General features: G+C 37.8%; 1 protein-coding gene across 4 annotated transcripts; it reads left to right on the forward strand.

Moving 5' to 3' along the window:
* Nucleotides 1-752: 752 nt before the first annotated feature.
* On the forward strand, nucleotides 753-65,454 carry RAB28 (RAB28, member RAS oncogene family). Of its 4 annotated transcripts, XR_015258509.1 has the most exons (9): nucleotides 753-1,170; nucleotides 8,513-8,609; nucleotides 13,880-13,968; nucleotides 22,795-22,924; nucleotides 54,295-54,398; nucleotides 57,285-57,362; nucleotides 62,060-62,100; nucleotides 63,753-63,853; nucleotides 64,788-65,454. XR_015258509.1 is itself a non-coding variant. In XM_086747344.1 (8 exons), the coding sequence occupies exons 1-7, from the start codon at nucleotides 1,093-1,095 to the stop codon at nucleotides 63,846-63,848; spliced, it is 672 nt and encodes a 223-aa protein (XP_086603470.1). In that variant the 5' UTR covers nucleotides 753-1,092; the 3' UTR covers nucleotides 63,849-63,853; nucleotides 64,788-65,454. The 4 variants fall into 4 exon arrangements, 3 of the variants coding, with proteins under 3 accessions (XP_086603470.1, XP_086603471.1, XP_086603472.1); XM_086747344.1 differs by lacking the exon at nucleotides 62,060-62,100; XM_086747346.1 differs by lacking the exons at nucleotides 753-1,170; nucleotides 62,060-62,100 and adding an exon at nucleotides 7,082-7,137.
* Nucleotides 65,455-144,179: the final 78,725 nt, after the last annotated feature.

Genomic DNA, 144,179 nt, shown 5'->3' on the forward strand with positions numbered 1-144,179 from the left:
AGAGGGGCCAAAGGAAAGCAAAGAGAATAATCAGAAGTCTAGAGAAGACAACCCAGGGAAAGGCTGAGCGAAGGGGAGTTGTTTAGTCTACGGAAAAGAAGAGGGGCTGACGACAGGCTAACGATTTTCAGATCTGGGAAAGGCTGCTGCGGAAGAGAAGTTTTATGGACGGTTCTCCGTGGTCGTTGTGCGTAACAAAACAATGGTTTGAAGTCCAGTTAGGGCTATGTAGACAAGTTTTTTTTTGCTTGTTGCCTGCATAGGTAGAAAAGTTCTGAGCAGTTTGCCTAAGAAAGCGGTGGTGTCCCTGGCTGGTGGCTTTAGGGGAAAGTTAGCCCAAGAACTGTGCGAATGGCTGAGCGGTAACGCGGGGAAACCGGGCTGGACTCGGTGCGGTGCTTGCCATTGCATCTGCTTTCTGTGCCAGCACGTTTCTTTACAAATACGAACACATCCTGTGGTGGCGCGGAAGCCCAGCCAACACAGTGGCGTTACCGAGAACCACCCCGGTTTTATTTTCCCTTTGCAAGCCTTCAAGCCGCCGGCGGGACCGGCCCGTCCTGGTGGGGCCCGCGGGGCGGGCGGGGGTCCCGGCTGCCCCACACCCCACAGCCCGCGGCCCGGGACCCGCCCGCCGCGGGCACCCCCACCGGAGCCCTTAGCCCCGCCCCCTGCCCCGCCCCCCGCCTTCCACGTGCCGTAGTTACCGCGCTGCGCGTCACTTCGGGGCTAAACCACCGCGGCGGCTCGCGGAGAGTGGGGCTGAACCATTCACCCGGCCGCTGAGGGGGAAAACACGGAAGTGAGGGTGTCGCTGGTGCCCCCTGCTTGCGCCCGCTGGACTTGTTGCTGTAGCTCCCACGCGCGAGCTATCATCTCCCCCTCCCCTCCGTTCTCCCGTTGGTTTCGTCCCGTGCGGGCCATAGCGACGGCGGGCGCGCGGGGAGAAGATGGCGGCTCCGGCCTCTGCGCCGCTGCCGGTTCCGTGAGCGCGGCGCTTGCTCCTTTCCCCCTTCCCCTCCTCGCTCCTGCGCCCCGTCCCTCCCGCCTGCCTTCCGCCTCTTCTCCCTCCTTGCCGGGGGCGTAGGAACCATGTCGGACTCGGAGGAGGAGGAGAGTCCGGACCGCCAGCTCAAGCTGGTGGTGCTGGGGGACGGCACCACTGGCAAGGTCAGTGCCGGCCCCCGCCGGCAGCGCCCCGCTCCTCTCCGTCGCCGCGGTGCCCCGGGCCCCTCTCCTGGCCTTCCCCCTCAGCGCTCCCCGCGGCTGAGCAGGGAGCGGCCCGCGGCGGCTTCCAGCCCACCGCGCGGTCGCCATGCCGCTCTCCCTTCACCCCCAGCCCAGCGCTTCTCCCTCCCCGTCGTCTCCCCCGCGTGTCTGGGGCGGGGGCGTAGCGGGGAGCCGGGACGGGACCCGGCCGGCAGGATCGGGCTCTCCGCTGCAGAGCTTATCTCCGGGGCCGCCTGTATCCGCTCCGGGCTCGGCAGCGAGACCCGCTTAATGGGGTTTCCGTACCCCTCGCGGCACCCGAAGAGGCCTGGTGAACAAACAGACGTGTGCGACTTTAATCCAGTTTTCTTGAGCCTTAATAAAAGGAGCGGCTGACACCGTACTTGCTGCCTGGTATCCCAGCGATCCCCCAGCGCTGCGGACCGCGCACTGGTGACGGGGGATTGCCCGGCCGGAGTTGCTAGAATGGCCCGAAGTTGTTCTCCGTGGCTGGCAGAGCCCGGGAGGGGCTGGGGTTAGGGCCGAGCACCTGAATTCGCGGTTCCGGCCGAAACGACGAGCAGGAAGGGTTGCTTAGCTGAGTCTACAGGCTCTCCTCATTTCGGCTTCAAGGCTAATAAATAACCTACTGAGGTGGATAGAACAGTTTGTATCAGAATTACTGTTTCAGTAACACTTGTGGGGCAATTTGTTTTTTGTTTATGACTTTTGCAGTTGTGGGTTTTTTTTTTTCCTATCTATAATCTACATAATTAAGTACTATTTATAAAAGTTTGTTTATGAAAAACTTACACTTGTCTTTTAGTCAAAATTTCTCTTTTAAAGAGATATCAAAGAAGACAAGAGGGGTGCCATGTTCTTGCCCATGGAAATAGTCAATGTTATTTACTTACAAGTGTGGACATACATGTTGCAGTATCTAGCCTGAATCCTTTTGTGAGATGCACACTAAAACAGCAATTTTATTGTATGTTTGAAGAATACAATTTTTCCGCAATCATTAATTTGAAAACATGGGGAGACAAAAAGTCTGCCTGCTTTACAGTTCAGATACAAAGTAGAAATATTCTTGGAGGTGGTTTAAATGTGCTGCCTGGCATTAATAAGGCTTTAGTGAAAGCACATGCATGTTTTTGCTCACTTACTTAAGCAGAGCTCTGTGGAGAAACAAAACATTTTTTTTTGTCACCAGCAATACTAAACTCATTCTGAAGTGGTATATATTCATCTGAGTCAGTGGATGAGCAATTGCAAGTGACTGTGTGATGAGAGCATAATAAATGCTCAGGATTGACAGCTAAAGTGCTGTTTCACTGGTAGCGTTCCCCAGGAGTTTTCCATTCAAACTGAGCAATCCTTTCAGTACTGCTGTTCAGCACCTTGTGGCGAGACCTCTCGCCAAACATGGATTTTCAAGTGTTCTGGAGTTTTGATGTGTATTTCGGCTGATTCCTACCTCTCACATGGGAGCTGCCACTCACTGAATCTCCTGCTGGCTCTAGGAATTCTGTGCTTCAAGTGCGGTTTGTTTTGCATGAACGGCAGCTACGCTGTGGTGGGCTGCTTTTCCTCCTGTCCCCCCTAGATGATGCTGTAATAGAGGCTTCTCCCAGCCATCCTGATGGCCTAGCAGCAAACACTTGCAATAATAGACTTATTGTAAGATCTTGTAAAAATAAAGAAGCAATTGAGTCATGGAATGGAAGATAAAAAGTACCTAGTCTATTTCAGGCACCGCAGAAGACTAAATTGTCGAGGTTCCTCTCCTTTGTTGGCTCCTCATTCCGCTTACGTGTTGAAACGTGTATGTCTGTATGTTTTCAACTCTACATAGCCTGCCTCTCACATCAGGTTCACAGCTGGTCTTTACACACATGCATACTTAGCCTCTTATTTACTGTGTGAGACAATGGTTTTTCTCTTCCTCTATTGCTGGGATCATCAGACAGGAGGAGTGTAGAAAATAATGCAGTGTATCTTTGAAATATTGCATCTTGTGTTTACTGTGAGGTGTTCACGTTTGACTTCTTTCCATTGCTCTCCCACCTGCCAAAAAAACCCCAACAAACAAAAACAAAAAAATGGGGAGAAAAAACCGAATTCCTCCTTCTTGGACATCTGGGACTGTCTGGGCTTGAATTCTTCAGGGGAAAAAAATCATGTATTTGTGAGTCAACTGGCTGAAGGTGTAAACTTGCTTTCTTTTTCCTCACTTGTTGTTTAGAAGCAATGTGACTGAGGTTCTGTGCTAGAGTTGGTAGCAGTTTAAAAACAAATCAGTGTCAATTCAAGCTAAGGGTGATGTTTGTGTTTCCACTAGCTAGGATTTGCTCTGTCCGTGAGGCAAGGGTGGGATGTTGTGCTTCTATTAATTTGTTCTGTGGTGGTTGAATGAGTAATTGGATACTTAAAATTTTAAGAATAGGAATAAGCACTGCTGGCGCAAGCTCTAAGGAGAGAAGAATAAAAAGGGAAGAAGCAGTAAGAGGAGTTAGAGAGTGAAACAGAGGAGAATCTGAAAAAGTATTAGGGTAAAATAGAGACAGTAAGGAAATAGTAAATTGTTGAAAAATTGAGAAAGGCAAGTTTGGCTAGTAAGAATATAATAATAGAGAATTATTTTAGTGAAATAGACAAACTAGGAAAACAATATGAAAAGAAATCGGAAGCGGGCACAATGTGAGATGAAAATAAACATAGATTATTAATAGCAGTTGACTCTTTGATTTTGATTACAGGAAGGAACGTATATACACAGTGCAGCCTTATGCATCTAGGTTTTAAATCAACCCACTTTTCACGAGCCAAAATGATTTTCCATTAAAATAAACCAACATTACTAGTATGAATTGAAAAAAATGTTATGAACCAGATACTTCCAGTCTTGCTGTGCGCAAATTGACTTAATATTGAAGTATATAATGATGCTGATTTGAGCTAGAACTACACTGATTTGCTACTGTTAAAAAAAGGTTTTGAGTCTCTGGAAGCAAATCTTGGAGCTATTCATGGGGAGGGAGGTCCTGAAAAATAGATGTGCGAGAGCGGCAAAGCAGCGGAGGTTCTGTCTTTCTGCCATCTGTTGCGCCTAAAGTATCGTAGCAGAAACATCCTACCTTTTCCTTCTCCTCTTAACAATGGGCGATGAAAATGAAAGAGCAAATGCTTGACCTGGTGTGGGAATTTGCAGGAGCTGAAGCATAGGCTGGAACACAGAGTGGTGTCCTGCTTGCTTTAGGATTTTTTTAGCATGCCAGATTTTAAAGCATGGTGCCAGTTCTGGATCTTGTTACACATGGGCTCAAAAACTTCATCAATGTTGACAAAAATATTGCTGCCACTGTTCAGTCTTGCAAATGGAAAATTGCATCAAGTGTCCTGTGCAGACTGGCCGAGCTTCATAGGTCCATGTCTAATGTCAAAAAGTTCATAATTTTCTCTTCTTCAGTGAACAGAGTTTCATCAGTAGTTAGGAGTGGAGTGGAAAAACATCAGCTTCAGATGTCAGAACTACTTCCTTTGTTTTACAAAATACTCTTCCCCCTCCCCGTGATAAAGCTAGACAGCTTGCAATGAGAAATTCTCCGTGTTGGACGGTTATGTTTTTATGCTAGTTAAAACCTTTCCTTATTTTCATTTTGTCTGCCTTAAAATTCTTGCAGTAGGGATGGGACATGACTGAGGGGTGAATGTTGCTATGCTTGGAGAGTGGCATTGACATTCTAGAAGGGAGTGAGGGAGGGGATAGATATGTGTTGCTTCTTGGAAAGTGGAGTCTCAGTTGGCTGGTGAAGTTCGGAACTATGTGCTTACATTCTGTTCAGTTTTGGTTTTAGTTTTTCTTTCTTACAACTATAATACTACACTTCAGCATCATTTTCTGCAAGCTTTATTCTGTTGGATTTTACTCAAAGAATTGTCATTGGCAGGGTTTTCTCTACAAGTTTCCGTGTTGTCCTAGTGAGTAGTCAGTGTCAGTGGGAGCTGGCTATCATTGCTTGTTCTATTTGACTTTCAATTTATTTCAATTTCTTGGCTTTTGCATTTATTTCATAAATATTATTTACTTTTTTTTTCCTATTTACTCAGTATGTAGGTATTTAGGAACAGTGTGTCAGCAGCTTATACTGTGAGTTGTTGACGTTGAAAAATAGAGGCAAGAAATTGTCTTGTCTCTCCTGTGAGGTTCATTTGTGTCTTCGTTTGTTTCCAGAAAACTTTCCCATGTATCCCATTGTACTTTGCACGTAGAATACTATGATTTTTCTGTATTATTATTTTTTTTTTGCTGCTGTCTTGATTGCTATATGTTAGAACCCAAAGCTGATGTTGTCTGAAAGGAGGGAGTTTGTAACACCAACCTTCAATAGTGTATTGCTATTCAGAACAGCATATAAACATTTGCTCTGAAGTATGCAAGATGTGTGAACCTGCCAAACTGTCTAATGGAAAGTCTGCTATGAAAGTTGGTGGCCTGGTTGTCTTAGTAGAGGTGTGAAGGGACAAGGCCTTCTTGATATCATACTATCCTCTGGTCTTTACATTAATGGCTGACATTTTATGAATGGAGCATAGTCTTCTTTTAAAAAATGATCACTGATAACTTATTTATTTTTACAGCTACAATTCAACTGAACCATTATTTATTTTTTGGTTTTTTTTTTTTTTTTTTTTTTGCATAGAATCTTTTATGGCAAGCATGGCAGAGAACAATTTTTGAGTTGAAGGGAGTGTTTGCATTGTAGAGGTACTTGAATATGCATTGATGTAACTTCTTTGTTTACTGTTGTGGAGAAGTTTGAACTGTTGCTCTTAGTATTTTGTGGATAAATGCTTGTTCTGTGAATAAATAGAGGACTCTAGTCTGGTAGTCCAACACCTTCCTTGAGCTCTAACGTTTATTAGAAAAAAAAATAAATTAAAAAGGAGTTAGTCAATGATTTTCTGCTATAAATTCCTTTGCATTCAAGAGCACAGTAGAGGGAAGACTGTTTAAGTGGACTTTGCCATGCTGTTGATTACTTGCTGCTCTTGTTGGTTGGCTGTTAATTGAATGTATGTTGTTTATTTTTACTAACACCCCTAGAAGCCCTCAGGGAATATTGAGTGTCACAGAGTGATAAAGCTAATATTTACTGAGCCCTTAAAACAAGAAGGGAGTGGTTGCTTACTTAATGGGGATCTAAATTAGTGTATTGGAGAATATGGAATACTATGATATAGTCAGATGATATTTTAATCTGTATTCTGAGTACTGGTTACTTTTCCAAAAAGGAAGATTTCAAGGAGAAGACTGTATGGTGTATTCTTGCAATGTTCTTGTTCTTATTGACATCTTTAAGGTCATGACAGATTAAAAATAATTACTTTGTAATCTTGACATGCTAATTATTGTGATTAAAAGAATCAGTTCTACTGACTTTTTCAGTACTACAGTCTAAATCTGTATTGAATTTTGTTTTGTGCGTGTTGTTAGTATTACTGTCACATAGCTGTAGGCAGAAGAATCTTCTCACAATTCATCCTCTGTCATCTTCACCCTTTCCACAGTGATATAAATATATAAGCATAGTTACGCTATTTCTAGTTTACTTGCTTTTTTTCCTTCATTTATTTATTTATTTTTAATCCTCTTGGGGCTTGAGTTCAGTGAAGTAAATGAAAGTGTTGCCATAGTCTTTAATTGATTTTTTGGATTACTTCCTAAACATGCCTTCTGATAACAAAATATCATTTATTTCATATATATGACAGTGATAGGAGTATACATGTGACATAGAAACAAGAAAACAGTAAATCTTGTGTTATTTACTTCACAGGTAATTTAATAGTTGAATAAATGTTTGCTTATTCATACTAGAGCTTTAATGCTGGAGTTCTAGTGATCATGTTTTCATGCAAAAAAGAGTAAGTTATCTTTTCTTCCTGTGTACATTAGACATTATTAGCGTAATTTAGATCTCTGTTGGAACCATTCTGTTAAAATAACTTTCCTATTCTCATTTTCCAGAACTATTGGCATTATTTTGCTATTGCATTTTTAACTAAATGTACTCTAACAGCAATTTTTAATAACAATTTATGTGCCGCATCTCTTTGGGTCTTGATGAACGGATAGCTGTCAAAAAAAAATCCTTCTTGCCCATTTAGAGTTTTCTCAGACAGCATAAGGGTTTTGTGAGGCTACTAGGCTTCCCCCCCCCCATATATATATATATATGTAAATATATATGTAGATTTTTTCTGCAATTACTTTATTTTTATATTTTCAGATGTCATGTCAACAAGAGACTTGTAAGTGTGTGCCATTGATTTGATGTAGGATGTATTTCATCTGTGATTTTAATTTTTTCCATGTTATAAACTTTTTTATTCTTTGTAATTGTACCCCTCTTTTCTCCTTTCCCTTATTTTTTAATCTTAGATTGTGGGACTTTCTTCTTTTTTTTTTTTGCTTTCTTTCTCGTTCCCTTTTTTTTTCCTCTCCTCACATAGAAAACTGAAATTCCTAGTGGAATAATATAAATGCCTTATTTCATTACTTTATGTAGGTTAGTTGTCTATCCTTTTAGCAGTATCTAGTAAAAGCTGATTATTAGGTCGACAGTGTGTTGGTCTACTTTAATAAATCCACAAAATATAAATTGAAGAAATAAATTTCCAAAGTTCTACTAAAGGAATGGTTTTACAAATGTGCATTCTTAATATTTTAGTCTTTCCTGTGTGAAAGAAAGTACGTTTCCTATCTTAGACTTCAGGTAATCTCTGATTCTGAAACCCTGATGTACGGTGGCAGGAATCCTGCCACCCTTTGGAGCCTCTGTAGGACTCTGCGCTGTGCAGATTGCTGTTCCCTCTCAGAAAGTTGGTTTGGGATTATGGTGTTCTCTACCAGAGAAAGACTCTTGTTTTGGAAATGAATGCTTTTTAAAAAGAATAAACTCTTCAGCAGGTATGGATAGTGTCAGTTAGATTTTGTCAATTTCAGCGTACTAATGATACCTCATTGAAATCTGTGTAATATTTTGTAATAAAAATATCACAGTATCTTAGAAATACAAAGGAAATATGTACCTTGCTTCTTTTTACATAAATTACTAGCCTTTGTCGCCTCCTCCTATTACGTTCAAGTTGGCTGGAATGCTTGTCAATCCAAATCCATGAACACTCTCAGCATGTATTGATTTAAAAAGTGCTTAACTGTATTTCATACTTCTGGTTTAACATCAAGTTTTTTTTTCTGTTTAAAATGACAATTTAATTTGATATTGTTCTGTTTTAGACATCCTTAGCCACACGTTTTGCCCAAGAAACATTTGGAAAACAGTACAGACAAACCATAGGACTGGACTTCTTCTTGAAAAGGATAATATTGCCAGGTAAGAGAATAAAAACTAACACTGACAGGCTGGGCTGCAGTAAGACTTGTAGAAACAGATTCTTCAAAGTAATGTATATTGAATAAGCTTAGTACAGTGCTTTTTAAGGCAAAGTAAATTAGCTTATTCAGAGAAAATTTTTGTTAATACATTTTTGCCAGGTGACAAAAGGTTATGGTTTGCAATGTGTATCTTTAAGTAAAACACCAAATTGAAATGAAAGGAGTGCTATCTGTATTAATGACTTTTATTATCTCTACTTGAGTGTACTCACTGTCCGTGTGAATAGTGTAACATGCAACAATGAAATGGAACTTTAAATATAAAGTATATGTGTTTTGAAAGAAATAGATTTTTTTTTTTTTTTTTTTTTTTTTTTTAAATGAAATACATGTCTTGTATTTGAGTTGTGTGAGAGAAGCATAATGCAGCTATGGAATCGGAGTGCTCTAATATGTGAATGCTGTTTTATGCAAGGCAGCATGAAATTGCTGGCATTTAATAGACCACTAAAATTTAGGGTCCCTCGGCACTCATAAAAATACAGTTTGAGCATTCAAGATGTTTCACTTCACGATGGCAAAGAAACTATTTAGATGCCAGTTGCAGCACACTGCATGGAAAATGCAAAGAAATAATTAAAAAAGAATAGTTGCTGGTAAAATTTGTGTCTGAACAATTGGGGGTTTGAAATAAGTATTTTCATTCATCTGTGGTTGCTCAATTTCTAAGTATGAAAGTATTTCATTAAATGCATTTTCTTCTGGTTTCAGAAATCAGAAGTAGTTAGAAAAAGCATGTGTAATTATTAGAAGTTGTAGTGAGATTTGGTGCAAATTCTGTAGTTCTGTCTTTTTTACTTGTGGAGGGCAGGGAGGGAAGCAAACCAGAAATGAAGCATTTTAGCTATAACCTGAAGTTATAAGAAAATATATAAAGTTCTTGAACTTATTTTGTTAAAATTATATTGCCAATAACTTCTTGATTATGTTTATATATTTTTCTTAAGTGAAACAGAATAATCTTCTCAGACTATTCCTACATTCACTATTTTGGTTTGGCCATTTTGCTGTACTTTTTTAGTATCTGGTGAGTGATAAAGTACCAAATTTCAGTGCTTATTTCTCCGTAAAATAAACAGAATAATTTTTTTATTGTCCTGCTCATGCCTCTAAAAATATCAGTGTGCATAATACTTAACAGCAGTACTTGCAAGTGGAATGTGTACACAAATCATGCAGTGTGCATGCTGAGAACCTGTATTTTGCAAGTTTTTTTTCCAGCTGTTAAGCATACAGAAGCTATTAGTACATTACTGGGGTTCTAAATATTCTTGTTGAGTAGAAAATTTGGAAAATTATCAACTATTGATTCATTCATGTTTTACTTTCTTTTAGTTTATTTTGTAATAAAGTCACAATGTACATGAAAATAGCACCAAAACAGCAACAAAGTCTGTACACCTCATTTCCTCATTTACCATTCACAAAATAGTAATGTTTGTGGAATATATTCATATTCAGGAAGAAATGTTTTTCTGTAGATTGTCATTCTGGTTTTGCCTATGTTTGTATTTGGGTATATATGGATTGCTGTATTTTATAGGTAAGCTGAACTGGTGGTGGGGAGTGAGAGGGAAGGAAGAGAAGAGGGAGGGAGGTAAAATTTCTAAATATTGGAATGGGAAGCTTTATTTAAGTAAGGGGATTTTTCCAATTTCTTGGTTAGTTCTAGGTTTGCAGTGTGCTATGCTTTGAAAGGTTAATTCATGCTGCTACGCAGACATTATAATGTGTATATCAGTAGGGAAAAAAGTCTCCATTTCTCTTATTTAGTTGGAGAATTGATGAATAACTATGGTTCAATAGTAATTTTTTTTTCTTCTTTAAGCAAAGATTTCAGAAGTTAAAATTACTGATTTCTGGAATTGCACAGAAGTTTACATTAGGCCACATTAAAAATGCATTTTAGCTTGGAAAATAAAGTACTGTTTTTATGGGGTTTTTTTTTGGCTTTTTAAAAATAAAAGCTGTATTTGTCTTCGGTTGTTTTGGTAACTGATACAGTTTTGCACAGAAAAGAGTAAATATTTTACGTGGTAAAACAGTATGGTTTAATACAAATAGTAAATACTTTGATTAATTTTGAACAATATGACTTCTAGTGTTCAGCTGTTGACAAATTCTCTTCCTGCAGTTTTAATTTTTTTTTTTTTTCAAACGCATATAAATTTCAGTGTATTTATTGATTCAATATCTTGTATAGTCTGGATGCAACCATGGTGTAGATTTTACTGCTTAAATAGCGTATCTGTCAGGGTGTGCTGATAGAGATTCTTAAAAACCATAGTCAAATACTTTTAGGAAGGTTGTGTTTGCAGTCCAGTAAACAGGATTCTTCTGTTAAAAGGATTTTTTTTTTTTTTTTTTTTACTTTGTCAGTGCAAAAAGTGGGCAGACTCTTGTTTTTTAGTTCCATCTTGACTGTGCAGCACTTTTAGGTAAGGTTAATCAATGCACCAAGTATATTTCTGCAGGATCACTACTGAATCAGGCCAGTGGCTTCAGTTCATACCGGAGACAGTCTAGATACCTGCGCTTTGCTGCCTCAGTTATTTTAGCTTTGCACTCGTGTGTTTCGACAGAGTAAAGAAGTGCTAGTGTTTTCTTGTTCCTTATCAGTGTATTATGTATTATTTTTCTGGGATTCTTTAGTTGTATTTTTTGGTGTGTTAAACTTGTTTCTAAGAACTGGCTTATGGTTTCTTTTTGTTTTGTTGTTATTCTCCAGTTTTTATGTTCCTCTATGAAAAAATAGAAGCTTTCAACCTTTTTGCAGAAAACTTCATGTGCTGGAGTCATAGTTCTTAACTAAATATTTGCTAGGCAAATTGTCCGGAGTTTTTCCCTCAGTCAGAATAATCCTAACATCTTTCTTTCACCCTCAAAATCAATCTGAGCACAAAGCACATATTACAGAACCTAACTGGAAAAAAAGGGAAAATGAAGCATTCTACACTAGAAATTATCAGCATGAATTTCAGTAGTTAGTGAGGTCTTAATTAAGAACCACTTCACCTTAAATGAACATTCCAACCTTTTTTTCCCTAGTTTTTTTCTGTTGTTAGTGAAGGAAAGTAAATAATTCGTAACAGTAGATTAAGTTCAACAGTCACTGTTAGACCATTTAATTTAACTTCCTGCATTAAAGTTTCTCAGCTAATTTCATACAGTTATCCAGATACTAAGCCCAGTGTGCTGTGCATGATTACTACTAGCAGGAGGAAAAATAAAGTTAGAAACTTTTAAAAGCATTTAAACACGAAATTAGGCATCTGAAAATTGTTCAGTTTGAAAGACATAATATTTATAAAGCTATCTTTTCAAATAGCTGGCATGAATGACATGGTAAATTTCCAGTAGAACACATGCAACCAAGTGAGGGATAGAATACTGCAGCATGGTGAGCTTTTGGGCATGTTTAGTTTGTTTACCCAGTGGGGATGCATAGTAATTTCAGACTGTGGATTCACCAGTTTATCCGTGCCAGATGCTTCACAGAAGACTTTCCTGCATTGTTGGTAGTCACTTATGTTTGAAGCTTTAAAAATAATTAATACATAGCATATATGCTGTCAAAACAAATAAGCTTTTTATTCTATGAAAAGTTGCCTTTATTGAACTGGAGTGTTTATGATGTATTTACTAAGCTCCATGTAAAAATTCTTTATCTTAGTATTAGATAAAAATCAGTGCAGTTTAAAAGTACTGTTGTCTCGCATTCATCTCTATATATTTGAGGCCAAAGTAGCAGTTTAGGAAATCTGCGCTTTTAACCAGATTAAAGCAAGATGCACCATAAAGATATAGTACGGTACATTTAATACCACAAGTAGCTTATATTCAACTACATAGTTCTAATTTGCTGTTTATATTCACCGAGTGCTGGGATATATTTCCATGGAGCGCGCTCCCTTGCGTAACCGATGTGAGTGTGTTGTAAATTGATGGCTGAATAGGTTGCATTGCGTAAAATAAGGTTGTTAATAACAGAAAATTGTTGAATTAAGAGTATATTGTTCTTATCAACCCAAAATAATGTGGTGTTTTTTGCTCAACTTTCAATTGTTGTGATGTGGAATTTGTTGCAATTTATTTTTTTAAATCTAGGATTAAAATTAGTAAATGGTTATGATTATTAGTGACTATGTAGAATTGTTATTAACATGTAAGTAATTTTCTAATCTACACATAGCTGTAGGAGTTGTGTGTAGATTGGAAAAATTTTCATCAGACCTTACTGTACTAGAGTTTAGTGCTTTCAGGTAATCAGTACATTTTTGAAAACAGTTCTCATCATGCAAAATGAGCCAAATTATACTTTAATATGTTTGTACGCATGTGGTGACATACATTGCTGTGTGTATGTTTAGTCTGTGGGTTTCTGAGTTATTAGCTTGCAGAATATGTATAACTTCTAGAATATGAAATACTCTGTATTTACACTGATTTTTTTGTTACTTTATTTTTGAAAACCTATTTACAGTTTCAACATAGCTTAAAGACTGTTTAAAATAGAAAGGAAGATCTATTCTTCGTGTAGATTCTTCAAAGATGAAATTATGTAAATCATGTCCAATTTAGTTGGCTACTTTGGGGTGGTGGATGGAGGAAATAATCATAGTTTGCATGCTAAACTTAGATGTGTGTCAGTATTTCAATTTTTTAATCTGCCAAATATATATAATTCTTTAACTGTAGAGAGAGAGCGTCACTACCAAAATGCAGTTACTATGCAGATTTTCCCCAATTCTGGATTTGTAAAGAAAATTTGGAGGAGGGCTGGGGAAGGGACACAGAATACGAAATAATGTGGTTAAGCTGGCATTAGTTGTATTACCTTTCAATTCCAAGTAGCATGCTATAGAATGTTCTCTGTGAAGTTTTACGTGTGTCTTCAGTGATGAATGTTATATAATTTCTAGTCAGGAATGTCATACTTTAGGCAATTACAATTATTTTCTGTTAAGTATGTTAATGTCTAGCTATAGTTTTACTGCATCTTAGTGACTTAACTGGACACAAGTGACTTTTTTTCCAAATGACAGTCATCTTTGTGTTGAAATCTAGTTACTATTTATTGTATACTTGTAGAGAGCTATTGCTGTTGATACGCTAGAGCTGTATTACCTGCAGTGATAATATATCTTTAATTTTATTTGGATGTAAATTTTCCAGGTTACACAACATCTATATTGTTTTCTTTTTCAGGAAATTTGAATGTTACTCTTCAAGTGTGGGATGTAGGGGGGCAAACAATAGGAGGCAAAATGCTGGATAAATATATTTATGGAGCTCAGGTACAGTATAAATAATTGTGATAATTGTATCTCTGGTAATTATGTAAAAGCATTTAAAATTTATTCTTAAAATTATACATATCTTACAGGTTGTTGTTTTATAAGTCTCAAAAATGTTTAATCTCTGCTTAATCTAAACTTAGTTGATGTTAATATGCAAGTTTAATTTTGGTATGTAGTTAATTTTTTAGAGTGGACTGAAAAAGCAAAGCAAGGTTGTGCTTTTGTAGATCTGACTGACTCTCAAGAACAGATGTATGTTTCCATGCTTTGTGTCTTGAGTTAAGAAAAGCAATCATAGTAAATAGTAAAGGCTATTTGGATATCCACATGGTAGATATAGTGGCTGCTTTTAGAACAGATGCCTCCTGGGGGGAAAAAGTAGAAGGAGGAAATTAAGGGCAATCCTACACCATTAAACTCATACATGCAACTGGGGTTATAAGAGGGCAAACAAAAGGAGACAACCAGGTAGCTAAATATTTTTGCAGAACTCCTATCCAATGAAAATTAATTTTGTCTTGAGGTTAACTAAGCAACTTGAAGTGAATGGTAGGATTAAGTAAGAGCTAAATGTTATAACAGTATCACAAGTTATGATTTAGTAGGATCTACTATACGCCAAACTCCTTAATGTGAGTGGTCCTAAAATGTACTCTGTTCTTTAATTTGGAGTTTGTAATCAGAACAATAGACATTATTTTATAGTGTTATATTTATCTGAAAAGAAAACTAATACACTTATTTTTCTCCACAGTACTTTAAACAATAGGAATATGGAATCCTAAAACTTCTACTGGACAGAAACTTTGTACAAATAAGTACAGCACAGGAATGGCTAAGGAGGTTAGGATTTATTAGCTTATAGGATAAAGACAAACTTGTCAGTTTAATATTTTGTTACTTTCAAAAAATGTCTGAATGTTTTTAGCTGCTGCATGTGTTCTATAGCATTTTCTTATTTTTTAATAAAAATAATTTTGCTGTCTTGTTAAAGATCTACCAAGCAACAGAAAGTGGATTCCGTGACAGAGGGAATTTGATTAATCACAAATTGTTGCCATATGCTCGAAGTAAACTCAATGAAGGAAATAAAAGGCTATTAACCTTTTCTATATTGAATTTGATGATAAACTTAGGAGTTTCTTGTCAGCAATAGCAGATCAAAAAGTTAATACCATTGCCTCGGAGTAGTGAAAAAAGTTGATATCAGTAAGACTAAAGTTACAAAAGTTTGATTTTTAGTCATTCTGGGACATTAACAAAAAAACACTACATCAAGTCTCTTCTCCTTTAATTGTCCCCCAACCTTCATTGTAACCCTGATTTTTTTTTTTTTTTTTTTGTAATGAGCTGATGGCTCTTCTCTTTCCCATTGTTGGCATGTATTGCAAATGTCTGTAATAGGCTTCTTATAGTCAAAACTGACTTGTAACACACTTTTCTCTTAGCTTTGTAAGAGCACCTGTTAAAGACACATAAAACTCTTAATGTTTCATCAACAGATGAAAATAGAATGATTCAGAAAGACACTGCTTTCAGCTTGTTTCTAGGCAGAAGCTTATTTCCTCTTGAACATGTGTAGCTTTTTAGAAGAAAAAAAGGAAAGATAGAGTGGAACAACTAGGAGTATTTAGAAAGAAAAATCCTCTATATTGAAATCCCTGTGAATGGACAGTAAAGCAGCAAGAAAATAATTGGGAAAAGCTAGCATGGAATTAGTGAGGGTAAATTGTGCACGACAAACTTGGTTGCCTTGTGTGATTGGCTCTGTGGAGAGGATAGCAGTGGATGTCATTTACCTTGACTTCATTAAGGCCTTTGACATGATCTCCTGTGATATTATTACAGACAAAATGTTGCAGTACAGACTGGATGGGTGGACCATAAGGTGACTGCAAAACTGAATGGACAGCTAAACTTAAAGGGAGATGGTCCATAGCTCAGTGTCTTCCTGGTGCCTGGTTATATGTTGTATTCTTTAGGGGTTGGTACTGGGGTCATGTCTCTTATTAATTCTTTGAACAATGGAACAAAACATTGTTTTTAAGTTTGTAAATGACACCCAACTAGGGAAGAATGGTCATTTTGCTGGAGAGTAGGGCTACTATTGAGAGAGACCTTGACCAACTGAAGGAATGGAAACCTTGTGAAGTTCAGTGAAGACAAATGCATAGTCCTACACCTGGGATAGAATAACCTTGTGCAGTCTGGGAATCAACTGGAGAGTGACTGGCAAAGAGCCACGAAGCTGATTAATGTACTGGAGCATCTCTCCTATGAGGAAAGGCTGAGAGAGCTGGGACTCTTCTACCTGCAGAAGAGAAGGCTCAAAGGCATCTTATCAATGTATATAATACCAGAAGGGAGAGTGCAAAGAAGATGGAGCCGGGGTCTTTTCAGTGGTGCCCGGTGACAGTGCCAGAGGCGATGGGCACAAGTGGAAACACAGGAGGTTCCCTCTGAACATCAGGAAACACCTTTTCACTGTGAAGGTCACTGCACTGGCACAGGTTGCCCAGAGGGGTTGTGGAGTCTACATCCTCAGAGATATTCAGAAGCCATTTGGACATGGTCCTGGGCAGCTGGCTTTAGGTGGCACTGCTTGAACCAGGGCATAGGTCCAAGCAACCTCTAGAGGTTCCTTCCAACCTCAGTCATTCTGTGAAATGGCTTTGGAGAAAAGGTGGAGATCCTACTGGGGAAAAAAAAACAGTTGAATGGGACTCAGCAATTCACCCTTGCAACAGTAAAAGCTAACTGAATAGTAGACTGCGTTAGTAAGAATGAAGTAGGCAAATCAAGGAAAGTGATTATTATCCTCTCTGACGTTTTTGAGGCTACCTTTGGAGTACTGTGTTAAGTTTTGGGTTCCTCGGTACAAGAAAGCCTTGAAAATCTTGGAGTAATTCTAGTGAAGGTTGCTACAAAAGTAGTATATGTACCTATGGTGTGTTGCACTTGGTCAACGTGTGTGGTGCAACTGGGATTTTAAACATCTTGTTTTTAAAGTCCAGAAGCTGTACACATACACATAGAAGCAGATGATTTGGATCTGTTGCAGAAATTGTATTCATCCGTGTGTATTCTCTAAATAATTCAAATTTAAAGTATGTGTGTAGACTAGCTTACGGCATGCCTACAGTATGCATCATGCTTTTATCTGGTATTTGCAGATGCCCATAGCCTTGAATAGACTTCATCTCATTGATTGTTGTGAGATTCAGAAATCACCAGTGGCTGAATTCTTGGTTTTTTGCTCAGAAATCCAAATATATGGTAGACCTACTTATAAAATACTAAGGCCAACTGGAGATGAAACTTTGGAGAATCTACAGCACCTGAAAAAGTTATCTTAATAGCAAGTCTACAGTTCACTTATCTCAGTTGAAATTTGATCAAGATACCAGAGTGAGTAAGTGGAGCATCCATCTGTATTTTGCTGCAAAGCTTGCCACTGGAGGTTTCCTTCTCATTGAAAGTGAGCTCAATCAATTCTCTAGGATAGATCTTCTGGTTAAGTTACTGTCAAAGTGTCCTCCTTCAACTGAGGTCCTTGATTTCTTGTGCCATGTTTTAAAATCAGAGTGCCAGGTTTCAGGATGGGAACCTACTTAATTTGCTTGTGTGATTGCAATTGGAGAAGTTGCAGTTCACTTGCTGTCTTGAAACAGTCCCCGCCGCCCCCCCCCCCCCCCCCCCCCTTTTATTTTCCTTTGGTGTTGCTTATCCAGAACAATACAGTTGCCGCATCGTGTCTTGGTAGCTGAATTTCACTCATGGGTCAGAAGAACTCTACAAGCTCGGGGGGGAAAATAGCTCTTTGATCTTTGTTTTCTTTGGAAGGTACTAATAAACAGCTTTCTGTCAGTGTTGGTTAAAACTGACACATTTATCTCAGACTTGAGAGAGACTAAGAGTGATCATAGTCAGTTACCACAACTGAGCTCATAGACAGTAGCCCATTCAGTTATGGCAGCTCACTTGCATGTATTTAAGTGACCGTATCCTCAGTATCAGCAAAGACAACAGTGGTTAAGTATATGTAGACTATAAACTGTTTTCACTTGTAAAAATAACATTTCTACAGATGTGCAAGGTATCATAATAAAGTTACTCTTTGCTAAAATGGATATTATGTGACTAGAAAAAAAAACTTCAGAATTTGGACCTGACATATTTCATTAATATTAATGAAAATTTGAAAGTTAATTTAATTCTGTCATACTAAAATCAGTCATAGGATGAGGGCAGCTGAGAATAAGCCTGAAGAAGAAAACAGATGGTTTTAATTAATATTTTCTGTAGTTTTCTTTTATTGTGACAAATCTTGACATAAACTTGACGCATTTAAAATGTTGATTGTCTAGTGTGAATAACCTGGTTGCAATGCTTCCATAGTAGCAGTTCTGCTGTGCAATAGCACTGCTGTTGTTTGTGTGGTAAATATTTCAGAACCACTCCCGTCTCTTACCTGTAATTGGTGTCCCTACCCACATATCTAGTTTAAAGTAAGTTTAAGAGCTGGCATATGCTCCTAACAAGCCATAAATTGGCTTGTTAATAGAATAAGAGTACTGCAGACTCTACCTTCTCCAGAGACCAGCAAATCATTTCTGCAATATTCTCAGTTTCCAGTGACCTATTTCTGAAAATACTGTATCGTTCCAAAACAAAAAGCACTCACATGTGCCCTAATGTAGGTAAAATGTCTCTTACTAGAGTGCAATTATGCAAGCAGGGACTATTTTCTATGTTGCTGGAGACTAGAGAATTAATGTGCTGTTCTCGGTATGTTCTCCTCTGTGTTTCAAACCTTTTTCATTACAGGGAAATGTACTACATTTGTGTAAAAAGGCCACTGTTAGTTTTCCACCTTAATTTCCTCATACATAATAGGAAAATAACAGCTTTTATACTATCTACTCATTCTGTACTCCATATACTGTAAGTTTGGGGAAAATATGATGTATTTTTGTGAAAGCAATGATGGGATTTCTATGTTAAAAAAGGTGAAATAAATTTTAGCTATGGAGTTATGATTAGTCTTTCATTAATTATCTGTATCATGCTAAGTTGCTTATAGAATGCTGTTGTGGCAAAAATCTAAGCAAGAAGTATTCTTTGTGACCTGAAAGTTGTGCTGCTTTTTTTTTTTTTTTTTCTTTCTCTTTTGCATCTCTAAGGTGTCATACCTGCCATCTTTGTTTCTTAAGTATGGCAAATATTGACAAGATTCAAAAAAAGAATGGTTAAGAAAATAACATGTTTTAAAGGCAATGTTTAGTTCATGGACAAGGGAACCAAAAGTAAGTTAGGTGAGCTCTAGTTGTGAACTGCGTTTAATGATTTATTTCACAGTAAGTCCACTGTGAATACTCTTTCTTCCAAAGGTGTAGGTAGGCTGCAGTTGACTAGAGGGCATGTAGCAGAGTAGCATTTTGATGAAGAATTAGAGAGTTGGCCAACCTTAAATGTTCAAATTCTGTTCACTTTATATTACATCTAACTCTGATTAAACTCTTCAGTGCTGAAGATGGTTTAGATAGTCCGCTCTGCTTTTCTGCCAGCTTGTGAGAGAACTTGGCCACTGGTTAAAGAAGTGTGCCATGTGCACTTTCTCATTTACAACTTTCAGCCTTATGTGTGTTTTATTTTAACCTTTACAATATCTGTCCTTCAGCTTGAGTTTCTTCTTTTCCATTGAGCATTTAATAGCATCAATATATCCTTCCTAGAGCAAGGGTTATATTACGGAAGACAAATATATACATGCACAGGCATTTGGGTAGTTATAAAAATAGGCATGAGAAATTAACTGAAATGGAAGATATTAAGGAATAAATTGTACAAAATTTGGAAGAGGGAAGTGGATGTTTAATATTAGATTTCATTAGGAAAGTAAAGAAGGAGAGATAGCAATGGAAAAGATGAGTGTCATAATTCTTAATTTCCTTGAAGGAACTGGTGAAAGCTATTCCTCAGAAATTAATAGCAGCCATATAAATATGAGGAACAAGAAGTAATTTTACCAAGGAGTTGGTGGCATTTAAGGAAAACAGATCGATTTGTATTGCTGTGATAGGGAAATAAGAATTGAAGGGATCTCAGTAGGATGTTGCCGTCCTCTGAAGCTGTACCTGTGTAATGTCTATTTCATTTTCATCAACCTTCAAAAATCCTCCAGTGTTGATGACTCTGCTATCCCTGAAGATAGTGTATTTTGAGTTTCACTATTCTTATTGTCTGCATGGTGGTTTTGGGTTTTTTTTTGTTTTGTTTTTGTTTAGTATGTAACCTTGCTATAATCTTCTTGCTCTAAGTTAAACCTGTTACTACATGTCATATTGATCGCATAATCATAACAAAATTCATGGTGGAAGGGATCTCAGGAGGTCTGTTGTCAAACCTCCTGGTCAAAGTAGGGTGAGCTGTGAGATGGAACTGAGTTGCTCAAGGTTTTATCCAGGTCCTTCTTGTAAACCTGGATGGAAACTGAGCAACCTCTTTGGGCCACCTATTCCACTGCTTGATTTTCCTCATGGTGAAAAAGCTTTTTCTTACAACTATTTTGAATTTCTCTTGTGTTTCATCCTCTGCCATGCAGTACTATGAAGAGCTTGGCTCCATCTCCTTCATGGCTTCCTCATGGGTATGAGAAGGGTGTTTTTAGGTCCCCTTACAGCTATCTCATCTCCATGCTGAAGAATTCTGGTTCCCTCTGCTTTTCCTTGTAGGATGTGCTCCAGCCTCTGACCATCTTGCTTGCCCTCTGCTGAACTTACTCCGGTTTACTGATGTCTTGAGGGGCCTAAGACTGGATGTATTACTTTAGTTACAATCTAAGAAGTGCTGAGTAGAATGGGATAGATGTCTTGGCTGTGTTTGTGCTAATACAGCCCGGGATCACATTAAGGTTGTTGCTGCCAGGGAACATTGCTGGCTTATATTTGATGTGCTGTCTACAAAGACTTGCAGGTCATTTTCAGTTACTCCTCAGCCAGTCAGTCCCCGCAGCCCGTATCGTTTATTCCTCCCCTGCAGGAGGGGTTTGCATTTGTCCTTGCTGAATGTAGAAAGGTTCCTGTTCACCTTTTCCTTGAGTATATCTATGTACCTCTGAATGGTAGCCCCAGCCTCAGGCATGTTGGCTAGTCCTACCAATTTAGTATCATCTGCAAACTCTGTGGAAGAGCATATAAAAAGAGAGCTCCTGTTATCTTCTCTTGCCACTTTTACCATCATCACCATGCCTGCCATCAGTCTTGTGTTTGTTAAAACAGTCTAGGTTTTTTTTGGTGGTTTTTTTTTTTTTTTTTTTTTTTTCCAATTTTCTTGTGTCAGTCATGGTTTCTAAATCTCCGATATTGTTACTGGACTCTTCTAGTCTACCTTTTTCTTGACATTCAGTGTCCAAAGCTGGATGCGTCATTTCACCTGGAATGTTTCATGCCAGTGTGATATTTGCCTTTTTGCTACAAAATAGGCTTGACATGTTCAACTGTGATCTGCTGTAACTCCTTGATCCTGTTGTACAGAACCTGCTACAAAGCCAGGTGTTTCCTGTCGTGCAGTTGATTATTGCTTCCTTTGAACTTATGCTACTTATTGAATTGCATCCTATTATTTTTAGATTGTTTCTGATCATATAATTTAAATTCTCCTCAAATAATCTTGCAGTGTCCACCAGTTTGTTGTCATATGTGAAATTAATTGAATAAGCGTGCACTCTATTTTGTGATCTAAGACACTCCTCATGAAACTATCAAGTAAAGCTAGGCCAGACAAATGCTTGAAAGACTTGACTTGAAAAATCTTTTCTATTGACAATGAGTCATTGAACCAGCTAATTTTGTATGTATTGTATTGTTTTTTAGAATATTTGTGAAAATTTTGTATGAGGAACAGTGTGCAGTTGCAGGGATTTTCTTTTTTCCTGGATGTGAGAAGTGCAACAGAAGCCAGTTATGTCTTTATTCCTTGTTTACAGGATACTTACATTATGAGTGTAGTGAAAAGCAGGGGCAGAAGACAATAAATGAGAGTGATCTGTGAGAGCTGATCTTAGAGTTACGGAGGGGAGTATGTGTAAATTTGGGCTATTAATAGGCTGTGCTTTATAATATCAGATATGAGCTCTAAGGAATCCTCAGTAATGTCTGTTTTGAGATTTGGTTACCTGTAGCCTGACCCAAAACCTCTGAAATACGTGAGACTCCCTTCTTTTTGACTTCTGACCACATTTTTAGCTTCTCCTTTGGAAGTTTAAAGCTTGCCGGTACTTCTTGCTTGTCTTCTACAACAGTGAAGGAAGAAATCTGGCCTTTCTCCCCAAAGGAGAGCAGAGACGTCACAGTCAGGCAATGTGCAGAGTTGTACAACTGAACTACTTTTATTTTTCTTTTTTTTTTTTTATTCAAAAAGGGAACAGTGAAACTACAAATAACATATTAGCTAAAATAAAAGTCCTTCTCCAGTGTGATTTTTGTCTTCCTATTAGTATGAAGTGCTTTTTGGATTTTCAATAGAGCATATGCAGTTTGAAATATTTCTAGTATAACTAATTGTGCTCTTCAGTGAAGTTCTATTTTTTTCTGCCCTTGTGGTTCAGTTCGCATCTAAATTTGGAACACATGGAGTGCAGAAGTATTGTAAGAAAACGTGTTTATTACAGCAGCTTAAAATTCCTTTGATTGTTCCTCAAAAAATACAATGCCGTTATTTGTAAATGCTCCATTTTATGATAATAATATAGACTGATGCAAATGTTACCATGTTAGAATATTTTTATAACCCATAACATTTAAAATACATCTTTTTATTTAGGGTATTCTCTTGGTTTATGATATTACGAACGGCCAGAGCTTTGAAAATTTAGAAGACTGGTATAATGTGGTAAAAAAAGTGAATGAAGAATCAGAAACACAGCCACTTGTGGCCTTGGTTGGAAATAAAAGTAAGTTATTTATACTTAAGTATTAATTGAAATACTCTGGATGTTGCTCTCTAATGAAGAAATGGCACAGGGCATATATCTTTAGTAAAGTGAAACTAAATACTATCTTATGTGTTGTTGCTGTGTCCAGATGACATATTTGGATATACCTCAGTGTTCTGGTTCTGGGCAGTTAGGTTGAGGGACTTGCTGCATCATACTTTGCCTAGCCTGCAGCCTCTCTGCCTGTGTTTTCTTTACTTGGAGAGCAGCACACAGAAATAGAGAGCTCTCTCACCCATGTTTGAATTTGATAGGGCTTCAGGATATAGCCATAGCATGCATCTAGAATGGAGAACTGGGAGGCATTCCTGGATCTAGTAACAGGTCTATTTCATAGTTCTGTATGTCAAGAGACTGCTAAATTAAGTGCTGGTATATATATTTAAAATAATTACACTATGCACTAGGCATAATATTTATGAGTTGCTCATTAGGCTTTTTTTTTTTTTTATGCTTTCTGTAGTTTTGCATAAAGTTACTTATTTCCTATTGTTTTGAATTTTCTTAACCTGTCCTCTTTTTGATTATGTAAGTATGATATAATGGCTTTCTTCTGACCACCAAAATATCCTGCTTTAAATAACCATCACCAAATTAGTTTCCTAATTAGGTGAATTCCAGATTCCCCCATTTGCAGTTAAGAAATCTTACAGAAACATCCTTATTAGCATAACTAAGGTCTTGATCCTGGCTCTCTTACCCTTTTGCTATTGAAGGTGATAAATTAACATAAAGCAATTTTAGAAACAATGTGGTGGAAACAGATACAGAATTTTTAAACAATGTAAATACACTTTTTTTGAACAACAAAAACCAGATTTGATTTTTTGACTTTCCAAGTAATTTGTGTCTATGTCACAGTGTCCGTATCATGAAGAAACCTGAAAAAAAACCTCATCCAGCAAGTTAGTATTGTTTAAAAGCATTTGAAAACAATGTAGAGACAACACTTTCTTTCAGAACATTAACTGTAGTGTTGCTACTATGATGCTATAACATTTTATGATATTAATTATGAAAGACTACTTATTTTCTGGGAAGAGAACAGAGAAACTCTTAGAGTTACAATATATAAATAGCACTTCGCAACTTATAACGTAGACAGTGTCGTACTCTAGCACTTAGACTTGTGCAAAGCATTTGACGCTGTCCCATACACCATCCTTGTCTCTAAACTGGAAAGATAAGGATTTGATTCCTGGACCCCTCTGTGGATAAGGAATTGGCTGGATGGTCGCACTCAGAGTTGTGGGCAACAGCTGGATGTCCAAGTGGAAACCGGTGATGAGTGGCGTTCCTTAGGGGTCATTATTAGGACTAATGCTGAAAATAAGCAGTATGAACTCAGATCTCCTAAATTCTGGACCTTCTCATGCTTTTTTTGTTTGTTTGTTTTTATCTTTTTTTTTTTTTTTTAAATTCAGGACTAGCTAAAAGGAAGGACTGTCATTGCTCACTAACTTATTAAAAATAATTGAGAGATCAAGAACTTCAGAGATGCAGTCCTCCATTGTGAAAGTGGTGCTTTAAGGTGACTGTCTTCCTCCTGGGCTCTTAGTTTTATTTTTTCATTCTTTCTTCCTTCCCATACATTTTTTTTTTTTTTTTCCCCATAGCCTGACCTACACATTTGGTCAGAGGGAGTAGAAAACTGATTTGAGTCAAGATCTTACCCAGACTTGCTTCCTGCACTTAGGTCTGATTATCAGTTAATTCTCTATCTTTCCATAGATTTTTGTCTGTGCTTTTGGTAAACAGCGAAAGGAATTGTAAAATTTAATGTAGAGTTTTTATTTTTCATATTAATTGTAAATCATAAGGTCTTAATAATTCTAAAATTTACAGTTGGCATTGAATCTTAAATATAACTTGCCTTGTAACATACTTTGTGGTATTTTAATCTTATTTAATATAAAGTATTCATTTGCACCAGAAAGCAGGAAGTAAACCATACTGTTAAGATTTAACAAATGCTTTTGAGTTTCAGTGCAGTAATATAAAATTTTTGTAGCTATGTTGCTGTCAAATTCTTTGACTTGTATAGGATACATTGAACTATAGTTACCAAGTGAATGAGTTGTGTGCTGTGCACTTAAGATCTTTGCTTAAATTTGGTGTTGACAAAGTTCAGTAATAGCAATGGATCATCTAGTCGTTAGTGTGAATTAGAGAGATTTTATGTTTGAGAGAGAGTTTTGTATGGCTGATGTCTGTCCTTCCTTTCTACCTTGGCTACTTTATATGTTTTCTTCTGTATTAATCTATAAGCAGACTCCTTAAGCGTCATACCAACATTTTCAGTGGATATATTGTAAACAAAAATTAACCCAGGTTGCATGGGAGCTACACTCATTTTGATTTATAGGTACCAAGATGGTCTTAGGGCAGTGGTTATCTGTAGCTTATATAGGGGGTAGGAGTTATCAGGTACCAGTGTATAGTGGAAGAATGGATGATCTCTGTTCTTAGAGATACTAACCAGATCCACTCCTCAATAAAGACTAATAACTCAGATTTTTAAACAATCTTCATGACAGATGAGGGCACAGAGGAGAATGCATCAACACTAATTAAGAATGTTGACTGCTTGTTCGTCTTAGCCATGATTAATTGATCTTGGAGTGCTATCTCTGAACAGGAAGTGGTATGCTGTTACATTTTGAAGTTTAAAGGTTACATTTTAGTGTAGCCATTTACATAAATGTAAAATGTTTTTAGCTATCTTACCTGAATGCAGAAAGAAACATTTTTCATTCCAGTTACAAACTAATATTTGGTGTACTGTGTACTAATGTGAATCTGGCTGGTAACAGGACATACAAACTCTGCTTTTGGACTCTATTACTGCCTTATAGACTTAGTCTCCCCAGTTGTACTCAGAAGATTTCTTCATTAATACTTATTTTGAGATTCTAACTTATTAAAATTCATAACTATGGATTCATTCTCTTGTCCCTCCCAACCTTCCCCAGCTGTTTTCTGCTCTTGTTTCCTGTGGACTTGCACTTGTTAGGTTCTTCACATGTAATTAAGACAAGTGTTGAGCAGCAAATGCAAAGATCCCTGTTCTTTTGAGTCTTATACCTGATTAAACTAAAGTTCCTGTATGTCTGACAGCAGGTCCAGTCACCTGAGCCTCACACATGCTCCTGGGATTGGAGGGTAAACTGCTTACATGTAGAGACTCCCTTAAAAAGAAAACCTTGTCCTGTGCTACAGTCGATTTACCAACTCATTTGAATAAATGTAGAATGCTACCCTGTTTTAAAATATGTATAGAATGTTTGTCTCGACAACCTCATAAGATTAATAGAAAATTGCAGTCTTATGGATTTGTTTGTTTCAATGGTCAGGTAACTTTTTTTAAAAAAAAATTTTAACAAGAAACTTAAATTAATGAAAGGGAAAAATCACAGGTGAAAATGATCTTTTAATCACTATAATAATATATTTCCAACCTGGTGTCTGAATGTGCTTCGTATAACTTAGGGATGGGAGCAATCTAGAAACATATACATTTTTGAGTGATAAAATTACCCTACTTGTCTGAGAGAGCATCTGTCTTGTGAGATTTTGATCCTAAATCATGCTTGGCATAATATTAATGGTTCTGGCTACCATCACTGCTGAAGTTAACTATTTAATTGTGTCTGTTTAGTAGACTTGCCCACATGGTAACTTAACTGTGATATGTACCGCACAGAGGTACATAAACAAAGCCTGAGCCTCAAGTGTGGTTCTTTAGAAAGTAGCTGAGCTTACAGAAAATTGTCCAGAACAAAAGAGAGAAGGTTTATTGCTGTGTGTAGTATTTACTTAGACATATTCCATTGGCTGTGAAAGGAAAACACCTGGCAGGATAGATCACAAGGATCTGGGCTTATATACTCCATTCTGGCCCCAATCTTCACGTAATCTGCTGTGATAAATATATCTGTTGCATCTGGTTGCAAATCAGCCCGTGTTTTACTTGTACCCTTCTTTCAGAATCCTTCATAAAATGATCTCTTGGATAGGAAGTCACAGTGGACACAGCAGCTGCTAAATAAGTTGGCAAACGGCAGAGTTTTAGACTCCTGGACTTTCTTCCAGTGCTGCAGCCATTACTGGAGTATGTACACAGGATAGATTTTCATGGTGGCTCTCAAAAGCCAAGTGGCCTGTCCCAGAGTACTAACAAAAAAAGAATGGAAAGGGGAAATATTTTCTGTCATTCTACTCAAAAGATAATTAACGGTCGTTATCATAATTTTTTGCCCTGCCCATTTTAAGACTAGTTTCTGATGTTCAACACAGATAGGATTAGCTAATAGCTAGCTTGCTTTTTGATTTGTGTTGTGCCGCAGTGTGGGATTCAGTACAGGGATGAAGCTGAGTAATATATGCATCTTTCCCACAGAAGATATATTACTGTTATACCACTTGTCCGAGTTTGGGATCTCCACAGCTAGACAGAGCCCTCATATAAACTGTTGCAAGTCTATGAAAATCAATGAATTCGCATTCATTTGAACTGGGACACATAAGCTGTTGTGAAAACTGTTTCCTGAAATTAATGTTGTCTCGTTTGGATCACACAGTGCTTTAAACAGGAAATTGAGGGCAGTCATGAACTAGTCCAACTGATAGACTGTTCTTATGTTATGCTTTTTTATTTTAGTGAGTGTGAATAACTTGGTTTCTTCTTCCTGCACTTAAAATCTTGAGGCTACACTTCAGTTTTTTATTTGCGCACATAAGTTTTGCCCACTAAGACCAACCAAGAACTAAAAGCAAGTTCAAGGACCTGGTAGAATATTGTTAGTGTAGCTGGAACTCAAATGCCAGTGTGACAGAAGTGCCAGTAGATAATATATTCTAATTCACTAACAGTTATACTTAAATTCAGAAAAAAATTTAAAGAAGTCATTGAAAAATGGAAGTAGAAGTAAACCGTTTAAATATGAAGGTTAGAACAGTATATGTATCCTATTTTTATAATAATACACAAATGAAATGCTGAGAGATCTCTTACTGTTTCCATGGATTTTGTCTGTAGTTTATTTAGCAATGTAGACATATGTCTAATAAAAAAAGATGCTGCATAAACCATAGTCCAGGCTGAATGTGCTTCTGTTTTTGGTTTAGGTAGAAATGTTTTTTCTGGCTGCGTCCTTCATACTTAGGTCTTCTTACAACAAATGGAAAGCCCTTAATTGTACCTCAGGGAATAGTTAATCTACGGTGGACATATGGTGGACAAAAGCTGAGTCTAGTAAATGAAAAAATTATAAACAGAAAATGTGTGAATGTCTGCACAGTCTGAGAGTCATGGGAGATACTGTACTGTTGGATTGTAGGTTATTTTAAGTTAATTTACTGTTCTTTTTTGTTAGTATATTAATGAAAGTCAGTGCACCTTAAAATACATAGTTTTAAAAACCAATAAATTTAGTATCTATTTTATTGGATTGAAAAAAAACCAAACCTGTTTTTAAGACAGGATAGAAGTTGGTTTTTTTTTTGTTTTTTTTGAGTTGCCATGCTCCCACCTTTGCTGTGTGACATAAATGCGATTTGATTGCATTAGTGGAGTGAAGCTCTCTGAAATTTTTAAAAGTTCTAACATTTGATTTGGGGCAGTTAATCAGTGTTAACCCTGAGCAGCTCTTGGGCTTTATGGATTCAGACATTATATGTGGTTGCACTGCTCCAGCAAAAGGTTAAGTATTAATGGAAAATGTTCACAGCTCTTTTTCTCAAAGAAAACATGTTACTTGTAAGTTTTCTTTTGATTTTACTTTTACAGTTACATTGAATGTCTTCATTCATTTAGCCATCCATAAAGCAAATATTGTTGCACATGCAGTGGATAATAAGTCTTTTTAGGACTACTTGTGTGGTATGTCACAGATCATTAACTGCAAGTAACCACCTGACTTGAGGGAAGTCTGGAAGCATCATTACAGTGAAATAAGCTTTTATTTCTGTATCACTGCAGCACATTGATTTGTAGGAATGTCTCCATTAGCTACTGTGGAAATATATTCTCATATATTATTATTGAAGGAAGTTGATGAGAGAGGATAACCAAATTTCAAGTGTGAATAGGGTATTAGTATTGAGATTTTGGACAAAATGGGAAAAAGACAAGTGCTACGGTAGCATTATTTTCTATTTAAGAGCTAGATAAACCAATCTTTTTGTAATGGATCACAATTTTAGAGTCAGACTAGTAAGATATAGTAACAGTTGTACAGTATTTATGCGTACGCTGTTAATTCAACGGAAATGCATGTAGTAATTGAATATGTTTGCTAACATGTATAGGCAGAAAGTAGTGAGGAGAAGCTTCTTCCTAATCGGCAGGGAAAACGTAAGCTTTTTCTGTTTATTTCAGTGAACCATAAAAATTTAAGATTTTTATTGGAAGTAAAGAGTAACTATTTCAGCTCAGTTTAGAGATTGAAGGATAGCCTATGTTAATATGGAAAATAATCATAATGGATAACCTTCATTAAGGTGGTTAATAGGTGTTTGTAGTATGAAAAATGCAATTCTGAAACATTGTCCTGAAATACTTTAGAAAATTTGACATTATTACAGAGATTAAAGTTAAGATAATACTGTATGATTATCTTGCAATATTGCTGTTTTTCAAAATAATTTGGTGTTAGATCCTTTAGGAGCAAAATACAATAAAAGACCAATAAATGAGTAGAGTGTTCAAATCGGCCTCTCTGAGTAGTATAGTATGAATTATATGTGTGCAGATTTAAAAACGAAGAAGAAAATTATGGGGAATGCTTTATATGTAGATCTTAAAATTGTAAAATTGTCAGGACATTGTAATATTTATTGAGGATTTGTAAGAGAAGAAACAGAAATTAATGGTACTATTTCAAGTTTAGTCCACAGTTTTAGCTCTGTACACTTGATATAATGAGACATTCTAAGTTTGTGATGCTCATTTCAGTGTAGGAGCATGTATACTCTGCTAAGTGTGTGGCTTTTTTGATAGACCTTGAAGTGTATTAATACCTTCATGACATTAGCACCTCTGCTTATGAATTCTGCATTGTTCCAGTATTAGAGATGGTATATCTTGATGAGGTTCTAAATGAGCTGCAATTTCTTTCTGCTATCTACTTTGTTTTATTTCATAGGTCAGGTTTTTTTTTTTGAGGGGAAAAAAGATATTTGAAAAACAGTATTTCATTTTTTGTGTAATATGAGACTGTGGAGGTGTTATCATAGGAGTAACTACTAAGCCAGTACCAAACTTTGGTTGATCTTAATAGTTCACTGAGATAAGCCAGGTAGTTTAAGTGTTATTATTTACACTCTGCTTCCAGCCCTCATTATATGGAGGATAACCCTAAAGATACGGAGGAAGTAACCATCCCACCTCATCTAGATTAGTATTTTTAACATTTAAAAATGTTTATAACTGTAAAATGAGACATATCACATTTGCTGCATTCTGTTGTTCAGTATTGAGAATCACGACCTTAAGATACAAATTTTGATTCTTTACATAGGTGTACATTTAGAGCATGCTGAATGACTTCAGCTGAGCTGCTCCAAGTTTACCTTGGTGTTTTCATGACTAGACCTTTTGGATTTTTTTAATATACATATATACCATGTGGTCTTTTTTTTTTTTTTTTTTCCTCAGTAACTATTGTCCCATATGGTTACTTCAACGTGTGATAATAGGAATATATCATACTAGTATAATACTAGTATGTGATGGTAGAATTCATTAAAGTTTTGAAATATGTATACAGAAAGAGGAGTAACATTACCTTTTTCTGGCTTTGACTAGTGAACTCATTCCTCAGCATTCCTATATAATAGGATTTGAAAACTGCCATCAGGATCGTTGCTCTTTTGTTTCAGATGCTAAACAAACACAAATTAAAAAAAAAAGCTACAGACTAAATAGTTGAATGGAGCACACAGAAGAGTAAACTGTCTTAAGAAAGGCTTGCTTTTGAAAAACACTGGGATATAATAGTTGTGTATATTGAGGGCAATTTTAACTTTGCAATCTTAAGCATTTTTTTGTGGTAGAAAATTTAAAATGAAGATTGGAAAAAAAAGATTCGTACAGATAGTGTACCTTTTGATACTGTTGAAAGAAAGAGAGACTCTCAGTTGCTTACTTTATACATTTAGAGGAGAATTTTGAAAAGTTATTTGCTGTAGGCATGCAGAAGGAGGAAAGCAGTGTACAGAAGTTGTTGACCAGGCTGTTAAGTTGAACTGTTTTGAAAATATTTTTATGTTTTGCTGCCCATATAGAAAATGGTGGCATTTTGGAGTCTACTTTTCAGTCACCCTTCAAAACCATTATGGAAAGGGTTGAAGTACTTTGGTTTGGATATGGCACTGCTATGTCTAACGGGAGGTGTAGTGCTCGTGTGTCTCTTCTGTTCTCCTACAGGCTATGCTGCTGATGCTGTGGATATAAAGGCCAGTTTTGTTTTTTGTTTTATTTTTCCCTCTGTCTTCTGTGATGTATCACATCCTCTTAGGTATGATAGAACTTTGTGAGAGTAATGCATCATGGATACTGTCCAACTGGCAAATCCAAACTTGGGAGAAAATAACAGTGTAAGACAAACAAAACTCCTCTTATTGGGCACCATACTGATCTTTCTGAACCATACTGTTCTGTTCTCTTGATTGGAATTTTTTTAGGGAGTTAGTTTTGTATGGAAAAAAACTTTTTTTTTGAGCAGAAAAAGCAGTTTTTAGTGTAATGAAAAAACCCTAGTAGTTCTGACTGATGCTTCTGGCCTAGTCCAACTGTAGAGAGTTTCCAGAGTTTTGGATTTTGGTCCATTGTTTGATTCTAAGAATGCTGTGGTGGTAGTTTGTTTTAATAACATTACCTGATACTTGCAGATAATAGAGGGGGAAAAAAAAGCCTAGTCTGGTTGTGCTGCAATTCTGTGAGGTTAAAAGCGGTTCTCTACGAAGAGTAGTGACAGTTCTTTCACAGCAATATTCATAAAGAATGCTGTAAAGGAGTTTTCTAGAAAGCACTCTGTAAAGCAGTTGTAAAATACAGAATACAAGTTCAGGCTGTAGGTTCTGGGTTTTCCTAGAAGTTACTTAATGTGTTCTTTACTCTGTTAGTTCTCATCATCCTACGGTAACTTCATGTTATAGTAACTGTAACTTTCTAGAATGCCACTGATGTCTATCAGGAACAATTACTGAAAATGTCTGGACTTAATAATGTTTGAACTTACGTGTTTGGTGGTTTGCTTTTTTTTTTTTTTTGTGGGTTTTTTTTTTTAATGTGAAGGGGTTTTATTTCCTAAGTTGTCTCAAGCTACACAGTATAAGTAAAGGAAACAATGTAATGAAACAATAAAGAACAGTCGTAGAGATCTCTATTGCCAGCTAATACATCACCTAATTAATAATTAACAATTTTCTTGGGTTGGCTTTTTAAAGTCCATATTTTAAGATAACCTTCTCTTATACTGTAAGTTTTGCAGTTTTATGTTGGGAATGGTGCATCCAAAAGATTTTTAGAGAATAGTTACTGGTGTAGTTGCATGTTTAAGTGGTTGATCAGTAGGGCAATAATGCTGGTTTCTGAGTGCAGCCAGTACTTTTTCCAGCTGCTTTATAGTGATATCTTGAAGCTTAAAATGTAATCTATATGGGTAAGCCACAAAAGCCACTATATATTAAAGCAGACTCTGACAGTAAATCAAAATTGAACAGCTGGCAACACTACTAAAGTCATAAACTTATTTATTAAAAAAACTAAACAGAAGAATTATATTAAAAAGAGAGGAATATGTTCTACAGACCAGTGGATATAGCTTAAAACCTGGAAAGTGCTGCAGATTAAGGGCCCAGTTTATGAACATCTGTTCTGGCAGTTTCTGAGAGATCCTCATGTTCTTTACAATAAAAGTGTGAAACATGTTTTTCCCCCCATACTAATCATGCTTTTCTGCAGTTCGTAAAACTTGCACTGAGCCTTATGCAACTGGACCTGTCTGCTTTACACACTTGCTAGAGTAATTACTATTCATGAAAGAGTAAGTACTATAGAAACGTCACAGTCCTGCAATATACACTTCTCCTGACTTGTTCCAAGTGGTCTCATTGGCTTCAAAAGCAGGGAAAGAACACTGAAGTTTCCTTTATATATTTAAACTTGGACCATGGCAACGAGCCAATAATGGAAGCGGGTCACTAGACGGCAAAATGGACAGAAAAATGTCTTGTACATAGTTTTTCTAAAATTGAAGCATAATTATAAATTCATTGTTTTGCTCTTTAACAGTCACCAAAACAACTGTTAACTCCCCTCATCTTAGTTTTGAAATAAATAATCATAGAATGATTATTTTAATTACAATGGTGACACTTTATAGTACTTTACGTTTTTGTGATATTGACAGGTATGTGGGGATAAGCTTTAGGGTACTCTTGATCTACTTTGAGAGGGAACTGAAAAATCACAATTTCAAAACTGAGTGTCTGGTTCCACTGTCAGCAGTACTATTGCCTTTCATGTCAGTGTGACCAAGATTTGTTTAGGAGTTTTTAGCCGCAAGCCCTGTTTTATAATCAGTCTTGATCTGCACAGCACAGGTCATAATATTTTGCTCTCTGACTCTTGCTTCATGCCTAGTAATTCAGACTGAACTGCAATAGATCATTGTGAAAGGCCATCAGTGTTTCTCTCAACCAGTGCAGACTCTACTAACATCCTAAGCCCTGCTGCCAGTGGGAGACAGTCAATCTCTTTACAAAGGCAGAGATTAGGAAACCAAGGTGCAAAGGAAACACTAAGCAAACATGCAATAAAACCGCTTTCCTTGCCCTGAGCAGATTGTATTGCTTTATTGATGAAAATGGTTACGCTTTCTTTCCATTTGACTAGTTTCACCATGTTATGCCTTTACTTATTAGGTTGCAGAACCATATACTTTTATAGTTGCTTAACCAGAGGAAGAACCCTTCCAGGTAGGAATCCTCGGGACAGGAAAATCTGTGTTCCTTTTGGGAGCTAGCTTCTGATACGTTTAGGGTTATATTGGCTGACAGGAAGGGAAAGAAAGGATTTCCATTATCCTTTGGATGAAGAAATATCTTATGAGAACAAGACATTTTCTGTTTTCATGCCATCCATTTTTGAGCATTTTGTAGCATGGGTGCATCTCTGTGGTCTTATTTGTAGTGTGTATCAATTCCTGAGGTCACTTGGCCAATTTTTTTTTTTTTTTCAGCTAACTTGTGGAATATTAAGGAACTGTATTTCTGTCAAATGTACATTGGTCATTGATAGTTCCATTTGTCTTTTCATTAAGTGATACTTTAATAACTTATTCATGTATATTTGTAGTGCTGAGGGCAGTACTATTAGGCAACTAAACAAAAAGTGACTTATAGCCGCTTCATAGTTATGGAAGTTGAATTTTCTTTCTGCTCTGTGTAACATGAAACGTATTTTGTTAATTAGTGCACTATGAATCATTTTATCTGTCAGTGGTGTACAGTATGTTAATCTCAGTTCTTAAAGCAAACCTTTATTTGTAGAAAGTTCAGAAACATTACTGTTATATTTGCTTTATCAGTGTGTTTACCTGTGGTGAACTTTTACTTGTTATGTTTGATATATTAAAGTGCACAAAAACTTGTATGCATCTGCATAAAATATTTTACTTATGACCTGCGGTTCCTTTGTCAAACTGTGCCTTGGATTCAGCAAGGAACTAACCCAACAGAAATCAAGGCTTCATATCATCACAGACAGTATCAAGATACGTCCCAGAGGAACCCTAGGCAGGGATCCATGTCGTAATGTTTTTTTTGTTGGACCTCACTAGGATATTCTGGATTCTTGGTTTTGATTAGGTCAGATTTTCATATTTGTTATGAGTGCTTTATTTCTCATCCTTGAGTCTCTTGCATGTGCGTGGATAAGGGAGGCAAACAGATGCCTGCATCACTAAGATTTTTCCACCTGCCTCCCTCTGTTAGACTCTGCTGTCCAGGCTGGATTACATGTCTCTCTTTTTGCACTCTTTAATCCTCTCCATTCTCTTTACACCTAGTCCCTTGTGCTTGGTGCAAAGGGAATGCTCTTAATGTTGTTAGTTTTCTTTTTAATTTCTAGATCTTCTGGGAGTGCTTCTTCATCAGCCTGATACGAATACAAGATTTTTGTTCTTTTTTTTTTTTTTTTTTTTAATAGTTATGTTTTGAGAAGTGTGGGTTACTATGCATAGTTTTTTAGTATATTAGGCATCTTATAAAAAAAGCTAGCAACTTCTCTGGACGAATAAACTTGATGGATGAACTACTAAGATCTTTTGATTTAAATAGTAGCTGTACTGGTGCACTGGAAAAGATTTCTTTTGGAGCTGTTACAGTCTACAGGGTATATAATCCACGTGGATTAATATGGCATTTCCTTCATAATCCTGTGAATTTTCTGCCTTAAAAATACTTTTATGCTTTTCCTAAGAGTTTTAGTAGAAAAGACGCTTTAAATATGTGTCAATATCTAGAATTATTATACTGTCATTGTGTGCTTTTCTACTTAAGGTGTACAATTAGAAATAAAATGTAGCATTTTTAGTGTCCTTTCTTTCTGCAGGTTTTTTATTTGTTTGTTTTAATTTAGTATCTAGTTCTATGTATTAAGTAATTAGGCCAAACGGGCAGAATTGTATGCAGGTGCTTAAAAATGCAGACTGCTGTCTGGTGGGATTTTCCAATATGGCTAAACCATTGTCTAGTTGTACAACAGTTGCTTTGATAATTTAAAAAGTCCCCCTAGGAATGCCTGCTAGCATCTTTCAGTGTCTCAGTAATGTTCCAAATCTGATTCTAAATGTTTAATTATTCCAAGAAGACATCTGTATGGGGACGTTAAATTCTTTTGAGAACCAAACCAGTAAATACATGGCAATATTGGTGAGCTAGTTCTGAGATGTGTTTGAGTTTTCAGAGTTCCTAAATGTATTGCGGAATAGTAGTGGAACCTGTGAAGCCGTTTCACTCTGGAATTAATTTTAGGATTGTTCTGAGGGAACAGCCTAGTAGATAGCCAAATTCAAATTCAATTTAATTTTGGAAAACATTTCTGAAGAAACATAAAGTTAACTTCCCATTAGCTAATAAGATCACTTAAGTGTGGTGCGCAGTTAGTTTTGTGAAACTTGTTTATTCTACCTCACTTCTTGTTCTGGAACTCTTTTCCCTAGCATCAGCACAGCTGCATCATCCATTTCCACGGTCCTTTTAACCTCCACTTTTAATTAAAAAAAAATTAAATCAGATGCTGTTTAAAGCTTCCCATTTAGTTTTGGGAAAATAAAAGTTCACATCTAGCTTAGGCGTGTGTGAACAGCTGTTAAAAGCCACAAGCAAAACGATACTTATAAAAGTGGTGGGGGGAATTTTAAGAGCAAGCTGCCAGTTTGACTGTACATTTCAATAGCTCTTCACTTTCAGCCAAATGGTTTTAACAATAATTTTCTTTGAAAAAAACCCTGTGTTTTATAGAAGCAGCAGCCCAAGCAGTTAGGCCAGTGGTAATAGGAGGCAACTTGCCATTTCTCTTTAACTTTTTATGAAATTTTTCTTTGAATCTGGGGAAATTGCTCATTAGAGACTTTGGAGAGGCTGATGTCCACCCGTGCCCACCCACCACGTAGGAACATCTGTCCCCATCTGATTCTAATGAGGGATCTTGTTCACTGAAATTCCCGAGTTCCAAGACAAAGCGTAGAAGGATACTTCCCTTGCGCATGTTTTGCAGGCATTATAGTCCTGCTTATGACTTAAGCTTTTTGAGGTAATTATAGGATTTCTTTTTAGAGTCTGAGTTACCAATATGACTAATCAGTTGGACAGAAACATGCAGGGAATTTATCAGATGTTGAATGTTGGAAAGAAACAGGAAAGATTCAATTGTTCCTTGTTCAGTCCACCTTCTGTACTGTAAGGAGCTTTCAGAGAGAAAACCAAAAGTAGTTCCTTCAAGAACATTTTGTCTTTACAGTTATGGAGGTGGGGCTGGAGTATAAAATGCTCTGTGACCTAATAACCATGTATATGTATCTCTGGAATTTGTTTGGGCAACTTTCTTTGGACCTGTTTTAGCTGGTCCATTCTGTAAGTGAGATGTCATTGCTGCAATGCCTTCCCAAATGTGTGGTGGCAGTCTGTCAGAGCAGGTGTGACCAGTCCCACCAGGCTACCCTGTGGTAGGGGGAAAATAAGTTTGCTTAGCTCAAGCTTACTGTGTCAGTGTGCACTGGTACTCATTCAGAGCGTGCATCTGGATGTGGCATTGTCTTCATACAGTCTGGAAGCCTGGCAGATACATGGCTGTAGCACAAGCCTGGGCTACGTGTGGTGTATAGATGCAGCCTTATATGTGTGAGCGTGACAGAACAAACTTTGCATGGTAACTTGAACGGATCCACTGAGGGGAGATGTCCCCTGAGTGGGGACACGCTGAGCCACACTTTCTAATTAGGTCCTTTGACTTTTTCACGAGGCAGCAGAATGGTAATAATCAGATGCTTTTCAAGTTTCTTCAAAGCTGCAACAATTTTTTTTTTTTTAAATTGAGATTGTTGAGGTGTCTGTTATTTCTTAATCTTAGCAGATAACAGCGTGTATTAACTCTTGCCATCGCTATAATAGTCTGTCTTGGTGTTTGTTGCTTTGTTACACTTCCAACTGCTGTGTTGGAATTTCCACGCTTGTGTTATGCCTTCAGTATCACTTTTGTCCCAAACAGTGTAGCCTGCAGCATGCAACCTGATGTTTTGGATTTGAAGGTTCGGTATGGCTTTCATTTGACACATTTGCCTTTGCAATGTGCCTGTGTTTTCTTTGCATGGGCAGCTAGTGCAGATGAATTGGGTAGCAATGTAAATTCTTTAAAGTTATTTTTGTCACTGTTTTCTGCTTATAGCGTAAGTATGTTATAACTTCATATTATTAACAAGCAAAAACCAAAAAACTTGTTAATCACTTCAGATTTTTTGGATATCTCATTTTTGCATTGTTTAGTTGGAATTCCCTAAAAATTTCCCATTATAATTTCTGAAAGGAAAACAAAACAAGCAGGACCAACAAAACGCCAAGTGAGAAATTTCCTTCTGTCACAGTGAGTATCCCTGGTGCCAAACTGTATAGCTCTCACGGGACTCTGGGACTCTGCTTTTGGGATTAGAATTTTGTGTATAAATCAGAGTTATCCTCAAGGATTGGGAAAAGTTTAGGTGATCTCACTCTACACCAGTGCCTGTAGGGGGGCAATAATGACCAGAGCAATGAAAATGCTTTTATATGAGGAGAGACAAAATAGATTGAATTGCTTGGCAGTAGGAAAAAGACAAAAAGGTGTATAAAACCATGAAAAGACACCACAGAACAATTATATAGCATATTTTCAGTACAAACCCAAGGAAATCTCATACTGTTGTATTAAACATCAAGCTTAAAATAAGTAGATAAAATTACTTTTTCATATTGTGAATAATTAAATTGTGGAAGTTCTATTAATTGTTGTAGAAGCCGAAAGTGCACATGGGTTCAGAAAGGAACTGCAGAGATTTGTGAAGCACTGGTCCACCAGTGACTGGAAAACATTTAGGCTGTATTCCTAGCAACCTGGAGATGAGTGCCAGGCTGAGGAACACAGATTGTCCTAAAGGGAGGTGTGTATCAAGGAACTACCTCTGTAGTTGTACTGTTTCTTATTTTTCTGCCTCAGTACCTGCTGTTGACTGCTCCTTGAGGCAAATAACTGGCATGGGTTACACTCAGACCTTCAAATATTAGATTTAAAAAAATATTCCTGACCTTGAGCTGTTCCCACTCCTGCTTCTCTGTTCCACCCTCCCCCCAAAACCCCAGAAGAGTGAATGAAACACCCCCCCTTGCTATTTTGCCATCAGTGCCTTAGGCTGTGAAACTGCATTTATGTGTATTACTTTGTAGCTGGTTGGTTGGAACAGTGCAGGTGAGAGAATGTGACCTGGATTCTGGTGGTTGCTCCACAGTCTCATTTATTTTTCAATACAACAATCTTTGGATAAAGTATTTACAAAGTCTATGGGATAGAGAGAGGCACTGAGTATCTGAATAATCCCTAGTAATTAATTTTAGGCCCTCAGGGACCTTACAGTATCTGCTTGCAACAAATTCAGCTGTGTTAGTCATGCAGACTCTTCTGAAAATCACACTTCTTGCCTAGACTATGTTAAAGAAGTTTGTTTTGCTGAAAAGTTTTGAAAATCTAACATGTTTAATACATTTTTCTAAATACGTTTTGAATGGAACTATGATGGTAACACAGTTTTTTCAAAGAGTGCTCAGTGATGAATGTTTAAGCATTAACTAAAGTCTCTTTACTATCCTGATTCTGAAAACTTCACCCAAGGAAATTATGCCTGTGGAAATTCCCTGCCCTCTTAATGTATATTAGAGGAGGAGGAGTGTACTAATTCATAAACAGACTAGGTCATCATCAGGGCTGTACTAAAATTTTAGTAGATAGTATGTTGGGGTTATTTATGAGGGACTTGTTAACTTCTTGTCTCATATTCTCCCTTCCCTTTTCAAACCTAGCAAAGGAAGTGCTGCTTATCCTTGAGGACTCCTAACTGTAAAAAGTAGAGTGGGTTTGTTTAACTACTTGAGGTCATGACTGACCAAATTATCTGAGAAAATACACTTTCAGCATCTAAATTCAGCCATAAGTCAGATGTAGCTGATTTCTCTAACTTCAGTAAAAATTGCGTGAAGCAGAAACTGTTAAAATAGCCCTTGGTTTTAGAAAAGTAGTGTTAAAAAGTTTACAAAAAGAAGTCCCAGCTGAACCTTAACTTGCTTGCTTAATATTTTCAAATTAAAGTGAATCCTAAAAAAAAATTTGAAGCCTGTGTATGTATGTCCAAATTCAGCTGTTCTCAGTGTTGTATTCCCCACAACACTCAGCCCAGTCTGGGAAGGTGCTTTCACAATTGACTTAATCTGGTTTTGCTTTTGTCAACTGTAGTCATGGTAGGGTCTGCACAGAGAGTTGGTTGAGTTCACTGATCCAACCTAAACTGAACAGAATGGCAGGAGGAGTTCTTGTTTGAATGAACTTGTAAATTCCTTTTGTTCTGCAGTTGTACTATCGCATGGGAAGGTTTGGAAGTGTTTGACCAGCAGCGCAGGGAAAGCCAGGACCATCCGTTTGATTGGCAGTTATGTTACAAACTACCACTTCTCTAACTCTAGTTTCAGGTCAGCCCCTTCCACTTAACCATCTACTTTTTTGATAAAAGTTTTTTAGCTGTAGTTTTATTTTTTGATATTTTGGGTTTTCTGGTGGTTTTTTTTTTTGTGTGTGAGATGAGAAGAGGGAATTGATTTGCTCTGCACAGCCAGATGGCCAGGTTAGCTCTGAGAAGAGTATGAACCTTGCTTGTTAGATCTGTAACAATCAAATTATGTACAAAGTGCGTTTCTTATTCCTTTGGGTCCTTTATGCATTATATAGCTTTAAAATCCTGCACAAAGTTGTTAGCGATTTTTGTTCGGTCCCTTGTAGCTAGCCTGATGAATTGGTTACTCTTGCTCGTCTGAGACTGGTCAGTACTGTAAAGTTGTAATATTAGTATATTCTGTCTTAGTGTGTCCACTATTCAATGTTTTTAATTTGTTTGGAAAAATAGTAAAGATAAATATTGTAGAAAAACTTTTGTAGCTTTTCCTCAGTGTCTGAATCAATTATAGCCTTCTATTAAGCTAATTAAGTTTTGAACTGAAGTGTTCACATCATGATAGAAATTCATGTCAGGAAGAAACAAGCTATATGCTCATTCTACTTGGACACAAGAACAGTTCTTCAAAATAATGATGAATCAATGATTGATCTTATTGATTGATATTCAGGGTTTGTTTTTTTTTTTTTTTTTTTTGCCTGGGTGACTAGTTAGTGGTAATGAAATATTTGAGTTGGCAAATGTGAAAGAGGCTTGTGCAGTCCCACTTCTACTGTCTGGTTTGAGATCATCATATTGTTGAAATATACGTTGCTTTATTAAGTTCTTTGTAGTCTTTGAAATGCTGTGGCTCAATTTAAGAAATAGCTGAAGATTTTACTATCAGTGATCTGAATATGTTTGATTTTCATTTCTCCTTTTATAGTAAATAAAAGTAAGACTGCTTAGTAAAGAAATATAACATACTTTTTTCCCTATAAAAAGTAATTTAATATAAAGTTGAGTTGTACCATTAATTTTTGAACTGCCACTTAAAAACAATTTGACTTGGTAATAGTTTTTTACAAAAGCTTCCAAATGGAAGAACTGGGCTTCTGTCAGACAGGATTTGATACACATGGAACAGTTAAGCAGTAATAAATTGCCTAGTAAATGAGTAATTTCACTCAGATCTTTGCCATTGAAAAAAGTTTGGAAGAAGAACTGATGTTTGAAACTGCTTAATGCTGGAGGTTTGCTGTAATAATAATAATACTGACTTGGCCTGATCTTTGAACATTTAAGGCTTGTTTTTATATCCCAGTGAATGATTTCATGTTCATTTATAATTTTTGTTGTGGAAGAGCTCCCAGAGTGTTATGTAGGAGAAGCACTAAGTGTCTCCAACTTTTATTACATCTGCTGGAAGCAACAGTGGAATCAGGCATGGAAGGGCCCTGGAGCTGACCTGGGTTGGCTCTGTTAGAAGCAAATAATTCAGAGTATTGGATAAAAGCATCACACTTCAGAGGATAGCCAGTTTTTTTAAATGTGTCTGTTTGGCTTGAAGTCAACAAAAGTATACCTGTGGAAATGGTCTGTATGGGTGGATACAGCAGCAGCCATCAAGAATTCTGGAGTGAGGAATCATTATTTATTAGGTAAATGCTTTTTATAGGAAGAAGTTTTGTATTAATAGTTCATTTCCATGGCTTCATGAAATATATTACTCTGATATGTTCCTATGCATTGTTTTGAAAACACTGTTTTAGGAACTGCTACGTAAGGATAAAGCTTTTTGCTTGATGTTATCGTATGTCCAGATTTACTATTTTTGGAAGAAATTACTCTTACAACTGTACCGAGCTTGCAACAAACTGTAGAATGATTGAATTATAGGCATATCTAACACTTTGTGGGGGTTTGGTGAGGGGAGGGTAGATGAGGCTTGTTTTGTATTCTGTCTATACTTACAGGCTGCATCTAAACTCTTAATAAGGAGATATGTCTTTAATAATATGAAAAAACTAGGGGTTTTTTGTATGCAATAGTGAGACTGACTTTGTAAACTTGCCTGCTGTTTTGAATGCTGACAAAGAATTCAGCCCTTCTGAGCTCACAGAGGCTGCATGACCATGATTGGCTCGTTTTGTTGTGAAGCCAGTTTACAGCTTGAAGTTAGCACTGCTGCCCCACAGGAAATTGGATCTGTGACTTGATCTGGGTTAAATAGAACATTGCAAAAAGAAATGATTATTTTTAACATGGATCAGCTCATTGAGCTTCATAAGCTCGTATGAGTTGTATGGCCTCCTAAGTAGATGAGGAAAGAATAGTGCGTGGTGACGTGAGGGTGGGACTGAACAACCAGGAGTGGGACAGGTTGGTGAGATTTTCTGAGCTTTGGCGCTGGCATCAGTAGGTCTTGAAACTGTGGCCGGGAACTCTTGCTATTGACTACAAAAGGAGACAGATGTGAGAGACTGAAGGTAGGATCTAAGAAATGTACGAGTTTTCATTAAGGTCCCAAGACCTTGAATTATGAAATTATAGTGAGCTTTATATTTTATGGTTGTCAGTCCACTAAATCTTTGTGAATTTTAGGATGGTAAATCATTTAGTAGTGTTCTTGGTATTTAACTGAAGATGACTGTACCTTGTCCAGGGATTGATAAATTCAGTGATGGTGTAGTAGATACATCAAAATGGGAGAGATGAGGAAAAGCTCGTCTGTCCATGGCTTGCAGATACATTGGACTAGCACCATCTTCTGAATGTTTAGTACATTACAGCTTTATCTCTTCACTAAGGTATTAAAGAACATTAAAAAAAAACAAAACATGCACTCAACTTTGAAATTCAGTAATCACAGTACTGTGATATCTTCTTCACACTCTGAGTTTATGAAATTGTTCAATTAAACAAAAAGATATCTATAATTGAATTAGTGAGAAATTAAGTTGTTTTTTTTACTATTTTTAACTTCTGTTCTAAAAAAAAAAGGTAGATTTAATATTACAAGGAGAGGAATTATTTTATGGAGAAAGTTATTGAAGTCCAGCAGTTTATCACTAGTAGCTCAGCTAAATCAATTTAAGCAGTTTTTAAAAAGTTTCAGTAATCCTGATAAAAATTGTTTCATGTTGAATCAGAGGGATCTACTATTATCTTTATGTCAGCAAGTCTTGTTTCAGTGTGCTTGGGCTGTCATTAAAGTTTGGTATAGGGAAGTTTTGAAACTACTATCAAAAACAGTAATATGTAGTCTGAAGGGAAATGTATTTTTTTAGTTAGACTCCTAGAAATCAATTTGTCCAGAAGAGTTCATATGAATATTAAAAACTATGTATTGCAGTCATCGTAGTCTTAAAAATATTCTTACAAGATTATGCATCAAGTTATTATGTGTTTCTCATATATTGCTCTATAAAGAGTAATGTTAAATTGGTGAGAGAAAATTTAGATTCTAATTGGTTTAACTTTTTTTCTTGTTAGTGTTGCTAAAACATTGGCAATTAGAAAATGAGATATCACTTGAAACTTGTTTTTTTTTTTTTTCCCAATATGTGTGTTTAATTACTGTGTTTGTGAAGAATTCTGGATCCAAAAAGTGAGATATTGTATTTATTACTTGTAGAAACTTTTGAGTGTGAGAAGAAATGCTGCAGATAGAATTTGAGATTTAAATTATGGTATTTCATTAACAGAATTGCCATTTCTCCAAGATGGTCACTCTAATACTATTACTCTATCACTTATAATTTCATTAGACAGTTCATTGTCTCATGCCAGTGTGTTAGTGTGCCTCTGGGGACTGGAATTCCAGCATCCTGGATTATAGTTTGTGTGAGTACAAGTTAGTTTTTGTTTTGCTTTCTCAGTATTGTTCAATAAACATGTTCAACTGTGTTAGTGTGCTGTGCTGGTCACTGTGACTGCCCCGTGATTTTTATAATTGAATTAATGTAGCAAGAAAAATCCAGCTGGGGGATGCTCTGTCTCAGACGTTTTCTTGTTTCTCCTTGTCTCCAGAAAATAGCTATTTGTAAAGATGTTTGAGTCCAAATCAACAGCTTTAACTTCATAAGGAAGTAACACTAATTCCTGTCAAATTTCTCATTGGCGCAAAGATTAGTAAGCCTGAGCACAAGTGTTAAGGAAGATGAAAATTATTTAGTGCACAAAGCAATAAATTAATGGTTCAGTGAAACTTCATGTGATCTTAGGCAAGGCTTTAAATTTATCTTTTCCTACATGTTTCATTTTTTCATTTGTAAAAATAAGAATAGTATTTGCCTGATTTACTGGGAAGATAATTAGTTAGCAAATGATCTGTTAGTAATTGCGAATTGCTTATAAAATGGCGATAAGGGCGCTGGTAGAATCTGACTGACTGGATAAAAAGCAACAGTGAACAAACTATCTTCTTTCCAGGAGGAGCTTGTAATCTTAGGACACATTTCTCTATCTAAAGTAAAAACTAATTAACCAAAGGTGTGAAATTAGAGAACATTGAAGTCTTGTGAGATGATGCTTTTGAGAGAAAGTGGCATTAATTTGCTGAAGCTGGGCTGTTCATTCTCTTTAGCAATATGCACAAATGTGTTTCATGTTCTTTCATTCGCACCTCCACTTGATTTGTTAAGCTTACCCTAAGGGTGTGTGTGTTTAGATCTGTACACTGCAGACAGTAAACAGAGATACAAGGTAAAATCATCTGGACAAAGGTCTGTGCTGCCACGTGTAAACTCCTTGTGTCCAGATTAAGGCATTTCAAGTTAACTTGGTCATCTCTTTGCTATGCCACTGTCTGCTGTCTAGGTATATCTTCAGTGTACTTAATCGCTTGAGTTGCACTGTGGAGATGACACTCAACGCGTGCCTTTCATCCTCCTCTCTTGCTTTCTGTGTCCTTATGATACCCTTTTAAAAAGGCAGAGTTGTTCCAGTTATGTTTTAATCCTGAGATAATACTACAAGGTGACTCAATTGTGCATTTGTTTAATAAAATCATATTTTTGAATACTTGTTTCCAAAAATATCTGCAGTAAGGGTAGGGATAAGGAGTATAGGTACCTAACAGAAGATATTGGATTCTAACTATCCGTGTAATCTTAGTCTCTTCAGTAAAATGATAAATGATTGCAAGAATTTCTGCCAAGAATTTATTAAATATAAAAATGAGAAATGTCTAGTTGAGAAAAAAAAATTCTTATTTTCTCTTTAACTGTCTCTTCAAGCTGTGTAAGGCAGTTGTCTGTTGTCTTAGTTTTGAAAAGAAACTTGGATGTATTCTTTTTTCTTCATAATAAATTTTACTCTGGTATAAAAAGATGCCTGCTGTTTGTATTTGCAAAGGTTGACATATCTTCTTAAAAACTACCTGTCATTTGCCAAACATTATACATGCTTGTAATTAGGCAAGAATACTGTCACATTGTGTCCCCTATTGTTGGCTGTGCTTGATGTGCTGAGACAGACGTTTGCTTCTGGCTGCTCTTTTTGTTGTTCAAACTTACTTTAAGTCTTAGAAGTGTTAAACTTGTTAACCTTTTGTCTTCTGAAGATGCACAAGAATCACTATGTTTTATGGCTTTAGACAAAATGCTATAATCCCTTATTGTTTAACAGTATTTGCAAGTCTCATTTAATATGGGGTGTTTTTATGTGGAAAACTTAATATAAAGGCTAATGCTGCTTCCATAAATACGAATCAAAGAGAACTCATCATGCTAAACACATTCTTTCTTATTATTTCCTGTGTTAGAACAAGCTATTAGCATAATCAAACAGATTTTATTGTGTGAAGTACCCTTATTCTAAGAAGCTCATCACAGATTTTTTGTCTTTGTATGTCATTTGAGAGGAAAGAGAATTCCACATAGGCTTTGTACAAATAAGTGGAGGCCCATAAGAGAGGTATGCATGAAACCAGGCAAACCTCACTTCGCAGGCAAGATGCCTTTCTGTTTTTAACTGGAGACTTAGAAATTGCTTACCTTCCCTTTCCTGTATTAGGCATACATTTTCTTGTCTTATATCTGTAAGAATTTGTCTTTTAGTTTAGAAGGAGCTCAGATCATAGATTTGACATTTAGAAAGTTATATTTTTTTTTAATAATTGCAAAGCCTATTTGCTGATAATTCTGATTATTTTTTAGAGGAGGAAGTGTTAGTGTTTTGTGTAAGTTACAAGAGTTTTTAAGCTATCAATTTTTTTTTTTGCTTTCTGAAACCAGTAATTTCCTGTTGTAGCTGAAAATGTTAAGTATAGTTTTTGAAGTATTAAAGTGCAGCACCAGCTATTATTATTCTGCCTTAGCAAGTCTTATAATACAATGTTTGATTTGTTACTGTGTCCTCATAGGGAAGCATCAGCAGTAGAGTGTACATGACAGTGAGAAAGTAAACACATGCTTGCAATCAAATTAATGTATTTCATCTGTCTTCAACTAATAACAATCTGTCATGCTATCTATCTGAGAAGGGGCATAAACAGTTTATTTTGTGTTTGGAATAACTTCCTGGAGGTAGTTAATGTGACATGTAGTTTGTCTGACATGAGTATAACCAGATCAACACTCTAGATGTTTTCTTGATAACCTAAAAAAATTACTGAGAAAATCTGTACTGAAACTGTATTTGTATTTTTGAGCTTCCTTATATGAGAGTAGTGGTATAGTTTTCAGGACTTCCATGAAAGAGCTTTCTTTTCTTGGCAGTTATACAATTTTAGTGTGAGAAAAAGATTGAAAGTCTTAATAAAATTTAACTACAAAAAGCTGCAGTTTGCACTCTGACATTTAGGTTTGAATATTTGAAAAGTGTGTGCTGTAATAATTTAAAAGTACCAAATGAAAATTGATTTTTGAAAAGCTAGGTAATATACAAAGTCTGATAGTGCTGCGGACTTGGTACGATTTAGTGTCAAATTTATTTATTAATATTTCTCCATAATTCATAATTACTCTTATGTTATTATAGCAGATAGTTATTAATAACATCAGATATTTGTTATATCAGATGATTTTTTTATTTACACAGAAGGAAACTTTGTGTCTGATTAGAAAATGAAAGTACACTCGCTTCTATTTCTGAGTAACACATTCAAATATTCTTTAAAACTAAGGCATAATGAAGTAGCTCTGTCTTTTAGTGGGAAATCAGTAGGTTACTGGTAAGCTGAGCAATAAAAAAATAGGGAGGTTTTTGTTGCCTTTTTTCTCTATTTTCTTTGGAGTGATGGCAGAATTAGAATTAAAACTGGATAATAATACTGCTTATGGCAGAAGAAGCCTGAGAGCAGTGGGACCTGCAAAGTTAGGCTCTGCTGAGGTGCTGTGGGGCAGAGGTCTCATAGACTGGGCAGTAAATCCTATTGCCCACTATTCTTTAGAATAGTGAATATTTGGCCTGTCTTAGAGAAATCCCTCTTTTATTCCCTTTTTCATGCACTTTTGCTTATGCATGGGAGAAGCAGAACCTTCACACTCTGAAATTAAACTGACTGCACTTGCTGAGCAGTGTGTACTGCATGAGGATGATACTGCCTAACAGTATTACCATCTTCGGGCTGTTAGGTTTTCAGATGCTCAAGCTAGTTTTGTTCTTAAGAATCAGTCTGAAATTATACCAAAAAATAGGATGAAAAAGAGATCATCATATACAGCCCCCTTTTTTATGACCCTGGAGTATTTTCAGAAGAGAAAATATGTACATAATTTTAAGCACATGTAAATCAAATTAATAAATTATTAAAGCATTTTACTTGTCATGTCTGTGTGGGCTAATCGTGATAGCTCATTATTTAAACATTATGTAATTTTATACCTTGTGTGAACAGCTGCAAATACTTTGCAGAAAGATTTATATTTCATTTTTCACAGCATACTATAAAAGAATATATTTTTGTGTGGTACTATAGATTAATACAGATGTTTACTCATAACTTGAAACTACCCTTAATTATATTAAAATATGAAATAGTTATAATATGCATGATAACTAAGAAAACAGATAGCAGTAAATTCTTTTATGTGTTAATACCAGTATTAATGGAAAACACTGTAATTCTCAATTAAAAAACAAATTCCGCTTAAAGAGGAGAACTGCACCTTTGTAACAGACTCCCTCGCAGTTATTACAATCGCAAGCTTTGGAAATGAAAGCCTGTTAGATTGGAGTGGAGAGGCGCCCCTTTACTGAAATTCTCTGAACTGTCTCTTTCATGTTTCTTTTCATGTGTATGGTTTCAAAAGTGGTTAGGTTAGTTATCACTGGTATAGTCATCTAAAAAGACTGTATAGTGCCTTATAGTTTGCGAGTGTATTCTAACGATCCAGGGGAAATGCCAACAAACTATTAAGCAGCCAGACTCGCTTAACATGTATTATGCATGCCACTCAGCTGTTTATGCCATTCTGAACTAGTACTGTCACTATTTTTTCAGCTGCTTGGAAGTACCTGTACAAGTTATATATTTGTGTTTCTTTCAGAATTACCTGAAAGGAAGATTCGTGCAAAATGAATGTTTTCAGACTTAAAAAAAACTCCGTAGTTTTAAAGGGAGTTCTTCTCCAGTGATATGAAAGAATAAACTGGCAGTCCTGTGGAAAGGGAGATAAATAGCATGAGTAGCAGCCTTTACATTTTGCATAAATGATACTCTGTTGTCTTTTTAGAGTATGTGCAGTTATTTGCTTGTGTGACGATTTAAATCAAAATATACTATTATTATGTTTTCAGCATTTTGAAGGATAAGAAAACCAGGACATTCATAATTCTTCTGACTGATGTTACATATTTTAAAATACTTACTGGCTTCATGCTTGTACTAGTTGTATTACTCTGGTAAATTGTTAAAAATTTGTTATTGCCTTAATTTTAAGACAATACAGCTGTGGGATTTGATACCACACTTTATTCCTTGCAGCAAATTCTGGTGAGCTAATTATATGTGTCCTAGTTCATTTCAGTGAGGCAGGTGAGCTAAAGTAGTATTTAAGCTGCTTAACTATTGGTTTTCCACATATATGTGGTGGAATGGAATAGAAATGATTGTCACTTTACAATGGTGCTACGTGGCTTGTTGCAGGCCATTTTAAAATCTTATGGAATGCTATATATGTCTAAATAATGTCAGAGAAACAAATTTGGCATTAATTTATTTACCACTAGTGGTTTCAGAGTCTCAAGTCAAAAGTAGTAGAATTATTCAATCGAGATTGAATTGCTGTTGAATGGCTGTGTCTGGGTAGATTTTAAAGCACCCATTTGTGTTTTATCCAGCACTTTCTAGTGCTTTTCTATTCCCCTGCTTCTACCCAATAAACTAAAATTTCAGTGACTTACTCTTCATATCTCAAGTGAAGTTATATAGAGATTTGACTTTGAATAACTATATTTACTGTCTTGAGTGTTTGCTCAGAATTTTTCTATCACTTGATATCTAGCCTTGCAGACAGTCATTTAAAATATTATTTCCTTTTCCATTTTGAGTTAACACTATCAGTTTTTCACTGCAAATAAGTGGTGTATAGTAGCAACTCAAAGGATAATGAAAGTGTTGTTTCTATAAATCACCTGAAGATGTGACCTAATCAAATCTCTCTGGTCCTAACTTAAAACAACTGTTTTGCGCGTGTTGTCTTTGAAATGTCACACGCTCTCCACAGCGGTGACTATGACTTTACATCTTTTTCCTTACCTAAATTCTGCAGTGTTTTTCTTACCTGGTTTTCTTCTCACATCTTCAGGAATGCCTTAAAGGGAGCATCCTTGGGATTTCTCTGGGAGTTCCATACTTCTCCCCTAGATTCTGTTTTCTTTTTTCACTTCAGGAGATCTCTATTTAATCTCACCTGCAAATCAAAATTGAACTCTACAAAGTTGATGAGAAACAAGTATTTTAGTAAGCCCTACCTACTTTTGCTACAGCAGACACTAATTTATGCTGGTTTCACCTTTGAGGGGAGATTTTTGCTTGGATCTGTCTGGCTTGGTGTAAGTCATGTCTGAATTCTTGAAGTTCCTAATCTGTTTTTGCTCTGCCAGTATCTTTATGGGATACATGTACGTACAAATATGTATAGATCTGTTTGTTATGGAGTGGCAGTTTATCTTGCTAGCTTTAATTGAAATTACTCTTCACACTAGACAAGCTTAGAGGTGAATGTTTAGCTTTATTCCAGAGAAATAAAAAGTTGGGCTCTTGACTGGTTAGTTAGAAACAGAGTTGCAGGAGAGGAAAAGTAAGGCAAGGGAGATAATTGTTGGAGCATATTTGGCAACCATGGTTGTTTGGTGGTTTTTTTTTTGTAGTTGTGGCATGACCGTAGTGTATATTTCAGGCATAAAAATGAGCAAAATGCACCAGCCCATATTGTGGATGCCTTTTCTCAGAAAGGGACTTTAAAATTAATTTGATGGCTGATGAGCCCCTTTTTCTGTCCTCGTCAGGCCAATCAAGGAAACAATACTATAACCTATCTTTCTCTTTGCCCCCCCATTGCTTGTGATGACCCTCTGCTTCTCTTGATGTCAGTTTTTGTGTGGTTTATTTAAGTATTCCATTTAATGCAAATATACTAAGTGCTTCCTGGATAGTCAAGGAATTACCAATGTACTCCTTTGATATTTTAACTATTGCTTTGCTAATTTATACTTTAACTACCATTCCTGTCTGCCAGTCTCATTTTTAAGATCTTCAGAATTTTCTAAATGATAGATCAAAAAAATCTCACTGCATTCTGTAAAACTTAAACATCTTGGGGTTGCTTTAGCTTTTTGTGATCAGAAAACATAGTTTATTAATGTAGATAGCAGAGTTTTTATCCAAGCACTTATCCCAAAATACTGATTTGTAACATTTGTGTGCTTTAGAGATTCACTGTTTGCAAATAGTTAAATCTCTTCACTTCCCAGACTAAAATCCTTGTCTTTTCTTTAGACATCCCATTGTGAATTTCTATCCATCAGTTTATATTCTACTTGGTAAAAATGGAGTAATTAATTTTCCCCTGTCATTGTCTTCTTTCTCATTCACTTGAAATGAGGATGACTGTACCATCTGGCACGTAAACTTCACTTTGGGCCTTTCTCTAAATGTTTGTCTGATGTGTGTCCAAATCTTGCAGATTCTTTCCTTAGATCTTTGTTAGATATGGCCTATCATAACCATTACCACAGTTAAAATGTTCTTATTTTGCATCTTAATTTCAGAAATTCCTTTTTCTTGGCCAGTGCAATGTTATGGAGTCATTTAGAATATTCTGCAAGATCATTTTCCCAGTTTAGAAAATCAAATTGTATTTGTGTATATGATTCTCTTCCTTTCTATCCAAAACTTACTTGTCTTTGCATTTAAACTTTTCATGGCTTGAGTACATTCTAGTATCATCCTTCATCCCAAGATATCTATTCCTGCTGTTAATTGGCTCATCTTATGAGCCCACATTGGCCAGCTGTTAGTTTTCTTTTTGTAAAGTCCCTTCATTCCTTATAAACATCTTTTTAGAATATCATTTTTTCTCCTTCAAATTCCTCTTTAAAGTCTTTTTGCTGTGATGTCTAAATAAAAGCTGGGAAAGACTTATCTGGCTGTCGAGCTGACCAACGTCAGATGTTCCAAAAAAGGACTGGAGGGTAACTATTCACTGTATTTTAGCTGATCTTCAGTAACTGTCTATGATTGTGCACTTAGCCTGTGGCAATGCAGAGTAATTTGAGTTAGCATAGTCGTCTTTCATTGACTGCAAACTGCAACTTTGTATGGTTAAATATTTATTAACGCTTGAAACCCTTTTCTTGTAGTAAAACTGTGCCCTCTTTCATTGAGAACTAATGTAACATGAATTGCCTTGCATTTACTGTGTACTGAGGGTGTGCACATGGACAGTTACCTGGCAGTTATCTAACGTAACAGTAACCGTACAGTTCACAGCAGACTGCCCATAATTCAGAACACACAAGGTGAAATACTTGTAAGTGGGGAGAGGGACTGAGGATTACACAAAATTCAGAAACATAATTTCACCTTTATTTTCACTTTCAGTCTGTTAGATTCTAGGATCTCGTATGCTTTAAATTTCTTTTCCTTAGTGATTTATACGCTCAACAGACCATGTCTTATTATTGAGATTTCTTCAAATAGAAAATAGGATACATTTGAGGATACGATTTCCAATATGGCAGTGGCATTTTCTGCCTGAAAATTCATCAGCCTTTTAGCATGCTGTTGTGTCCTTCCACTCCCTAAACTGTCCTTCCTGGGAAGGAGAGTTTGAGAGAGATTGTAACTTGTGAGCTTGTCTTTGTGGACTTACATAAGCATGTCATGGTTTTTTAGAGGAATACAGTGTAAATGCTATCTATCTATTTTTATTGTAATCATGTGTAGATTTTTGGAGTTCAGATATAGTCAAAGAAATACAGTGAGTGAAATTTGGAGGAAGGAGAATATAAGTTTATTTTTCCCTGAAGAGTAATCTCACTGTTGTGTTTCCCTAGCTGCATTACAGCTAATATGTGAAGAGTAAAAATAATAATGGTATGGTTTAGGCAGTGTGCTGTATTTTATTCTTAAAAGGGTTTCAACAGAGACTCTCTCCTGGTAGTGGTTTTTCAGATAGAAAAATTAAGTAGCTGTTATGTAGACTGCATGGATTTTTGACAAAATTGTTATCAGCTTTGGGTTTTATCTTGATAAATATATTTTTTCTTCCTTTTAAAAATGAAACTGTATATTCTATGGTTAGTATTTTGAAAAAGTGTACTACAAACATTAGTGTTAATAGCTTAGTATTTTAGTCCTTCACAAGTTAATGCCTGTGGTAACTGGATGATTTTAGGCCTGTTCTTACAAACAAGGCCTTACTGATGTGCGAGGAACAGTAATATGTGGCAAAAACTCCACATTAACCAAGGTAAGCAGTATAAATGGGATGTAGGAATCCCCTGTTAGACTAAAAATCTCCAAGAGAAAATCTCCAGAGCCTACAAATTAAAGACCTCCAATATCATTTTAAAATAAAGCCTTTTATGTAGTAGGAGAGCATTTTTTTCAGCTGATAATCAAATGACACTATTATGCGGGCTTACTAGATTTGCAAATTTACAAGTTTTTACAAGTCAGTTGGGTCCCTTCCTCAGGAAATCAGTTTAAGTTTTTTTTTCCTGTATTGACTCAAAGAGCCTGGTTGTCCTTAAATCCTGAATATATTTGCCTTATAATTTGATGGCATTGAGTCAACACCCTTATAGGAACTGTAATGCAATAAAAAGAGAAACTGTTCAATATAGTTTCCAGTTACCTTAGGATCAGATTTGGAGAAACTGGAATGTACGCAATAAAACCTGTGCAAGACTTGAGTTCCATGTTGTTTTGGAAGCAACCAGTACTTTTCAATATAAAATACCCTTTGAAAGCTTTGTTCTCCTTCCAGTAGTTGTAAACTGATAAAAATGAAAATGCATGTGAGTCTTGAAATATGCATTTTACTGTTTTTAATTTTCTGAACCATACATTTGTGGAATTGGAAGCTTCATATACAAGTTAACTAAGCATCAGTGTTTTTCCTCAGTTCTTTTTTTATTAACGTGAATATTTTTGCTCTACCTTGTTCTGCAATGAAATTCTTGACAACTCATTTACATTTTTATTCTTAGGAAAAAATATGTAGATTCAGATGTTCTTGGTGAAATCTATTTTGTAAAAGTCTTTAGATTACACTGGAATGTCTAATAGAATGTTCAAAATATAGTTCTGTCTCTGGTTTTTGTATGTAGTTAGCAGTAAATTTGTTACAAATTTATTGTGTGTATCCAGAAATAAATTTAACCTTTCAGATACAAATTTCTTGCATTTGACCGTATAATTTTAACTGTGGTTTCATTTTAGTTTTGGAAAGAAAATTAATCTGAGATAATTAGTTATTTTTATTTTGGCAAATAATTATAAAAAGAAATAAACTTTTGTGTACATCTGTAAAGGAAAAAATTACACCTGGTGTGTTTCCAAAATATAATTTCTAAGATAGGTAACTAAATGGGCTCCGTTGTATTAATTTTGCCTTTTTTTCAACTTATTTTTAGTTGACTTGGAGCACATGCGCACAGTGAAAGTTGACAAGCACCAACGATTTTGTCAGGAAAACAATTTCAGTAGCCATTTCGTGTCAGCCAAGACAGGAGATTCTGTAAGTACGAAAAATAAAAACCTTGTAAATGTCTTCTGGGACATTATTCTGGGATGTGATGTAGCAGTTTTATTATATGTCAAATATCAAACTATTGAGTATTTTGGCTGCTGCAGGACATTTTTGCCTACCTACTTGTGTGAAAAACAGATCTTTGTCTAGTTGCATGTGTTCTTTATTAATTACAGTAGCTTCTCATCTGATTTGCAGTTTGAGGTATGATTTCATTATGGAAATGGTCTCGCTTATACATCAGCATGGGAACTGAGACCAGCTGGATCTCTGTTTGCTGTCAGCCTGTAGTTAAATGTATTCCTCGAATCCAGGTGGAGTCCCATCTATAGACCATCAATACAGAAAATTTCAACAGTTGATATCACAAGACACTATTGTGATCAAAGTTTTTAATATGCGTCCTGAGCCATGAGAGACACTCCCTCTGCAGGTCCATTGAAATTTGAACATTATGGTATTTCTGGTGCTTTGCAGAGCACATTTTTGAACAGTCTTTTGACTCTGAGCTAACTGGTTTATTTGTTGTAGTTGGAAGCCTATGGAAGAAAAGATTCTTCTTCAGTTCACTGTATCAGTCAAACTAAATCGCACTGTATTGTTTGCTTGATTTCTGCCACATGCCTAATGACTTTGTCATTCCCGTAGAACAGTCTTGTGTCTGTCTCCTATTTATGACAGTGTAATTCACCTTATTTTTGTGTTACTGAGCAGTAAGGCCATGTTCAATTATATGGAAGTATAATTCTGTATCACAAATGGAATTACTTGTTTTAAGATATTTGATACTTTATATTGTACTGTCTAGTTTTATAAGATAATAGTTATTCTGTAAAGTCTAACAGTTTTGCTGTCACAAATGCAGTGAATTGTGATTCTCTTATAGTTTGTGTTAAATCTTTGGCATAAATTTTGTTTAAAGTGTGAAAATTCAAGCTTTTTATGCTATAAACAAGAAAAAATTTATAATATTTCAGTCAATGAAGTGTGCATCTGATAAAATGTATTCCTTTCTCAAGGAGACAACCTTTTTGTGGGATTTGGTAATAGGAAGAAAAAGCAGTTCTTTTTGTAAGGTTGATATATTTAACATTACAAATTATGAAAGAATCTTTATTATATCTTCTTGATTTTTTTCACAAATTACAGCAGCGTCTCACTATATATATTGATTGTACTTTTTTTAAACTTACTGTTTAAAGACAAAAGTAAGTCTGAACGTACGTAGAAATCATTAACCGCAAATGTCTCTTTAAATATCTCCTAACAAGAGAAGGTATGAGGTACAGTTTATAGTAGTTCATTTTTAGTTTCAATATAGATTTGAATTAACCCTTTCACTGTTACTGCACACCAGTCTTTCAAAATCTTTATGTATTTGGTTAATTGTGCAGGAAAGACAAGGTGTTTATCTTAGACAGTGATTTTAAAAGAGGCCATCCACTGCTACTGTGGTTACAGACTGGAGGAGTCTTAAATACTCAGTTAAGATAAATGAAGCGATTTGTTTTATTTACCTCAGATCTTTCCAACAGACTTGTTTGCAAAAGGTAATGTTATGTACATAGAAAAGCCCAAAAGCCTCCTCAAGGGAGAAAAACTTCTGTGAAGGATTTAGTATCGCTAACTGTCTTACTGTCCATCAAGTTGCATGACTAAAGCACTGAGCTCATGCCTGATGATTTTTGCACAAAGCATCCTCATGGCAGGTGATCTAGCTCAGTACACCTGAGAGTCTGCTGTGGGTTCATGTAGGTCTCTGGAAAAGGTAAGCCAGTTCAGGATTTCCCTTCTTGCTGTGTGGATGCTAGTAGAATAGACCAGTACTAGATCAAGTAGTTAAGAGAAAGAGAAATTATTTTGGAAGCTACTGTAGTTTGTTGGTTGTGCCACTAATTCCTTACTGGTTTCCATCTCAGGTGTAAGAGATGGAAAATGGTATTTTTCTGAGTTTTCATTGAAAATTACTAAAAGCACTTACACAGGCCTTACCTTTTGAGGGTGGCAGCTGCATGATGAAAAGCAATGTTTGTTAGTAGTTTAGATTGTGAGCTTAGTTGACTAACCATGTAAATAAAATACGTTATCTTGACAATACAGTGTTCAGCAGCAGTGCAAGCTTAAGCTGCTCCTCTTTAACATCTGTTGTGTTCTTTATCTCATTTAAAATGCAACTGCCTAAACAGTAAGATGGTGAACTGGACTGAGATGAAGTAAAGGAGTTATTTAAGATGGCATTGCCACCCAGGTGTTATCTGTGAAACCATGTCCAAAGTCTAACTGTGCTAGGCTGCTGCAGGCAATACAACATCTTGCTTATTTCCTGGATGCTTCTGTTCAGCATAACACCCATGATGTTTTGTAACACTCTTCAGAACAAATATATCATTGCTTGGCTTTCTTATTGCTGATGTTTTTTTAAACTTGTGCAGTAGAGATTTTGGTGATGTTGATTCACAGTTCTGTTGTTCTCAATTTCAGAAACCTACATCTCTGTTGCATGATACACTGGTAAAATATTTTTGTGCTAAACATTAGTGAATACCCTTATTCATATTTTATAGCACTGAGATTAGTATTTGAGAGGTGGGTTGTGTAAAAGCTTGTTTAAACTTGGGTCTCTGGAGGCAGTCTAGAAGTGTTGCTTAACAATCCAGCATACTGTTCATTCCTTGTACCATTGTTGAATTATTTTCTCCAATTTTTAAACAAAATTGAATGTACCAGATGAGGTTATTTTCAGATCTGTTTTGCATGGGTCATAATTTTGTATATCTCATTGTTTACAGTTCAATAATGGTTTAATGTATTTGAAGGAAGCTTGAGGATGTCTGGTTTTGATCATTTAAATGCAATTTAATTTTTTTTCCATAGGTTTTCCTGTGTTTTCAGAGAATTGCTGCTGACATACTTGGCATCAAATTAAACAAAGCAGAATTGGAACAATCACAGGTGATTTTCTGTAAATACTTGTTTTTTTCTTAGAATTTTATTTAGTATTAAAAAATTTAATCTCATTGCAATTTAGTAACTGTCCTTCAAAGCAAACTGCATCTGTTGTTCTCAAGACAATTATTTACTTTCACAATAGCTTTTAAAAATATAATAATTGTTTAATTATCTGTCATTATAGACTTGCTGAAACAAGAAAATGTGTGTTCAAAAAATTAGAAAAAAACCTTTAGTTTGAGAGCTATTTGTTTAAAAATAGAACTTTAAAATTGGTTTAGAAATTAAAACCTCTCTATGTGTATGCATATACAGGTATAATTGATGATACTCGTATATACATTAAATGCTGTACATTGATATCAGATACATTTTTTTTTTTAATGAAAATTGTTCTTGTTTGCATATTTAAAGTAAAATTTCATTTTAGGACAATACAAATTTGAATGATAGAAGGCATAAGCTTCTGTGAGTGGAAATGTTCTAAATCAATCTTCATTGTAGTCATACAGGAAAAAATATTATTTGTCAGTTAGGGAGTCAGGAATTAACTATGTTTAATCCTGTGTTTGGTTAATCTCAGATTTTAGTCTTCATTGTGTGCCTGTATAACACAGGACCCCAGTAGTGACTGTCTGCCTCGAGGAAGGAACATTGACTTTGTAAGGTCACTATTTCCCATTTTATTCTGATGTGCAAATGCGAAACAAATCCTATTCTGGTTCAGTATACCCATTCTCAACAGCAGGCAGACCTGTGGAATCGAACAATTGGGCACCTATTACGGCTTCTTGGCATCTGCAGTTGTTTTTCTCACTGTATCAGTCCCGAATAATCTCCCAGTAAAGGACCTGCATAGTTTCTGCCCTTGCATTTTGTGTTTTGTTCTTTGCATTATGAGTGTTATCTTGGGGATTTTCTGCCATTTCCTTTGCAGTAATAAAGGGTTGAGAGAGAGGAGAACGTTTCCCAGCAGTAGGTGGGAAGGTAGTCAAGAAAGTTGTCCCGCATTCTCTTACATTGGTTAACAGTGAGTTAAGGATGTAAATATAGCGATTTCCCTGTGAACACACAGAAACCCTGCTGTATGTCCTGCTCTGAATTGTAGTAGAGCTTTGTTGCAGTTCATGCTGTTCAGTAATTGGTGTATGCAAAATGACTTTAATGAGAGCATTCTTTTAGGACCTCACATATTACTTGGGAAAAGATATTTTCACTGTTTTAAAAAATTGGAACTGTTACTATATTAATGAAAATGTGAGTACTTGCTTAACTGTATCTACCAGAGTTAGAAGTTACTTAGTTTTATCAGTGAAAGTTAGGAGATAAAAAATTAGTTAATTGTTCAAATAAGCAAGCAAGCAAGCAAGACATTTTCTAATGTAACGCTGTTTCCCTTACCACCTCCTTCTTCCTAGTTCCTGCTTCTAAAAATAATTTTCCCTCCACTAAGATTGTGTGCATAGGTTTAAACCAAAAAAATTTTACACAAACCTAGTTTCAGAAACCTCAGAAACAAAGATATACTACTGAGGCAATGCCATTATATAATGACATTTGTGATTACATTACCCTTATTTTAAATTTACTTATTGAACCAAAGGTGGCTGTTCTAGTGGTGTAATATCCTGAAACTGCTAGTTACTACCAACATTAAACAAGTACCACAAAATAAGTCAAGAAGTTTATTTTAAAAGGCAAAACATTTCTTACATACAGCTTGGTCTCCTGCTTTTTGAAATATACAATAAATATGTAATTTCTGAAAGTGTTTTGCCACAGCCACAGTTTACAATCTGTGTTGAAGTGGTTAACTAGAAAACTGTATTGCAAACAGTAAAATGGTAAAATATAGTGCGTACTTAACAAGCAAAGCTAAGGAACTTTGAAAAGCTCTAATTTATAGATAGAGCAGTATTGAGTGTGGGTTTTTTAATGATCTTTTAGTACTAAGGCACCATCCATCTATTGTTCTGAGCTCTATGATTATTTGCATATAAATAATTCAGCACATAAAGAGTTCTTTAATTTTTCTTTGGTTGTTTGGTTAGCACTGGAACATCAGTCTTGGACCTCTTTGTGCTGTGTGGTATTGTGTTCCAGTAGCTCAGCTGTAAGCTTGTAGATAGGTATGCAAATACCTTAAATTAAAAAAGAGAATATGATAAATGGGGTTATACAGAAAAATAATAGTTTTGTAAAGAAAACGTTTATTTTTAGATTGTTTTTCAAATAAGAACCTCTATATAGCCTTGACTCAAGGAGAACATAACTTTCTATGTCAAATTGGTATCAGGCTTAAGTAGGCTTCCTCCTACCTTAGTATTGCAATTACAGTTTTTAATTTTGTTGAGCAGATCAATGGAATATGCAATATGTGGATCAAAGTAGATATTATGCAAATTGCAGTAGCAATAGCCTATAAGTAGTTAATATGCATAAATTAAATACTTATTGTGGCCCACACATTACTGTTAATGTGAATCCAAGATACAGTGATCAAAAAAAGGTAAAAAACCCCTGAAAAACCAAGAACGACAAAATAACAACAAAAGAAGAAATGAAGAAATGAAGAAACAAAGCCAGAGCTGGACAGAAAAGAAACTTCTTTGTTGCCGTTCAGGTACAGCAGAAGTCACTGTGGTGCTACACTATGGATGTAGCTAAAGAGTGAGAGCTGGAAAGCAACTGCTTGACTTTGTAATGTTCTGCTAATCAAGCATGGTTTCAGTCTACTCTGAAAAAGCAGTACTTCTTTGTTACCAGTAAAATGTTTGCTTCCTTTGAGAGTGCTGTTTTGAGTGGGCTGTAGAAATGGCCCCGATTTAAGTCAGCGAGAAACCAACGGGAATTGTATTGGAGTGCCTGTCTGTTGGCTGTATCTCAAGGTTCATTGTTGTATGGACTGAATATCCTGGACACTTTCTAAGATACAAAATGGAAGGTCTCTACATAAAAACTGGCGAAGGAAGACTTTAACCTTCATATTGTTGGGGAGATGAATGGAAGGACATTTCGTGAGAGGAATTTATTAGTCTGCAGTGGAAAAGCCTAATTGAAGTAATGTGTAGATGCTGTTTCCCAAAAGCATGGAGCTGGTCTCTTGGCTGGAAGGAGGTGATGTTAGATGATCTTGTCATTACTAGGTTTCTGATTTACCACAGACTTTTTAATGACAGATACAAGTCCCTTAGTGTGATGATGGTTGGGTTTTTTTTCTTCTTTCTATCTGTAAAATGGGCACAGGGCTTCCTTAAATTGTGGAACTGTTATGTGACTATGTTCCTTAAAATTTTTAGGCATTTAATACTCTATCTCTTGGACTATAAAAGTAGATAGGTGGATGGATGCCAGATAAATGCTGTAAAGAAACAAATAAAAACAATACAATAGTAAGTGTGACTCATCCTTAAATCAGTAACTATGCAAGTGTTGACTTGGATTTAATCTTTAAACAGAGAGTAAAATACATTTTAATTTTTACAAATGTGCACTGTTTACACATTGGATTATATCTTTGAATTTTCCATATTTTGAGTAATGTGAGATTTCCTCATTTTGAAAAATCAGAAGGTTGCTGCTTGAATATTTTTGTTAGAGAACATCAGTCTTCATTCAGTCTAGGTGGTAACAAAGTATAAGATGAAATACTGGATTTGTGTAAAATGCCAACAGTGAAATGCTGTACGTGAATTGTGTTTTATTATGCATTTCTTCATTATTACTGATTGTTGAATATTGAGAATACTCTTTAAAAATTGTTTCTCACATTTTTTACTTTATGCCTGAAAATCACATTTGTTGTGCTTAAAATAAATTATAATTACCACAGTTGCTAGCAAGGTCTTAGAAGTGACTCACAGGTGGTTAGACATAAGTAATAGGAATCCCAAACACATTATTTTGACTTGTATAAATTTGTGGGGCTTGGCTCCTGACTTTTGAGCTTTGACTGGCAGAACTGCAGAAGCTCTTGTGAAAAGTGCATGGCGTTCTTGTTCCCCTTAAAATTAACAGCACAACTTACATTTATTAAATGCAAGAACAAGCCTTAGAAGTGGAATTATTTGCCATGCATTGTTTAAAAAAAACCAGCTGCAGCAGTTTTAAGGTATTAATGCAACCCAAGCTATTTGTTACTGCCCTTTTGCTGGAATTTATCACTCCCACAGCAGAATCAGAAAATGGAAGGTGATCATGTGCCTTGGCCACATCAGGGTGAACCTGAGCAGCTTAGCTTAAACTACTGCTGCAAGTTTGTTTTTAAGTGAAGCTGCCAGACTTTGTGCCGAAGAGGATGAGGTGCAAGTACATGTTACATTCCACCAACCCTCCTTTGGCAGCAGTGACCGCCAGCAGAGGAGTAGGACAGACATTTGGGGGTGGTAAGTTTTTAAACTGTCTCAGCTAGAGCTACTAAACCTTGTCTGTTAACATGCTGAGATGACTGTTAATCAAACCTTTATTTGGACAAAACTGTGGTGGAACAAAGAACTAGATTACTCTTTATGCGTGACTGGAAAGTAGAGCATGTTTTTGAAGTGGAACAGTTCCAAAGTAAGAAAATTGCAGATTCTGACTTATTTTCAATCTTCAAAATACTCTCCCTTTTAAATCGCAAGGGTCTGATGAAATTTGAGGAAATAGCTCCCTTACTAATCGAATGTTTTTCTTTCTATATTTTTTACTTTCAACTGTAGTGTAAAAACTGCATGGGGTACAGCTTTGTTCCTTGGCATTGGTAAGAGCTAGGATTTTTGTGAGTGATGTGTAGTTTTCTGTTTAACTAAATGGCAGTTCAGCAAACTAGGGTATGTCCACCAGCGCTGTACAATAAAAAGTTTGGCAGATAAGTCAGATCTGGAATTCAGAGCACCTGCAGCAAGAAACGTTATTATTTCTCATTGCTGACAGTGGTTTGAACCATGGCAATGATATGCCTGACATAGAAACTGATACAACGAAGCCCAAGGTTTTAATTACCATGAAAATAATAAAATAAATGTTTCAGTGGTATTTGTTTTACTCTAATTTAGATGAAATTCCTTTAGAAAATCCAAGTCATTTATGATAGTCAGTTTCTTGCTACAGTGTGCCTAAGCATGGGTCACTAACCTGCCTGTGTTTACAGGATGGGATTTAGACCAATGTTTTGAGGAACAATTAATTGCCTACTGATTGCAAGACTTTTTTTTTTGTATTTTTTTTTTTTCCCCCCTCTCCCTTCACTCTTAGCTCTAGTCAAAAGATTGGTATGAAGAAACTAGGTCCTGTGAGGTCAGATAACACTGTTTAATGCTAGAACTCCCACTACTGCCTTACATGGGATTTGGCAACCTTTCCCTTGATAACATCAGGCCAGGAGTCCGGTAAATCATGAGTGTTGTCCACTAGATAAGATAGTATGAATGTGATCAATTAAACTCAAGAAGCAGCTAATCAGCAGCTAATCATCAGCAGCTAATAAATCCAGATCCCTTACTAGCCAATTAAATTGTTGTTGCTTATTTGACATATAGATTTTATTTACAGCAGTAATCTTTTAACATTTACTGTTTATATATTCATATAATCCAGTTTATATGTTGTTTCCTTTAATATAATAGTATTTATTCATTTATCCATTAATTTTAACTTTAAAAATATGTTGTGTAAATGTTGAAGTATTTAAGAAAAAATTATTAAACTGCTTTAGGGTATCTTTTATTGCAGGCTTACCTCCTCTGTTACTTTGCTGAAATTGTTCTATGAATTTTTACTCTGCTTTGCATGAATGCTGTATTAATAGTGAGAAAACTTTCAACAGTTTTGTCTTTTTTTCCCCTTACGTAAAGAAAAATCAAAGCTTTATAGCACTTAGGTGTGGCGTTAATTTCTGTCACTGGTTTTGATTATATATTTAATTTTTAAAGTGATAATTATGTAATGGAAAAGATACATATGTACAGCTAATGTACTTGTTAAAATTGTTTATAGAAAGCTGACGAATGTAATATTTAAGTACCCTAGGCTTAAAGGAATAGGCCATTGTCATCTTTTCTTTCACTGAATTGCCTTCCTTTTTATTCTGTCCCTTTGCTTGCTTTAATACACTTTTGTTGATTTGCATGTATGAACATTTAACTTTGGTACTTTGGAAGGGCATGTCCTTGAAGAAGCTTGGGAAGCAGTCCTGGTGCCGGTAGTGATGCTTTCAGCTAGACATGTTGCTCTTGTATCAGCATAAAGCCTGAAAACAAATGCACTTTCATTTTGCTTCTGCATAGTCTTTAATGTTGTTCATTCATTCTTTTCAGCTACTGATCAATCTTTTCATTTTTTTTTTTCCCTTCTCTTTTCTTCTTACATTCTTCTCCTTGCCCTCTATCCATTATGTTGGTACATGATTAACAGCATGTTGTCAGGGCAGAACTAGTGAAATATCCTGAAGAAGATAACCAACGTCACAACACTGCCAACTGCCAGAGCAAAGTCTGCTCAATGCAGTAGTTCAGGTATTGATGGAAAACTTGGGGTTTTCTCTCAAGCTGTATTGCTTTTACATGTAGTAATAACTGTAACAGGAAGTTCTGTTGGAAAAATATATTTTGAATCTGTAACCACTTCTGATACTTAACACATTAATGTGGAACTCTGTGTGCAATTACATGGTGTTTCTAAGAACCAGATAGTTCACAGAAACTTTGAAATACTTCATGTTACTGTATTAGGAAGGCCCTTCAGTGGTGTATATTCAAAATGTTACATAACTGCCTCAGATGGAAATGGACTTAAAATTGGAATCTCATTTCCCTCTCCTCTTACAGGAGAGACCAACAGTCTTATCAAATGCTTTGTAAACAGAATGGGTAATACCTGTTGGTTCTGTGTTAGAAAATAAATATTTATGGTATGCAGAGATTCTTTTTATGTTAATTTAGTCTTTAGTCAGTCTACCTATCAAAGCTTTGTTGAAATATGTTTGTATTTGAAATCTGCTTTGAATTCTGTCCATGGTTTCCCTGTGAAGTGCTTGGAGTAAAGATGGAAAGACAAACTTAGGTACAGTTTCCAATTACAATCTAGGCAGTTATTCTTAAAGAATACATACCATAGTCTTTGTAAACAAATTTTGGTTGTTATTTCCATCCAAAATAATTTCCATGGAAGTAAAACTGTATTAACTGCTTTTGCAAAAAAGTCATGTTCCGTTTGTACTGTTGTGAAAACCTGCCAAGGCACTTCCTTCTGCCTAGTACGAATAAATTGGTACTTAGAATGAGAATTAGCATCTGATAAGACTTTCTGTAAGGTAATGAAAACACCCTAAATAGTGTCTCTCTTGCCTAATTTTTTTCCCTCCATATTTCATAGTATATTTAATATCTAATCTGTTGAATGCATGAAGATTGTATTTTCTGATTGTTACTGTGTTTTCTTTTATGACAGAGGGTAGTGAAGGCAGATATTGTCAACTACAGTCAGGAGCCTGTGACAAGAACCGTTAACCCTCCTAGAAGCTCAATGTGTGCAGTTCAGTGACCATGCTGTTCTCCTGTGTTTTGATACCTTTGGCGATCCTTCTACCTTGACACAGCCTGTGGGATTACCAGGAACTTTATTTTAACAGTGACCATTGCAACAATGCAATTAGAGATTTCAAAAACATGTTGCACCACTGTACATTGAGAAGCAGCAGGCAGTTTTTTGACTGGCTGACATTCAAACACAAGACAACACATTTTGAAAAATTAAGATTTATATTATTTTAAATTATATTTAAATAAAGCAGCACAACTATGTTTATATATTTCCTCCTATCTATTTGAATAAATAGAAGTCCTGCATTCAAAATACCTTTGAAGACATCACCATGGAAGGGTATTTTACCAAAGCATTTTAAAAATCTTTTTTTTCTCTTTTCTCCTGTGATCTGAAGTAACACTCAGCAAAATGTAACTTGGAAAAGCTATTGTTGGAACAATTTTAAGCATATAATATATTTTATCTAGGGATAATTTGGAAAGTGTTCCATTAATATATACACATAGTGCAAAATGTATAAATTGTATCCAATAAGAAACAGTGCTTGAAATAAAACTGTAATATAAAAATAGTTACTTTTCTAAAGTCTCAAGTTGTCTCTATGGATGATCTGAAAAATGCTAGTGTGTTTGTGTATTTTTATTACCACATCAGCATTACTTCTAGCAGTAATAGATATGCTCATATGTCTTCATGAATATGGATGAACCTCAGTCAACAGTTTGGGCTGTAAATGTTGAGTGATATATTCAGCATGCATTAGAAGCTGTTGATAGATCAATTATAATCAGTCATTTTCAATAACTAACTGAATGAATTTTGGCCTGGGACTCTTTCCAGTTCAGAGTAAATGATACATAAAAACCTGTGTGCTCTGTGATCATCCTCTCTTCCTTTTCTAGCAGTCTCTTTTAGACACGCGGTTCTTTGCAGGCACATCTGAGCTGAAAGCTAAGGAGAGGAAAAAAAAAATTAAGCCAACTTGATTCCAAACTAGAAATCTTTTCCTATTTTAATTCTAGAATGTGTTTTCTTATAAAATACAACAAAACATTTGGAGATGTAGAAAATTAATACGGCTGAGTGAAGGAAGCTTGTCTTTCACAAGTGAAAATTATAAGGTACTTCAGGTGAGTGTTCCTATTAAGCTATTCAAGCAAGTGCTTTATAGTTGCAACTATACAACTAAATATCTTAATAAAATAGTTAAGCTATTTTAACTATGTTGAAAAAAGATTGTAAATGGCAAAAATGCACTATTTGTTATTATTTTGGTATATTCCAAGTTCCTTGAAAAGCTAAGTTCATTTTTGAACCATTCAGCATGCAGCCTTCCACACAGTTTTGTAACTACATGATAATGACTTAGTGTTGTAATATTTTATCATTCAAATGTGGTAAATTCTAAGAAACAAGCTGAGATATTGAGAAACTATTCTACAGCAAGGTAGGTGTGAATTTGCACTAAAGTATTTATTCTAGGCTTACAGTTCTTGATCCTGTCCCACTGCATAGCTTTTCCTTATAGTTAAATGCAACTGAAAGGTGAACTGTCTGTCACTACCACTGGATGAGAACTGTTCAAATGATTTTTTTCTGAAGTGGCTGATAAGTCTACAAGTTATGCCCTCCAAAGCATGTGGTAATTTTTTTTTGAACCCTCAGATTTCTTGGTGTGTTTATGTCCTGAACTCTGTCCATATGTTCAAATAGCCATGAGAACTGCCCGCTCTGAGGAGCTGAGCACAGCCTGGCTCAGCTAGAGAGCTAGAGCCATCTTTCTCTGGTGCATGTGAGTCAGCGTCATAGGCCTGCTTCTCAAGCAGGATGTAGCATGGTCCTAAGAACCAAACTCTGCTTATCTCTCAAAAACTTTGTTAATCTTACTTTTCAGAATAAAATGCTTTTTCATAACTTGAAATGCAAAGCCCTGAATAGACTTTGGTGGTCCTGCAGTACGAAGGCTGTGATACATGTCCCAGTTCAAGCTGTTTTACAGATGGATTTTATGTCTCAGTGTCATAGAATCATCATGATCTTTTATTCTCAGGGCCTGTTTTTCTAGCCATCTTTTGAGTTGTACATCCTTTTGTGTTTTATTCCCATACATCTTTTTGATCATTTTCTATGTTAAAGCCCTACCTCCTCTGAAGACATTTTTGTTTACATTTCCAAGCTGCTCTCATTCTTCCTCCCTAACATGTGTATTATTTATGCTAACCAGGAATCTCTTGTCTTGTGTGCCCCTAGCCCCTCCTTTTGCTGCCCCTCTTAACCTCCTCAGATTTTCTGTATTGTATACTGACTTCCACTCTCCCTGCCTTTCCCTACCCTTCCTGCCCCATTTAGATCCATTATCTGTCCACGTTTTAATCCTTACAAATGAGCTTTGCTCTTTTTGCTCAGCCCTGGGGACCCCACCTTGAGCCTTCGGATTCCAGCTGCAGTCTAAATCCCTGGCTGTGGTAGCTGCCTTTGAAGTGCAGCAGCAGCTGTGGTTGGAGATCTCGGGGTGCCTGTGTTCATCACTGTGGCCCAAGTTCCACCAGCCTGAGCAGAAAGGTCAGGGATAATTCTGGAGGATTAAGCAACATGGAGAGAGGGAATAGACACTGTTCTGTAGAGAAGGCAAGGGCTCTCTGGAGACTGGAGGGATAGAAGGAAATTTAGTCAGAGAGGTGTGTAGGGGGAGGCAGGCGAGCCACCACCCTGTGCCCAGTGTCCTTCCCGAAGTAGTGTCCCGCTGCTGATCCACTCGATTCACATATGGTGGAGTTTAAGCATGGGCCATGTTAATGCACTTAAACAGTTTTTTCAAGGTAAGAACTGGTTGAAAGCAATTCAACAAGCAGTAATGAAGTTAAGTAATGCACCACTTTCCAAAAGGGAGGTGACATATGCTTAATGTCCATTGACATGGGCAGCGGGCTGGGGCGAGGGAGAAGCATGTTTTTTCCTGAAGCTGAGGCCAGATGAAGGGAAGAAACGTGTTCAGACCCTGATTTTACACAGATCCACATGGGTGAAGGGATCTGCCTTCTCAGAGATGTTGTAACTAATAATTTCAGTAACAGCTCCACAGCTAAATATTGTTTCTGAGTTCAGCTCCTCGCTAGGGTCAGTCTCGCGTGATGTGCTGGATATCAGTAGGTACATTGTGCCTAGCTGTGCGTTAGATTACCAGTGCTTTTAAAATGTGTATTTGAAGCGTTGTTAGACTCATGCAGCTTTTCTTTTGTGGTTTTAAAATGTGGTGGGAATTTGGTGGAATCAAATTGTCTTTTTCACAAACTGCAATGTGAAGGTATTTTCCCTTACAACCAGCTGCTGTGACTGGCAGAACCCATGATGAGTTCATGATCTCCTCTCCAAATACATTGTTTTTTTTGACAGTTCATAAAAGTTATGAAAACACATGAGGCTTCTTTTTGACCAGAATAACTTTTATAAAAAGAACCCCAAATTTTAAAGGACACATACAAGATCACTTCCAAATTATGTGAAGTGTGCTCTTTTGAGGAATTTGAAAATTGTTGGTATGTGCATCATTAGGTATCTATTTACCAGAAAAACACTGTTCCATAAAGCACTGTTTGAGTTTCACTGAAATGCTTTTTTTTTTTTTGCAAATAGAAGGTTTATAATCTCTGTTTCATGATGATTGTGACCTTTTTATACAAGTTGTAGTAGAGAGTACTGTTTAGAGGTGTTCGTATTTCATGTGTTGATTTGAGACCAAAGATTTAGGTGTTGCTGGGAAGAGCAAGTGGGGCTGAAGCCTTGTCACTGTGTACCTGTGCCATGCTTGGATCACTGCTCTGAGCTGGCCCAATGGCTGTAACTGAAAGCAAAACAAAATCCCCCGTAACTTCTTGTCTTCAACCCTTTCAAAGTAAATCGTACTATGTCTAACTAGAACTGTACTGTCCTGTTAATGTCTTGTCATTGATAGAAGATTAAATTGCTGTTCCTTAACATAATTAACAATTCTGTAATAATGAGAAATTTTCTGCAGGAAGATTTTTCCTATTTAGAATACTTACACTCTTTTCTGATGTAGTTTAAGAGTGTATGAGGGGCCTGATAGAGGTGTTTAAAGAGGCATTGACTTTTATAGAAATTATATTTACAAAGCAGATGTGATTAACTACTTTTCGTTCTGGAATTTGAGCATTATTTTGCAAGCAAAGAGTTTATTCTACAATGTCTACACTATTGTATTCTTTTTCTTTCTCAGCTTAAGTACTACTGCTTAACCCATCATCTGATTTCTTTAGAATGTCTTTATTTAAAACCAACTCGTAACCACTTAAAATGTCAAAATAGCTGAATGCTGCTGAGAAGAAAAAGCTAAAATTTATCCATGTTTACTTAGGGGTAGTGGCATACATATGAGATTAAAACTCCAGTCCAGATAATTATCCGTAGGAAGCAAATTTGTACTCTGATTTCAGATGCTATGAATAGAATGTGATTAGAATTTAATGTGCTGCAGTTTTATTTGCAAAATACACAGGTCCTATATAAAACCTCTTTTTATAAAGTGTTCTCTAGAAGCCTTGGGGATCCCTGTTTAACTTGCAAATTCCGAAGTTTGATCTTCCCCAAATAGAAGATAGTGAAGCTCCTGAGTTCCATGAACTGATTTCTATTTTCAGCTTCCCATAGAGAGCTGACTGTTCAGCCAATTTATACTTTTTTTCTATTCCACTTCATCTTCGTTCATTTTGGCACCGCCAGGGCCTTTGAACTGGAAAACTTCCAGTTAGTTAATTGGCCATTTGCCTTGTTTTATGTGGGGGTGATGTCAAGTGCCGAAATAACCAATTGACTGAAAGCAATCTTGTTTCAAAGGTTGGTCAGAACCAAACCTCAGAAGGTACCAATTTCAGGTTTGTTTTGTATTTAACCGCGACACAGCGTTCCTTATCCTAGTGGATGAACCTCGGAGAAGAATATAGATTTGAGGTCAAGAGCCTGTGTTTACTCAGATACCACATCTAGAGCACTGAATTCTGGAGGAAATAGGAATACAGATCTTTTTTTTTAATTTTACTTTCAAGATTTTCTCTGCCTCTACTCTCTAATGCCATATCGGCAATAAATATTGTTATTAAAATATTAATTCAAGTCTCTATTTTTAAAATTTGGTGATTATGCATTGGTTCAGGAGACTTTTAAGGATGACTGGACAAAACTGCTTATGTTGTATGAGGCATCACTGGCATAGGTGGAGGTCTTTAATACACATGAATAATATTTTTTACTTCTTATGATCTGCTAAATATCCTACATTCTGCTTTCTACTTTGCTTATTTAAAATATTCCTTAGAACGGTAATGACTAGAAATACCAAATAAAATACCAAGCTGTTATTACCTAATTTGTACCTCAGAAAACTGGATCCTGCAGACTGCTCCAGGCAAACATTTTTTCTTTGCCAGCTAAACTCCATTTCTCTCCTTTCCTGGACTGATCCATACCAGGTAGCTTGCAAGATCATGACCTACTAATCCTTTTTGATTTCTGGTGAGCTTCTAAAAACAAAGTAGACCAAGAAACATCAAAGGAGGATTTAAAAGACACACACCGTGCCCTGAGAAGTAAATGTTGCTTTGGAAAGCATTCTCTCCTTTACAAAGAGGTGAATGCTGTGGTTCAGTACTATTCACCAAAAACACTTAAGCATATGCTCAAAATTAAGCACATATTTAAGTTCCCTTGAAGTCTATGCTATTTAAGTACACACTTGAAGCTAAATACATTCTGGCATACTTTGCTGACACAGAAATTCTGGCTCCATTGGAATAAATACCTTTGAGGCTAAACTTCTTTCAGGAATTTCAGTGTTGTTTCTTAAATTTTCTACTCATTGTAAAGGGTATAAGCTAAAGCTACTCCCAAGTTAAAAAGAAAAAACATGAAAAAAAGGTATTTCTTATATATTCGGTTGCTTTTCTGATACTTTCTCCTCGTATGATTGATAAGAGTTGCAAAAAAAAAAAAAAGAAAAAAAAAGTGGTTCAGTTGTGTGATCAGCATTTACTTGATATTGGGTGAGTTGCTGTTTTTGGAATAATGAATCAGAAACACAGAACAGAATCTGGAGACGCTTGGCAAGCCTCGTTGCAGACTGAACACTGGACTGATAGTGCAGGAAACCACATCCAGCTCCCATTTGTAGTGTCTGAATTGCAGATCTGACATGGAGGATAAACAAGAGCTGGTACTTCTTGCTCAGAGTTGGGGAGGTATTTGATCACCATCTTGGAAAAAATGAAGTGTGATTTCTGGATATATTCCAGTATTTGTCAAAGAATGGTGAGGCAATGTTTAACTGCCTAATGGAAACTGGAGAGAAATTCTGACATCCCACTCATCAATCCAATTGCTTTTTTATCTTCCCACTGTCTTGGAAAGAGAGCAAAGTGTAAACCAACATTTGGCACAAATGGGCTGTCTGTGCCATTTAGCAGCAATTTGCATGTAATTGGTAACAATTATACAGACAACCCATTTATAACAGTGAGTGAGCTCACAACCTAGCGTAAACTACACAAAAACTAATCATATCCTTCAGGAATCACACGCTGATGTAAGAAAGGAAATGGAAGTCTTTCAGTTTAACCTCTTTCCCAGTTTTATCACCCAGAAATTCAGGGATGCAAATATGCCTGACTACATGGCCAGCCTTTGCAAGTCAGTGTTTAACTGTCTCCATACAGTCAGTGGCTGAGTTGGTTGGGTGGCTTTCTGGTCTTCCCCCATCAAGAGCACCTCCAGGCTGGCCAGGCCCCAGGCAGCAGAGGCCGAGGTGACAGCTGGCTGTGATGCTGAAATGTGGCTGAACGTGCTTGGAGGAAGCTCAGCCAGATTTTGCCATCTCACAAGTGTAAGTTAATTGATTACAATGCAGTTAGTTTGGTTCCTACACAGTTCACCAGCAGGCTGGGTTTGTTTGTTTTTTGTTTGAGTTTTTTTTTTGTTTGTTTTGTCTTGTGATTTTTTTTTTTGTTTGGTTTTATTTTAGCTAAGTTTACTGTAGTTGTTTAGTTGTTGGGTTTTTCTGCATCCTTCTGGGTGTGAGCGTAGCCTTTTCCTCTTTGCTTGGGAAGCTTCTTGCAGTGCAGACTCCCTAACCATACTGATTCAGGTCAGACACTACCCAGGTTGTGGAAGTCTGGAAATACTAAGTGGATGTTCCCATTCCACGTGCAGAGCAAATCCAGTTCCTTGCAGCTTTTTTTATAGATACTTATGTAACACCTGTGCTGTTGTATTGTACCTACTACTGACTGCTGTTCTTGCTATCTGTGTGTATGTACTGCAAAAAGATGTATTTGTGTTCATATACTTCAGTCCTGTTAATAGATTTTCACAAAAATAAATACAGGGGAAATTTCAGAGTGATTGATACTGGAGAGTGGGAAATCCATGCCCTCCAGAGACAAAACAAACACAAAGGAAATGCAATGATTTCAAAATAAAAGTGGGTTTGTGCACTTGTGCTCATCTTGAAAGTAGCATAAACCGTGCACATGAAGGAAGGCTGTGGTCAGGGTCCATGCAGGGGCTTCCGTGTCGTGGAAGTCCTACACTGAGCTGTGCAGTGGCCATGTGGAAAGGTAGAGAAACTGCTAGACAGGACCAGCACAAGAATTGGGCTGTTGGCTCTGCATTTAGTTATAGAACAAAGTCCTATAACTCCTTTTGTACCCAGTTACTTCAACGTGGCTGCTCATAAATTATTACTACCGTCTGTGCACATGAACCTCCAATATTTGGTACATGTTTCTCTCTCAGGGCACATTTTGTGGTTTTTGTGAACAGAAGTTCAGGTTTTCTGAACCAGATTCTTAGCATTTTCCAGTTCCCAAGGCTAGAGCAGCAAGGATGAGACCAAACCTCACCCCAAAAGAGTAAAAGAATTTTAATTCCAATGTCTGTTTTCATCTGAGGAGGAAGTAGTGGTACCAGACTCCAAGGGTGTTTTGAGATATTTGGCTGAACAAGTAAATACAGCATCTTTCAACATCTGCTGACAACTGACTGGAAACCAGTATAAGAGGCACAAATCTGCTAAACTGTGGTGCAGGTACCTGCAACCATGGATTTGCTTATTCTGGCAAAAGTTATGCTGCCAACTAAAATATGGTAGATTATGGCAACGGTAGGCTCCATGCAGATCCCCAAATAATTTGCTACAAAAATCCTCTTTTTCATTCAGAACATTAAAAAATAACTTTCCTGTCGGGTTGCAGAGGGCTCCATGCAAGCTAAGTTCCTAGAAGCATCGTTATTTGGTTTTGGGTATGAAGTTAATCAAAGCTTTGTGCTGTACCTGGTTTGACTCATCAGCAGGGAACTTAACTGGAAAGAAATAAGGAGGGTAAAGGTGCTTGTCGGAGATCAGTTTACATGTGGAAACTGCATTTTTCAGCTTACCTATATTTCTTTTCTAGAATTTTACAGAGCCAGAAATCTGTTACCATGGTAGGTTAGTCAGGCATTAAAGATTTCCTGCAAGAAACAAGTGAACTATTCTCCAATACAAAAGTATTCTGATGATGACCACTGAATCTGGCTCAGCCTTGAGAAAGTTTGAATCCAGATCCTTGTGCAGTCGCCGATGTCATTAGCCAGCTCTAAGTAACATGGTTGCTGCAACTTCCATTACAAGAGGATGCTACTGAGTAGCTGGTGGTGGTTCTGATCTTTGTGATTGTTTCTCTGTTCTTCCCCTTGCCCAGCATGGTGGGAGTGCTGAATGAAAATGAAAATTGGTGGATTGCTGAATATTGGTGGGTTTTTTGTCTGTTTGTATAGCTGCGTATAGGGCCTTGCTAGTCTAATTGACACCTATTCACCACATACATGGGGCAGGCCTGGGCTGGGTGTACTTTGGGTAACAAATAGGTTCAAGTTCATAAAAGTTATCCCAGCAAGGTTAGCTGACTGTATACATCATACAAGCTATAAACATTAAAAAATATTGTCCATTTCTGCTTAGAAGACACTTGAATGACAGCTGAAGGCTAATGCTGGTGATCACTGAGGTATTTTGGCAAAGCCTGAGGGTGGATGGATGCTTTGCCTGATGTAAGTCAGTCTTGAGACTCTTTTGAATTAACAAAAGAAAGATTAGTCTTTTTACTGGTCTGTCCTTTTCCCTAATTATTCTGGTAAAAATCAAAAGTTACAAAAGCCACCTTTTTTTTTTTTAAAAAAAAAAAAGTTGAACTCATTACAGCAGTGGTTTCTGTTGTATACTTGGCAACTGCAGTCATCCTCAACAGCAACCATACATCTCCCTTCTGAGCATAACTGATTCTTTTATTGCTCTGTAGGTTAGTAGGACATTATATTGTTACAGACACACATGTCTGTGCGTATATAAACAGATATAAACACTTGTGCAGGTATGTATGTGTTGGTAGTTGGTGCTAGCAAAGTTTTAGGTAGATGTTTGGTTCTCACCTCACCTGTCTCTCTTTACTGTTTTAACCCAGACGTTTCAATACGGCTCAAAGCACATTTTAGGTCACATGGGTAAAACTTGGAAATATCTACAATTATTACTATTATATATTAAATACATTTAATACAATGACACACATTCTTTAGGCACAGCTGAAGGGACAGTGAGCTGTGGCACAGAAGCACCACTGGTCAGTGTTTCGGTGAAGACAGCTTCCCATGGAATTGCAGACCTGGGAAAATGCATAGCTCTTTATGACCTGCATTCCTCAGGCCGTGCAAAAGTTGTAAACTTTTTCTCACCACTGTCTGACCTCCTCTTGACATCAGTTCCACCTGCAGAAAGTCAGTCTGCAAACACGTCCTTTCCTGGGCTCGCAGATATTCAATTCACATTGTTTTCCTTGTATGTTGCTATTAATGGCAGGAACACAAAAGATAATAATGATCTTCAAGAATTTCCTCTTTTTTTTGCCAAGTCGGCTGCCTCATCAAAGAACATCTGGCACCACAAGAGAGACCTGACTGTGTTCCATATAGGGGATATTTCAGAGATGCCTAAAATGAGACACTGAATACTTCAGCATCTGATTGCAGAGCTAGGGTTACCCCAAGTTTGAAAATTGATCTCTGTAAGTTGTTTCTCTATAAAATAATGTGGGTGTTTTGTTTTCTTTTTTTTTTTTTTAATTCAGTGAAGAAAGATTATTCCCTTAAGTATAAAATGCCCCTTTACTGTACCTCTACAGTAGTTTCTTGAAACAGCAGAGGAAAGAGAGAGGAAATGCACTGGGTGCCCCTTCAGCTTATCTGAACTCTGTTGCAAAGAAATACTTTACATTCCTCTCTGGGTTTTCTGGCATTTTTTTTTCATGAAAGAGGCAGTTGCTGTTTTTAACATACCTGGCTTTGCTCTTCTCCTTCTATCTGATGGTGAATAAGGGACTTGAGGAAGGGAGTGTGACATAATGGCCAATCGATACCGATTAGAAGCTTTCTCACTTGTAGTTCAAAAGCTTCTCTGTGTGAGAAAACTGTGTTCAGCATATGGCTGCAAGGGAAGCTAATGTAATTGTGGCGACTTGCATCAAACATGAAGTTGCCCCCTTGTATAGAAGCTACAGTCCCTAGGCATAGCCTGCTAATTAGTGTTTGCTGTGTAAGCGTGTTACGTGTTTAAAGGCTTATGCCGTGTAAATGATACAGGTTTGGTCAAATCATTCAACTCTAAGTGTTCCTCTTCCCATTGTGTTTGGAGGTTGGTTTTTTTGTTTGTTTGTTTGTTTGTTTGCTAGGGTAAATATGGAAGAATATTGATTTGCTGTATTTATCAAAAAGTGCTAAAACCTCAACTGGGATCTGGAATTCCTGAGGCTTGATGCTGTTCAAATGCAGAAAGAAATGATGGCCTTGCCCCAAAGAGCTGCATCTTAAGTAGGGGTCAGGAGCCAAACATGGATGCAGAAAGATAAGGGTGAATTGAAGTATGGTGCACTTCTGGAGGTGGAAATGGGAAGCTCTTGTAGGTTGAATTTTGACAAAGGTAACTGCCCACTGTTTTGCACTATCCATGTTGCTTGGTGACACCAACTTTGCTCAGTGAAATTGCTTATTAGACTGTGGTAAAGGTTCAGTAGTCTTTCTGTTTCCGCCTCTCAAGGTGGAGGCCAAATGAAGCCTCCTGAATTCCCAGAGAGACCAAAGGGAGTCTGTCCCCAAAACCCTACCTAGAATGGTATATGCATACGTGGTGTAAATGGTAACATCCACAATATATGTTCAATGTGAAGAAGGTGTTGCAACACCTTCCAAATTGGAGGCAAGAGCTGGGGACATATGACTTTCATGTTTGATGGCATCCCCTGAGCCATCACTGCTAGGTTCTGAGAATGCGTTAACTGTACAGGAGCTTCTGTGTTATTGACTGAAAAATTTTTGGTTCGGTGCTTGACGGTAGTGTCTAGGCCGATACCAGCTGCAAAAGCAATTGTGGATAGATGTTGTCAACCAAGCACTTAAAAGGAGAGCCAGCTTTCATGGATGGAGCCCTTGGATCAGGGTCAGGAGACCTGGGCTTCTCTTTCTGTTTCTGTTATGGACGTGCAGTAATACCTTGGGAAATCTGTACCTTTTGTGTGGTGAGATTGCAAGGTTTCTTTTATTTCAGGCTGAGATTAATACTTCACAAAAAGTAGGAAGATAGCAGAGACAGCTGGAAGCATAATAGGAAGGGCTTATGTCCTTCACCTGAAGAGTGCCAATTCTAGAAACCATTAAAAACCACAAATAATACAACTAGTTATGGCGAAAAAGCAGAGGCTCCTTGATTCAAGGTTTCTTCTACACTAAGCCAGCATAGCATTCAAAACATTTGCTGAATTTTAATAAATAATAGATGCATAAAGGACTAAGGGTTTATCCATGCAGTTACACAGTGCTTAATCTGCTACTTAATAAAGTCAGGAGATGGATTTCATAATAGTTGGACTCCTGCCCTACGTTACTTATTGGTTATCGTTTACACTCACAGAGTCATTGACCTTTCAATTTGTTACTTATGAGAGAGTCTTACATCTGATGGTACTTAAAAATATTTTAGATCTTACTTTTTATCCAGACCAGCTGAATAAATGTTCTAAAAAGTCACTGGGATTTGATAAAGCTGAAATAAACCCAAGCTCATTTTCTTTTTTTGTCAATGTGCTGTGTGGTTTTTTTTTTTTTTTTTATAAACTTGAGACATTTTACTTGATCTTAAAGTTGCAAGTAGGAAAAATTTATCTGCCTTTGTCTCTGACCTTAGGAGATGGGGAGGCTTCCTGTGAGGAGTCGGTACTCCTTGTTGCTGTGAGATCTTTAGAAGCTGACATTAGAATCATAGAATCACAGAATGGTTTGGGTTGGAAGGGACCTTTAAAGGCCATCTAGTCCAACCCCCCTGCAAGGAGCAGGGATATCTTAGACCAGATCAGGTTTCTCAGAGCCCCGTCCAGCCTGGTCTTGAATGTTTCCAGGGATGGAGCATCCACCACCTCTCTGGGCAACCTGTTCCAGTGTTCTACCACCCTCATTGTAAAAAATATTTTCCTAGTATCTATAATAATTCCTAATATCTGAGATTGCAGGGATGGTTCTTGTATGAATTATTTGATAAAAGAATAAGTCAATTTTGCCTCACACCTCTAACAAGGGTTTGTTCCCAGAGCTGATACTGCACAGTGGAAGCCTAGTACCTCTATGCTGTCATGGTATCACTTGGTCTACAGAAATGAAACTGCTTCGCCGTTCAGGTGAGCCTTTACAAGGTCGTCAGCTGCACTGCTGCCCTGCAAAGAGGAGCTTCAAAGGTACAGCAGTCACCGAAGCAGCACAGACAGGCCTTCAGCCTCAAGTGTTTGGCTCAAAGGCCACCAGTCTTGGCCCTGAGCATTTGCACTCTGACCACCAACTCTGAGATGTGGAGACAGTGCCAGGATTTTCTGCACACTCCAAGGTTTAAAGTAGCTGCTGAGGACTCGGTGTTCGAGAGGCATCTGTTCACAGGCTAACAGAGAGCAGACCATTAGATTTTAGGACAGTAAAGATTTAAATTAGCATCGTACTCTCCACACCGCTCCATGGTTTCCTCTTAGAAGAGATACTGCAGAAGAGTTGTGTTTGATCCAAGGCATGCAGCCACAGCTGATTTGTCTGGGTTATCCAGATTGCGTCCTGTAATGCAGCTATGTTTGTTGCCTTGAGGAGAACCAGCAGAAGGGGACGGAGAGAAACACAGGCTTTATAAAGTGAATTTGTTTTTCTGTTTGTGAGAGACCAGCTTATCAACATAGGCTGTTCCTTGACATGCAGGAATGTGTTGATTTGACCGCCAAAATGTAAGATAATGGGAGAAAATTTCCAAAAATATTTTTTCCAGTTACTGTAGAGACAAAAAGTTTTAACATTGTGTTTAAGCTTAAAAAAAAAAAAAAATCAATCCTGAAGTATAATTTCATATTACTGTTATTTTTTTAAAAAAAACTCAAATCTGCAAAGATCGTAGAATCATAGAATGGTTAGGGTTGGAAGGGACCTTTAAAGGCCATCCAGTCCAACCTCCCTCCAAGGAGCAGGGACATCTCCAACCAGATCAGGTTGCTCAGAGCCCCATCCAACCTGGCCTTGAATGTTTCCAGGTTTGGGGCATCCACCACCTCTCTGGGCAACCTGTTCCAGTGCTTCACCACCCTCATTGTTAAAAATTTTTTCCTTATGTCCAGTCTGAATTTGCCTCCTGCTTTCTACAAGATTACCTTTCTTTCCTTGGCACGTTTTGCTGGGATCTGACCCTTAAAGTGGTGGAAAATGAAGCACGCCTGACGCTAAATGTGGCCTTTGCAAGCAAGTGCTTCTCTCTATTGCAGGGAGTGATTTTAATCCCACGTGCTTTTTTCCTTTTTCTTAGTTCAAATACGTTTTCACTAGAAGTTGGTGTCCTTTTTTATAAAAACTGTCAGCAAAGCTGCTGCAATTTTCTGCAAAGATTTACTGGATTACATTATCCTTCGGATTCCCTGCATTCAATTGTTAAAAACTTTGCTAAACTTCCGCTGTTTGGGCTGCTGTTTCTCCTCTTGAGCGGATCTGCAGGAGTTGGAGAGGAGCTTCATCAGAAGGGGTTCAAGGAAGTCAGGATTAAACCCCACCTTTTAAATTTTTTTTTGCCAGAGTTTTGACTTGGATGGAAACCTCATTCTCCAGGCGTGGCTGACACCAAGACTACATGAGGAATTGGGTGACTGGGGTGTGAGAAACCGTGGAAGGCAACAGCCTGCCAAAGGGATTGGGACCAAGCAGAGTGATGGAGGATGGAGACAGGGGTGTTGTGAAAACATGAGCATGGTCGAAGCACTCGGTTACTATGGGGATGCGCAACACCACAGTCACCACTGAGGAAATGAATCCTGCCCTCGCAGCAGGGCTTCCATGCTTGTGCAGTAAATAACAGAATGTGCCACACCTTTCTGGGTGAGGGAAGGAGAAAATATGCAGTTTCTGGGGGAGGGTTTCTTTAGGGAAAAGAGTGAGCAGCCATGTAATGGGAGATGGTGTCAAAATGTATACGCATGAGCAGGCAGCGCTATGGTGGAACAGGCGACTAGAACTCCAGCTTTTTGCTAACTTTCCAGTGTTTGGTTTTTGGAGCTTTAATGGTTTTTCACATGACTTCTTTTGAATATAATATAATATAGTATAATATACATTGAATATAATATGCATGTGTAAATATATATGCTGTGGTGGAGCTCAGGCTGCCATGTGACATTTACTAGACTTTAAAGCAAATTATCTTACATCTTAATTGGGTTTTCACTTAGATTAAGCTAGCAACACTGTAAAAAGAGACCTTTTTCAGCTTTTAAAAATATATCCCTCAAGATTATTCCAAGTTCCCAAAAATGGATTTTGTGGCCGTGTGTTCATGTTCTTAATACTCAATCGGTAATCTATGTAAATTCATTCTAGACTGTGGTTTTTTTTTTCTTGTACCAGTTGCTGCAAGCTATTCACGCCATAAGATCATTCATTGGTTTTGCACATTATTCTTTTTGTTTCTTTATGGAAAGCTTAAGACAGAAAAATGTGCGATCTTGTTCTTGGTTTCCAAGTTGCTTAAGACTTTGTGATGATTATTTCTATGAACTAAGAGCTTCTTTTTCTTCCCTGTAAATGCAAAGCTTGACTGCATGGATCCATGGTTTACATGAGATAGCTTTTGATCTGTACATCGTCCCACTGGCTGGATCTGTGTGAGCAATAAGTTGTGAACATAAGTGCTAGCAGTGCCTATGTAAACAAGCAGGGTGCAAATACCAGTGCAATGAATTGGCAGAAGAAATAATCGACAAGGGAAGAATAGTATTTGCAAATAAATTTTTATGTATTTGCCTAGGACTATTAAATAAAAAATCTGGGAAAATTAACTGCTGTGATTGTCTGAGAAGCGAGCAAAATTGCCAATAGTCACTACCAGTTAAGCTTGGAATTAGTTAGTCGTAGCAGGCTGAAGGGTAAAAAAATTAAAGTACCAATATGAAAAGCCAAAAATAACTGCAGATAAAATGGAATGTTAATATAATTTTTTTTTTTTTGTTTTCTCTGGCCTTCTTGCCCCTCCCCATCTGGTATTAATTTTGAATTGATTTGGTTTTAAATAATCTTCAGGACATCAAGGGCGTTAGGGCTTTGTAGCTTTAGAGCGCTAGGTCTGCTTTTCACATTGGAGTGAAAAGAGCGTACCTTTGAAGTACACTCATGGTTCAGAAGGGAACACCCCCACCTCCTCTTTTAGAGTAGAGTGAACCTCAGATGTGTTTAAATATTGGCTTGATATATTGAGTTTGAAAATGTTTTGGAGCAGTTTTGTTTCCTCTTAAGCTTTGTATCGGCCTTGAGGGGATGCTGCTGACTCAGAGACAGATGGAAAGATGTATTTAACAAGTGGAAGACTTAAATGAAATTCTTGCTCCCACCCAATCCGACACTGCACAATCTGCATTGCACTGCGTGTTGCCGGCTCCTTAATTGTCGCCAAAGCTCCTATTACGTCTCAGAGTGCAGAATGCTAAAGATCATAACCAAGAGACTATGTTTTTGTGCCAGAAAACCTTTCTCCCTATGCCTTCTCTCACTTGTGGTGCTTTAAAGAGTAAGAAGCATTACTTGTCACTCACAGTTACCTAATCTTAAAGCATGACAGCAGCATGGTAGCATGCTCTGGTAGCGAGTAAGGTTTTATTTTGAAGGTTGTCTAAATAGTGATGGGATTAGGCATTCCGCTTAGACATGGTGCTCATTCTCATAGCAGGGGAGAGATGCAAGTTTTATTCTTTCCTCTTGCTGAAGCCAGTTAAGCTGGTCTATAGGAGGATGCCATTGCTCAACTGTTCAGAAACATCCCTCTGTGCCAGGAAGCAGCTCTGGCCATCTCTACAAGGCTTGCAGGAACTCAGCTGGAGCAGGAGGCCCTTCCCTGGTGAGACCAGCAGTTTGTCCGTCTGCCTCATGGTGCCGGGGGAGGATGGCAGGGAGTCCTGCGGGAACTCTGAACGTCTCTGCTTGGCCAAGTGGGCATATGGTGCTGCTGACAGTAAGAGAGTGGTAACACGGTGACGTGCTGCAGACCATGGCACTTCAGCTACTGTGTATTTTGATTACTGGGTGGGGGGGCTGAAGCAGTGAGTTTACTTTTCCATCTGAGGGCAACTTGGAAGGTCCAGGCTGGGCTAAACTGAGAGACTTTCAGCCTATACACCCAGAGACGTTCTCAGAAAGCCAACTGTAGGTGTGCTGGGCCCTGGCACCGTGGTGTCAACGCTCAAGAGACTGTGGAGCAACACAAACTCCGTCTGGGGCTGCCAGGTGATGCCTCCATGGGCAGTCAGTAGTATGGTGTCATCTATAACAGAGAGGATCGGCAGTAACATTCTCCTCTCTCCCATACAGCACAAATCCTCTATTGGAACTGTTCACATAGTAGTACCACCTCACTGGGTCAAGTTTTTTCATATAATTTCTTTTTTTTTTTTTTAATGTTAATGGTAAATATAAGGTCAAGAAAGTGTCTGCTTTGATAGCATGCTGTGATATTAGATGGTAACAGCAGTGTCTGCCTTTTGGGATATTTAACTATTTGCTCATCAGTGTTAATGTGAATTAATGTGCTGTAATGCAAGGCTATGAAGTTCTTCACATGAATAAAAGAAAATTATTTAACAAGAGTAATGTATGTATTTAAACCTATCCTTTCTTTGTCATGGTTAAGAATGCTACATCATCAATATTCTCTATGTAGTAGATAGTTTTATGAGGAAGGGAGCTATTATAAGTGTAAGATTTACAATTCCTTTGTCTAGCTTTGTGAAACAATATTAATTTCTCAAGCTACTGCCTGAAAGAAAACATGCCACTGTTGATTTATAGCCTTTGGTCAAATACTCGCATAGAGTTTGATCCTTCTGTTAGATTGTACAAATTTTTAGAAAGATTAATTGAAGCATGTAAATTACATCTTGTTGAGGTTTCTCCTTGTCTAACTACGCGTCTGTCAAATAGATAATTACACTGATTAAATTTGTCAAAGAAAAGGACTTCTAACCAGATGTGTGAGTAAATGTTTTGCCCTGTAATAGCAATTAAAATCTTCAGGCAAGAACTTGAGCAAGCATTGAATTTATTAGACTTAATAAAAAGAGGATGTTTCCAGGAAACCACCCATAAGATTTTACAGCAACAAAAATATTTAAGATATTTGCTACATTTCATTGTGATAGTTTCAATTTTTTTTTCTCTGTGTTTTTGTGCATATAGAAATACAGTGTTTTGAACAAAAAATTGTGCACTTGTTTTTGCTAATCACGTGTTCAGACAGGTAATGTCAGACCTGTGGTACCAAATATGTTATACAGTGGTGAGTTTATGGATTGAATTGCTGTATTTATTTAGGAATCAATAAAGTCCTTAACTAACAGCAGAATTTTAAATGATAGGAATCTCATAGGCTCTCACACCCTATGGAAAGTAGATGGGCCTCATAGGCTCTTTGCATAAAGTCTAACTCCGTAAAGGCTGATCTAAACTTCTCAGCAAATGTTTAATACATCCTGAATTTCCTATTATGAAATAATTTGGTTTTCAGACAAATATTAGAGCATATTGGTTCCAAGTGAGGTCAGAGTAAGTCTGAGATTCACAAAGACTAAAAACTTGTATATATAATTTTACCATTTATAGACTTGTACTGGGGAAATGTGGCACAGACGCATTAAAGCACAAGAGTGTAGTAGGCTTGCAGGGATCGAGAACAAGAAATCTAATGCGCGGGCTCTCAGAGACAAATCTTCCATGAGTTAGCACTGTGTAAATGTCATTGTCTTCAGCTAGAGAAAATGTCCTAGATTTGCTATCGCATTGTAAGTAGTGTCAGCTACACATAGAGACCAGTAATTGAGCAATGGGTTAGAGCTGGGACTGCTTTTAGAATCATAGAATCATAGAATGGTTTGGGTTGGAAGGGACTTTTAAAGGTCATCCAATCCAACGCCCCTGCAAGGAACAGGGACATCTCCAAACAGATCAGGTTGCTCAGAGCCCTGTCCAATCAAGATTCTGAATTTGACTGGTTCTCCCCTCTGCCTCCAATTAACTTGTACTGAAAAAAAAAAAGCCTTTAACATATTTAGCTCTAAAATTCTGAATTCAGCATGAACACAGTTAATCTCATTCAAAATCTCTATGTTTCTGTTGGAAATCTCTAGAAAGTGAGGAAGAAACTATTGTCTTGAGCAGATGTGAGGAGAAGCTTAGCAGAACCTAGTGATTTCTAAGGCTCTAGAAATATTTAATCTCTAGATTTTAGTGAGAATTAGCATAGAAATTTAGATATGAGCAGATAAATACTCTTGTGGAACTGGCCCCAACTGAATTTCAGAGAAATAACTGAAAAAGTGTGTGCAAACACAACAGATTGTTAGGTATCTTCAGCTAGATACGTGCATAGCATGAGAGCTCAACAGAAATAGGCTTAAAAATAGATTACTCCATTGGTTATTGTCATTTTAAAATAGTATGATTATGTTTCTGGCTGTGTACACTAGCAGAATTTTAGACAACTGATCCAAACACTGTAACCTCTGAATCCTTCTAGAAGAATATACAGTCCTGCTGTTTGGATGCTCCGAAAACTGAGGAAAATATTTATTGCTTTTACTGTAATTCAGGACTGGGAATATGGAATATTGTGTTTAGTCTTACAACTGTTTTTCATCAAAATGACTTAAAACCCTGTAGATATATCCTTTTAAGGGAAGTGCTCTTTCGGGGGCTAATTCTGCCAGAGTTTATTTCAGCACTGGGGTAACTCCACCTTTAACAGTTTAATGAGTTGTTGTAATCTATCTTCATCTTTTGAGCAAAATTAACCTTTAGTGAAACTCCATGTCAGGCATATATATCACCCAGTATTTATCTTATATTTGTGTATGTGAGATAATAATAATTCCTAGCTATTATTTTATGATTATATAGAATTCAGGAGTTTACAGTCCACTTGCTTGTAATTCGTGGCACGATGAAATTTAGTCTTGCTGAATAAGCTCTTGCTGAATTGACTAGCACTATTTCTGGATAGAACAGAAGAATTGGAGTCAATTGGGTTTTTACAGTAAACTTCAGAAACACTCAGCTTCTAACAGAAGAGTGACTAGAATTAGATTATTTCAATATGCCTAACAGTATATTTAAGAAAAATTAGTTATTTTTAGTCCTGTCTATCATAAGGAATTTTACATGACAGCTGGCTGATGAGGCATAAATTGGCATTCTTTAGTGTAACTGAGACGACCGTTCCTTGCTTCCAGTCTTTGCAGGCCCTCTGCTAATCTGACAGCTCAACAAAGGTGACTGGTGTCTTTGGCTTTTAAAAGAGTTCAGGTGATCTAAGCCCAACAGCTGTGTGTTTTCTCCCATGAACATCTGGCACTCATCGTGGTATGTATTGTTTTATGTTTTGTTTTACATGTGCCAATACTGCCTTAAAGCTACTAGAAGGCCAAAGTTTATTTTGGCTGAGTAGTCAACTATTTAGAATACACAATAATATAAAACTGCTCATTTCCGTCCATCTCCTACAGCTGTTTTGATAAGTTGTAAGGCAAAGAGGAAAGACGAGACATGACTGCAATTGTAAGATGGATTCTCTCGTGCATCTGCAGTGGGCTCTCAGCTTGGGTGGTTGCAGGTCAGACATATAAAGGAAAAGGGATTGTTTCACACTGGTATCCATCATTAGTAGTAACTTAGGACAAATATTAATATTAGTGAAATCAAAGATCCTTGAGTTTTAAATGGGCTAGTTGCATGTAATAAACTACTTAAAACATGATGAATGGCTTTACAATTGTAGACTCTTCACCAGTTAAATGTCTGTTAAATACATTTCTGGATCTTCTTAACCACCGGAATGAATTATTTAAAATTCAAAATGTTAAGACGAATCCTCTTATGGCAGTAAGAGTAAACCTACCACTGGTTAAAAACTTTTCCTGAGAAGTGACATGTGATGGAAAGATAATTCTCAGGTGTTCTTTTATTGTAATCACTTCTAAATAATTTGTGACTGTAATAACTTCTGTAATGAGGGAAGAAAAGACGAATTTTTAAAGCAAGTAAGAATCTCTATCAAGATCATAAATTTATGTAACTTTAACCAATGAGTTAAACCATCAGTCTAAATACGATTCATGAAAGAAAAAAGTTAAGTCACAAAAGGCCTGGTAGTGGGTCATGAAGGAGAAAATATTCTGGTCTGTTCTGCAGAAATTCCCATTTTATGTCTCCGTACAAGTTTACTCTGTTCTGCAATGGAAACTTCAGGTGATATATTCCCTCATTCTCTTTCACACATTCATCACAAATTACAGAAGTGCTCAATTCTGTGCAAGACGCAAAATGGAAACAGTTCCTTGCTCATTGAGTTTAGTGCCTGAAGGTGGAAAGAGAATATGCACTGGGAAACCCACTGGAAGGATTCATTTTCAAGTTATATTTTTAGACAGAAGAAGATGGAATTAATTCAGAAGTGGAGGTGGCATCATATTTATCAGAAACTCCATTTCTGTTTCTATTTTATGAAATAAGTCAAGCTGTCCATTGGACCAGCCATTTCAGAGTTACAGGCCCTACAGGACCTGCCATCTTTGGGTACACTCTAAGACAAAAAAAAAAAAAAGAAAGGCAATTTAGCATAGTACAGAAACCTGCTAGCAATTACATGTAGCAAGGAGGAATTAGTTTGAGACAGAAGTATTTTTAAGGGGATTCTGCCCTTTCTAGTTGGAAGTTCCATTAACTTTATGGTAGTGTGGAAAAAAACACAGAAATAAACACGAGATGTGGCAGCTGGGAGATACTGCTGTCCGGGCAAAGGAATGAGATGATTGTTCGGTGGTGCCTTGAAGGTGAAGACAAGTTCTGTTTTTGTTGGAAATGCTTAGCATAAGGGTGTTAGAAGAAAACAGTAGTGTGTGTTTGTGTTAAATGGACTGCAAAGGAGAAGCATGGGAAAGTTGGGTGTGTTGTAAGTGTTTCTACATTGTACTTATACTTTCAAAGCTTTTATCCTGCCTCTTGGGTAAATAATATTTAGAAGATATTTATAACATATACAGTCAACTTGATGTTTAGGTCTTTCAGAGCCTAGAAAAAAAAAAGGAAGTAGCAGTAGTGTTAACATAGTTCAACCCTTGTGTACTTAAATTGTAAACTCATGGAGGAAGAATTGTACAGGGATATGTTTGCAGAGCCCTTGATACAGTAGGTTCCTGGCTTCTGTATCTGATTATACTACAAATAGCAGACAAGAAACGTAACTGCATTACAGTCACTGTATTTTAGAATTATAGTTCAGACAGCAGTGAACAAACTGGTGGTAAAATGGAATTCCAGACTGTATTTGCACATATATAATTTGAAATTAAATCCTCAAATAAGCCAGGAGAACTATAGCTGTAGGGGGAGCAGATGATCAGAGATCAGAGGCCAGTTAGTGGAAGGAAAAACGGGCTCTGGGGTTTCCTTTGTTCCACCCATATATACATCCATAACCCGTACAGTTACAAAATTACCTTAGTTTGGCCAACTACTGCCTCTCTCTTCTCTCCCCTCTCTAAACACATGGCGTCTTTCCACTCCTACAAACTGCAGCTGTAAAACAAGTAGCATGCGACACTAAGGCATGCTAGCCTTGTCATTCCCGTGCTTGTTCTCTTCAATACCTGCATGCCGCCTTCATCCCTGGAGGTAAAGGCTTTTCCTATAGCCTTATGCATTTTTAAGTGCTTTTGAGTGCTGTTCTTAACACATACCTGAAATATTCTGTTGGAAGACACAGAACAGTATCTTTCCTTATCCAGCAAAAATGTTTGTTTGGTTGACTGGTTGGTTTTTTTAAATGATAAAATGAGCAGATAAAATCTTGGTGAGGTAACGCAGTCAAGCTAGAAATAAAATTTGTTCACAAACTTTTCCTGTTCTTCCCTGTATATGTCTGCAATGGGGTACTTGCATTTTTTTTTATGCTGGAGGGAGGTGAATGTTTCAATGATGATATCCATTCTGATCTTCCTGGCCAGCCTTGTTAAAATCCACCTTCTTCCCCTCAGGAATCACAGAGGACATATCAGCTCTGCTGTTCTGCCTCCTCTGCTTGAGTGGGAATCCCACTGACTCTGCCCACAGCAGGAGAGCAAACAGCAGCAGAGATGAGACCCAGTGTGCATGTGTAAGAGTGGAATTTTGCTTAAGGCGTCTGAAGTATCGTGGGAAGCTTAAGGTAAAAGTTGTTTTTGTGTTTGGAGTGCAGCTGTAGAATATCTGACCTCAGGCTCAATAGCTACCAGGGACTTTTAGCTTCATCATTTGATGGTATAAAGTTTCAAGAATGTTGATTCTGCACTGCTAACATTTTAGATGTAGTGGATGCTGCCTCTAGTTCTTCAGCTGAATTTGCTGGAAGGCATGAACTCAATAATTTTGTCCTCGTTTTAGTGGGTAGGAGAGACTGATAATAACTTTACATGAAGATGAATTTTAAGTCTAAATTATTAAAATTCTGTTTTTCCACAAAGCATACAAAAAGAGTAGCAGACACCTGGCAATTTGAGACTGCTGCACTTCGGGATGACCAATGCAATTTTCTTCACAACAACACTTGGGGAACTGCAGTCAGCATCTCTCACTCTGCAGGTGCCTAGAATTGCTGTTGCTCACATGTGCAGGACAAATCCTCACGGTGTAATTCCTCCTGTATATATATTTATGCTCATATCACTGCACCACAATTCTTCACATCACCCGAGACTTGGGACTATATTATTTTCAGAGGTGAGCAAAAGATACTCTCTGCCTCAGCGGGCTGCGCAGCCTGAGGAGATATATTTTGCCAGATCGGCCCAAACTGCAAAAATGGTACTTGTGGTATTTTGTCTGTGGCTTCACTTTGTGTTTTTATAGCCACCATGTAGGGGTGATACTAGCTGGTAGGTTGATTGCTTAAAGAATCGCTGTATTCTCTAAGAGTCCCAGATGAAGTATGAGCTCTGTATGAGCTCTCTCAACACTGGCCACTTTCTCTACAACAGGATACAACATCCTTTTGCAATGACTCTCTCTCCCAAATACTGCACACGTTGCTTGTAACAGTATTCTGTGCTGTTTGAAAACGTAAGTCAGTCCCTGTATCACTGTAAACAGGTTGACATCTTCTCCCAAGTGTTTGAATGAAGGAAGGGGGAATTTGTTTTGCTAATTTCAAACTCACTCAGATATCATCGCTTTCAAGGTTCAGCTCAAGTTTGAATGTTACTAGGTTCATGTTTCATTTCAAGATTGTGTAAAGGGGCAGGGAAAAAAAATCAGTGAAAATATAAAGCAAAAAAGGCAATGGAGAGCTTCTCTGGAAAAACAAATATAGAAGTTGAGAGTGATAAAGAAGCAGGAAAAGAAAGGGCAGAAATTAATATGAAAATCTCATCACTCTCTGCAATATAAGGGGCAGTCCCTGGGCTGAGTTTGGAGAAGTTTCTCTATCTGTGAGGAACAGATTTCCATTTAACAGTGCGGTTAAAAAAAATAACTTGCCCCTAATGTAATAAAAAATGTTTAAAGAAGGGAGAAAGAAAAAAATTGAAAACTTTGATCCCTCTTACTACCAATATTCACCAGGAAGATTTTTCACAAACATTTGAACTTGGGAAAACTTGTCCATCTCTTCTCATCAATGTTTATTTCTCCAGTGTTCCAACTGAGCAGTTACTGCATGCCCGAGTCTGGCTGCCTAATATGAGATAGTATTAGCTTCCAACACGTACTTTGCAGTCTATCTCTTTTGCCTGTTTCTTACGTCTCCTCACTGCGTAATGTGATATACGGCAACTCTGGTACTACTTGTTACATTTCCTTGGTGAAAAAAATAATCTGCAAGTATGTTTTGCTTGCTTGTTTTCTTGCAACATGTTGCTCTTATTCCTTACTTGCAAAAATTGTGTCATGACTTGTTGCTTGCACTGCCTACAGTGTAGCTAAATCCAAAGGACTGACTGGGAGCAGCTGAAGACTGGAAAATTTGTTTTGCTTTCAGCTGAGCTTTTCTCTGAACTGCACTTTGGCTTGCATTGCGGGTCTCTCTTCTGCTCAGGTGCACAGCCAGGGAAATGTGGACTGTGGGAGCTCTTGGAAAGAAGATTTGAAAATGTTTAAGTTAATGTATATGGTTCTTCTCCCCCCTCAAAAAAATATCATTTCTGGACCATAATAATTCCTCCATTTTGTAGACCAAACTAGTTGGGCAGGATGATTATTTAGTGTTCACATCTACAGATTCTGTACCCATGTAAGCCTGGGAGGAGAGCTGACAATAACCATGCTTTTTGACTTCAGTGTCAAAATATCATAAGGATCATTAATCTTTTCATCCCATACCCCTAGATTTTACTTTCATGGCATATTTTAACTGACTTGTAGCATAACAGCACCCCTCTCCTTTTGTATGGTCCCTGATACTTTAATCCAGTAATGGTATTTAGGGCCAGTGGTACTCTGATTATCTTCCAGAGGTGATTAATCCTTTTTTTTTCCTCCCAGATGGCAGCTGTTTATATCATTGGTAGCGCTCTCAATTCTGACCAGCCTTTTCTTATCAGTCAAATCCTTTTTCAGCACCTGGACCTGGCAATGGATTTTGTGCATCAACGCCTAAGAGCAGTTTTAGAGCCATTAACCACACCAGTGCTTACAAAGGTAAATGCTATGCTCTCAAAGCAGCATCCTGCTTCCCGGGCCCCGTATTCCTATTCCTTCCCCTCCTCTCCCTGTCCCTATCCCCTCAAATTATTTTAAAGTAACCATGTGCTTCAGACTGGGATGGGATCTTTGGCATTCTGTCCTGCCTTTCCAGTTTCTGGCTTAAGCATCTGTCTACTCTTGGCATTGTCTCAACCTGGAAATGTAACAATGCTGTACTCGGAGTTGGCCAGTAGGTGTCAAAATAACCTGTCGTTTGAACAACTGCAGTGTGATACTGATGGGAAACTGGTAATATTTTGTCATGTCTGGAAGAGCTGGACTCATTGAGTATCTTGAGTAGAGCTAATGTTGTGGCATCTTATCAAGAGTTTGGTGTTGCTGTTAGTAATAGCACTACAGATGAGGTCTCACATCTCTAGAAACCAGTAGATGTTGAAAGTTTACCCAGGCTAGTAATGCTGTGGAAAGCCACACACTTCTCTGACTGCCTTTCCCTCTCTCCCAGTAATACTGAGCAAACTGGACATATAGTCTGTGTGTAGTGCTGCCATAAATTGAGATGAACACTTCATTTTGCTGGTCGTCTTTTGCTGGTTTTGTTTTCAGTTCTTTTGTTCCATCACGTTTGACCTTAACTAGATTTTTCTGAATGACTTGTACCTGAAAGCAGACCCAACAAGATAAGTTTTGCCCTCAGGGGTGCAAGGAGGCTCCTGATGGCTTTAGCACTCAGTGTGACCCTCTGAAGTGAAATAGTTTAGCTATTGCATTTGGTGTCTCACTGAAAAGTTAGGGAGCCCATTTATACACTCAGGGCATTTGGATTATGAACAATTCTTGTGCTCTTTGAGCGCTTCAGTTTAGAAGACAGAAAAATAATTGATGTGTTCATACTGTCTTCAGAATCAACAGCTTGCTTAACATTCACATGTGTGTTTATTCTTTTCAGCCTGAAATGTTCCTACTTGTTAATGCGTATGGGCACATTCTGCAGTCTCACTTTACCAGGATGAATGTAGGCACAGGTTTGCTGCCCTAAAATTTCACATACTTCTACAATTCTAGTTAAGTATTGTGAAGGAAAAAGTTTATCTGGGTCTATAATTGTACATTTTATAAACCAAATCTTACATTTCAGTTTACTGATGAAACAGAGTAAAAACACGAGCAATGAACAGAGATTCAATCTGTCTCCTTTGCAAATGGAGTTTTACCTGATTTTCTAGTTTCCTCAAAATGCTGTATATGAGTCTGTATATGAATGACCTGATCTTTGTGAAGGGCACTGTTACTATTAATTTCAGTCTATTTCAAGTTTGGTCACCCACATGTGGCAAAAGAGGCAGCCCTTTGGCTTTGGTGGGGATTCCAGGCACAAGTCTGGCTGGCAGATTGCTCTCCTGAAAATCAACCCCCGCCTCTGTTCATGATGGTGATGCACTGAATTAGCTACAGTGAGAGAAGTAATGACTTAGCAGAGGCTTCACTGAGAAAAAAAAATCTGCTTTTATTTAGAATTTTCACTGAAAGAGAAATTAAAAGCTGAGAACTGCAGTGACATGAACAACAGGCAGGTATAGATTGATCATAAAACAGCAGCCTGGAAATGAGAAGGTTCCCGCCCCTCAGAGCAGTGAATTTCTGAAACAGTCTTCTAACAAAATGAATAGAAGAAACAAGACCCGTGAAAACAAGGCAAGTCACAGATTATGTGAGGCGAATTATATAAAAACAATTACCTGAATTGGTGCTTGTGAGAGCCAGGGCCAGATCTAATAACCTGATGGGTCCTTCCAAGCCTGTTTCCCTTGAAAACAATACCTGAAGCCATGTGTTCCCTCTCTGATGCTACAAAAGAGCCTGCATTCATGTCATAGGATTGCCTGGTACTGGGTACCGGGTGGGCTTAGATGAGCCATTGGTTGAATCTGTTGGTTCCTCTCTCAGAGTGTGTCACACCAGCAGAAACGGGACACTGAAACGTCTCACTCACCAGTGGGCAAGTTGTCAAAACCAGGGCTGTTTATCATTGGTTTGACCTATGCCAACCATTCAGCTTATCTATTCATGACTTGCCATGGTGTGAGTTCCTTCTTAGTGCTTTGTGTTCACAGGTGATTGTGGTGGAAAATTTATTTTCAACTGGTATGAGAAAAAAACCCAGTAGAAATATGGGAGAAAAATCAACCCTAAACAAGTCCAGAAAGTTCCTTGGGTAGGAGGTGAACCAAAGCACAAAGGCACAGTCAAAGTGAGACTCTTCAATTAGGCAGAGTCATCAGGCAGGACTGGGTTTGAACTGGAGAGTTCTGATGAGATCTGAGAAGACGTCACACATCTGGGGGATCTGTTGGTTCCTTGACCTGATGAGTAAATATAATATATTTTAGTAAGATTGCCTCCCGCCCTTTCAGCTTTCACTTATTTCACATGAGTTTCTGATCCTTAATGCCACACTACAGTAACAATAAAAAAAGTCTTTTTAATGCCTTATAGTAGCTGCCAGTAATAACACTGGTTTATAATGAGGCCAACAAATACTGAAATTTGAACAATTTGTGAAGTCAGTAGAAAATGTGTAACCACATACTCAGGCAAATAGGCTTTTCTTATATAATAATCACCGTACTCTTATAAGAAGCAGATGCAATTTCATAGCCGTTAGAAAATATGTGTGCTGCATATTGGAATATGCTTGTTCAAGAAATCATCTCTTTAAAAGTCCATGGTTTCATGTCTACTGTCTCTGTCTCCTCCTTTTGCTCAGTGAGGTTGTTTTCTGGTCCCCTCCTTGCCCCCCATCGAAGGTGCACGCCACCCACCACGATCATGCTCCATTAAGCTCTTGTGCTAAACAAAAAAGTTCTACGGAGCTTCCATTTATCAACCTTCCCCCAAAGTGCTTTATGCATTTCATCAGGGATTTGCAAAACTATTCACAGCTTTGGAAGCACAGCACTGGAGCGCCATGATCGATGGGAGAGGAATTCAATAACCGCCCAATGCTGTTGAGCAATCCTGGGTAGTGGTTTGGGACAGGAAGTGAAGGAGCAGAAGATAATGAGCTGAGGTAGTTGATTAGGTCCTTGTTTAAAATAAATTGGGAATTTAAAGTGCTCTTGACAGTTAGAGCCTCACTTTTTAAGTCTCAATCAAATAATGTTATTTTTGAGAAAAACATAATTTAACACACTGCTGGGTACTGGTTTGGGCCTGCCCAAAGTAGGTATTTTACCTTGCAAAGAGAAGTCAAGTGCAAAAATATTTCATTATCGCAAAATATCTCATTTATTTATATACACTGATTTTATGAAATGATGTTCCACTGATGGACAGTGATAAATACACGTGTAAAATTGTGCACAAGATGGATAGTACTGCTTCAAGACAGAATGGTGCCCTGTAAGCACGCAGCCTTGTTATCTGGATTTACCTTAGCGCTCTCCGTCCAAATGCAGTCGCAGCTTAGCACTGCTTATCTTGGCTATCCTATTAATTAAAATAGAAATGCCTTCATAGGCAACATTTCCCCTTCTCTCCTTCAGAGCCAGGGCCAGTGTAGCATGGTGCGATCTTTCAATCTTGGAATAAGAGGGTTTACTCTTGCAAACAGCTTCAGAGTGTATCGGTCTGAGCTCCTTTACTCTGCACTGTAGATGTCTGGAAAATTGCCGTGACTCCTCAGCTGGGTATTCTCATTGCTTAGCACATTCCCTGCAGCCCCTGACAAGAACGTTACTGTGGGAACAGGGGAATGTCCAGAGCACACGATGTTCTGTAAATCCCAGCTGGCAGGCAGCCCTCTGGGGTCACAGCTAGCCAGATGTGATGTGAGCTGCTCTAAATCAGACCATTGGCAAGCTTGAAGGGCCAAGAAATTTTTTGCTACATCCACTTACCCCCAGCAGATACTGGGGCAGCCGAGGTTAGAGGCTAACATAGTGCTTCTTAGCAATTTTGAGGTGGGACATCGATCACTGATTTCCATGACAGATTAAATGACACATTCAGTTTATTGACATGAGACACTATATACAAACATGTCCTTTTATACCCGAGAGAGAAAACTGTGATACTTAAAGCATTCACTTAATCCACGGTTTCTATCACAAAACCAAGGGGCTGACAGCAATGTTGTTTACAGTTTTATTTAACAGGGAGTGAAATGGGACTGTTCTCGTGGCCAACCATAAACAATGATGAAGTCACTATAATTAGAAGGTGAATTATTTCTGAATCTCATAACCAGGATAGGGGTCCTGTTGTGCTAGGTTATTCGTAAACGTGGAATAGAAAATTATTTCTGACCATTTAGTGGCAAAAAAGGACAAGACATGACATGGACAAATAACAACAAAAAAAAAAAAAGTGGAATAACTGAGTAAAAGGAATCACATGAATGAAGGAGATGAACCCCACAGCCCTCTTTTTCATGATCATAGGTGAAACTGTAATTACTATGAACAACCCTTAGCTGATTTTTAAAATGACTATACATTGTATTTAAACAAAATACTGTTGGAATGAAGCATCTGCAGTATTTTATAAAATTTATTTCATTACAGTTTGTTAATTCTTATGCAGACACTATTTGTCTTATGTTATATTTATTTGCATATATTATCTCATTTTATTAAAGCAGACATGATTTTTAATGTCTTTTAACTTTCTTTGATTTGTTTAGTTTAGTTGTGTTTTAATCACAACCCTAGTCAAGTGATGAAGAATAAATAGTAGATAACAATGATGAATGAAGTTGAGTATCACAGAAAATAGATGTCCAATCCAGCTTCTGCTGAAATCCAGGAATAGATTCCTATTGACTGTAGTGAAAACAAATGGGGAAATTATCTTTTAATTCAAGTTGCAAGGTCTATGAAAAATTAGTTTGCATAGTTAAACCCACATAAACTCTCAGCCATGAGGCACAGTAGTACTATAATTTTTAGACCTGAAAGGGATTATTAGCTGAAAAGTAGTTTTATTTGTCTGAAAATAGGAGAGTTGTCTTTTTATGAAGAATTGTGTGGTCTTATGCAGGACAAAATAACTTATGACAGAGTACAAGTATGTGCAGATGAAATATAAATGTATGGCATACCAGATGATAGCAGTGCCATATGACAGTGAATTATATATTGCTGTTTCACTTATTGCCTAAAAGTACTGTAACAATTCTCAGGTGATTATATCATATGATAAGAGAACAAGAATAGAAAGAAAAAAAAAGAATGGCTCTATGTCCTTCTGTGCAGTCTAGGAGTGTTACTTATTTACAGCATGTAATGCTACTTATTTTGAGTGTTGTTGAATCTACCTCCTTCATACACAGCTGATAACATCATTTTGCTCAAGGACTTTGTCTAGACTGCAAATGAAACTCTAGTTCCATTCTTCCATTTCCTGAAAGCCTCTAACATCAGCTTAATGTAATTTAATATTATTATTTTTTTTTTTTCTGACCAGTTTCTGAAATATGTTTATTTCTACCTGCGAGACAGAGTATTTTCCTGTGTATATCTATTTGCTATCCAAAACTCTTGAAGTTCAGTTTGACAGAAAGCAGAATTTATGTATAAGTGACCTATTTTCCTGCTGAAGACTGCATCAACTCTAGGAGAGAAGTTGAGGTAAGTGTTGTCCAAAGGCTCTTTGAGAAGTGTCAGAAAATTAGTGGAAACAACAAAAACATGAAAAGCAAAGACATGAAGTGATGGACACATGAAGAAAGCTCTTGAGGAATCAAAAACTAAGTAATATTTTGGTGATGTAAGAAGAAAGCAAGAGGAATACTTTAGAACACATACATTAGATGTATAACATGGCCACAGTGAAAGTCACTCCTGCAAACAAGTGGAGAACATGGAAACTTGACAGAGATAACAGATTATGCTAAACTTATGGCCTTAGAGGAAAGCCATCCAGTAAGTGGTTTTGGACAGCTGAAGGCAATCTGTAATGGGGCTATAGACTGGAGAGAAAGTGGAGATAAACATGACAGATAAAAATAAGTATGGAAGCTGAAGGAGAAAAAGCATAGGCAGAGGATGGGGTCTTGGGATTCTTTGTTGAAAGTGGGAAAGAAAAAGAAGGAGAGATATCGATAACATGTTGAATGCCTCATCAAGAGGCAAAAAGCAAAGGAAGGCTATATGCAAAGAGAAGCAGCATGACAAAAAGTTTGTAGAGGCAGATAAAAGTTGAGGGACAGTAAAGGTGGAGCAAGAACATCTGGATTCAGGTAGGAGATTCAGGATTCACCTTCTGGAAGGACATAATTTCAAAGGAGAAGCCAGAATGGAGTGAGTGAAGGATGAGGTCGGTGGGGAAGGATTCAGTATGACTTTTCATGGCAACTGTTGAAAAGAGAGGAGAAAAGGATGGAAGACAGAGAGGGTTTTGTGCCTTTCTTCTTCACAGAGTGTAGGAGAGCAAGGGACATTTCTGTTAAAAGCGTGAAGAAACTAATGAGAGTGAGAGGTTAAGGAAAGGCAGGGAGAGTAACAGGACAGCAGGGAGGATGGACCGGGTCACTGTCTGATGGCAGGAGTTAGAGGGGTGGTAACAAGTCCCACAGTTACTGTGGCAGAGTGAAGGAGGAATAAATTTAATAGTAATAGCATTCCATTCAAATGTTCTCTCATTTCTCTAATGGCTTTGCTTTATAACACTGCTGATAGCCTCCTGACTCTCCCTGATGTCACAAACAAATCTATGCACAGGCCATAGGCTCTTCTCCTGTTACGCATACAATGCAGACTGTGTTCCAGCGTTATGTCCAACACTAATGTGAAAGGAAGGCTCTGCTTTTTATTTTCAAGGACTCGGGCTTTCAAGGCTTTGGACTGAGTGCCAAAACCAATTCGTCAGGAACGCTTTACAACTCAGCAATACAAAACCTGTTAGGATACAGATCACCCACAAGACAGAGTTTGGGGAGGAAATATGTAAAGCACTGGTCGACCTCACCATGATTAATGGTTTTTAACACATTGAACTCTGTTGCTTGCGCTGTGAATTTTACACTGGCTCACCCATGGTTGTTTATTTTTATTTTTTGAAGGAAAGGGAACTTCCATTTGTGAAACTTTCATTCATATAGAAGTTAATGACAGTCCATGTATAACAGCAAAATATTTATATTGAGACACAACTGTCCCAGCTGATTCTGCTTCTCCTCAGCAGTTTGTTCCCTTCAAAAGCAGCCTTTAAAAATTACAGACCTTGCAGAGTTTGTGTCAATCATCTCTGTAGTGAAAGGGTCATTTACAGGATATGAAGCTCATTTACTGGACTAGAGCAATGAATGAGATCTCCTCTGTAACTGTGAAGCCACTCAGTTCTGACTCCTTGGGTTAAGAATATCCTGAGTTGGAAGGGACCCCTAAGGATCATTGAGTCCAAATTCTGTCTCCACACAGGGCAACCTAAAAATTAAACCATATGTCTAAGAGTGTTGTCCAAATGCTTTATGAACACTGACAGGCTTGAGGCCTTGACCACTTCCCGGGAGAGCTTGTTCCAGTGCTTCACCACCCTTTCAGTTAAGAACTTTTTCCTAAAGAAGATGAAGTAGTTTTGATTTCCTGGGCTAGCACAGGCCAAACAATGGTCAGTAGGCCTGATTAGGCCAGTGACACTCATAAAGCCCCTTATTTGTGCCTCAGAAACTTAAAAAACCTGTTATTAAATTTGCATTTGGTGCCATACGTATGTGTGATATCTATGTTGTGAGGTGCCCATAGCAATGGGCTACATCTATTTGTATGTAGTGAGTGAATTTATCCTTTCTCCTGTGCTTGCCTACACCCAGGAGCTTGGTCCTGTCAACTACTGTCTTCCTATGGCCTGCAAGAAGTCACCACACAAGAAGCAAGTGTTCCATGATGAAGAGACTTTCATCTCACCGAATCCAATCATTCCTTGTACTCAGTGTCGCTGAGTCCTGATACATGGGAGATCATTTCCAATTACAGACAGGGCACCTCCTTGTGGTTGCAGCAGGTCCTGCATTCAAAGACACTTGGTCAGCTATACATAGTGCGTGGGATTTGTTCATGATGTGCTGTAGGTGAAATGAACAGGGCTGATCCCATTTCTGCTGACAGTGGATGGGATCCTGCTTTTCCTACGTCCTTCTGGGATGAGGCTGCTGCTGCAGCAACTGGCAGAATGAGAGCTTCTAGCCTGTGAGTCCAGCACTCCAAAGCTGTCCTGGACCATGCACCAGCCACGTGCTCAAGTGTCTTGACACTGGGCATATCCATCCTGGACACACTGCACAGTGGAGGGAGTGCCGCTACTTATGCCTTCTAAGCTGATTCATATATGCATTTACATTTCTCATAATTGCTTAAGCGTAAGTTCAAAAGTTACATATTTAAGCTCCTTAGAAACAAAGATGTTTTTAGAAACATTACCTAACATTTTGGAGCGTTTATTTCCTGCTCTGTTTCTTATGGAAATCATGCAGTTGGAATCTGAGAAGTGGTTATCCACAGGAGTATCCACTTGCTATTTTAAGGCGGTAATTCGGAGTCATGCCATTATGACACAGTATTGAAAAATATTGAAATTAATGTAGAAAAAATTACTGATAGTTTTTCAAGTAGTTAATACTGCTGTCATTGCTGTAGCATTTCATACCTGTTTTATGCACAAACCAAACCTAACCACGTGATCTACTTTTTAAATATCAGTCATAATCTAGAAATAAATGATATTATACAGAAATATTTATATACTCTTAGCTGGCCAAGGCTGAATAATAATACAGTGTCTCATCAGACCTACAGCAAATTGTTTTCCCTAGCAGCAAGACAAAGCATGCAAGAGCTCCCAAACTCCTGAGTTTTACCACGTCTTCTGCCTTTCTTTCTGAAGGTTTCCTTGTTCATGCACAAACGTGAAGTTAATGTCTAAAGAAAACATGGAGCATGCCCATGGACACAAGGGGAATTGGTGAGAAACGTAAATTTCGGCAAGCAGAGAATATAATGGAGGTGCTGAAATCAAAGGTCACATTTCAGATAAGGTAATTGCCTTGTGATATCAGTGTGCAATGGGATGGTTTTGGGAGGGTGGAGAAGAAGGAGAGAGCATAGTGCAGGGGTGATGCCTTGAGGCTCATTTCAGGAGTTAACAGTTGGTTGAGGCAAATCGCTGCTCTGTTGAGCTCTGACACCAATCAAATATCTAGGTTCTTCTCTTATCACCTCTGGAAATGACAATTACAGCTGGTTAGATATATTCTGATTACATATTTATTGTTGGAAAACAATAGAATACAATGGAAAACAAACGAGCTTATCTAAAGAATAATGTTACTTTGAGTAGTGCAATTTTTTAAAAAATAATTTTTTCCTCTTTAACCATTTTCCAAATACAAGTGGTTTTTTTTCTATTACTTCCAATGCAAAGTGGGTTTTTTTTTGAAACTCGAGTTGAGTTGTGTGGGGAAAAAAATCCATCTATTTAACAGGTCAAATAGCAAACAGTATGAACCATTCGATTAACCTGTACGCTATTATTTGTTTATTAATGTTTTCAATATCATGGCTTTTCATCCTGTTTTGGACTAGCCAGCCATTTTGGTGGAGCACTTTTAGAAGTGGAGCACTATGTGGGCCACTTGTAGAAGATCAATGACTATTTAGAGAGTTTCTGTTCTATTTGTGCTTAACGCTCCTGACTTTGCACATATTTGCTGCTTTCTGAAGCAAAATAGATGAAAAAGTTTTTCTTTGAATTACCTTCTCTGAATGGGATAGAGATGGGGCAGGTAATATAGGAGAAAGGACATTTGGAATTCTGGAATACCCTTTGTTTTTTTTTTTTGTTACAGCCATCAGAATACATAAGACCATAGTTTGGTTTCTGGTGTCCATTTGTAAATGGAGGGTGGATACAGTGCAACGATAAAGATAACATATCTTTGGAGTTAACAGCATGCCATGCTGACACTGTCTACTTCTGGTTCAGACATGGCTCTGAAGCAAGAGTAAGAGCAATGCCTCATGTTTGTTCCACTCCTCCCTACGTGTTTCATAGCCTGAAGTCACCCAAATTCCAGGTCTAGGTACTGCCAAGCTCTTGCAAAAGGGATATGTTACTGGTCAATGCCAGACTCATAAGTGTTAAGCAAAAGGTGTTTCTCCCAAGAGTCTGATCATGTGCCATGAAAGCAGATTTCAGCCCTGGTTTACAGCTGTAATTTCTCCAAAATACTGAGCTTTTCTTTTTTTCCTTTTATGTCCCTCATCTTAAGGTTGATCACTTTAACTATTAATTCAAAATGAAACTCTGGCCCACTATGGTGCTTCTGGAAAAGAGAAGGAAAAAGGAAAATATCTGAAACCTCAAATACAGGATTCACTTCCATTATTGAATTTTATAAGGTGATATGTGGCATATAAAAGTCTGTATTGGTAGTTTGGGATCACATGCTTGTATTTCTGCTCTCTCTCATCTGGAATGAGCTTGGACTATCTGTGTTATGGTTTGGACTGGAGATGGTTTTTCCCTTTCTCTTAAATTGGTGACTACAGGATGTGGCAGTTCTGATTACACTGAAAATTGCTGTAATTGTTATCAGGCAATAAACATTCAATATACTTTTGTAAGATGTAGAGCTTAGTGGAAATTTTCCAGTGTTTGAGAAAATAACTGGAAGCAAAATGGTAAGGATACAAATTGAATTTGGACTTTGAATAATGAGAAAGTTGGCCTGCTTTATTCTGTTAAGAAACTGAGGATTACTGTAACACTCACAGCAATGCAAGACATGTTCTCAGCTAAGAACGAATATGAAGGTCTTTTTTTTTTTTGTATAAAACCACATTGTAAGTAGTGCAGGAATGCATACCTGTCATAAGCATAACTGTTGTACAGAAAACAGAACAGGAATGTGAATTGAATGCTCTTACAAAGGACACAGTTTTCCTCTTTGGTTCCCTCATAGACCATATAAGGGCAACTTCTATCAAATGAGCCTGCCGTAAAAACTCTGTATTGTGCATTCACCTTTAAAGCAACCAAAAGATAATGCTTGTATAATTTAGGTGAGAGCTCTTATTTATTACTTTGAAATTATAGTACTTTTTAAAGTACTCCTTATGTGTGGATGGGAGTGAAGATTCTTAAGTTGTTAACATTTGATCTCCTGTTATAATTAATCAGATCCAGAATGTAACTTAAATAATGTGTTTATATAGTGTTGTCTGAGAGTTTTACTTACAGTCTCACATTGAAACTGTCTGTATTGAATGGGACTAAATATAGGTGCACTTTTTTTCCTTTTGATAAAATACATTTCCACCGGATATTCCTCTTACTTTATTTTAAGAATTGATGATTTTAGAAAAGGTAAAGCTAATTCAGAAATCCTGTAAGTATTTTATCGGCCTAGTAATACACATAACTCACTCACTTGAAACATTGCAGGATGGAAATTAGGTTCTTGGATTAAAAAGCTCCCTTTTAAAATAAACAGGAGGAAACATAGGGGAGAGACAGAAGAGCGTAACTTGTTTAACATTTAACAAGCCTCTTGATCCGTTTTCTGGACCAGTTGCCATACTTTTGAAGATAAAAGCAATTACATTAGATATGGGGATGGTTTTCATGCACTGGGGGGGGTTGAGAGAATTTTGGTTCTTTACAGAAACAGGAATGTGAATGGTTGGCTCTGCCTCTAGGGTGATTTTTTGACCATTTTTCTGAGTACATCTGGGAAAAATCCAGACCTCACTGAAATCAGTGAGACTTTGCTCTTTGCTGTTAAGAAGGCCAGGATTTTGTCTGCGAATGTTCAAGCTTTCGGTCACTGGCCAGCTCCAGCGGAGCTACATTTAAGCTTTTCTTTTTTACTACTGCAAGTTGCCTCATCCTGGCCTAGACTGCAAAATGTCTCCCAAGAAATTTTCTTTCTGGAAAGTACATTATTGATGATCTTAGCTGTTAGCTGAAGCATACCAGTATTTTGAGGAAAGACTGGGGGCCCAGTAATAAAGCTTGAACATTTGCTAGACGGTGGATTATACTAACCTGAGTTGGGTCAAAGCGCTGTCTTGTAAATCTTGGCCAACCTGTGGGAAGCTTCTGTGTGGGATCCTAAGTCGGTATTGCAATCTCTGACGATGCTGTAAGAAACCTAGTAGTGACAATGGATCATGCAGGATAGGAGATTCGAAATTTGTTGGTCTCTAACAGAGTGACGGTTTGCTTTATACTACCTCTGCAGAGAGAGACACACACATGCAGCTGATGCAAATTCATTCAGCTTGGTCCTCTGGCATGTGCTTGTCTCTGAAATGGTTTGAAGGAAACAATTGACAGAATTGTTTCATCCTTGGAGACACAGGAACTTAAAACATGTTTTTCAAAGTCTCAGTGGTATTTAGACCTAAGCTTATTGCAGACCAGTGGATCTTGAGGTCCTTGATGCTTAATCTGTGTCTGAAAAACCAGAACTGGACACCAAAGTCATCTCTCTACTGATAAGCAAAGGTAAAGAGGTGATTCAGTGTTCCTGTGTGCATTGTCTATGTCTGACTTCTGGGCTCCACTTTTTGGAAGAGAGATTTTCAAATTCAAGGTAGGTGGCAGAAGCCACGCCAGGCACTGAATAAGGGTGCCGAAGAGCGAGTTTGCAGAAGGTGATTGAGATGAGTTTTTCCATTTGCCTACCAGGCTGCTGTTTGATCCCTGCCTGAGACTTGGATGTGGGATTCCTAGTTTGAAGGTCTCTAATGAGGTTATGCATAGGAGGCTGGTGCTGGAGATACCTGAGAGGCCAAGGTAACCTGAGAGCAGGTGGGTCAGGCAGTGCCCTGCACATTCAGACTGCTCACAACATCATGCTAGCATGTTATCCCTGTTCAGTTTGCGTTCCCTCTACTCACCATTGAGCTATTGTCTTTTCAGGTCTGACCTGGGGTTTGTGGATTACTTTCTCTACACAGCTTTAAAGAAAACTGATGTTGAATGAAAAGTGAATTCCATAAATCCTTCCTCTGTGATACATCTTCAGCGGAAGAGGAAGCTGTCTTCTGAGATAACTCAAATATGATCATTCATCACAATGGTTATAGTCAGATTTCAAGTTATTCTCCTAATTATAAAATCTGTTGCACAGTCAATGGTGGTTGCATGTTAGAGTAATGTTTCCCAGAACTTTCCACTAGTCGCAGTATTCCAAAATTTTGGAGGGTTATGTGAAATTCTGAGGTTGGTTGTGACCTCATTTTGTTATCTTGCATAGTTACTGGAGAGCATAAAGAAATAGGTTGTGGTATGCAGTCTTTCTAATAATATGGGAGAGTTGAAAAGGTAATTTCAAATTGTACAGAGTGCAGAAGGAGGTAAAATTCATTGGAAGTTTTTTTTTTCTTTTTTTTTTTAAAGAGCAGAGCTCTAAAGTGGACACTATCTAAGCTATGATTTTCAGTCACTTTAAGATAAGCAAAGATTTAGAGTTCTGAATATTCTGTGTGTATGAAATTGTGTGTTTAAAATGTAAGCCTTCAAGAAGACACATAATTTGCCCCTACAAGCTTCCTCTCAAATTTGGTAATGTGTTTTGGATTAAACATACTCAAACAACTTATGTATCTGCAGAAACTACTCCAGTCTCCGCTATGTGTTGCTGGTTTGCCACTCTGCCATTCAAGTCTCACGACTGATGCAATATATAGAAATGTTATTTTTACTTTCCTTAGTCTCCGTGCAGGTTACCAGCCTGCTATGTGTTAGCCACACAAGTAACTCTCTGGCAGGTCAAAAGGAAAGTTGGCAACTTTAGAGCTAAGACACCTCTCTGCAAACAATGTAGTTTATGCCCATCTCTTTCCTGGATGGCACTGGAGTTTCCAGGTCCTTGCAGCTCCTGGGGCTTTTTTTTCTGCTCTTCTGAGCCTCTCTGCCTGTGCCTGGGGCTTCTTGGTTCCTCTGTTCCTTTACCTGCAAGAAGCAGCTGGGGGCAGGTCTGCGAGGGAAGGCAAAGCGCTGCTTGTGACTGAACAGTGTGCTTCAGATAAAGGAGAGAAGGGTGTGAGGTGGCTCAATATATTACCCCAGGAGGGGTTTGCTGGAGCCAGGAAAATCCAGCTTGTCCAGACTGGCTCTGCTTTCCTTTCACCCCCTCCTGTGAGTAATGCAAGTTGTTTATTTCTTCATCCCTGCCCTTGCAGAGAACAACTAGGCGTTCTTTTCTCTTCCCACCTCCTCCTCTCCTAGGCCTCTCTTTATTCCTTGAAGAAGTGGGAAGGGACAGGGGAGGGGAAAAACTGCAAGGAAAAACACTTTCACTCCATTTTCTTGCTGGAGCAGAAGGCAGTGGGGGCAGAACCAGACGAACTGCCCGAGCATGGGGAAGAGCAAGACACTGTGACGTGTAAAAGTCTCCCTGGCTGAGGCATGCAGCCTGACCCGGGACATCTCCTCCTTCCAGCCCCTGAGCGGTGACAACCCCTTTGCTGCTGGGTGAGACTCCTTTGCTGCTGCCCGTGTGTTTCCATACAACACCCCACTGGAGATTTCAGCCAGGACTGATTTTAAAGGGAATTAGAACCTTAAATTCCATTTCCTTTAATAGTTGTCTCTAGTAATTTCATCCTTCTGTTTTTAAATTTCTAAGTAATCAGTGAAATAGAATTTTATTTGATAATCTACAGTTTAAAGAGGAGTTTGAAAAGAAATTAATCTCCTTAAATGGGAAGGCACTATGTAGTCTTCTCAGACATTCAAAGTTTCCTCTTTATATTTTACAGTCTTTTTACTATTTGCTCTGTATCTCTTTTCTTGAAAATGTTTATTTTGGGAAGGTCAAAACAAAATTCTCCCTATGTCTCTCAGCTATAAGATGAATGCATACAGTTGGAACAAGTTCCATTGAAGCTCTCATGCAGCATAAACAAAGTCCTGACCGAAGGCTTGACTCATGATAGATCTTTAATGACTATTGTAATGAAAAAGTAGTTAACATATTCTCCAACAAAAAAAGGGTGCAGTTTGCTGCGGAGTCAGCAACACATCAAAATAGGGGCAACCGAGGGAGACATTCAAAGGGCAAGGCTGATACGGAGCCGATGGACATTGGAAAGCACATTAGCAGCTGTGTGTTCATTAGAGAGGGTGATGCAAGTGTGCTGGGGAGGTCAGGTATGTCATGGGGAATTTCTGATGTTATGGGGTCAGGCTCTTCCAATGGAATCAGCCTACAGAAACGGGTATTACAGTCGGGTGTTGTAAGTGTGTAGTCACCACTCAGCCTTTTGTAGGCTGTATCATACCGCCCTGTGGTAAAGCAGTTTTGCCTCAAATGTTCCTGTACTCTGTGAGGAATCTTGGGGACTATTTTGGGAAGGGAGGTTTGGTGTTTCTCTAGATGGAGCTAGAGAGCAGGGAGACACCTACAAAACTACCGCACATCCTTAAACAAAGCAGATCTGTTTCCACTGCCTTTTCTACTTGTGTGACAGTTAGCGTAACACTTGGCAGTCAACAAACCCTGCATGCTGCTCTTGTCATCATGCCGTGGGGCAGGAAAACTGCTGACATGGAAAAGTGCAGACAAAATCAAGCAAAATGATTCATGGCTTGGAATGCTCTGTGTCCTGGGGAAAGATTAGTCAAAACCGGCCCAGAGAGCTCAGGGATAGTAATATGCATGCATATTGTAGTTACTGGGTGATAGAAAAATATCTTTGGATGAGCTGGGCCAGATTCACAGATGCTGTTTTAGGAGGTACATTTATTATTTTTTGCTGTTAAGAAAGGTCTCTCTTGTAAAAGTCTAATCTCTCTGTGAGTGAGGGGCTAGGAAACCTGTGCTGTATAGCTTACAGACCTATGGCATTCACAAACAGTCCTAAGGAGGACTGAGCAGAAAGTCCAAGAAAATTACACTTTCAGACTATTGTTTAGTGAAAGAAAGATGCTATGAGAGCTGTGGGACAAGCTTATCAAAAGGAAATAAAACACTTCGGTCCTTGAAGAGTTGAAGTATCTGAGAGTGGTTCAGGCTGTGATCTCATTCTCTGTGGCAGTAAAAATTTAAAATTATCATTTTAATTTTAGTGCTATTTGATAATTGATACCTTTTGGAAGGTGTGCATTTATCTTTCTGTAACCCTAATTACATTTGAGATGAAGGACAGAGTGATTGTAATGGTCTCAAAGATTTGGTCCTAGTTAGAAGGATAAGAGAGGAAACATCCTTTTAACTAATGGGAAAATGTACACAGATGATCTGACAGTAGGGAATGTTTTAGACTAGGTTTTTAAGGGAATGTATCTAATAAAATCATTCACTGAGTATGATTAGAGATTTTTTTTTTTGCCAGAGGAACTTCTGAACTCGTTGACCAGTTTTACCTGAATTTAAGGGTTATTGTTTTCTCAAAATTATGAAGTTTCTGTTTATTGTGAAAAAAACTAGAGCTAGGAAAGTTATTAGTACACCTACGGAAAGAAAAGTTTCAGCACACGTATCCCAGCCAAGCAACCGGCACACACAGTGTTCGGAAACAAGCACAATGTGCGCTGCCTCTTGCTTGACCTGAGGCTGATGGATATGGGAGGGATGGGGGGCAGTGAGGGTTGCAGGGAGGGGAATTTGTCAAAGGAGTATGGAAAAGGAGCTTGGGCTGCTGCAGTATGGAGGGGGGAATGATGCAAGCCACAAATCTGTAGGAAACCAGGCTTTATTAGTTCCACTGCTTTTGGAACAACTTGTTTAAACTTCCCTTGTAGGTAATTAACTTTCTAATGGCACGATGAGATAGGCCACCTGCAGAACCCTTGGGCAGGGGGATTCACAAGCATGTACGGTACAAAATAGGGCCTCATGGAAATCTAGGCAAAAGTGTGTTAGAATAATATTTACATTCAGTAGCATTAAGTACATCTGTTTGTTATTAGTGGAAGGCTGAACTGGCTAAAAATCTTCCACAAGAGAGTGACCCAGCAGCAGAAGGCCAGGTACCTCTGACAGCTTTTCTACAGCTACCAATAGAGCCATTTTCAAAAGCATGACAAGACCTCCCTTTCATCGTCACTTTGAATACAAAGGAGATCAAATTTTGATTAGTAGAACACATAGATGTTTCAGTTCTATCTCCTTAGATCTCTGGTTTTGTACTTATTTTCTCTGTTACTCCCATGTTACACGGGCGTAAAGTTTTCATACAAACATGAGACTTTTATTTATGTAATTCAGTTCAGTACTCTTGAACATGACCAGTGTGTGAAGATTGTGCACATAATTGCTAACAAGGATTATTGATTTCAATGTAGTGGTGATGATATAAGCTACTTGGCAATAATGTTTAACTTCAAGTGGAAAAGCTTTGGCATAACTAAGAACAAAGTCAGATCTTTCAGTCCTGTGTCTTAGACATATGTTATATGTGTCTGCATACGCACAGAACAGTATTAGGGAGATGGGCTATTCTTGCTTAGGGTTTAGGAATTCCACTGACCTGGAATTCAGGCTGTCGAGTTCAATTTCCTGTTCAACTATGGATTTGTTCAACATAAAATTTAGTAACCATCTCCCTAATTTGTAACTGTTATCTGTTTTTTACCTTTATCTTTCTCTTTTCTATTTTGATTTGTAAGAGCCTGGAGGACAACGAAGACAAGACATTCTGTGTATGTGTATTTATACATAGCACACAGCACATAAAACCGTGGAGATCCCCCAATTTCGCTAATTAACTCTTTCAGATCTTAATTATTCAAAAGTTGCAGAGAGATTTCTAGCTCTGAAAGCTGTTATTGAGAACTCTTCTTTAACCATAGCTTATTGTTGTATTTCCTCTAATTTGTTAAAAATCTCTCCATCCAGCCACTCTGCAGGTTTCCTTTAGCTTTCCCTTTAGATTCACACTCACTGGCAAGAGCTGCCTTGGTCTACTGTCTGCAGGTATTTCCTGGCCAGCCTCCATCATAAGTGGTCTTCAAGGTATAAATATGCTTAGACATTATGTTACACTTTTCTCTCACACTTACACATTCTTGTGCTGTACACTCTTTAAGATGAAGAATCCTCAGGCTATTTTGTTTGCACGACATGTTGAAAGCCTGATATAAATTATAGAGCTCAGTTCTGCTGCTCAGCCATGGGCACCCATGTTATTAGAATTTTCTGTGGTGTGTGAGAGAGTTCTGTGGGACTGGCAGGCATCATACAGGGGCTCTGAAGGACTCATGTGCTCCTGGAAAGGTATGTCCTTCCTATTGGAGGTATCTCTGGTGGCACTCAGCACTGTTACTTGCTTACCTCAAATCACACGAGCAGACATTTATTAATTACGTAGCCTCCTACAGTTAAAACCTGCCTTGTGGAAATCATTCCTGAAGAGAGGAACAAGGAAAAAGTTATTTTGATTTGACCAAATCTGGAAGAAATCTGTCTCAGTTACGCTCAAAGAGAAATGAGCACAGGGAAGTAAAACTGCCAAAGAGAAATGAGCACTGGGAAGTAAAACTGCCAAAGAGAATTAACACAATAGCAACAGATGTAAAGAGCTGTGTGTCTGGAGCTTAGCAGCAGAAGTAACCATCTTATCATGAGACTCACAGTGTTGTTTTGTGGTTTAGGAAAAGCAAGTAGGTATGACCAAAATGGCTGTCCTTTGGGAAGATGGAGTCAAAGGGCACATGCTTGAGAGCCACAAATATGAGCTATTCAGAAAACAAACAAAGACCTCTAAACCAAAATGTGCAGGTGACTGGAAAGGTCACCCTGTGAAAAGCACAAAGAATGAAGCAAAGGAAGGTGATGAGGTGTGTTTGAAACGGTGGCCTCATCTTCTGTGTAAGTGTACCAGATGAGGAGCAACGTGGGTCAGTAGATCCCACACCGAAGCTGGGATCCTCCAAGCTCCTCTGGTCTGCATGAGGCCTTGGGCCACAGCTGCTCATTTAATAAGTAGTAATGTGGGTGGGTAATGTGTTCAAAATGTGTTGGTTTCGAGACCTGTGCTATTTAAACAGGGCAGAATGGCAAGACTTTGAAAGAAATCTTAACATTTTATAAGCTGTGTAGCTGCCTGAAAAAAGGAAGCAAATATTCATTCAAAAATGGGAGACCACCTACTTAAAATGTAACCCTGCAAGTAACACAAGCATTTCTTAAATAAACTCAAATGCAAGCATTGAGTCACCCTGTTGCTTCTATAAATTTTTGTGTAGTGTGTTTCTATTGAAAGTGATCTGGTTTCAGAAAACCATGGACCTGATTCTCTGCTTTCTCGTACTAACTCCAATTAGTACAAAGTGGGTGGATTACTCATTGAAGGATGTACTCATTCAAGGACTGAGTCCCCTCTGTCTCCCTGCCAGCTGAAAGCTTTCTACTCTGATATTGTGCTCTCTGATACCAGCTCTAGGCAGTGCTGCCACTTGTTTCCCATAAACCCTTTTTGTACTCATGTGAAAGCTAATGGCTTTGCTGAAATCAGACATCCTTTTCAAACTAAGTTTTATGTAAAGAAGGTGAACTGGGTTCCACTCAGACTTGCCAGGCCTGTTCCAGTATGCTTGCTTTTCAGTGTGCTAATTTCTTTTCTTTACTCCAACTTTTATTTTTTCCTCTCTCTCTTTTTTTTTTCCTTCTTTTTTCCTTTCGGTCAGTTACAACTATTTTGATGAATCTCATTTTGTTATGTGTGGTCACTTATCTGTTGCAACCCACTTACTGGCTTCCATATGTTGCTAAAATGTGTTTGGAAGAGGGGATTAAGTTACTGTTTCTAGCTGTGAGTTTGTTTGGTCACTTGGACACGTTCACCAGGATGTGAGATCCTAGAGTCCATACAGCGCCTTCCAACTGGAGATTTTCTATTTTCTTTCTTCACTGTGGGGGACCTCACACAGGCCTGCCCTGCTGCAAGGAAACGCATGTAGCATTGCAGCTTTACTAGAGCAAAGTGAAATCTCTCCAATCCAGCTCCTGGTATTCACTGCCTTTGTGATATTACTTGAGGTGCCTTCCTCCAGAGGTAAAAGAGAGAAACAGGGATCATGACAGATGTCTCAAATCCTTTAATTTCCATTGCAGAAAACAATTATTGAATAATGCCTGATAAAATTAGTTCAGTGAGTGAAGACCATCCTTGCTTTTTCTTGGGGTTAAAATTGAGGAATTGAGAATTCAAATAGGATATTTAGCTATGAGTGACCAAAATAACTCCAGCTTCCAGGGTTTTTTTAATCAATGTTCTCTATTAGAATTATTTCCTACTAATTACAGTACTACTTTGAGAATCTAAGTGTTGTAAGCATTGACTAGGTCATGTTTTAGTCAAATCTGTTCCCTTATGAATGCTGTGACTGATTTAGATTCTGTTCTTTATCAGCTTTATGCTGATGCCTTCATATGACCATTTTTTGTACTTGAGCCTATTTGGGGAAGATTACTTTTCTTCTGATTCTTAGTAGTTCATAAAAATAAACAACACGCAGTGAGTTTGTTTTTGTACAAACAGAGATATTTACATTATGTGGTTCTGTATAATTGGCTTTGGGCATCACTTTGTGAGTAAACAGTTAAGACAGATGAGGAATCTGTTTAATTTGCTTGATTATTTCAAGACAAGTAAATATACCTAAGCAGCACAGAAAAGAGAAGAGAACTCTTTGGTCCCCCTCCCAGTGGTGTTTTCCATGGATTATGCACCATGCCTCAAGCATCAGCAGTGCAGCCACATGCTACAGTAGGAGAACCACCTTCACGGACAAGTGTAGCATTATACAGAACATGAAGTCATATAGGTTTGTCCTTTCCAGCCTGTTTCAAATAGACTGCTCCTCTGGGTTTTCTGTGGTTGTGTTTTTACAATGTCCTTGGAAGATACATTAATTTATTTTGCATGATGTTGCATGAGATAGAACTCAGCAGTTTCCTGAGACCTCTGGTAATTGGAATTATGAAATTAAAAAATCCAAGAGAAGCTACTGTTTTCTCTACAAATGTTGTCTATGATACAGCAATAAACGGATGCTAATGAAATGGAAACCCATGAATTCAGTCTCTGCTTTGAGTGGTGAAGTATCTGAATAATTAAAGTAGTATTTTATCTGAAGAGCTGGGTATGACTTGATGGAATATGCAGTGGCTTCCTGAAAGCACTGGGAACCCAAATAACTGAGCAAGCGTGTCATGAATTTGAAGGTAACTTTCACATCTAGGACTGTGTATGTACAGACAATCACTTGTGTGAATGCGCAGAGGAAAACTGAATGTAATGTCTGCTAGGCAGCCAATAAACTTGAATTATATCTTTCTGTTTCCCTCAGACAGGAAGTCACTCAGCTATTTTTAAATCTGTATCCATGACTATAGTCAGACATAAGGCTCTTTCTTGAGGAAAAAAAGGACAGGAAAAGATTTAAAATATCTTGAAATTTCCTACCCCTGTTTATCTCTTGCTGCCTCTCTCTTTCTGTCAGAGGGTTTACAGGTTTTTCCAGCCTAGAGGCAAGAGTCCAGGAGTTCTCTCCAGAAGTCCTGCATTTTAAAGGGGTCACCATAGAGCAAGCAGGCAATCAGTGCATCTTTCACTCAAGTGTTTTTACCGCTGACGTGCGGTCCATCTCTTGGCAAGTTCCTAGGAAGTTTGCTAATATTTAGATACTGGAGTATGGTGATGACAGTCAGATGACAGCAGTTTGTCACTAGAGTTGTCACTACTCTCTGGAGTACTAGACTGTGAGGAAACATGGGTCTAGGAGCTGTTGTCTGTCAGCTGCACTTTGCAAAAGGAAAAATGAGGATTTAAAGATTTGATCTTTTAGAAGTTTCACATGGAATCCACTTCTGGGTTTTGCTTCTGTTTATCACTGTAAAAGACAGCTGAGCAGATTAGTTATATCCCTGGGCTTTACTCTGGGCAATCTAGGTTCATTTGCTAGCTCTACCAGAGATGTAAGACGGGATTTTGAACAAGTTATTCAAAACGTGCTGTATTTTACATGTATATTTTAAGGTAGTGCCTTTAACTTGTACAGCCCATAGATCAAATGAAAGTCTATCTTGAAGAATTAGCTGAAATTATAGAAAATATAATTGTAAAAGGAAATACCCTATGGTATCTGATATCCTGAAACTGCATGTATGCAATATCTTTGTAGCAAACTAATAAACAACCATGTGATATTGAAGGGGAATAGCAAAAGATATGTGGCCATGTGAAAGCAGGAAAGAAAAGAGATAGAAGAGAAGAGTCAGAGAAAAAGACAATAGATGACAGAGGGCTGATCACTAAGTCTTTGATGTTCCTTACTTGCCTCTAATACTGGAGTTAAGTTTCTCTACATTCATATGATTGATGCCTGGGGCAGAAGGCAACCCATCCTTTGCTCTGTTCCGTCAGAATGCCCCTGCTCTGCTCTGTCCATGGATTTATATTCCTATCACTGCAAAAACATTGCTTAATTTCTAAGAACAAGCAGACTATTATCCTTGTTGGGTTCATGAGAAGTTCAAATTTGCATTAAGCACCCTTATATCTAGTGACTGGTGGACACTTAGATGTAAAACCCAGAATCATGTTTATGAGACTGTTAATTTCTTTTACCGGTAACTTTTTCTTTTTTTTTTTTTTTAAAAAAAAAAGACCAAACCAACCCACCAAAACCTAACCAAATAGCAAAAAACAAAACTGGAGCACCTTCCCATGACTGGTGTAGAGGTTTACCTGTATCTTTGTCACAGTACTACCATTCACATGGAAAGCACTTAAACTGTACAAAGTCTTTTCAGTACTCCAGAGACTCTATGTTTAGTGACAGCTTGAATCCTCTGCACCCTTTCTTATCAATTACTGAACGGATTGTGGAGAATAAGGGTCTGGGAAATTTCTGGATTCTCTCAGTACTCCAGGAGTGCTGGCCAACTTAAAAATATCTCACCTGAAAGTAACAGCCCTACTCAGTAGATGTTTCCTCTGTACCACATTGTCATCATTCTCCTGTGCCAGCCTTTCACCCCCTAGGATCTGGAATGGGAAAACACACCATTAACAGCTCACTTGGAGGGAGTTACGAAGCCACTCTCTACCCAGTCCCCATATTCCAACGACTGGCTGCAAATCTGCAAATATGAATTATGCCAGACTGTACTACACTATCAAGCATGACAAGGGAATCTATTGGCTCCTAGAAGAGTAGTCCTTTAGCACAGCAATGATCCCAGAACCCCAATAAAAATAATAAAATCATCAATTCTTTTTAAGGGTGCTCATTAGAAATGGTTAGATAGTCTGAAATACAATAAAGTTAAAATGACAAAGACTTAGGATTTTTTTTCTGGTGAAGCACATTACATCACATAATTCCAGTGTGTGGGAAAAGAAGCTGTCTGTGAGAAAAAAAAAATACAGTTTAGCTAAGTCTCCTAATGTGTTTTTTTTTTTTTTTATGGAAGAGTTATGGAATTGTTGAAATATCTTTCTGGAAGAAAATTAATACCTTTTTCAGGATTTTTTTTTTTTAAGAAATGTTAATCTATACTGTTTCTTAAAAATTCTCTTGATCTGAACTTTTATTCTGATTTGAGATAGAAAATTATTCAAAATATTGAAAAACATACAGGAGTCAACATAGTTGGTTTGAAGGTCTAGGCTTGGAGATCATCTGATGAATAAAAAAGTAAATTTTCCTTTAAAGCAGATTGAGTTATCATGTCAGATTTTTTAATACATATTTGATAATTCTATTAAATATTTTAAATGAAAAATAATTATTTCTGATAAATGTGCTCATTTTAATGTTGTTCATTTCCTACCAGGGACATAGAGAAGTTGCTTGCCACTAAGTAGCATATATTAATAGTTGTGGAAGGACGAGTCATATGCTCTTTTTGCAGTTTTCTTAAGGATTATTGTCTAGGCATGCACTTACTTTAAAAACCTGTACTAAATGAGCGATCATAGTTTAATAGCAATGCAAGTTTGTGCAAGAGTTAAAACTCCTTAAAATCCAATAGAGAACTTGGGCTAATCATGGGATATGTGCTGTCACATGTCTCTACATGTTGTAAAGTTTCTGTTTCTGTCTGGATTTGGAATCTATAATTTATGAGTAGCTCAGCAACTGGATAAATCCAGATCTGAGATGTTCTTAGTATCATGTATCCATAGCCAGATGTAGCTGAAAAATATGTATTTATTAAGGAAACCAGGTACTAGTTATTTTTATGAAAGGCATATTGCTCAGGTAGTTACTTAATATGTGCATTAGCGATATCAAACTTTCAATATATTTCAGTTTTTACTGTAGCGTATATTAAAAAACCCCAAGACTTCTTTTGCCTTCCCATGTGATGAGAGCCTTCAGGACTGGTCCAGCATTGGAAAACTGGTTGATATTTCTGTTTAAGAAGCAAAGTAAATAAAACACAATCCCTGGAGTGGATACCTCTGCCATGTTTCCTTGGAAGGCTCCTAATTGGACAGAGGTGCCCTCTGTCCAAGCACAGAGCCTGGCGATCAAACACACACGGGGAATTAATTCCAGCAGACTTTATAGCCACCTCTGCACAATAACAATAAATAATGAAATAAATGCAGGGCACTTTTGCTGGTTGGTTCTCAAAGCAGTCTACAGACCACTTAAACAGTAGTGCATTGATTTTTCTCACCCTTGGAATACAGCAATCCTGTGTCAAAACATGGCTGCCGTTAAAAAGCACATAGCGAAATTACACAACATTTAGGACAGGAATTAATACCCATAGTAAAAACTACAGGATATTTTTAAGGATGCAAAACATAAGCGTTATTGAATATGGACTATGTATTTTTTGATGTGTCTATCATAGCTGTTTGACTTCAGAACTAGAAAAGAATTTTGCAGAAAATGGCTATGTTATCAATCCTTTGTCACTTAACTAAGGAACTTCTGTTGCTCTTATGTGATTGCCTTCTTTTTTTTTAATTATTTTTAGTACTGAACTACTCACATTGTGCATGCCTACAGTGTAATCAATACCAATAGTTTAACTCAACCAAAGGTGGAGAAGCTATTGTAGTACTGTTGGCCAAATCTGTTAATTTATCAATCTAGCTGGGTACCAGTAGCAAAGAAACAGAGGCTGGGAACTGCAAATACCACAGGAAAGATCCTGATGCCCAGCTGTGCTTGAACAGCCTGCACTGAAGTCTGTGTTGCTCTTGGCACCTAAGCTAAGCTGATGGAAGTCATCTGGGCGTGCTTCTCTCTGCTGTGACCATGCTTGTGAGCACACTGTGCAACCTGTGTCTCCTAAGGTAGTTCTGAATGTGTTACAGATAGTGTCGAACTCCTTTACGGATGTTCCCACAATCTATCAGCCCTTCTCCAGGAGCCTGGAGCTACCACTCAAAAGGCCTTATTCCATATGTCGTCTCTGATCCAAATGTATTTGTTTGCATTTGCTCAGATTAATTGCACGTGTTTTTTACTCAAAAATCTCGGTAACTTTTGGTTCTTCCACATCATCTTTATATTTCTTTTCAGTGAGGCCAGAGATTCAGAGTTAATTTCCTTAGTTTTGTTTCTCTTTTTCATGTGTGTATGTGTGCATATCTATCCCAATTATTCAGTTTATAGAAAGATGTCCTAGTTTTTTTTCACAACTGTCTTGCCAATAGTAACTTATAATTTTTTGTAAGCTCTGGAATCTTGCATTAGAAATTTGAATTTGAGTACTTTATGGTTTCTAGCATTGAGTTGCCTCATACTAGCATGTTTTCCATTGGCTCCGCCCTTATTTTTAAGAAACTGATGGAAAAAGATTAACAAACTTGACCATGTTTTTATTTTCTAAAAATTAAGGGGGTGAGAGTGTTGAAGACTGAGCAGTCTTTCTTTTTCCCCCCTTGCTCATATTTTCCTTGAGCCCTGAAAGAATGTGCTTGATAATGAATGCTTTATCATTGAATGTTCAGAAGTAATACATTCTAGACTCTTATCTCAGATAAAATGGCAAGGTATTTTTGATTTCCATTCCAGGCTGTTTAAAGAAGCAGGGTTTGGGTGGTTTTTTAACACTAAGCTCTAATGACATGGTGTTAGAGGAACTACTGTGTGTTCAGTAGTGAGGAATGAAGCTCTGAAGGTCTGGAAGTTTGGAAAAGTTCAGATGCCTCAAAATGCTTGGATTCCTCTCAAAATTTTTTCTTAGCTGTATAAATCTACCACCCAGCTGTCATCCTCTGAGGAATTAGCAAAAAAGCGTATTTATAAGACAAATCGTCTGGCTGATGGAGAGAAATATGTTAGCAATATTTTTTTGATTCACATTTGAAAGTAGAATATTTCTTCCATTGCAGTCAGAAGTCAGGGCTGCAAGTAGGTCCTTTCCAGCAAACTCACAAAAGTCTTTTTCTTTCTGCAGGCATTCAGCCACACCACTGTGGGCTGTGATCTTGTCAGTTCTCATAAGCTAGTAACACCAATGGTAACAAAATACTTTCCCTAGTTATAGGATGTACAGTTCCATGAATTGGTTTGGTTCATCTCATATATGAAGTGTCAAATCTTTTTTTTTTTTTTTTTTTTTTAAAGTATGAAGAACACTGGAAGAATTTTGAGCAGTTTTCTCACTGTTAAAAGCTAGTCATGCAAGGAGATGCCATTTCTTACAACGGATTTATTAACAGCAAAAATCTGTTGGGCCCAAATGGAGCCTGAAGGACTTGTAGCACCTTTCTCTGTGGCTGTCCTGGTGAGGGAACTGAGTAAATGAGACAGGATCAGGCCCAAAGCCTGTAAATGAGCCCGTAATTCATGGTACAAGAATTTGCATCTTCTTCAACACAACCTAGCATCTGCAGCAATAACACCAGAAAAGACAAACTAAATCTGAACTCTCTCTCCCTTGCTATATAAGCAATTATCATTCAGGTGGATTTAAAAGGGCTTTACAGCCCCGCTCATTTATACAATGTGTTAATGTGTATTGCTTCTCCTGCCACTGAAAGCCAGCCGCTTGTGAACTGAGACATGGCATGGGTTCAACAGCATGTAGCAGCAAACTGCAGCATGGCAGGCGTGGAGCACAGCAAACATCTTCAGCTGAAACAGCCCGGGAAGTGGCAGGAGGGAGAATTTAAAAGGCATGGTGTATATTTAGGTAGGACTTGTGGAAAAAAATTACCTGGGATTGTTAGTGATCAGGACGAGCTTGGTCCTGAGCCTCACTTGGAAGATGGCACTACTAATGCTGCGGCACTCCCTGGCACCATAACATGCTGGCGTATCGTTGTTGACTCAAAAGGAAAAGAAACTTCTGACTATGTCGCCAGCACTACTAGCAAGAGCAGCTGAGTTTTCTCCTCTTAAATAGACCCTGCAGACATAAGTGGAGCTCAACATTTGAGTTCCTCTGACAACTGTATTTTGATTTTCTAATATTTCAATTGGTAGTACTCCTTTGAATAGGTAGGTTATTAGAGAGAGATGCATTTGCTGCTCTGCCGCAATAGGTTGCTGCCTGTGAAAGCAAAGCATTATGAATGCAAGAGAGTTTTCTTGCTAACGCTGTTGAGGGGATGGAAGTTCTGGTGGGAAAACTTCCAAGTGAAACTTTGGCTTCACTCAGCTGGAGTGGCACAGTCTCCATACTAACAGCACCTTTCCCCCCCCCCCCCGCCTCCCTTTTTTTTCCTCAAACCACAAACTTCCCCGTGTTGCAGCTCTGTGCAAATATTTCCCATATGTCAGCTGGCTGATCCAGTAATCACTTAGGGCTGGAGTGTAAATTACACAAGCGGCAGCAGGCACACTTGTATGATTCTGTAATTCCGTGAGATTTAACTATGGTGAATTGAACTGATTTTAAATTAAAAATTTTCTTTTAATAGCTGTATAGATTCAGTGCTGAAGAGCTATTATTCTGTCTCCTACTTTACTCCTAGCCCATGTAGGACATCTTGCTTATGTTGTAGTGGTGCCTTTCTTGCTGTTTGTTTTCTCCCTTTGCTTTCATTTCTATCCACTGTGCTGTCATTACGCCATGAACTAGATTCTTTGGGTAGGAACTATCTTTTTTCAACATGTAGAATGTGCATGGCATTTTGTAAACAAATTAATGAATAGCGTATGCTATTGTTTATTTTACATCTGTAATACTGCTCTGGAGCAGTTGACTGTAATGTTTCAGACAGGGTAATAGCCAGAGAGTATTTTGATTTTAGAGAATTCTGGGAGGCTTTAAATTAATCTTTTCCTTCAAGGTGGTAGGAGTGCACCCCTCAGCACAGCTCTGGCTGAGTATATGCTGGCATTCATGGGAGGCAGAAGAAATATAATGGTGCAGGGGACTTGGATTTCTGAGAGATTTTAAAAAGAAAAGCTTTTCAGAAAAGAATGCTTTGAACAGCCTTGGCTGTGGGTTTCACTCTCAGCTCGTGTGTGCGTGTCTGTGTAGGCAGGGTTCCTCAGCCCCCCAGCAGTGACTGGGCTGCATGAGACTGGTTGGCTGGCAGGGGGCTGGGGAAAGCCAGTGGCCGGCTCCGGGCTGTGGTGCAGGGGGCAGGGGAGCCCCTGCTCCTAAATTCGCAACTCTTAGGAGCCAGAGCTCTTGCTGATGGAGTCGCCTTCTCCCAACTGGTCACCACTTTTAGTGTGACTCTTTCTGCACTTGCAAAGATTTAAAAGTCTTTGGAAAGACTTTTACCAACCAGTCTTTACACCGGCCATATCTGTTCCCACGCAAGACCTACACTTGCCCCCTTTCCCTCTTGCTTTCCTTTCCTCAGTTTTCTATTTCTCTTGGGTTTCTGCACTTGGATTTCTTTTATTCTGCCTTACTTTACCTCCTACTTTTAGTTTCTTTTTTTCCTCTCTCCCTCTTTTATTCCCCAACATTTTTTCTTTGTAATACAATCACAGGCGTGGACACTGAATGCTGTGGAAAAATAGCATAAAAATGGTTTCCAAATTGGAGATTTATTAGACTTATTTGTCCTTTCTCGCCAGCTCATGTTCATCCTCTCTTTCACAGTTGTATTGACCATAAAAGCATATATTTTGCACTAAACAATACTGTGAATGAATGTAGCCTACGGTATGTCAAGAGCAGAGGATTGAAGTGCTTGTTGGGTTACAGCTGACAATAAAGAGGTTGTAAATGCGACATTTGACTTGTATTGCTTAGCTGCCATTTTGATGAGTCTTTCTTCTTTCCCTCCTTTTTTGTTGCTTTGTTTCTGGAAGTAAAAAGGATGCAAGCTCTCTTTCGTGGTTTTGAACAATATTTTCACCTGATTGTGTAAAGGAATCAATCATTAAAGGTAGGCTCTAGCCTCACCCTCAAGATTTAGGAGGAAAAAAGCCCAGGGCCAGGAGGTAACTTGGTAGAATTTCCATATTATGAGTTGGATTTGATACTAATTGGCCGAGCACACCCCTGACAAGAGCACCCATCAACATGGACCTCTACATAATGTGAATTTTTGAGTAAGTATGCAGATGCTGGCAACTTTTCCTCCTCTGGGTGGCTGCCACAATCCAAACAGCTCATGGAATTGGCCTAGATAAGGATCACCTAAGCCATGCTTTTTGGTACCAGTAGACGAGACTTGTCCTGTGCATCCCCCAGGAAGATTTGTGAGTGGTCCTCGAGTGCTTTTTTGGGATGACTCTGAATTCAGAGGAGCTTTAAAGAGTGGGGAGAGGTTGAAGGGCTGTGTGATTTTCCTTGGGTGGAGAGAGGAGCCCTCGCAGAAAACAGTTGTCCTTGATCATGCATGAAGGTGCAAACTGCATCACCCTACACCTGCTGGAATGAAACTAGCCTTAGATGTTATTTTTAAAAGTTTCTTTTAATGTCTCTGTAGCAACTATATAGAAATCAGGTAGGAAAATTTTGCCTTCAGTTGCAAGGGGGAGAAGCAGAGCAATTCTTTACTATACTTTCTATAACTCAGAATTATTTACTATAGCAATTATTTCTGGGAGTTCAGAGTAATTTTAGGATTTTTTTTTTTTTTCTAGCAAAAACCCACAGAGATAAAAATGGCTCTTGCCACACTGGTACAGTGGCAACCACTGCAAAGCAAAGTGCTCCCCTGAGATGTGAAACTCAGCAGTTTCCCACTGAGTGCTGGACCAGCTGTGGAAGGAGGAGGAATAAAAGGTGATATGAGTTAGATTTATGCTGATGTATGAGGTGAGTGCAGACTTTTTGCTTAGAAGTTGCTAGAAGGTCATGGTATTTTACCAACTGAGATTTATACATTTGAAAATGAACCTCCAAATGGGAATGTTTCCAAAGTCTAATAAAGCAGAGCTATGCTCATACACTGACCTTGGCAAGCCTGCAGGTAAGTTCCACAACTTCTACCACCTTATAAACACTAAGATGGGTTATATAGAAAAAACTATAGAGGCTCTATTTAGAGACTTATGGTAGCAAGTAGGCAGAAAAACTTCAAAACCACCAATTTAATTTATTGAAGGTCTCAACAGGAATATATAGGAAAAAATTCTGTCTTCCACTGCAAATATTCCCCCAGCAACCCAATCTACCCACCAAAGGTACCCAGAATTTAAGGCGGGGGTGGGGGGAAACCATGTTAAACCTATTTAGTAATACCACTAAACAAAACTTGGAGGATGAACATGAACCTGAATCTGTATTTTAGCTGATTAACTCAGCAAGGAAGCATACGGCTGAGAGGATTTTCAAGCTGTACTTTAACATTTATGTAATTGTATATCACAGTTTTAGACAACACAAGAGAACACCCACTGGGACTTAGGCACATTTTTTAAAGTTTTCCAGCCTCTCTCTGACTCCATAAAGATTTCTAAAAGTTCCTTTTGTGGATCCAAGTTGGGAAAACACAGGTGAGATCAAGAAGTTGTTTCTAGTTCCAACTAAAATGCAGGTAATACCATTTTAGGATTCAGGAACTCTGCCTCCAGGGAGGCAGAGCGTGCCAGAAAAAAAAAAAAAAAGCAGGCCAGAAGTGGAGTCTGGACCACTCTAGGGCACAAATTAGAGCAGTTTCAGGAAACAGCCACTCCCTCCAGCATCCTCCTGGATTCTCGATGCAGCAGGGCACCGTGGCTCTGCCTGCACTGCCTCTCTGCCAGTCCCAAACTCTAGGAATTTCTAGAGGCCAATTTATGCTGCCATTGCTATATTGGAGCAGCATAAAGAGGCCACAGCGAGTGATGGAATTATTTACCTGTATAATTCCAGAAGGTGAGAGGAATCACAGTCTTCACACCTATTTGTAATAATTTTATATTAAACCATCATTAGGTTCTTCAGTAAATCATTTTTAGGAGTGTATATCTTTCTTGCATTGCCTTTCCAGAACCAGAAGAAAGCCAAATAGTATTTTACAGTGGTCACACAAAAATCGTCTTTTAAATTTTAACATATCTTGTGATATGTTGTGTTTTTAGACTTTGTAAACTCAACATGTCACCATGCTTCTGATATATTTTGATGTGAAAAGTACTAAAAAGGGCTTTTCTAAATAGCTAGGTACTGATGTTGGATCTATTATGTTTGCATGCAGCCCTCTGCTATAATAAACCTGAATACTCCCCTCATGGCCTTTCAGGTTCTATTTGCCCCAGAGATGTGTAATATTTTAGCAGGAATTAGAGGTAGACTATGCAATATGATATGAATAAGTGTGTGTACTCTTTGGGGCTGCCAGCATGTTTTGCCTTAGCAGATCTGCTGAAGGGATAGGATTATGAACGTTATCCCAAATGCAGGAATTTTTGTTACATTATAAAGCTACTTTAATTTTTTTTCCTATTTTTTCCTGATTATTTTTTTTTTACGTTTTTTTTTGTTGTTGTATTTTTAACTTTGTAAAATGTGCAAGGGGTTCCTGTTCAGCTTAGAAGCCTATCTTCTGTAGCTCCAACAAGCTGGTTCATACTTCAGGGCTGAGTTTAGTTTCTAGGACTATATTTCACTGTGCAAAACTGATTTGAGTTATGGAGTCTTGCCAGTACTACTCATAAAGTGGACTCTCACCTAACATAAACTTTTTTTAGGGCTTATCCTACATCTGCAGTTTGTGATTTGTGGAACACACAGCCCATGTGCTGGGGGATGCATGGAACTCCCAACTGGTTTCATTAATGCATGTTTCCAGTTGTGTGTTGGAGATCTACTTTTGTCCATGTTGAGCAATGTTTTTGCAATGATTTTGGCTCTTCTAGCAGCAAGTCTTTGAGATGGCAGAATTTATACTTGATTATACTAATAGAAAAAAAAAGAAACATTTTTTTTTTTTCCCAAGAGTCATATTATTGCTCTTGTAAACGAAGCATCATTCACCAGATATTGATCCCTCTTCTCTGGTTAGAAGGACTGGTCTTCCAGCTCCATGAAGCATTCCTGGCACAGCAAATAGGAACCTTTTGCACTGAAATGTAATTACTCTGTAGTGAAAACAGAGAATAGAACCAAAAAGTTGTGCTTGGACTCCATACCTTTTAACAGATAAGACTGAACTTTGCCTCTATTTTGGTGCATGGGGTTTGTGGTGGTTTTTTTTTTTAAAAAAATTATTTAAGTAATATTTTTTGTAGCCAACTTTGAGTAGGTGATCTTACCTTACTCCAGTGCTCACTTGAGTCTTTCTGACTGTATTGACTTTGTATTTTGGGACTCAGACCTGCACTCAAACCCAAACTTGTCTTTTGTCCAAACTGTGTGAATGTAACCCCATAAATTGGTGTGGTCTTAAGTAAGCCTCAGTGCATGCCAGATGAGGCATCCTGGGACTATGATATGTATCAGTTCTGAGTTTGTTCTCAGTTCTGTATCAGATCTGAGTTTGTCTCTCTCTGGAAAGAGGACCTGCCAGGTGCATCACAATCACAGCTCTCCTGTGGTACTCTCATATGGTTCATGTCAGAGAATTAAGATGAATGCAGGGTCCTTCTAGAAGAATACCAGGTAGGTAAATGGGATATATAGGCAACATGTGCCAAGGCAGACCTCAATATAGAGGATGCAGTGCCCTGAACAAGAGCTTGGCAACTTTCCTACTTAAAGCCAGATCAGGTTGTCTTTCAGACTTTAGTATATTTTTATATACATGCTTCCTAATCTGCAACACAAACAAAACCTTTATAACCAGCAGGACTGTATTGTGTAACACAGAGTAGAGGGAACTGAAGGCTACTATGTCTGTCTCACTTTTTGTGATTTATTTAATTTCAATTTCCTCTCTGCTATAATTTTTTTTTTCTCTGGAATTCAATGTAGAAAAGGTCCAGTTTTTGTCTTTCCCTATATTTGGACATTATTTTGACTCACTATTATTATTATTACCTCATTATTAATTTGGAAGAGTATTTGCACATTATTTCCTCTCACTTCCCCAAAAATCCATGATTCTTGACCAGTACAGAATTTTACACATCTGCTCTTCTATTATCTTATTAAAGTATTTAAAACAGTGAGGCTTAGTGTATTGTTGACAATAGATTTTGTAGGTTAGTGTTAATTTACTCTTAGAATACACATACAAAGGGGCAGCATCTTCAAAATGCATGGATTGCTGTATCATGTGCAATACAGAACTGCATATACTAACCTTTCTGGAGACACTTCTGCTGTAGATATCCACTGCCATTATAGTTTGTTGAACATACAAATTCCAAATGATTAAACCGAATATTTGAGATCTTGGAGGTAAAACACCCCATAGATGCCATACTTCCCATCAGTTTTCTCACTTGTCTTCCTGACACAGTACAAAATCTTTAGATATCTTTGAATATGCTGTCTACATAAATACAGTTTTACCTTGGGAAACAGATACTCTAAAACTGAGAAGGCTAATTGCTCATGTCTTTGGAGATCAGGAAAATAGTTCTACCTTCTCTCCTGAAAGAATGCTTTTGGTGTAGAGAGCCACTTTCCTGAACGTAATGTGTCTAATGAAAGTTGTTCTATGACCTGAAACTCGGCAGCCTGTGATGGGGCAGCAGCCCATGTCTTATGTTGCTTGTATTATACCTACAGAAATCATACACGGATCGACCTTTTGAAATGGACAGTTTATAAACTTTAGTGAGAGCTAATTAATTCACTCTTAATGAATAATTACAACCACTGAGAGAGTGGACTGAAAAACTGTTGTCAGCGCTTGTGCATGAAGTATAGGATATCTTGGCAGAGCCATTTGATAATCTGTAACACTACTTTCTTGGGAGTAAAACTTTTTTTTTTCCCATTTTCATATATCTGGAACATCATATCTAACTGTTCTTTATCTTCCTGGCAATTTTTTTTTTTGGGAGAGATTAGAAAGAAGACATTTAAGGTATGTTGGGGGTATTTTATGAAAAAAAAAAAAAAGGGACAGGTTGAAACTGTGGATTCATCAGAAAATTCAGACCCCTGTCTAGGAGGCTGCTACTCAAACTTCATAATGAGGATCTTTTTCCCTGTCCTGACCCCTCTCCCCAATTCTGGCATTTGGCTTTATAGCACATTGGTCAGTTCTTCAGTCAGCATTTCCTTGAATGTTTATAGCTCCACTTTAAAGGTGGAATTCTCATCCTGAAGATGATAATCTTTCATCATGTAAAATGACCATGCTGTAATAAGATCTTCTTGCAGGGTGCAAATGTGTTATTAGGTGTCAGTCTGCAGGCTCGGGTCATCCACCAGCTGTTATACTGCACAGGTTGTATTTTTTTGCAACATTTGGTGGAACATTTCAGGACTGCAGGATTATCTGAACCAGATGTGAAAAGCCATCTCCCTGACACAAGTGTGCAATTAGTCATAAGTGATTGCCCATGACCCCTCATGTGTAAGGGGAGGGAAACTTAGGGTTAACGGCTGTCTGCACCTTAACTGAAGAGGGCTATAAAAGTTTTTCTTTTTTACTTCTCAGACTTCAGCCAGTTTTCTGCTTGTTCTTGCTTTTCAGATTTTTCAGGGCTGTGTAAACCAGGAGAAACTTAGAGTTCTACTTGGAAAACTGCGAGAGAAAGTCATTGAGAAAGAGACCTGAGTCGTAGTTTTTCTGCATCTTTCTCTGTTGTTTGCAGTTACAAGATCAGTGTAATATCACAGTCTTTCCCCAGTGAAGGGACTAGATTTATTGGCCTGAGGGCAAGAAGCTAATGAAGGACCTCCCTCCGGCTGGATAACCCTTCTCTTTTGCAGGGAGTAGGACTTCATTTTGAGTTACCTCTGCTGCCGACAGCTCCAGTAACATGACAAAGGGAGAGACATGAGACTGTCATGGGACTTTATGTGTCAACATCAACACCTTAACTCCCTCTGGAAACCTATAAGCAGTCAGCACAATTCCTAGACTGCTGCTCAAATACCATTTCTAAGAGCTAACACAGCCCAGTTCAGTTTCTGGGTAGATCTAAGTGGCAGCTCTATCCCTCTTTATCTGCAGAGCTCCTAATACAGTGGGCTTCCTAAATCTGCTGAGACGTATGTTTGCTGACATAATTGAATAGGTGACTTTAGAGCAACGTGGAAACCTTTGTAGAAGTCCAATTACATAGTTGTGATAGCATTTGGAACTGTGTGAAGCCTTTTATTATTTAGAGTCAAACGGAAATCTCAAATGCTTTTGGCAAGCTACATGTTAACTTATGCTCTTTAGTTGATTAATGATTTCCCTTGGTAGGACTGGGGTTCGTCTTTACCTCTCCAGTGTGATTTTCATACCTGGTTTCCCTCAGTGTGGCTCTAGGCCATAAATTGGTCAGGGGTCTAAATTTATTTATGAAAGCAAGGGCCACAGCTCAGACATAGTAAACCAAAGGTAGCTGGTGCTACATGGACTTTGAGCAGCAGGTGGAGATATAAGCCCCCACAGGTTGCGAGCTGTTGTCACAGAAGGTAGATGTAGTCAGTCAAAGATGATTAACTCAAATAGTTTTCTTCTCTTCAGCCAAAATTGCCTCAGATTTAGCAATGCTGAGCCTTACTTGTTCGTTTCTGTCTGTGTCTCTGACACAGCTAATCAACAGCTAATGCAGACTCAGAGGATGTGGGAGAACTGACCGGTGTTATCTGCTTTCTGAAGACACTGCATGGAAGCAGAGCTGCTCCCAGACCCTTTCAGATGGCCTATGGCCAAGGAGCCCGGGACAGAGCACATCTCACATGAGATCCTCACCAGTAATTATAACAATTTTGCATGACTGGAACAGACCTTCACAATTTCGCTGTGGTTGGTAACCTACCTAAACAGCACTGCAGCTCTTGGAGCAAATCCCTGCTGGAGCACTAGACTTTCACCCACAGCCATGAGGATAGGTGCCAACAGACCACAAAATATCTCCTGCCCTACTCAGGTCAATAGCACACAGAGAATTAGGCCCTGTGAGAAATGTCTCATCACAGCTGCTTTTGTGGACGGTGGAGATTTGGATTGTCTGAATGAAGTGATGGTTTCTTAAGTGTAGTGCCTTTACAGGAAACCAAGAGCCTGCCTTCCCTCAGTGAGGTATTTAAAAGCTTTACCAGCCTACCTTTTCTCCTCCTTCACCCGTCAGAGTTGGGTATAAACCACAGCTTGGCCAGTGAAGTCTTCCAGACAATTTTGGGTTCCCAGTTCTGGCCAGGCTCAGACAAAGAAGCTTTGGCATTTGTCCCCTGGAAAAATATTCCTTCTCTTCAACAGTGGCCAGTTCTTTCTGAATCCGCATGATTTTAAGTAAGAAGAAACATCTTAGTTTAGATTTAAGCCTTTAATCATCTTTTTTGAAGGTTTTTTTCCGCCTCAAAGACTTACCATCCAGGCTGGGCTTCATGAAACACAAGTACCTCTGAGTTTTCAAGCACTGGCTGCACTGTAAAATTTAATGGACATCAAGGGAAGAATATTTGTTGGTCAAACAACAATTTTTCAAGATTTATAGTTTCTATCACTCCTAGTTATGACCTTACCCTCCATCCCAGCCACCCCTCTCAGCATGCAGCTGAATTTTTCCAGTTTCATGGTACACTTGAAGTTCTTCAGAATTCAGTATTCATACCGAGTCCTGACAAAGCGTTGAGTGTTCACCCAAATGTTCAGATAAATATTAAACCCTAGCATTGCACTCCAGATGGAGAAAAAAAAATCAAAACAACCTTTGGAGGTAAGGTCAACTCCATCCAATGCTTCCTTGTCAGCTGTGACACCTCTGTCCTGACGCTGCATATGCAGACCCTGAACCTTCTCTGCAGCCGAATGGCTCTGGATATGACCTGAGCATAGGATGAGTGAGGGTTGGTGATATCTGTATGTGGACCCACTCCCCAGGCAGAAAGTGAGATGCTGCTCCAGCAATAAGGTATTTGCACGAGTTAAACAGAGCTGTAACTGTAATTCCCCTTTGGCAGCTTAGATACACGCTTAACTTTGAATATGGGAGCAGATCCCTGGAAGCAAAATGGCCCATTTGCCTCCTCGCAGCGTGATATGTGCTGAAGTCTTGTGGGATCAGTGTTCTTGTTTGAATTTCTGAATTCCTGCCAGATCAGGGCGTTTAGTTTGGACCATAAGAGAAATAGAAGCTGTTCACAAGGCTTGGGTCCAAATTTCCACACCATCTGCTGTGTTTGGAGATCAGTGTGAAGGTTTGAGCCTGCCATAAAAGTAGAGGGTACAGAAAGGAACGTTTAATAAGGAAATTAAATGAGCAGGAAAAGTAGAGAATAAACCCAAAGGGTGTCCATCCATGTTCTTAAGTATCATAATTTAGGAAGGGAGTAGCACTAAGTAGAGAAAAAAGACAGACAGAGGGCAACAGACTACTAAAAACAAAGGTAAAATTAAACCAGTTTTCAGCAGTATAGTGAAGGTGAAGGTGACCAAGCCTTGACTGATTACTTACCTGGAGTTAGAATAGAAGAAAAATTCTGGCTGCAGGACACTGAGATAAGGAATGGGAGTGCGGCAGCTCTGAGATCCTGGTCATGCACCAAGAAAATGTGAGCAGCCAAAACCTCTTCCGTAGCACTGGTCCTGAAGTTCCTAGTTTGAGCCCTTTGTGTGTCTGGTTGGAGAAAATCAGAATATGCCTGAAATGAAGAACATGATATTTGAGTGATGGGGCTGGTTTATATAAACATAAGACATTGGTAATTAATATTGTCATGATTAATTGAGATTGGAAATTGGAGAAGCAGCAAGAAATGTAATATAGTAATGTTTAATTGGAGAAAGCATTATCTCTGTTACCTTTTTGAATCTCATTGCAGAAAATTGCTGTCAGATTAAATTACTATACCCATTAATTTAATTGGAGAATAACTTTAAGAAAAAAGATCTGGTACTTTATAATAAAGGTGGTGTAAATTTTACAGTAGTTCTTAGTGAAAAAAATATTATGGACACATCTATGTTTTATTGCATAAAATCCAAATCAGGAGAAGAGTCATGGGTTTCCTTCTGAACACTGCTTCCTTATTTGGAGTGATTTTCACTGCCTTTCCAGAAAAACTAGGAACATGCTTCAAAATTTTTAGTTTCCAGTGTGGCAGCAAGAGGTTTAAATACCACTAAAGCCCCCTTAATTAAAAAAAACAGGTAATATTACGTGCTGTCAAACCACACAATGTAAATGATGACTGAATCACCTGGCACTGTCTCTTAACTCGAGACCTGCCACTTCTGAATGTGTGGGGCAGTTTTATTTTTCTGTCTTGGGGCTGCTGCTTCTCCATTCTGCTCTCCTCCATGTGAGTTTATTTTCCATTCTGTTTTTTGTTGTTTAGGTAGGTGCAGTAATGGCATTCCCAGGGCAGCGTTGGCTGCAAAGCTATTTCAAAGCTGAAATCTAATTACACAGAGCACCCTGCATTTGGGGCAAATTTTCATGAGGCTAAACATAAAACGCTACCATGTACATTTCTTCCAATGGCCAACAAGAGATAGATATTAAACAATCTGATCTTTAATCCCTGGTATTAGATTATTTATTTGTTTTAGGCAATGAAGGATGTTATTTGATCTTTTCCTCACCGCCATTTGTCTTGCAGTCTACTCTGCAGATGCACTGGGAAAAGATTATGTTCCTTTATCTCCCAAATAAGCTTTTTGTTTGTTTGGCATGGCTTTTGTACAGCTTTCAAGCCTGAATTTCAGTGTGGGCTTAGGTAAATTTCTGTTATCCCTGCAGCTAAACAATACAGTAACCTGCTAAAGGAATCAAGCTATGAAAACACCACGTTTTTTCTTGTGCATCGGTTAATCCGCAAGATATTTAGGAGTGTGGTGTCTGAGTGGACACACCTTTGAAAGATAATAAGAATAGTTTGAGAAAAGGTTAAATGAATTTAAAATACTGAAATAAGACCTTGAAAATGTCTTTTGCAACTCCTCAAGACATGATGTAGAAATTTTATTAAATTCACTAATGCATGCACATACACACACACGTGTGTCTTTCTGAAAGCTGTAGGACTTGAAAAAGAAGTTTTCGTTCTTTTTTTTTTTTTGTGGAAAGTATTTAATATTCTCCCTTACATCTTTATAATCTTTAACTCATTAAGCCTCACTACACTTCCCTGAGGAAAGGGAATATTGCTACCATTTTGTATCGAGAGAGCTGAAGCAGCGAGATATTAAGGCCTGGACTCACAGGAGGAATTTCATGGCATAAATCCTCCAGTTATGCTGATATCAGTGGGACTTGGATGCCTGCATGCCTGGGAACCTTTGTGATGTAAGCTGAATTTTTTTTTGGCCAAGAAAACACGAGGAACCTGAGCGAGGCAGGAAATGCACAGAGATGTTAAGTTAGTGCTGTAGCTATTGAGTAGCATTTCTTTCTGCTGCTTTCTTCTCTTTTGTTGCCCACTTCCCAGTCCTCACAGGTGTTTGCTCATCTAATGCTCACGTGATGAAGTTGTATGAACAGGATGAAGTCTTTTAGCTTGGTGTACATTCAAGGTAGCTGTAGCCCAGTGTCTTGACTTAGCAAAAAAGGATCTCTAGCAGGTACCTGATATCCAGTTTGTGCCAAAAGTTAAGGTAGGAGACTAAGGGTAATACACAGCATAAGCTATGTTACAAGTTTCAAAATGTTGACTATTGCTGAAGTACTGATCCTTTTCCAAACAGTTTTGTACATACCCGGTCCTTGTGCTATCCACAATATTTAAGGTAAGTCATATAACAAAATTCTGGTTAAACCAATTTGTTTTTTTAATTTCCTTTTCAAATTTTCCCTTATCTCCATATTCTGAAGGTAAAAGCTGTCAATTGCATCAGGAGATTTTACTCCTTTGCTCTGATAGATTGTCACCTTAAAAATTGTATAAGTTCTACAACTCCTTGATTCTTCGCTAGGGAAGCATAGGAAAGATGATATTTTGGATTAGAAATCCCAACTGAAGTATCACCATTTCATTGTTTACTTAGATTAAGCTAAAAATATTTGTCTTTAGGAATGCAAGAGGTAATTTCCTGCCAGAACACCCAAACCTTTGACATTTTTCCTTCAAAAATCCTTAAATGTGTGGTGGAGTATCAAAGCCTTCTCCCTGCCATCATCAGCAAAGGTCAATGGTTTCTGACAGGTGCATATTAGACCTGACTTAATTATGACTGAGTGCCACAATGTTTTATAACATCTGTTATCCAGTGTCTAAAAAGTGTCTATAATTCTATTTTTTTTAAAGGACTAGCAGATGAAAATGACAATTTCAGTCGGGAAATCCGAACTGGCAGAAGAAAAAAAAAAAAGTCCTTTTTTTCCTGGAATATTTCTAGTAATTGCTATAATTTTGCAGCAGCTCAAACTTTAAAAATTCCCACACGTGGCCTTGACAAGGTCAGCAAGGCCTCAGTAACTTTTATGTTTCCTGCATGATCCCTGCAGAGTAAAGCGAGGGCCTCGCTGAGAGGAGGCCGGCCTGCTGAGCAAAAGCCTTCCTATAGCCCTGAGGAGCAGCTGTTCCTGGGCTGCTATCACCCTTCTTCAAAAAGCCCATTTTCACAACTCGAGCAAAAATCTACCTGCCAGATTATTAAAATGTCAGATTGCTCAGGTCATGTGAACTGTTTCACAAATAAAGATCCTTGCTTGGGCTCTAGGATTCAAGAGTAAAGGCTGAGTACGACCGCCCTGCTTGGGCACAGCTTGCAGCCGCTGTACATTATGCTGTGTCAATTTTAGGTTGTTGTTCATTGTAGTGGTACTTGAGCATCTTTTCTGTAAAATAAACAGTAATCAACAAGATTGTACGGATTTTCAGGGAGTCCTTGCTGCCTTTTTTGAAGATAAACTGTGTTAGTAATAATTTTTATTTTCTTGTATTTTTTTTAATTGTAGATTTGTAAATGTAGATTCATTGCTCTGTTAGGAGCTGTAGTTTCAGATGAAGATTCTGACATGTGAGTGCCTTATATTAGGTGCACTTTAGAACCAAAGCCCAACCATGCAGCAGATTTTTCGTGGTCTGTGGCACTTGGATAGTTTATATTTCAAGTGCAGTGTTACAGAAAGGGCTCCCAAGTCTGAGAACTTCTACTCAGTGTTTGGTGCTGAGACTTCAGGACTGTGTCTGCAGTGCACAGTATCCAGAACAGTAAAAATGGTCATGTTTTTAATGTACAGAATTAGGACAAAATCTTGACTTTCAATCATTTACTACAAGAAAGCCAGGATTTACCAAATTGTTTCCATTTCTGGTCTTGTCCAGACAGCCTGTACCACCCTGGGAAACTCATTTGATCTCTAAGGCCCGTGTTTGTTTACTCCAGCTCTGTACACTTAAATAAGGAGCCTAACATATAAGCCAAAGGACCCAAGATTTTTTCAACTCTCAGTGTAGAGAGAGCATAGACAGGACAGTCAAGGCTGTGGAAAGGTCTGAACCATACTCCAAAATGCTAACTCCATCATTTAAATGGAGCTAGCCTAGGACCACAGACCTGATGTTAAATGAGTGAATAGACGATTCAAAGTTTTACTTTGTTACCTGAAAGATTAGAGAACTTCTTTGCCAGTGTATGTTTCTTCTAAGTTCTCACAGTCAATCCCAGGCAGATTGGTGTCATCGTGGCTGTCAGAGACGGTGCAAACCTTGGAGGAATCCTCTCTCCCCTGTAACAGTCTTTGGACGAGGTAAAATAGGTACTAATTTATCTTTTCTGGCTTGTGAATCAGGCAAAGGATCTACTTTCCAAGCAAGGATGCTTTCTGAAAAGCACAGGGCTTCTCAAACAGCTGCACTGGGTCATTCAGATTTTGAAATTATACATATACATATACAACATAACATACAAAATGTTAAAGGTTCATTTGGGCTGGATCTGAATAAAACATTTGAAAACTTTAATCCCAGAACAGTGGCCCATGTTTGGCTTTCTCTGAACTTAAAGCTAGGAGTCCTTACAGGATCAATTTTTACTTCACTGGTCTTCCTGCAAAACTAGAGCTTTCTCACTGCATTTCTGAATTACTGCTAAAATTTGTGATTGTTGAGTTACATAGAGAGAATCCCAATCTAGAACCAATAATAGGATCTAAGGCTCACATGTTTCAAGATTTGGGAGGTGGAAACTTTTTTGTTGAATAGAATTGTATATTTATGACTCAACAAATCACAAGTAATTTTTCTAAGTGGCAAGTTCAGGAGCTAACAACTAATGGAGTGGCATGTGAGGGAAATTACAGACCATTTTAGAACTGCTGGATAATTCATCAGATCTTGCTTCATTTGTCATGTATGTACAAAAGCTGTTATACATTATTATGTCCATGCTGTACTGCACTAGAATACTCTAGGTGGGTATGGCTATGATTATTTCCTTTTCCTGATGGACAAATATTGAGCTGCTACTTTGAACAGTTTTCTTTTTCATACAGATCTCTCAGTGACTCTAGCTGAAATTAAAATGAAATATTAGAAAGCTTATTACAAAGTAAAAGGTAATGGAGTTTAGTGAAGTAGATGAAAGAGATGAAGAGATTAAGATTCACTACTGACTGGAGAAGTTTTTTTTTATTTTCTGGATGATCTTAAATAATCCCAGAATTAGCATCTCATTTGTTTATTAACCCATCGTATGATAACTTTTAGTTGCTATTTACAATTAAAAAATATTTCTCTGTTGAAGCTTAGTTGTACTTGTTTGATAGCATCACAAAGACCAAATAGGACACTGGCTACTAAGTGGTTTTGCCAAAATGTCTGATGAAAAGAAGCTGTCAAAGGATGGCAGACTCTAGGTACTGCTTCTGCATCTGTTAGTGTCATTGCTTACTGCAACATCACCAGCCGAGATTGGATCTCACTGAAAGATAAGACCATTAACCTCTGCTGTTTGGACTGAGATACGCTATTTGGCAAAAATGAAAGTGCAAATGCTATGAATGATGACAGTAAGGCAGGGAAAAAATCTTGTCATTTTTTAATTCATTATGCAATCATTTCCATAATTCTTCACTTAATTTTTTACATTTATGCATTGTCTGTATTTAAATAAGGATCTGTATGTTCAACTCCACCTTGCAGGGGGGTTGGACTATATGACCTTTGGAGGTCCCTTCCAACCCTAACCATTCTATGTTGTTGAGGGGATAAACTGGATTTCCATTTGTTTGTTTTTCTTCTCTTGTTCAAGACAAGGAAAGGGCTGAGGGTCGTGCACGTGGCAGGAGTCTGTAACCTCTGACTGCAGGAGCTACTGGTTGCGTTCAGGCAGGGTGAGAGGCAGATCTCAGTCTGCCTTTGGATGTTGATGAGTTCTGGCCCACCTGAAGCCTAAGACAAAATCCTTACCCACTTAAATGGAGTTGGAGACTTTAGATGTGGGCGGCTGTTAATGATTTCTTTCATCCATTCTTTTCTCTTGTTTACACTTCTGTAAATTTTTGTTTCTACTGGCAGTGTTGAATAGATGATTTTCAGTCTAGCCATTTTTGTCTCAGGAAACTGGTATCTCTGAATGGGACAAGAGTGAAAGAATACTTTATGCTACAGGTGGCATGGGCTATGTATGTCAGGCCTCTATTCTTAGGACCAGGGTCAAAACTGAGGTTGTAGATTAATTGTGTAACAAGGTGTCAGAAAATATTCCGCAAATAAACAGAACATGGTTAACTCAACACTTTGAATTTATAGAAAGTCTAAATTAGATCCTTAAAATAACATGATTATTGCTAAGTTCTAGCCTGAAGCTAAACTGGGGTTCTACTTTGAATGAAGGCGCTCCGAACTGGCAGGAACTTAAAAGGTAACTTAATATGCTGCACTACTAGAAATATAACAGACTGCTTATTGGGACATGTTTAAAAAAGAGCATGTAGAATAGTTTTCTGATCTCACTGATACGTATTTCTACAAATAACACCAGAGACAAGTGAAACCTGTTTTATGGTTCGCAAGAAATCAACTGGATAAAACCCGAGTTTCAGTTTGAGTAGTTCTACATATACAGAGGACTCCCAGCAGAATCTTTAAAAATAAGCATACGTTTCCTTAATGACATCATATTTTTGTTATCTGCATTGTACCATAGCAATTTTTTTTCAAACAAGAGACAAAGAGAGCTACAGAAAAGTTAGAGACCATAACATTTCAGTTTAGCTTTGTTTATTCCTACTACCACATTTAAAATATTTTGATTAAGTAATGATGTAGTGAAAAAGAAGGGATGGTGAGTACTTCCAGGTCTGAAAAACATGTAAAATAGTGCAGAAATTGGACTTAATGCTTTATTTTCCCCATAGATTATAAAGAAGAGATCCATATACCTACTCACTGAAGTATTTAAGGGGACGTAGCAAATAAAGATAAATATTTTAGTTCTCAGTTAAATCTTTATTGTTATTTTTAGTTTGGTTGCTGGAACACTAGGATCGTTTCTGTTAATCCAGTAAACTTGGTGAAATGAGAAAATAGTATACAAGAATAAAGAAGTTGTAGGCAGTAACTTCAGTATAAATCTCGTGCAGTAGCAAATAAGTAATTCTAGGTTTTAATGCTCACATCTGATATTAGTGTCTGTATGTGTGGGTATAAATTTCCTTTGTGATCAGTAAGGATTTTGCTTCTGCAATGTCTATGGGTTTATTAGGCACATCCATATTAAGCATTTGTGAATGTGAAAGGTTTCTCCAGTGCAAGCTGACTCTAACTGTTCTGTGGCTGATAGGCAGGAACAGCTCATTTCATTTAAGATGCATGCTGTTTCTAATAAAAATCTGCATGAAAATCTGTGAATGAAATTTGGTATCAATGTCTAAACCACAGGTTCTCATCTGTTTTAGCTTTTCTTTCTCAATTGCCAAAAGAAATTAGAGTGTTCTGGATTATTCAATTGTAAAATTTAATTAAAGAAAAATAAGCATTAGAGACATGAATATAAAAGTGTCTGTACCTATTTCTTCTGTCTTGGAGCATTGAGTTACATTTTAAGTTGATGTTGAAAAGGCACAGGATAGACATAATGGGACTTAATATACCTAAGAAGAGATGCACCTATGGCGTGAAGCACAATGAAACCTTGCTTGGAGGTTATATGAGAAGATGTTGGTATAGAGAGGTATACAGAAATGCTGTCTAGAGCCCTACAGCCCTGTATGGGCCACTATTATTTATGACATGTTCACAAGGTTAAATTTCATAGCTGATGCAGAGAAAGTGCTTAAAATATCCATGCCCGGCTGTGTATCTGCCCAGGATCCCGGCTTTTGTTTGCAACATTATTATAATTTCAACTGCTTCAGCTCAGATATAATCATTTACATCAGCCCAATGTCCCAGTTTTCAATGCAGTTATACTGACCTGTGCCACCTAAGACTCAAGACTATGAATTGCAAGGAACTGCAGTGATTTTATCCTCTGTGTATGTTAACTATTATTACCACACTCTCCTGTGGATCAGGTTAGTTTAAATGATTTTTTTATTCTTGAGCATCTAATTCATAATTTTCTGCCTTGCTCTAGGCAAAACACATCCAAGTGTCAATATCCTTCCTTATAAAACAGATTTAAGGCAGTGTTTAGGAGATGCACTAACCATTTCCAGAGACAGATTTGCATTTAGATTAAAAAGTTTTAGAAGGTACTTGCAGGTGCTGCATGGAGGAGACATACCTAAGTTTGGAGAATATTTTCCTTGACTTAGCAGATCACGTCTTCACTTTTCTATCAACTTGCACAAAAGAAAAACCCAGGTAAGCCGAACAGGAACTGCAAGCACAAAGTTAATGTCAGAATTTTCCTGATATGAGATCAGCTCCTAGTATTACAGAGGGAACAAGGGAAAACAGAGAGATAGAGCAATCCCTAAACCAGAGATCGCTGCTGTCTTCATGATTCAGTCCAGGCCATCCACTGGCATAACTCTGTATTTCCATCCTCTGCTTTCGTTGGAAGTTGTGCTTGGCATGACTGCACTCTTAAGAGCATTTGGACAAATAAATAACATCCCTCTTCATTATTTATTTGCCTTCAAATTTTAATCAGTATTTATGTAATCAGTAGTAATTTACTACACTCCTATTCAAAGAAATTGGCACAGTGTTTATACATAATCACCCAACGTTCCTGTTTTATTTAAGTACTAGGTTCTAAATACACATAAATTCAGCAATTATCACTGGAACAAATTTTAGACTTTGAAGTGAATTATACCAGGAGGAGTTTTCTGTAGTTGAAATTGGAAAAACAAACAAAAAAAGGCTTCACTTGCCCAGCTGAGGAATCTGACTGTGACTTTTATGCACATGCGCTGGGTGTTTGATTTTCGCTGAAAAGTGCATAAAATTCTAGGAAAGCTTTCAAGTGACAAAATGCAGGGCTTTCCTCAGCCACATGCAAGTGCACGGGGTTGTGATGTTGCAAATTCTGCCTTTCCCTTTGTTTGGTTTTGCTTCCACATAAAACAGCTAAACCCAATAGTGAATAAAGTGCTGATAGTATTTTTACCTTGTTTTCAACCCAGGGTTTAGCAGATGTGGGCACCTGTGCCCGTGGAGTCTGAGGGTGTTTATTAAATCTTTCTAACCCAATTCACAAGGACAAGCCTATTCACCTGAGCTGGAACTGATGTGAATGACTTCTCTGCCACTCTGCACCGGAGCGGCTCAGGGATGTGTCTTTATGCTGTGGTTGGTTAGAGCTGGGAATAAAGTGCCAAAGTCAGCAGCTGAAATAAGTAGAGTAAATCAAGTTAAGAGGGAACAGGACAACATTTTGGAAAAGGAGGGAATACGGGGTAAAACCATTACCTAGAAGTTCGGGGTTAGGATGATGAGATATAAATTGATTGGTATTTCCTGGGTTTATAAGGGCAGACCCTGGCGGGTGACATCATCACCTGCTGGCTTTTCTTCTTACGGTGTGCCTACTTGGGCGCCAGGATACTACAGGTCCTCTTTTCCCTTTGAAATTCACAGGAATTTTATCTGAATAACCCATGGGTGTCAGATCCTTTATAACACTTTTAAAAAAGCTCATGATGGTCCTAGGTCATCCGTGCTGCTGATCTTAAGTTACATTTGTGTGGATGTCTACTGTATAAGTTGCTTCAGGCTTTGCAAACTCATGAGCTTGCAATGATTTAACTATCTGCGTTTAAATATACAGATTTCTGATTGAGTGACTGGTGAGCTTACTTTGTTCCCAAATGACTCGAAGTTGCCTAGAAATAAGGTAGATGTTAATCAAGGCAAGTCATTTATTCTAAATTAACCTGTTAGAGTCTCATCTTGGGTTTAATTGGTGCATTCTGTAAAGCATTTAAATGATGAATATTTAACACATGTAGGAAAAGAAGTATTATTCTTCACAGTGAGAATTTTAAGCCTGCATGATATAAAGATGGGCCATTCAAAAAGAGGTTGGTGCGGCCTCAGAATAACTGTGAGGGCTGTAGAGGTGTACTATTGCAACCACATAGTGTGATACAAGAGCCTACATTTCAAATATGAAGATAATTTCTTCTTTTATTGCACCAACCTGATTGGTGAGATCTCTGTTCCTCAAGATTTTACTCAGTAATGCTTTGGTGGTCTGGAAGATGTTTCCCTTCCATTGTGGAGACAGAGGTGGTTGGAAGCAAGGAGTTCTCCACCATCGGAGTGTCTGCAAATATGTTTCTTTCCTTGTCCTTGGGGAAACAAGAGATAAGAGGGCAGCTAACAAAAGGACCTAGATGTTTTTCTACCCAGAACCCAATAAGAGGTTATAGAAGGCTGCTAGGAGTAAAGACAAAGTATTTCACAGCTTCCAGAAGTGAGCAGGTCTGGTGCATTGAATATTCGAGACCAGAAGACAAGAATTATGACAATCTTTCTGCACCCTTGTCCTTTGGTTCATCAAGAACACTGGAAACCCTGGCCCTGAATTAACTAGTGAGTGAACAGAGTGATTCAGTGCTTTTACAAGGCTCTGCGGTTCAGACATTTTTTAGAGGATTTCAAAACTTTTACCACTTTGGTTTCATTCTCTTTAAGAAAGGTTATTCCTTGAACAAAGGAACTGTATTCAATTATGGAGTTACTTTTTCTGAATTCTATCACAGGCAAGAACAGTAATATTCCAAGGCTTGGTGCAACTGGCTGTGGGGAAACAGGCACTTGTGTTCCATCAGCTGCCGGCTGTGACAGACACAAGTGAGAGACTGAAAAGTCTAAACACGCATCTGAAATGCTGCAAAATCAATAGTACATATTGAGGTTATCAAAGCCTCTTCATACGATGTGTTTCATATCATCCGTCACTGGCATTATGGCAATGGTTCCTAGGTGCTGCAAGAGGATTTACAATATGGTGTATGATTAAAATAGGGGATTGTGCTAAGGAACTTGTGTGTATTTTAAAAATTATTAGACACAGTTGGAAACATGGCTGAAAGCAAGACTGCCCTCATATAACATATTGCCAGAACTAACTGCTTTGATTTCTTAAAACTAGATGATGATTGTTTGATCATTTTATTAAAAAAAAAAATCTAGGTGTCAAAGAGTTTCCTTATGTCTAAACAAGTGTTATTAACTTCAATTATGGCTGCCAGGTGGAGAACTGTGCAGTTCTTTTACCATGTTTCAAAATATTTCATTTAGACCTTTTGGAAAAACATACATCCCTATTCATAACCCCTGTTACTGTTCTGATTTATAGGTTCTGCTCCACTGTAAATCATTCAAAATGAAAAAATTAAATTTTATGGCATCAAACTTATGTGGCATCGTGCCTGAGCAAAGGGCAAGAGGAATGCGATTCTTACACTGCCAGTTACTATTGAACTTGATTTTTTTTTTAACAGATGGCTGAGGTACACATATAGAGAAAGGTAAAGTATATTTATTCTTTATTTGGACTTTGAATTAAAAATAAAACACTCTCTTCAATCACTTTTTCTGTTGTTTATAAAACTTTAACTCCTAAGTATTTTTTTTTTAATTATACAAATATTTGCATCTGAAACACAGAAAATTTTGGTTACAGGCCATGCACTTTAATTGCTGTGGATGGTTAAATATATCATTCATTTAGTTTGACAGGCTGCTGGAGAAAAAAAATGTCCCTGTGTTGGAAGTTGCAAAAGAAGTGTGAAATCTTATCATTTTAAAGTGGAGATGGAATCTTGAAATATGTAAAAACTGTTATGTGTTGTCTAGTGAGGAAGAGATTCTGAATGAGGGGATATGACACTACACTTTTTAAATTTTTTTAATTCTTTTCTTTACTTGTTCCCTGGTACAGTATCAATACCAGCAGACATCAGTGACCTGGCATGATTCCTGGCTATGAAGCGGTTCTTTTTTTTGGCAGAAATTTCTGCTCCAGTTTCTGAGGGTTTCCTGGAAGGCATGATGGCATTATAGGCTTAGATGTAACTTTAACTCATGCAACAATGCAAGAGCTGTTTTTAAACTCTAGTTGAGGTAAGTAGTAAAGTCATTCTACGAGCATGCAGCTCAGTCCTTGCCAAAGGTATACTTAAATATTCACATATTTAAAATACCAGGAGATATGATTTAAAGGCTTTAGATGATGGGAAGTCACCTTAGAAATGTGGAAATGGGTACCTGCTCATATCTCAGATATTTCTTCTGCCACAAAATCTCTTGTTTTAGTAAGGTTCCCCTTGGTTGATCTGGGAAGTCTGTTCATCACCACACCCTGCACTTCTCAGCCCAGCCAAATCCCCTAAATGTATCGGTGCATCCTTAGGACCTTATAGGCGCATGAAAATGTGTTAAGGCCTTTGAGAGGGGCTGTCTACACTTTTATCACCTGATGGCCACAGCCTTGGTCATGTAAGGGATGCCCAGGGGCCTTGAACACTTCCTTACTGCAGTAAAGTGGTTAACAATTAGTATTTTAAGGGAACTTGGAGACATACCCAATAGCAGAAGTTCTTCTGGACTAGTATAAGGTGTGAAAGGCAGCCCCTAGTAACAGTGCTGAAAGTCCGTGCACCAGTCATCAAATCCTACCCTTTCCATATGGATTGTGGGCACTCTTTCAACTCTGCAGAATATTTTGGCTTTAATATAAAACCATACTGAATACTGTACTAAAAAATGTAGTAAAATGCCTTGGCAGAAAAGAAGAATGGCTGAGCCTTGTTTTAATTTGCCTCTATTAAATTAATGCAGTTAAATAAATTGTCTCTGATTTTTTAGATATGTTCAGGCTATAAGACTGTGATTTTCTGATCATGTGCAATTCTGTGTATTACTTATGTTGTGTTAATAGAGAAATTTGCAGGTTTTTCCTTTTATAGTATGTCAGATTTTATCTCATTTTGTTTTCTTTGAAATACGTACTAAAACCTTATCTATAAAATGAAATTAATATTGAAATATCTGATCTCTATGTTGTAGGTAACAAAAACAACATAAATGTTAACAACATTCCCTTTAAATACAGAATCAACTACATTAAGTACCTTGAGGTTAAGGTTTTAACTTCCTTAGATTTATGGTAAGAATTAAAATATCCTCTCTTGTTACATTTATAAACAGAGAGCTCATTAGATGAAGGAAATTTCCTTTATCATTAATAGGTCACATTAATGTGATAAAAATGTCTACACCCTCAATAAACTTTATTCTTATTTTAAGCAGTTACCACATATAGTGTTTATCCTTCAAAACTCTCAATAGAACTTTTATATCCTCCAATTGAAATAATAAAGAACAAAGAATAAAAAGAAGCAAATTAATTCCTCCCCAGGGAAACAGGAAGACTAGCACTGCCAGATTTTAAGTTATAGCATTAATTTGCTAAGCTTAAACATTTTCTTCTCTCTTTCCATAATTGAAATGGGCAAATGAGTGTCTGTGCTGAAGGATCTTGAAATTAAACGCAAAAATTACCTTCTAGGAAACAACTTTGTGTAAGGGATCCAATACTTCCTTGTGCTCTGCATCACTCTTTTAGCCAGAATGGGCACTTCTGGAAGATGAAAGAAGTAAAAGTCTTATTTATTTTTGGAGATACTTATTATCATAACAACACAGAATGGAGGAAAGGCAAAACTGGATGACACTCAGTGCCCATATAGCTCTGACTCCAATAGTGACTACTCACAAACTTTTTCATCAAAAGCTCTATCTTTCTGAAAACTTGCCAGTATTACGTTATTTTTATAAATTGCAGGTCTATTTTCATTTGGAGTAAAGGCCAAACTTCCTACTGGACATAAATAGGAGAGTTATCAAACCCTGTGTTATCTAGTCAGCAATTCACAATGTCTAAATCCAGAACATTCACAAATTCAGAGAGAATTTGTTGGTGGTCTGCAGAGATCAGACTCGTCAATTTGTGTGGGATTTATTTCTGGTTTCTAGCTGCTGTTGCATGTTCAGTTTATTCACTGTGATATGAAAATGTTCTGTGGAGTTATAAAGTTATCTGGAAACAAGGGGCCAATGGTCTGTAAGATAAGGTCTAAGAAGATAATAACCAGACCTATGGTAAGAACTAAAACTGTTGTGGAAAAACAACATGATCCAGAGTAGTGAATGAAGGAAAGGGATAAAATTGGCATGGCAGAAGACTCGGCTTCTAAGAACAGCATGGAGGCAGGATAGGTGAGGAAAAGGGTGATGATGTCTGTGATCTATGGGAGGGAGTGAATTCATGTGTGTATCTGTATAGGTGTGCAAGTGTGCATGAGAAACAGAGAAAATAACAGGTCAGGGAACAACTGTATGGCTCATTTTTTTTTCAAAAAGTGAAAAAAATCCCAGTCTTATTGCTATTGAGAATTGTAGACACTCTTTACAATTAAAACTGACTTTCTATCAAAAAACATTAATCTAACTGAACTGGTATATTTTAGTGACACTTTCAATGAAATTTTCAATGAAATAATATTTTGAAAAAGTTGAGAATAAATGTTAGATCAGGAAGGTACAACTTCATTTTATATTTAAAATGACTCTTCTGGCTTTGAAAGTTGTTCTATAATACAAAATTCTGTTTGAAATCCATCAGGAAACATAACTGCAGTTAAATTTGAAACAAAGGTTTTGGCTGGTCAAATTCATAAGAATTTTTGATAAGGATTGATAAGAATCATTGATAAGGATTTTTGAAGTTTGTCTTTTCATTATGGTTGAATTTTTTTGTAAATGTTAGAATTTTTCATATAACAGAAAGTCAGATTTTTTTAATCTATATTCCTGATACTATTTTGCTACTTCAGTAACAGCTGAATCATATCAACCACAGAATTATTGTTGATACACAAAAAAGTGAAGGAATTCCCATCTTCACCTGTAGTGTCCTATTAGTAGCAAATGCTGTAATAAGATCTGTCTCCTGAGCAATTGGAATAAGTGTATGGATGAACGGAGATAAGGTGCAAGACTGATGTTTAGGCACAATTATTTTCATTTGTACATAGATAGAGGAAGCTGCATTTAAATTTTATCTCTCAACATACCACATCCTTGTTAAAGTGTGAAAATTTTTTACAATCTAGAAGTTGCGAAAGCACAGTGCTATCAAAGTGGGGAGAGTTTATTACTGAGTCCCAACCCATTCAAGGATAAACCACATCATTTAAATAATTGTCCTTTCTCTCGTAATGTGCATGTTACATAGCATCAGCTTTCGTTATGTAGTATGTTTGCTTCTATATACTTGCTGTGCCTTAATTACTATCATACTTTTGCAGGATGGAGCCTGGAGGAAATCTCTCTTGGATACAACTGTGATAACAGATCATCTGATAGAAGATAAATTCTCCTTTCCTAGAAAAGGTAAAGCAAAAGGAGGTGTATCAAGCTTTTTTTTTTCCTTGAGGTGCTGTCTAAAGCATTTATGTTCAAAAGAGGATGAATTAGCCTGGACTTTTCCATGCTTTCATTAATCACCACCACCTTAAATGCCTAGACTTACAGAAGTCAAAACCAAGTCAAACTGAGGAGTTAGTCTTGCTGAGAGTTTTTATGAAAGCTGGGACACTCAACTGCTAGCCCAGAAAAGGCTCCTTGGGCTGTATCTGGTAGAACCAGTAATTTAAGGATGGTAGAGTAATTAAAGCAAAAATAAATACTTTTTCAAGGGATAGATGCCTACTTAGTACTCTGAATTTAACAAGTAAACTGTTAACACTGTAGACTGTCATTCCCTTTAGCTTTTAGCAAGCTAGAGTTGATTACACTCCAGCTTGGTTTCTGCAGTATTCACATGGTTTTGTTCTGGCTGTCCTAGCAATGAGAAAGTCTCTGGGCAGCTGAATGCCTGCACACCGAACCCAGAGTTGCTGTGCATGTTGAGTGGAGTCCTCATGCGGAGGTGCAAACTGGGCACATGATGGGTCCAAAATGCACAGGACTCCAGGGTGTGACTTGGAGCTCACTGTGCGGTGGATTGGCTGGGGAGACTTCCCACTTTGCATGAGGGTGCCCATGGAGATAGGACAAGTGTCCTCAGAGTAAGTTTGGAGCTAGATCATTTTCTTTGTTGAGAAGCTTTGCTAAGTCAGTGCATGAACCACAGTCAAGTCATGGTCATTTGGATTCTCTATGAGTGGATGTGAGGAGGAAAGGGG

This window comes from Chlamydotis macqueenii, chromosome 4 (genome assembly GCF_036417535.1).
Source record: "Chlamydotis macqueenii isolate bChlMac1 chromosome 4, bChlMac1.mat, whole genome shotgun sequence".
NCBI classification, from domain to species: domain Eukaryota; kingdom Metazoa; phylum Chordata; class Aves; order Otidiformes; family Otididae; genus Chlamydotis; species Chlamydotis macqueenii.

Coding starts and splice junctions, on each gene's coding strand:
- RAB28 (XM_086747344.1), top strand. CDS start 1,093: ATGTCGGACTCGGAGGAGGAGGAGAGTCCGGACCGCCAGCTCAAGCTG. Junction 8,610..13,879: donor GAAAAGGATAATATTGCCAG/GTAAGAGAATAA, acceptor TTTCTTTTTCAG/GAAATTTGAATGTTACTCTT. Junction 22,925..54,294: donor GGCCTTGGTTGGAAATAAAA/GTAAGTTATTTA, acceptor ACTTATTTTTAG/TTGACTTGGAGCACATGCGC.